The sequence below is a fragment of the Martes martes genome (genome assembly GCF_963455335.1).
Source record: "Martes martes genome assembly, chromosome: 12".
In the NCBI taxonomy this organism is placed as follows: Eukaryota; Metazoa; Chordata; class Mammalia; order Carnivora; family Mustelidae; genus Martes; species Martes martes.
The window spans coordinates 27804398-27948576 of record NC_137900.1 but is presented as its reverse complement, the minus strand read 5'-3'; the positions used below and the strand labels follow the sequence as shown (position 1 = coordinate 27948576).

The following is a 144179-nucleotide window of genomic DNA, read 5'->3' as shown; positions in this document are numbered from 1 at the left end:
ATGTTTAAACTTATTTTTGTATATATATATAAGATTTCCTTTCTTTAAAATTTTGGGAAGTAGTTTCTTCTAAGAGACCAAAATACACTCAAAATCAAGTGGGTGGCTCTGTTCTATTCACCAGTCTAATATATATATATATATATATATATATATTTTTTTTTTTTTTTAATTTAAAAAAAATTTTTTTGAACTTCTTTTTACCCCCTATCTCCTCCCCCTGATTTGAAGTCTCTTCTGATTTGGTTAATGAATATTTTTCTGGGGTCTTTGCCACCCTATTAGTATTTTATTCTCTCATTCATATATTCTTATCTGGATAAAATGACAAGGTGAAAAAACTCACCACCAAAAAAAACAAAAAAAAAAAAAAAAAAAAAAAAAAACAACAAGAGGCAGTACAGAAGGCTAAGGACCTAATCAATATAGGTATTGGTAATATGTCAGAACCAGAGTTCAGAATGATGATTATCAATGTGCTAGCTGGGCTCAAAAAAGGCATGGAATATATTAGAGAAATCCTGTCTGGAGAAATATAAGCCCTTTCTGGAGAGAAAAAAAAAAACTAAAATCTAACCAAGCTGAAATAAAAAAAGTTATTAATGAGGTGCAATAAAAAATGGAGCTCTTACTGCTAAGATAAATGAGGCAGAAGAGAGAATTAGTGAAATAGAACACCAAATGATGGAGAATAAAGACACTGAGCAAAAGAGAGAGAAACAACTACTGGATCATGAGGGGAGAATTTGAGAGATAAGTGATACCATAAAACAAAACAATATTAGAATAATTGGGATTCCAGAAGAAAAAGAAAGGGGGGGGGCAGAAGGTGTATTGGAGTGAGTTATTATAGAGAATTTCCTTAATATGGCAAAGGGAACAAGCATCAATAGCCAGGAGGCACAGAGAACCCCCCTCAAAATCAATAAGAATATGTCCACACCCTGTCATCTAATAGTAAAACTTACAAGTCTTAGTGACAAAGAGAAAATCCTGAAAGCAGCCCAGGACAAGAAGCCTGTAACATACAACAGTAGAAATATTAGATGGGCAGCAGACTTATCCACAGAGACCTGGCAGGCCAGAAAGAACTGATATGATATATTCAGAGCACTAAGTGAGAAAAAGATGTAGCCAAGAATACTATATCCAGCTAGGCTATCATTGAAAATAGAAGGGGAGATAAAAAGCTTCCAGGACAAACAAAACTTAAAAGAATTTGCAAACACCAAACCAGCCCTGTAGGACATATTGAAAGGGGTCCTCTAAGCAAAGAAAGAGCCTAAAAGTAGTAGACCAGAAAGGAACAGAGTCAATATGTAGTAACAGTCACCTCACAGGCAATACAAGGGCACTAAATTGATCTCTTTCAATAGTTACTCTGAATGTCAATGGGCTAAATGCTCCAATCAAAAGACACAGGGTATCAGAATGGATAAAAAAAACAAAACCCATCAATATGCTGTCTATAAGAAACTCATTTTAGATGCAAACACAACCCAGATTTAAAGTGAGGGGGTGGAAAACAATTTACCATGCTAATGGACATCAAAAGAAAGCTGGGGTGGCAATCTTTATATAAGATAAATTAGATTTTAAGCCAAAGACTATAATAAGACATGAGGAAGGACAATATATCAAACTCAAACTGTCTGTCCAATAAGAAGATCTAACAATTTTAAATATCTATGCCCATAACATGGGAGCAGCCAACTATATAAACCAATTAATAACAAAATCAAAGAAACACATCAAAAATAATACAATAATAGTAGGGAACATTAACACACTCCTCACTGAAATGGACAGATCATCCAAGCAAAAGATCAACAAAGAAATAAAGGCTTTAAATGACACACTGGACCAGATGGACATCACAGATATACTCAGAACATGTGTTCATGTTCATGTGGGAGGGCCCACATGAACAGACATTTCTGCAAAGAAGACATCCAGATGGTCAACAAACACGTGAAAAAGTACTCAACATCAACTCAACTCAACATGGCTAAAATTAAACAGTCAGGAAATGACAGATGCTGGCGAGGATGCAGAGAGAGGGGAATCTTCCTACACTGTTGGTGGGAATACAAGCTGGTGTAGCCACTCTGGAAAACAGCATGGAGGTTCCTCAAAAAGTTGAAAATAGAGCTACCCTATGACCCAGCAATTGCACTACTGGGTATTTACCCAAAAGATACAAACGTGGTAGTCCAAAGGGCCACATGCACCCGAATGTTTATAGCAGCAATGTCCACAATAGCCAAACTATGGAAAGAACCTAGGTGTCCATCAACAGATGAATGGATAAAGAAGATGTGATATATATATATACAATGGAACACTATGCAGCCATCAAAAGAAATGAAATCCTGCCATTTGCGACAACATGGATGGAACTAGAGGGTATTATGCCTAGTTAAATAAGTCAATCAGAGAAAGACAACTATCATATGATCTCCCAGATATGAGGAGGCGGAGATGCAACGTGGGCGGCTTGGAGGGTAGGAAAAGAATAAATGAAACAAGACGGGATCTGGAGGGAGACAAACCATAAGAGACTTAATCTCACAAAACAAACTGAGGGTTGTGGAGGGAGGGAGGAGGGAGAGAGTGGTGAGGTTATGGACATTGGAGAGGGTATGTGCTATGGTGAGTGCTGTGAAGTGTGTAAACCTAGCTATTCACAGACCTGTACCCCTGGGGCTAATAATGCATTATATGTTTAAACAAATAAAAAAATTTAGTGAATAAAAAGAAAAAAGAACATTCCCTCCCAAAGCAACAGAATACACATTCTTCTCAAGTGCATATAGAACATTCTCCAGAATAGATAGCATCCTGGGTCACACATCAGGTCTCGACTAGTACCAAAAGATTGGGATCATTCCCTGCATATTTTGAGACCACAATGCTCTGAAATTAGAACTCAACCACAAGAGGAAAGCTGGAAAGAACTCAAATACGTGGAGTTAAAGAGCATCCTACTAAAGAATGAATGGGTCAACCAGGAAATTAAAGAAGAATTTTAAAAATTCATGGAAACAAATGATAATGAAAACACAATGGTTCAAAATCTGTGGGACACAGCAAAGGCAGTCTGAGAGGAAAATATATAGTGATACAAGACTTTCTCAAGAACAAGAAAGGTCTCAAATACACAACCTAACCCTACACATAAAGGAGTTGGAGAAAGAACAGCAAAGAAAGCCTAAACCCAGCAGGAGAAGAGAAATAATAAAGATCAGAGCAGAAATCAATGAAATAGAAACCAAAAAAAAAACAATAGAACAAATCAACAAAACTAGGAGCTGGTTCTTTGAATGGATTAATAAGATTGATAAACCCCTGGTCAGACTTATCAAAAGGAAAAAATAAAGGACCCAAATAAACAAAATCATAAATGAAAGAGGAGAGATCACAACCAACACCAAAGAAATACAAACATTTATAAGGACATATTATGAGCAACTAAACGCCAGCAAATTTGACAATATGGAAGAAATGGATGCATTCCTAGAGACATATAGACTATCAAAACTGAACCACAAAGACATACAAAACCTGAACAGACCCATAACCAGTAAGGATATTGAAATAGTCATCAAAAAACTCCCAACAAACAAGAGAACAGGGCCAGACGGCTTCCCAGAGGAATTCTACCAAACATTTAAAGAAGAATTAATTCCTATTCTCCTGAAACTGTTCCAAAAAATAGAAATGGAAGGAAAACTTGCAAACTCATCTTATGAGGCCAGCATTACCTTGATCCCAAAACCAGATCCCAAAACCAGACAAAGACCCCATCAAAAAGAATTACAGAGCAATACCCTTGATAAACACAGATGCAAAAATTCTCACCAAAATACTAACCAATAGGATCCAACAGTACATTAAAAGGATGATTCACCACGACCAAGTGAGATTTATTCCAGGGCTCCAAGGTTGGTTCAACATCCTCAGATCAATCGATGTGTTATGATACATTAATAAAAGAAAGAACAAGAACCATATGATACTCTCAATAGACGCTGAAAAAGCATTTGACAAAGTACAGCATCCTTTCTTGATCAAAACTCTTCACAGTGTAGAGATGTCCATCCCACAGTGTAGGAATACATACCTCAATATCATCAAAGCCATCTATGAAAAACCTACAGCAAATATCATTCTCAATGGAGAAAAACTGAGAACTTTTCTGCTAAGGTCTGGAACATGGCAGGGATGTCCATTATCACCACTGCTATTCAACATAGTACAAGAAGTCCTAGCCTCAGCAATCAGACAACAAAAAGAAATTAAAGGCATCCAAATTGGCAAAGAAGAAATCAAACTATCACTGTTTGCAGATGATATGATACTTTATTTGGAAAATCCAAAAGACTTCTCTCTGAATCTATTAGAATTTCTACAGGAATTCAGGAAAGTGTCAAAATATAAAATCAATACACAGAAATCAGTTGCATTTCTAAACACAAACAGCAAGACAGAAGAAAGATAAATTAAGCAGTCAATCCCATTTACAACTGTACCCAAAACCATAAGATACCTAGGAATAAACCTAACCAAAGAGGCAAAGAATCTATACTCAGAAAACTATAAAGTACTCATGAAAGAAATTGAGGAAGACACAAAGAAATGGAAAAACATTCCATGCTCATGGATTGGAAGAACAAATATTGTGAAAATGTCTATGCTACCTAGAGCAATCTACACATTTAATGCAATCCTGATCAAAATACCATCATTTTTTTCAAAGAAATTGAACAAATAATCCTAAAATTTATATGGAACCAGAAAATACCCCCAATAGCCAGAGGAATGTTGAAAAAGAAAGCCAAAGTTGGTGGCAACACAATTCCAGACTTCAAGCTCTATTACAAAGCTATCATCATCAAGATAGTATGGTACTGGCACAAAAACAGACACATAGATCAATGGAACAGAATAGAGAGCCCAGAAATAGACCCTCTACTCTATGGTCAACTAATCTTTGACAAAGCACGAAGGAATATCCAATGGAAAAAAGACAGTCTCTTTAACAAATGGTGTTGGGAAAATTGGACAGCCACATGTGGAAGAATGAAACTACACCATTTCTTTACACCACACGTAAAAATAGAATCAAAATGGATGAAAGACCTCAATGTGAGAAAGGAATCCATCAAAATCCTTGAGGAGAACACAGGCAGCAACCTCTTCGACCTCAGCCATACCAACTTCTTCCTAGAAACATCAGCAAAGGCAAGGGAAGCAAGGGCAAAAATGAACTATTGGGACTTCATCAAGATCAAAAGCTTTTACACAGCAAAGGAAACAGTCAACAAAACCAGAAGACAACTGACAGAATGGGAGAAGATATTTGCAAACGACATATCAGATAAAGGGCTAGTATCCAAAATCTATAGAGAACTTATCAAACTCAACACCCAAAGAACAAATAATCTAATCAAGAAATGGGCAGAGGACATGAACACACATTTCTGCAAAGAAGACATCCAGATGGCCAACAGACACATGAAAAAGTGCTCCACATCACTAGGCACCAGGGAAATACAAATCAAAAGCACAATGAGATACCACCTCAGACCAGTCAGAATGGCTAAAATTAAACAGTCAGGAAATGACAGATGCTGGCGAGGATGCGGAGAAACGGGAACCCTCCTACACTGTTGGTGGGAATGCAAGCTGGTGTAGCCACTCTGGAAAACAGCATGGAGGTTCCTCAAAAAGTTGAAAATAGGGACGCCTGGGTGGCTCAGCTGGTTAAGCGGCTGCCTTCGGCTCAGGTCATGATCCCAGCGTCCTGGGATCGAGTCCCACGTCGGGCTCCTTGCTCCGCAGGGAGCCTGCTTCTCCCTCTGCCACTCTGTCTGCCTGTGCTCGCTCTCTCTCTCTCTCTCTCTGACAAATAAATAAATAAAATCTTTAAAAAAAAAAAAAAAAGTTGAAAATAGAGCTACCCTATGACCCAGCAATTGCACTACTGGGTATTTACCCTAAAGATACAAACGTGGTAGTCCAAAGGGCCACATGCACCCGAATGTTTATAGCAGCAATGTCCACAATAGCCAAACTGTGGAAGGAACCTAGATGTCCATCAACAGATGAATGGATAAAGAAGATGTGATATATATATATATACAATGGAATACTATGCAGTCATCAAATGAAATGAAATCTTGCAATTTACAACGATGTGGATGGAACTAGAGGGCATTATGCTTAGCGAAATAAGTCAATCAGAGAAAGACAGTTATCATATGATCTCCCTGATACGAGGAATTTCAGAGACAACGTGGGGGGCTTGGGAGGTAGGGAAGGAAAAAATGAAACAAGATGGGCTTGGGAGGGAGACAAACCATAAGAGACTCTTAATCTCACAAAACAAATTGAGGGTTGCCAGGTGGAGGTGGGTAGGGAGAGGGTGGCTGGGTTATGTACATTGGGGAGGGTATGTGCTATGACAAGTGCTATGAAGGGTGTAAGCCTCACAATTCACAGACCTGTATCCCTGGGGCTAATAATACATTATATGTTAATAAAAAATTAAAACCTTAAAAAATTATTAAGAAGATATATATCATGTTTAGTATTTTTACCACAATGAAAAAAATTAAGAAAAAAGATAAAAATAAAAAGAGAGATCTGCAGGATCATGGGGGGAAATATGATGGAAACGGAAAGCAGTGCCCCATGTCTTAAAGATGGAGGATGGAGACAACAAAAAGAAAGTATAATATCAATACACAAAAGTCAGTGCATTTACTGTATACCAACAATGAACCACCAGGACTGAAATATTTTTAAATACAATTTACAATTGCACACAAAATGGAATATTTAGTTATGGATCTAGCAAAATATGTACAAATCTATATCCAGAAAACTATAAGACAGTGTAGAAAGAAATCAAATAAAATTTAAATAAATGGGGAGTTATTCTTTTTCAATATGTGGGTGAGGGGTTTCTGGGTGGCCCAGTTGGGTAATCATCTGACTCTTGATTTTGGCTCAGATCATGATCTCAGGGTCGTGAGATGGAGCCCTGCCTTGGGCTCTGCGCTCAGCAGAGAGTCTGCTTGAGATTCTCTCTCTCCCTCTGCCCTTCTCCCCACTCACACTCTCTCACTCTCTCTTTCAAATAAATAAATTTTTAAAAGTGGGGGAGGCATCTTTAATCAGTTGTCTAAATTCACATAGCCATCAGACAGGAAAGACAATACCTAAATTTCCTCTGGCTCCTCGTTCCTGCTGACTCAACTAAGTTCGTGCTAACGTCTTGTTGTAGATTAAACCCACGCTCACCAGCCCTTCAGCAAATTAATATTGCCACAGCAAGGGAAACCCTTTCTACATTCTCAAGATGATTTGCTTTCGGAAAATTATAACTCTCATTCAACCATAGCATGAGTCATAACACATCATATGGTTTAAGACTCAAGGATCCATTTTCATGGGAGCACTAGAAGTAAAGAATTTCCAAATATTTTCAAGTGCCTTTTTACCTTATTCTAGAGTCGGTCCTCCGTGAATGTCAAGTTCTGAAACTTCATAAAGCCTTCTGTACCGTCATAAAACTATCCCTGCAGAGAACCATCCGTGTTTGCCGCAGAAGTTTAGAAATAATTTTGGTTACATGTCTAACTAGTTGATTTCAGTGTTCAACTAGTTAAACTTTTAATTCACAGGTTCTGGTGAGACAAGGTTTTCCTCAAGGGATTCACCCGCCACTCAATTCCACACTAAGACAAAAGTTCAGACAAGATGGAGCCTTCGCCTCCAGGCACAGAAAACATGGCGTCCATCTGATTAGAAGGCCTTGTCTCCACTGCCCAGGACTCCAGGGTGCCCGTGATGTCTTGGAGACTTCCCTATAACTGATCACAACAGCAGCCAACACATAGGTTCAACTTCTATCTTTTTTTTTTTTAAAGATTTTATTTATTTAGTTGACAGAGATCACAAGTAGGCAGAGAGGCAGGCAGAGAGAGAGAGGGAGAAGCACGTTCCCTGCTGAGCAGAGAGCCCCATGCGGGGTTTGATCCCAGGACTCTGGGATCATGATCTGAGCCAAAGGCAGAGGCTTTAACCCACTGAGCCACCCAGGTGCCCCTCAACTTCTATCTTGACTGGTTTCTTAAGTGCCATTCACAGATGGGTTATCCATTGCTTCCAAATCCCATAAAATGTTCTGAGTTTAAATGCAGAGAAAAGCCACTATTTTTGAAACAATTACACAAATTGATTTTCTTACCTTGCCCTAAAGGGGACAACACACATACCTGTAGTGGATTCCTCAAGTATGTGCTCCCCAACTATGCTTAATTTTAGGACAATATGTTCCTTTTTCAGGTCTTGAATACAGCCAAGTTAAAGCCTACATTATTTTAAGTACTGGAGATATTAGTAAATGACAGAAAGAGAATTTTGATGGGTCTCATCCCATAAAATTTGTAAGGGAAACCTTTTCCTCCTATTAGGACAAGGAGTATTCATTCAATGTTTCAATTACGAGATACTATTTTCCAAAATATATTTTTTCTAAAGAAAAATACAAGTCGTATAATCCCCACTCTCCTGTCCTTCTCAGCTAATACTAGAACTGTCAGAGGTGTAGTGTTTAATTTTACTATATAGTGTTTGGTTGTGTGTGGATAGGAGGACATAAGAATGACTATAACTCAGAAGCTGGTTGGTCCATTGATGGAAACGGGATTACAGGAGGAGATTCTGAGAAGATGAGAATCAGAAGCACAAGAGAAAGATCTAGACTAGAGTCATAGATTTGGGAGTTATTGCACAAAAGAGGTACTGAAGCGGGCTCTAGAATTTTTACCCCCTGCACAACCACCCGCACACACACACACACACACACACACACACACGGAGACACAAAACAAAGACCTATCCTTGTCCATGTAAGTGAAGCAAAGTCCACATTCTGATCAGTGTGTTGGACAGATTTGCAAAACCCTCAACTAAGCTCACAACGTGAACCTAGTTCACATCTTTGTGCCCCATGTAGAATGAAGCCAAGTACATGTAGTTGTATTTCTTCCGTTGTGTTCACCGGGAAACTAAGGCATACCTGGGCACATCTGAGAACAGCGGCTATGCACGTGAGGGACAAAGGAGCCGCAAGTTAGTCGCTGCTAGGTCCATTCCAGGATAACAAGCCGGGTAAGAGAGGGAGATTGTTTGGGAAGAAAGTATGTACCTGTCACTCGGATTACCCGGTCAGTGTTCAGGGACACAGGCCACACATCCTCAATTCAAACAGGTTTATTAAAAGGAAAGAAACACCCAGAGATATATCTCCATGGGGCTTTGAGAGCACAGATGGAGCCACGCTGGGCAACGGCTTTCTCAGAACGACATGTGTGTGGAGCTGAGTGCCATGAACGAGAACCACTGGTAGTCCTGACAGGAGCTTGGCGAAGCCTCACGCGTCAGCAGGCAACTCAATTAACAGTGGTGTCTTGACAGGTAAGGACATCAGGACTGATATAGGCTCAACACAGACCCTAGAGCCTCAGTACCAGGTCTCAGGGTCATCAGAGAAAACAAGAGGGTATGGGAGTCCTGGATGGACCGTACCGGGAAAGGCAGGAAAATGGCAGGTGTCACGTAGCACCCAAGAAACTCGTGTCAGGAGCTACCATATGGGCTCCCAGCGCTACATAGGAAGGATTTCAGAACCTGGAGTTTCCAGAGTTTTTAGAAGCAGAGCTTCCTTTGGGACTTATTTTCACCTTGATTTTTCCCCTAGTCCAGTGTAACTTCAGAAATATAAGTTATACTGAAAAACAGAGTTAGACAAAGAAAGAAAGAAAAAAATAAACACATTTTGTGACTCCTACCATCTGTGCATGCATGGAAAAGTATCTATATTCAATCACTCTTCCTAATGCAGAAGTTTCTGATTTTTTTTTCCTGGAATATATAAAAAGTTACATCACCGGTCCCTTTTTGCCTAAACCCTGGCACTGAAATGCTACGACAATTGTTCTCCTCTTAATATCTCTGTCGTCATATGGGCCTCTTTTGCTTTGAGACACAGAGAAGCTGGTTGGCCCATGCTGTTATCCACACTGAGCAGGGAAGCAAATTTCTTTGGAATTCTCCAGGACACAATAGAAAGCACTGTTCTTACAGCTAATGGGGGAACCTGGATGGTGCCCAGGTTTGAATCACACAGACGTAATTATTCCTTTCCCTTCCCAGATAACTTTAGAAAAGCAGTCCCTTACATTCATGGACTTTTCCTTCTGCAGCATAAGAAATGCAGGAATGTAGCTCAGCCTGCCTCGCCTAGAAAGAGGTCTGTTCCCCCAAATCGAGTGCATTTGTTTAAGCTCCTTTCCAAAAAAGCAAGTTGAAAGTTTAGCTCAAGATTTGCTTTTGGGGAAGGGAGGGATGGTTTTATCAGATTACTGGGAAAGTAATGTGAGTATCTACCAAAGAATCGTATTGCTTTCTTTTTCTTTTAACAACAACAAAAAAAGCTTAAACTCATGCTGGTTTTGCAGCGGGAAGCCTGCCCATGTGACAAATGAGTCAAGATGAAATGTAGTGGTTTGGCATTCCTGGAAAGTTAATTCTCAGGTTTTGAAAAATCTGGGGAAAACAAGAAATTTTATTGTTAAAGGAGAGTCAGTTAGCATAGAAGCAGCAAGCCCCTCATAAGAAAAGCTCGTTTGTGAACAGGAAAGAACATCTTCAAATGGAAAGGTTGCCTGGAAAATAGCCATTTGAAAGGACATGGAGATAATCTAAAACACAGAGAAAAGAGGAAGCACAGAAGCAAAGGCCTAATGGGCAAGAAGGTGGAAACTGTGTCCAGGGATCTGAAAGTCCCATATGGTTTTTAGCCTTTGCTTCATTTTACCCATATGTTGGGAGGAGGGGATCCCGGTGCCTCTGGCTGAGATTTCGAACAGAACCCAGAGGCCAAACCAGAGTTCAAAGAAACCTAAAGATAAGAACCTGAAGCAAGAGAGAATCAGAAAAGAGAAAGCAAGATCAAGAACACGAAATGTAAGACCCAGGTCAGCAAGGCAAGATCAGGCACCCTCACCGTCAGAGGGGAGGGACTGAAAATGGCCAAGTTCAAGCTCATGACCAAAGGAGGGCAAGGGCAAGGAGGCCTAGGAGTGCCTTAACACGAGGCTTTTCAGACTTTTCCAAGGAAACTACTGATAGAGTAAATTCACACCTTTAAAGATACTGAAGGCAAGGCTGGAAACAGATGGGCACTGCAGCGGCATTTGTAAATATCACGTATCTTTAAAAAATCAATCAAACATTTGCATGTTGCCTCATACGATAGCTTTGTTCTTTTCAATAGAAAGCTAATATAATGGGGCGCCTGGGTGGCTCAGTGGATTAAGCCTCTGCATTCGGCTCCGGTCATGATCCCAGGGTCCTGGGATCGAGCCCCGCATCGGGCTCTCTGCTCAGCCTGGAGCCTGCTTCCTCCTCTCTCTCTGCCTGCCTCTCTGCCTGCTTGTGATCTCTGTCTGTCAAATAAATAAATAAAATCTTTTTAAAAAATTTAAAAAAAAAGAAAGAAAGCCAATATAAGATCACTGCTCAGAAGGACCCAGCACAGATAAAAGCACCCGCGAGAACCCTACTCTGTGCGCCGAGGAGAGCAAAAGCTGTGATTGAGAAGCCCAGGGCTCCACCATTAACCTTGGCTGCGCTTACACCTAACATTGGATTCTTATAAACTCCCTAGGATTAAGGGATTAAGGATTAAACCCACTCCACCCCACAGCCATCAAGGTGGCCAGGGACCACAAACTCAAGTGGCAAAGAGCACCCAGTAGCAAACACTGAGCTACTTGCCTCCAGGCCAGCGTAATGTCTGTCAATTAAAAATCTTTTCAAAATGCCATGGAATCCAAATAAAAAGGTCAAACAAAAGAAGATGTGACTCAAGGGCCACAGTGCACCGACCTCAAGCAGTCCAGTCCCCTGCCCCACAGTAAGAACTAAACTAATATTTGAGCGAAGAAGGACGTATTATCTCAGAGCTGGACGGCATATTTTTTTAAAAGGGAAGACACCAAGTCCAAGGAAGAGAAAAATCAACAAACAGAAATTATAACTCACATCTTAGCATATCAACACTATGTTTTGCCGATTCTTCACTTTAATAAAGGACAAAGGTAGGCTGAGTATGGGATGGACTTTTTGTGTGAGTCACCCACAAAGTAAGTAACCTAGACAAAGGTCATGAGCAGAAACTTTACTGGGGGAGGAGGGAGGGAATGGAGATATTGTTTAATGGGTGTGTCTCCAGGCTGCACCCTGCACGGGACACAGGTTTGCCCCACAGGGGTATCTCTTCACCACATCTAAGGTCTGCATCAGTGGGAGCCAAGTGGTTTCACAGCCAGACGTGAAGCACTGTTGTGCTGTATCATACCGGTGCCTAGAGTAAGAGACAGATGAGGCCTTGGGAACCCGAAATGGGGTTCAATACAGATAAACTATAACAGCATAGGAAGGCAAAAATATTCTAAGTAATGCTCTAATGGAATACTAAGTAATGCTCCAATTTTGAGATTATCATGAAATTCACTATGTCCCTCGGGGCCCCTGATGGCTGAGTCAGTTAGCATCTAACTCTTGATTTCAGCTCAGGTCAAGATCTCAGGGGTGTGAGATCAAGCCCTGTGTCGGGCTCCGTGCTCAGCCCAGAATCTGCTTGAGATCCTCTCCCTCCACCCCTGCCCCCTACTAGCTCACACTATCGAGCTCTCTATCTCAAATAAATAAAATCTTTAAAAAAAAAACTTATAAATAAATAAAAAATTTTAAAAAAACCACTCAGAGTAAATGCGTATACACAAAGATATATGTGCTAGTGCCTTGACTTCAGGTTATTCATAGAGAGATCACGAGCAGTTGAAGTTGTGCTGTACAATGACTTGCATGTATTATGAAATGATGACCATAACAAGCTTATTTAATATCTATCATCTCATATAGATACAAAAAAGGCGGGGGGGTCTTTTCTTTGTGATGATAACTTTCAGTATTCACTCTCTTGGCAACTTCCAGATACATCGTACAACAGTGTTAATCACGGTCATGTTGTACATTATAGCCCCAGTATTTATCCATCTTCCATCTGGAAGTTTGAACCTATTGACCACCTTTATCCAAGTACCCACTCCTCACACCCCGCACCTCTGGTGACCACACTGATCTCTTTTTCTAGAAGTTTCGTTTGGGTTGTTTTTTTTAAGATTTCAAATAGAAGTGAGATCATATTCGTCTTTCTCTGTCTGACTTATTTCACTCAGCATAATAGATCCTTCTTTGTAGTTGCACAGGATTTCCTTCTTATTATGGCTAAATAACATTCCACTGCTTGTGTCCATATCTTCCTTATCCATTCATCCATCAGTGGACACTTAGTTTGTTTCCAGGTCTTGGCTATTGTAAATAATGCTGCAATGAACATCTTTTGGCTAATTCTTCCCACCCTGAAGTCTTCTTCCAGGAATGTTTTTCATAAGTTAAATTTACCTGATGTAACTAGCAGCCCCAACTTTATAAAAAGCATCTATCTATATGCATTCAGGAATAATCTAGCATTAAACAATGATATGTAAGATAAGAGATCTATGCAATCAAAGTGTAAATGTGTCTAATGTGAAAAAGAGAATTTGAAAAATCAATATAGGACTATAGGACTCTGACTTCAGTAAGCTTGTCTATAACTTGCCAACACCAGACAAATCCTTACGGTAATATACTAAACTGCTGAGATTCATCAAGTAAAATAACTCTTCAAAATTCAAGTAAATACATATAAATATATATAAATGTTCCCACTAGTGAAAGCATCAAATAACATTTTTATATGACTGTAGAGAAAGGAGATTACCAGTTTAAGTACCATAGCTTAAAATGCTCTTTGGAAGACTGACCTTGAAAACTGGAATAAGATGACATAAAAATAAGAGAGGATAAAGACGTTCTACAACCTTCAGTACCCTTCAGTTTACACACCCCCATTGCCTTGAGGCAGGCTCGGGCATAGTCCCAACACGATGTCTATTTTAGAAGCCTGACTCTGTGGGGTGCTGATAAGGGCAAGGAAAGCAATCTTAGCCACAGGCTGTCTTATGACCATGACCTTGGACCAAAATACTCCAGACCTGAGAGGGGGTTTCTGCATGCAATCTGGCCCTAATTCCTTCCTGCTGAGTAGAACATGCAAGACAATGTGAATATGTAACTTCATGACTTGACCAAAGGAGCAGAAACGAAGATAGATCAGCATTCCCAGGAGATCCCTAGACCCTGCAGCCTCAAACAAACTCCTTTTCATAAGCCAAATTCCCCTCCTTCATGACCTCCTTCTGCAAAGAACAGATTCTCCCAACCTCTCCCAATAACTTTCTTCAAGGTGGGGCTAACTAGACCACGTGAGACTGCACCTTTAATTACTGCATATGATATTTGCATGTGGTTACAATCATTAGAAATTAATTACCAGGAGGAACCAAGGCAATTAGGAACAGAAAAAGCACAAACAGATCTATAACTGGACTAGGTCAGATGTCAGCCAGGTAAATGACAATCCAGAGCTCTGACTACTTTCTCTCCTAGCTTGCTTATGATTAAATTTTAATAGAATAATGGCATACCCTTTGGTAGAATTCCCTACTCTAATTTATATAAAATAACAACTGCCAGGATTCCGGTTTTCTAAGGTGATGGGCATCCTCTTATTCAGACCCAATTGCTGTATCCACAAGCACAGTTCTGACTGCTGATGACAATTCCAAGCTAGCTCGAATTGTCCCACTGGTTCTAGTGCTTCCCACTTTGTGATGCTTCCATCATCCCTTCACAGAATTATCTGGATTTATTGCTCAGGAGCACCACACCAATGCCCAGTTGCAGTAGAAGACTATTTCTCTTACCTTCAAAAAGAGCTCCAATTATTAATCACACATCCCTGATCACTGGGTTTCATCTTGCCCTAATTCTACCTCAAGGCCAGGCCCCCTAAAGTGTTCAGTCCCAAATAATAACAGGATATGCTTCAGAGGATCCAGTGCCCCACAGCTTTGTCAACCTCTGTCCTATGTAGGCTGACATTAGTTACCTAGAATGTGCATGTTGAAAATCCCCTTGAGGCCCCCAGAGCTGGATGATAGAAACCACAGGAAGAGCTAACATACCACCCAACACATAACTATTATGAAAGGTAGCTTGGGATAAATGCAGTGGTCTGTCTTCGACTCCATGTGCTCATTAAAATGAGCTCTTCCATCAGATAAGCAAGTCCTATGTTCCTTTTTTTTTTTTTAAGATGTTATTTATTTATTTGGGGGGAGGAGTAGAAGGAAAGGGATAAGCAGACTCCCCACTGAGCAGAGAGCCCAATGCGAGTCTTGATCCCAAGACCCTGAGATCATGACCTGAGCTGAACTGAGATGTTTAGCCCACTGAGTCACCCAGGTGCCCCTCCTCTTTTTTTAAGGTCTACATACTGAACTCACTCTACCCCCCTAACACCACAAGCTGGAAAGTGGTTGCTAATCTAATAATGAGACACTGACTTGGGTTTTTGCTTCAACTTTCCATGGGCAGCAAACATGTTGAGCTCTTTCTACCCTGGGAAGGGGGTAATGTTGGCTTTGATTTCCTGTCCCGTACTCTGTGCCATTCCCCAAGAAAATGTGTGATTATTCACAACTGACAAACAAATTTGGACGTATGTAAAATCCTTGCCCATGTGTGGTTCATACTTTCCTCTCCCCTGCAAATGGGAACTGTCAAAAACAAATTAAGTAATTACACAGTGTTGCTGCAGCTGTGTGTACCCTTCATTACATTATATGACTGTGGTTAAGGGATGGCTCTCTCCTGCCTAGTTTTTAAAATATTTATAATGGAAGGTGGGTTGTCAGGGCATGTTCCACTGTTGCCAGAAAAAAAAACAAAAAATAAATGAAAATGACATTGATGACGTGTGTGTGTGTGTGTGTGTGTGTGTGTATACAGAACACACTCTGCTGTGTTGTAAGTTATTCTCTTTACCTGTTTTTTCAACTAATTTTTAAAAAGAGGTATAAAAATAGAAATAGATCGTCCATCTAAAAATGATTCAATAAATAAAATCTCATTAGTTCAAACAGTAGGGTTTAATGACCACAGTTTATCATTTCTCTTAAAAATTAGCAATCTCTATCCATTGAAAAATATTATGTTAATAAATAAAAAGTATTCATCCAGGAAAATAACATCTTTAAGACCTAATGATCCTGCAAGGTGAGTGTTGCTTACTGGTGTTTGATAAATGTATGGAAGAAAAGAATAAAAAGTAAAAAGGAATAAAAAATGGTTGCTGTAGAATGCTTGCTTAAAATTTCTACATTAGCCTTTGGGCATTGATAGCCTCAGAAATGTTAATTTCATCATTCCTAGTAAGGATGAGGAAAGAAAAACTATTTCAAAGTTTGTGCCTATTTTCTTAGGGAATGTCCTCCAACTTGAGGAGGTTAATTTTCAACAAATTAGATTTTCATAAGTGTAAGAATATACATTTAATGGAAATACATATATATGATATCATATATATTAATATCATATTAAGTTTTTAATAATACAGCTTATTTAGAAACAAATTCAGAATGTCAGAGCTTCAACTGGAAGCAAGGAAAAGGCCAGACTTAAAGGACAACAAAGAAACACTAAGATAAACCAAGAAATGGACCAGAACTAAATGAGTGTTAAAAAAAAAAAATCTCCAAGGCAAACAGGACTTTCAAGAACATGAATTTCTATGTCATCTGCAAGGAGTCGCCTTCTCATTACAAGCATTTAGAAGTATGAGAAAATGGAGCAAAAACAGCAATAACAAATTTAACACATAGCCATGTTAAAAAAAAGAGAAAATCCGCACATGCACAGATAAACAGAGAAGTCAAAGCCAGACCAAGAGGTCACCCAGCAACAGTTCAAACAACAATCACAAACATCAATCAGGGCTAAGTTCAAATGACTCTTTTTTTGTTTGTTTTAAGTTGTTTGTTTGATTGTTTTTTGTTTTGTTTGTTTGTTTTGAGTAATCTCTACACCCAACATGGGGCTCAAACTTACAACCTTAAGATCAAGAGCCACATGCTTGACTGACTGAGACAGCCAGGCACCCCATCTAATACCTCTTTGAGGACAGGAGATAGAATCTCCAGGGGTTGGGGGAGGGGTGGTGGTGGGGATGGGGTCAGGGGAGATGTGGTCTGCTAGGCTCCTGTGAAGCAGGGAGTCTTGAAGTACTACCTCCTCCATAAAAACACTAAAATAACTCCTCCCACCTAACTATGAAAGCAGTTAGAAGGCTTGCCACCTCTCCAGGGCCTTGGGTTAAAAATAAATCACCTGGGGGCGCCTGGGTGGCTCAGTGGGTTAAAGCCTCCGCCTTTGGCTCAGGTCATGATCCCAGAGTCCTGGGATCGAGACCCACATTGGGATCCCTGCTTGGTGGGGAGCCTGCTCTCCCCTTTCTCTCTGCCTGCCTTTCTGCCTACTTGTGATCTCTGTCTGTCAAATAAATAAATAAATAAATAAAAAGATATCTCAAGCCAAGAACTTTGATTATCTTTAAAAAATAAAATAAATCACCTGTAAGAAATCAAAACTCCAGGTACCCATTATACCTAAGTGTAGGGTTTAAATGTGTAACACCCACACCATTAAGGCACCACCATGAGGTTGATATAAAAATATTTCTAAAAGACTCTTAGGGGGCACCTGGGTGACTCAGTAGGTTAAGCCACTGCCTTGGGCCCAGGTCATGATCTCAGGGTCCTGGGATCGAGCCCTGCATTGGGCTCTCTGCTCAGCAGAGAGCCTATTTCCCCCTCTCTCTCTGCCTGCCTCTCTGCCTACTTGTGATCTCTCTGTCAAATAAATAAATAAAAATCTTTAAAAAAAATTTTTTTAATGCTTAAAAAAGTTTAAAAAAATACTCTTAGAGTCCTAGAAAATGTGAAACCACTCTCTGGAGAATACTTTATTAAAAGCAGGGGCTTAAGAAACTCTCATGGGGGCAGAGGTGAGGGTGGGCGAGCCACCATAGCTGAAAATCATTTTAAACCCAATGAGAAATCAAGACACTAGAAGGGAGATTCAGAAAATGACATCAACAGGAAAATAAACACTCCCAAAATAGGGATTATATACAGTGTGAAAGAGACTACAAACAAGGTTATTTAAAATTAAAAAAGAGATAACAAAGGAATGAAAACCATAAGGTAAAGACAAGAGACAATGAAAAAGAACAGGCCAATTTGAAAAGAAGCCAACTAGAACCTCTAGAAAAGAAGGACAAACTCACTGAAGTTAAAAACATATAAAAATATCCATAGCAAAGGAATGAGATACTAAAGGCAAATTTTCCATAAATAAATGGCAGTTAGATGACAGGAAATTTCTCATTATCTCACCAAATGATTCCAGAAGAAGGCAGTGAAATATCTTTAAGAATGAGGGAAAATGAGGGGCACCTGAGTGGCTCAGTTGGTTAAACATCAGGCTTCAGCTTGAGTCATGATCCCAGGGTTCAGGGATCGAGCCCCACATTGGGGTCCCTGTTCAGCAAGGTGTCTGCTTCTCCCTCACTCCTCCATCCCCACCACCAACGTGTGCTCTCTCTCTCAAATGAATATATAAAAATCTTTAAAAAAAAAAAAAAAGAATGAGGGAAAATGATCATTTGTGTAGAGCATATACAAAGCTAAATTATACAGCAGTGATGGCAAAATGAAAACATTTTTAGGTAAACTGATGGAAAAAATTTACCACCATAATTCCTCCCTGGAATAAATATTAGGGTGAACTATATGAACAATTTGTTATCTGGCTATTTTTTACACACACACACACACACACACACACAAATTTCATAGGATTCAAAGTAAATCTAAAAGATGTATGTCCTTCAGGAAGAAGAAAATTGAATCAACAAGGAAGATATAAGGTCTTGGGAGGAACAAGATGGTAGAGGAATAGGGGACTAAATATCATTGGATCCCAGGAGTTCAGCTGGATAGCGATCAAACCATTGCAAACACCTACAAACTTAACAGGAAATTGAAGAGAAGAAAAGCAGCAATTCTAGAAACAGAAAATCAACCACTTTCTGGAAGGTAGGATGTGTGGAGAAGTGAACCTGAGGCAACAGGAAGAGACCATGGGGGAAGGGGCAGCTCCCAGCAAGCGGTAGAGCAGCAAAGCACAAAATTGGAATGTTTAAAAGTCTGCTCCACTGATGGACATCACTCCAGAGGCTAAGCGGGGGTTGAGCCCTCACAGGGACAGTGTGGTCTCAGGGCCCACAGGGTCACAGAAATACCGGGGGTGCCTGAGGGTGGCAGCGCTCCCAGGTATCAAAGTGGGGAAGCCGGCTACAGAGGCAGAGCCGAGGGATGGGCTCTCAGACTGGGGTACCCTAAACTGTGATCCGAGGCACAGTCAGACCACTGTTCCCTGAGCAGGGACCCCACAAGTGCCAGGTCCGGGGAGACTCGCCTTCTTCGTCTGGGAGGAGTGGCATGGGAGGGTGCTGCAGGAATGTGCTGGGCTTGGCGACTCCAAACGGGCCGAGGAACACTCTGTCACAGGCTGGGTAAGCACAGAGTGTGGTCGGAGACGAGGGAGACGAGAGGGATTGACTGCTTTTCTCCGAGGGCACACTGAGGAGTGGGGCCCCGAGCACTCAAGTCCTCCCGGCCAGATATTGGGAGGCCACCATTTTCATTCCCGTCCTCCAAAGCTGTACGGAAAGCATTCAGGAAACAAAATCTCCTGAGAGCGAACCTGAGCAGATTATTTAGCCCGGCCCCTGGCAAGGGTGGTGCAATTCGCCTCGGGCAAAGATGTTTGAGAATCACTGCAATAGGCCCCTCCCCCAGAAGATCAGCAGGAATATCCAGCCAAGACCAAGCGCATCGATAAATGAAAACTGCACATTTTCAGAGCTATAGGAATAGAGCACATAGAATTTATTACTTTTTTTTTAAAGATTTTATTTATTTATTTGACAGTGAGAGATCACAAGTAGGAAGAGAGACAGGCAGAGAGAGAGAAGGAAGCAGGCTCCCTGCTGAGCAGAGAGCCTGATGCGGGGCTCCATCCCAGGACCCTGGGATCATGACCTGAGCTGAAGGCAAAGGCTTAACCCACTGAGCCACCCCAGAATTTATGACTTTTATCCCATGATTCTTTACTCTCCCAAAGTTAAATTTTGTTAATTTTATTTTTTTCTTATTCCATATTTTAATTTTTCCTCTTTCCTATTTTAGCATTTTTAACTATTTTATCTTATCAATACCTTTTTTAAAAAATATTTTTTAATTTTCATTATTATATTCTATCCCTTCATTGTATTTAACCTTATTTTTTGTATACATATGTTTTTCTTTTTTTAAAGCTTTAGGATACAGTTTCTTCTAATAGATCAAAATACACCCTAAATCTAGCACATGACTTTGTTCTAGTCTTCAGCCTGATCACATTCTTTCCTCTTTTTTTTCTTTTTTCAATTGACTTCTTATCTTATCAATTTCTTTCTTAGAATCTTTTTAAGTTTTCATCTTTACAGTCATATTCCATCCTTTCATCGTGTTTACCTTTATTTTTGTATATATATAAGTTTTTTCTTCTTTAAAATTTTGGGAGGCAGTTTCTTCTAACAAATCAAAATACACACACTGTTTTATACACCAGTCTAATCATGTATCTATTTTTTTTTCTTTACTTCCTCTTTTCTTCTCCCGCTGGTTTCAGGTCTCTTCTGATTTGGCTAGTATATATTTTTCTGGGGTCGTTGATACCCTTTAAGTATTTTATTCTCTCATTCATCTATTCTTATTGGGATAAAATGACAAGGCAGAAAAATTCACCCCCCCCCAAAAAAAAGAACAAGAGGCAGTACCAACAGCTAAAGACCTACTCAATACAGATATTAGTAAGATGTCAGAACCAGAGTTCAGAATGATGATTATCAAGCTGCTAGCTGGGCTTGAAAAAAAGCATAGAAGATACTAGAGAACCCCTTTCTGGAGAAATAAAATCCCTTTCTAGAGAAATAAAAGAACTAAAATCTAACCAAGTTGAAATGAAAAAAACCTATTAATGAGGTGCAATCAAAAATGGAGACTCGTGGGGCACCTGGGTGGCTCAGTGGGTTAAAGCCTCTGCCTTCAGCTCAGGTTCATGATCCCAGGGTCCTGGGATTGAGCCCCGCATCTGGCTCTCTGCTCAGCAGGGGGCCTGCTTCCTCCTCTCTCGGTCTGCCTCTCTGCCTACTGGTGATCTCTGCCTGTCAAATAAATAAATAAAATCTTTAAAATAAATGGAGACTCTTACTGCTAGGATAAATGAGGCAGAAGAGAGAATTAATGATATAAAAGACCAAATGATGGAGAATAAAGAAGCTGAGCAAAAGAGAGAGAAACAACTACTGGACCATGAGGGGAGAATTTGAAAGATAAATGATATCATAAAACAAAACAATATTAGGATAATTGGGATTCCAGAAGAAGAAGAGAGAGAAAGGGGGGTAGAAGGTGTATTGGAGCAAATTATTGTAGAGAATTTCCCTAATATGGCAAAGGGAACAAGCATCAATATCCAGGAGGCACAGAGAACCCCCCTCAAAATCAATAAGAATATGTCCACACCCTGTCACCTAATAGTAAAACTTACAAGTCTTAGTGACAAAGAGAAAATCCTGAAAGCAGCCCAGGACAAGAAGTCTGTAACATACAATGGTAAAAATATTAGATGGGCAGCAGACTTATCCACAGAGACCTGGCAGGCCAGAAAGAACTGATATGATATATTCAGAGCACTAAGTGAGAAAAAGATGTAGCCAAGAATACTATATCCAGCTAGGCTATCATTGAAAATAGAAGGGGAGATAAAAAGCTTCCAGGACAAACAAAACTTAAAAGAATTTGCAAACACCAAATCAGCCCTATAGGACATATTGAAAGGGGTCCTCTAAGCAAAGAGAGAGCCTAAAAGTAGTAGACCAGAAAGGAACAGAGTCAATATACAGTAACAGTCACCTCACAGGCAATACAAGGGCACTAAATTGATCTCTCTCAATAGTTACCCTGAATGTCAATGGGCTAAATGCTCCAATCAAAAGACACAGCGTATCAGAATGGATAAAAAAACAAGACCTATTGATATGCTGCCCATAAGAAACTCATTTTAGACTCAAAGACACCTCCAGATTTAAAATGAGGGGGTGGAAAACAATTTACCATGCTAATGGACATCAAAAGAAAGGTGGGTGGTAATCCTTAAATCAGACAAATCAAATTTTGAGCCAAAATTTAAACCAAGGCTATAATAAGAGATGAGGAAGGACACTATATCATACTCAAATTGTCTGTCCAACAAGAAGACTTAACAATTTTAAATACCTACGCCCCTAATGTGGGAGCAGCCAACTATATAAACTAATTAATAACAAAATCCAAGAAACACATTGACAATAATACAATAATAGTAGGGGACTTTAACACCCCCCTCACTGAAATGGACAGATCATCCAAGCAAAAGATCAACAAGGAAATAAAGGCCTTAAATGACACACTGGACCAGATGGACACATCACAGATATATTCAGAACATTCCATCCCGAAGCAACAGAACACACATTCTTCTCAAGTGTATATGGAACATTCTCCAGAATAGATAGCATCCTGGGTCACACATCAGGTCTCAACTAGTACCAAAAGATTGGGATCATTCCCTGCATATTTTGAGACCACAATGCTTTGAAACTAGAACTCAACCACAAGAGGAAAGTTGGAAAGAACTCAAATACGTGGAGGTTAAAGAGCATCCTACTAAAGAATGAATGGGTCAACAAGAAAATTAAAGAAGAATTTTAAAAATTCATGGAAATAAATAATAATGAAAACACAATGGTTCAAAATCTGTGGGACACAGCAAAGGCAGTCCTGAGAAGAAAGTATATAACAATACAAGCCTTTCTCAAGAAACCAGGAAGTTCTCAATTACACAACCTAACCCTACACCTAAAGCAGCTGGGGAAAGAACAGCGAAGAAAGCCTAAACCCAGCAGGAGAAGGGAAATCATAAAGATCAGAGCAGAAATCAATGAAATAGAAACCAAGAAAACAATAGAACAAATCAACAAAACTAGGAGCTGGTTCTTTGAAAGAATTAATAAGATTTATAAACCCCTGGCCAGATTTATCAGAAAGAAAAGAGAAAGGACCCAAATTAATAAAATCATAAATGAAAGAGGAGAGATCACAATCAACACCAAAGAAATACAAACAATTATAAGGATATATTATGAGCAACTAAACGTCAGCAAATTTGACAATGTGGAATAAATGGATGCATTCCTAGAGATGTATAAACTACCAAAACTAAACCAGGAAGACATACAAAACCGGAACAGACCCATAACCAGTAAGGAGATTAAAGCAGTCATCAAAAATCTCCAACAGGGGCGCCTGCTCAGCAGGGAGCCTGCTTCCCCCCCCCCCACCCCACCTGCCTCTCTGCCTACTTGTCATCTCTGTCAAATAAATAAATTAAATCTTTGAAAAAAAAAATCTCCAACAAACAAGAGCACAGGGCCTGACGGCTTCCCAGGGGAATTCTACCAAACATTTAAAGAAGAATTAATACCTATTCTCCTGAAACTGTCCCAAAATATTGAAATGGAAGGAAAACTTCCAAATTCATTTTATGAAGCCAGCATACCGTGATCCCAAAACCAGACAAAGACCCCATCAAAAAGGAGAATTACAGACCAATATCCTTGATGAACACAAACACAAAAAGTCACATCAAAATACTAGCCAATAGAATCCAACAGTACATTAAAAGGATGATTCGCCACGACCAAGTGGGATTTATGCCTGGGCTGCAAGGTTGGTTCAACATCCACAAATCTATCAATATGACATAATAAATCAATAAAAGAAAGAAAAAGAACCATATGATACTCTCAATAGATGCTGGAAAAGCATTTGACAAAGTACAGCATTCTTTCTTGACCAAAACTTGTCACAGTGTAGGGATAGAGGGTTCGTACCTTAATATCATCAAGGCCATCTGTGAAAAACCCACAGTAAATATCATTCTCAATGAGGAAAAACTGAGAGCTTTTCCCCTAAGGTCAGGAACACGGCAGAGCTGTCCACTCTCACCACTGCTGTTCAACATAGTACAAGAAGTCCTAGCCTTGGCAATCAGACAACAAAAAGAAATTAAAGGCATCCAACTCAGCAAAGAAGAAGTCAAACTCTCACTCTTTATAGATGGTATGATACTTTATGTGGAAAATCCAAAAGACTCCTCTCCGAATCTATTAGAATTTCTACAGGAATTCAGAAAAGTGTCAAAATATAAAATCAATACACAGAAATCAGTTGCATTTCTAAACACAAACAGCAAGACAGAAGAAAGATAAATTAAGCAGTCAATCCCATTTACAACTGTACCCAAAACCATAAGATACCTAGGAATAAACCTAACCAAAGAGGCAAAGAATCTGTACTCAGAAAACTATAAAGTACTCATGAAAGAAATTGAGGAAGACACAAAGAAATGGAAAAACATTCCATGCTCATGGATTGGAAGAACAAATATTGTGAAAATGTCTATGCTACCTAGAGCAATCTACACATTTAATGCAATCCTGATCAAAATACCATCATTTTTTTTCAAAGAAATGAACAAATAATCCTAAAATTTATATGGAACCAGAAAATACCCCCAATAGCCAGAGGAATGTTGAAAAAGAAAGCCAAAGTTGGCGGCATCACAATTTCAGACTTCAAGCTCTATTACAAAGCTATCATCATCAAGATAGTATGGTACTGGCACAAAAACAGACACATAGATCAATGGAACAGAATAGAGAGCCCAGAAATAAACTCTCAACTCTATGGTCAACTAATCTTTGACAAAGCAGGAAAGAATGTCCAATGGAAAAAAGACAGTCTCTTCAACAAATGGTGTTGGGAAAATTGGACAGCCACATGTGGAAGAATGAAACTATGCCATTTCTTTACACCACACACAAAAATAGACTCAAAATGGACGAAAGACCTCAATGTGAGAAAGGAATCCATCAAAATCCTTGAGGAGAACACAGGCAGCAACCTCTTCGACCTCAGCCATACCAACTTCTTCCTAGAAACATCAGCAAAGGCAAGGGAAGCAAGGGCAAAAATGAACTATTGGGACTTCATCAAGATCAAAAGCTTTTGCACAGCAAAGGAAACAGTCAACAAAACCAAAAGACAACCAACAGAATAGGAGAAGATATTTGCAAATGACATATCAGATAAAGGGCTAGTATCCAAAATCTATAGAGAACTTATCAAACTCAACACCCAAACAACAAATAATCCAATCAAGAAATGGGCAGAGGACATGAACAGACATTTCTGCAAAGAAGACATCCAGATGGCCAACGGACACATGAAAAAGCGTTCAAGATCACTGGGCATCAAGGAAGTATAAATCAAAACCACAGTGAGATACCACCTCACACCAGTCAGAATGGCTAAAATTAACAAATCAGGAAACAACAGATGTTGGTGAGAATGCAAAAGAAGGGGAACCCTTCTACACTGTTGGTAGGAACGCAAGCTGGTGTAAGCCACTCTGGAAAATAGCATGGAGGTTCCTCAAAAAGTTGAAAATAGAACTACCCTATGACCCAGCAATCACACTACAGGGTATTTACACCCAGGTACAAATGTACAAAGGTACAAAGGTAAAGGTACAAATGTAGTGATCCAGAAGGGAACTTGCACCCGAATGTTTATAGCAGCAATGTCCACAATGGCCAAACTATGAGAAGAACCTAGATGTCCATCAACAGATGAATTGATAAAGATGTGGTATATATATAAAGTGGAATACTATGCAGCCATCAAAAAACAAATCTTGCCATTTGCAACAACGTGGATGGAACTAGAGGGTATTACGCTAAGTGAAATAAGTCAATCAGAAAAAGACAATTATCATATGATCTCTCTGATATGAGGAATCTGAGAGGCAGGTTAGGAGGTCATGGGGAGTAGGGAGGAAAATAAATGAAACAAGATAGTATTGGGAAGGAGACAAACTATAGGAGACTCTTAAACTCAGGAAACAAACTGAGGGTTGCTGGAGTGGAGGGAGGGATAGGGTGTCTGGGTGATGGACATTGGGGAGGGTATGTGCTATGGTGAGTGCTGTGAGTCGTGTAAGACTGATGATTCACGGACCCATACGCCTGAAGCAAATAATACATTATATGTGAATAAAGAGAGAAGGAAGATATAAGATATAAGGAGCAATGATGAGCAATTACTTATAAATCTCAGTAAACCTTGCTAATAAATAAAAACACTATTCTAAGTATACTTAGGGGCACTTGGGTGGCTCAGTGGGTTAAGTGTCTGCTCTCAGCTCAAGTCATAATGTCTGGGGTCCTGGGACAAAGCCCCACGTTGGGTTTCCTGTTCAGCAGAGAGTCTGGCTTTTTCTCTCTCCTTCTGCTCCCCCCGCCACTCGTTCTCTCTCCCAAATAAATAAAATCTTTTTTTAAAAAATAAGAATATTAAAATAACCAGTGGAATTTGGAATGGGCAGAAAGAGCTAATATATATCTGGGGTTATGAGGATAGAGCTATTAATTAATATAATCATATTAAGTCATGTATCAATGTTAAAATTTTAAGGTTGGTGACTAAGAAAACAAAAATAAAATATACATCTTCCAAACCAGTGGTTGGAGTAAGGGGTAGGAATAAAAAAAACTCAGTCTTTCCAAGAGAAGTTAGGAAAGAAGAAAGTGAAAGAAAAAAAAAAAGCATGATAACTAGAAACAGGAAATAAGATGATAAAAATAAGCCCAATGAACTCATAATCAAAGTGACTATAAATGCAACAAATGTGTCTGTTTAAGAGCAGATTCTCAGATAGGATTTCAAAGAACAGATGCAGAAAATCCAGCTATATGTTGTTTTCTTTTTTTTAATATATGCCATTTTCCATAAAATGAATATATAATGGTTCAAAAGGTCAAAAGTAAACTAATGACAAGGATCAAAGAGGATGTACCAGGCAAATACTAAGAAGAGGTGTGGGGAAGAAGGGGAGGAAAGGAGGGGGGAGGAGGGGGGCAGGAGAAGGAAAGAGGGAAAAGATGAAGGGGATAATGGGAGTGGGGAGAGGGCAGAAAGAAGCCAGCATAGCAATGTTAGACAAAGAGACTCTAAGACTAAAAAATAAATAAATAAATAAATAAATAAATAAATAATCATTATTACAGATTAAGAGAGCCATTATTTAATGATAAAAGGAATAATACATGGGGCATCTGGGTGGCTCAGTGGGTTAAAGCCTCTGCCTTCGGCTCAGGTCATGATCTCAGGTTTCTGGAATCGAGCCCCGCATCAGGCTCTCTGCTCAGCGGGGAGCCTGCTTCCTCCTCTCTCTCTCTGCCTGTCTTTCTGCCTACTTGTGATCTCTGTCTGTCAAATAAATAAAATAAAATCTTTAAAAAAAAAAAAAAAAGAACAATACACCAGGAAAATATACTTGCTTTAAATCTGTATGCCCCTAACCCTAGAGCCACAAAACATATTAAGTAAATAGTTTTGAGGAAATCTTGACTGAAATTCAGACTGCATTTGATTCTTCTTTGTTTACTAGAATATCTTCCACTCTTAGTTTCTAACTACTAACTTGTTCGTTGAAAAAAATTTTGGTAACTATGGTGTCCTAAACTAGGAATTCACGTTGCAGAAAAAATGTCCCAGTCCCCTTGGAGCTAAGATTCCAGTAGGTAAAATATATTTATTTCAAAATAAGTTTTGAAAACACGTGGCACATACGGAAGGAATTACACTGAAATCTAAAATAATATGCAGGACATAAACTACTTATTCAGTCAGATTGCTCAATGCCTAAATGGCTGTCTGATAAGAAATTAGCTAGTTAAGAGATTGTTGGTGTCTTAAGTCTCCACTTTGTTCAGTGGGCTTCATGTATCTTTTCACATACTTCTCACTTTTTTTTAATAAATTGCACTTGTTTACTTTTTTTAATTTTTATTTTTTTAGAGACAGAGAAGAGGGGGAGAGGGAAAATCTTCAGCAGGCTCCACACTCAGCATGGAGCCTGACATGGGGCTCGATCTCACGACCCTAAGATCATGACCCAAGCTGAAACCAAGTGTCAAGCACTCAACCAACTAAGCCACCCAGACACCCCTCGTTTTTCACTTTTTTTTTTTTTAAGATTTTACTTATTTATTTTACAGAGAGAGACACAACGAGAGTGGTAACACAAGCAGGGGGAGTGGGAGTAGGAGAGGGAGAAGTAGACTCTGCACTGATCAGGGAGCCCAGCACTGGTCTTGATCCCAGGACCCTGGGATCATGACCTGAGCCAAAGGCAGACGCTTAACGACTGAACCACCCAGGTGTCCCTCATTTCTCACTTTAATTGAACATAATTTTAGAGCTGACACCCCACAGGATGAAATAATAAATGACAGTAAGGATTACTTAATTTTATACAAAGTCTTAATAAGATGTTACTGCCAAAATACACATGTGGCCAATTAATAATGGTTATAAAAATAATGATTTCATAATCATTGGTTTGTCCCATGAGAAATATACTGAAAATTCAGCACAGTTTCATGATTTAGGAAGTATAAATAGCAGCACAGTAATGTATTCACTTTTTCATCATTTGTTTTATTCTTCTAATGTGAAAAGCATAGATTCACTTAATGGTTCTTCTTTGGGCAAATGTGTCTCTGTTGAGTCATATATTAAAATGACATAAGGGTGCAAAGACTTAAATCTTCATGAGGAATATTTCTTTTCATTAACTGCTAGAGTATACATACAATATCCCAAAAGAACAGATTACAACAACATTTTTTTAGATATGGTCAAAATGTAGTTGGCACAAGCTAGCATAAAAAAAAATGTAGTCAAGTGGCAGGTGATAGTTAATTCACATCCCAAAATAATTACTATTTGTATTGATGATGATAAGATGGTACTTACAATTTCTGATATATATCTGTAAATGACATGTAGTTTTAGCCAATACAAACATCATTCTAACAATTAGAATGAAAAACGTCTTGAGATGACATCTGGTCCCCCCAGAAAGTCAACCTGATGCAAAAAGGTTTCCATACATTTAAACAGCTTACCTCACATAGAAATAAAAGTTTCAAATTAACCTCATATCTTGAAGCCCATTTTGTGGTAAGGAAGATGATACTACCTTTGAACTCCTGGTCATTGCTAAAAGTTTATGGTTTCCTCATCAATGGAGAGGGTCACGGAATTGTGAGGTACACCTGCAAATCCTGTGTCCCCAGAAAGTTCAGTATTTGATTGGACGAAGCTCTCCTCGGGTTTAATTTTCTGATGATCATGCCCTTGAAATAACTCTCACGGCTTTGCTCATTTCATCTAACCAAATTCACCCAGAATCTCCATGCATGTGTCATTCAACTTGCCAACAATCCTGAAGGGGAGGGAAATGCCAAACCTGACTTTACCTGGTGTTTGCCCTACCTTCCTAGAAACGTTGAGTTGCCACGGTCTGCAAGGAGTGTCTTGTGGGACAGAGAGACTGTAAAGCCCAGGGCCTGCCAGAATGTGCCAGAAGATTCCAGCGTAAACGTGAGTCCCCCACAGGCTTGCCCTGAGAGTATGTAAGAGAACCAAACTGCCCCGCAGGAAGAAGACCTCACGTAAACCTGCCTACCCCAGCCTCCCATGCGACAGGAAAGGGAAAGGAGGGATCTCCCTGTGAGGATGCATACGCACCTGGCCCTCACTAGGGTTTCAGGATCAAGTCCTGGTGCTTAGATAGTCCTAAGGCACCTAAGCAGAGAAGTTCTTTTACAGTACTGGTAGAAGGCATCATTAGAATAAAGAGACAAATTTAAAGAGATAATGAGTGGGTCGCCTGGGTGGCACAGTGGGTGGAGCATGGCACTCTTGGTTTCAGATGGGTTGGTGATCTCGGGATCCTGGGTTCAAGCCTCTGCAGAGGGCTCTACGCTCTGCACGGGGTGGGCTTGAGATCCCCTTCCCCCCTGCCCCCCCTCTCCAAAATAAATAAGTAGAATCTTTTTAAAATAATAATAATATAGAGATACTGAGAGGTTTTTCAGAATTCTGAAAGATCCCAGTCCTCAGATCATGACGCCTAATGAAACCCAAATATATAGGAGGTACATTATAGTGAACATAAAGAACGTCAGAGACGAAAAAGAAATTTTTAAAACAGCCAGAGAAGGAAGATAGATTATCTACAGAGAAACGGCAGTTAAGTCTAACCCCCGGAGTCTTGATATCCATCCGCTGGAGGTCCCGCGACAGCGCCCTGAATGACAGAAAATAACCCGCAGGCGGGAACTCTAGCTCCAGCAAGTTCTTTTCAAGCAATGGTGGAGTCCGGATGGTGAGTATGTGCGTGTGGACTCTAAAATCCTTTGAGCTTTGCGCGCGGTGCTCTTGACCTCTACTCATCACGGCCTCTCTTTCTTTTTTCCTCCCCTGCACAAACACAACAAATGACGCTGCAGATGTCCTGGGACCCGAGGTTGGAGCTCTGCTGCAGGGGACCCCGACCTTTCGGGCCCGCGACAGCCAAGTGGGGCCGGGGCATGGGTCCTGCAAGAGGCGCCCTGGAGAGAAGCAGCGGTGCAGGCGGGAGGGGCCCCGTGCCTGCCACGGAGAAGCCCCCAGGGGAGCCCCCCCAGGCCCGCCCGCAGGCACTGCCCAGATCGGGTGAGGCTATCTGGAAAAATGTCCCACAGCTATGTGGCTTCAAGAAACTCCCATGGTCATGGGACCGCAGGTCCTCCCGGGTCTGGTTGAACGCGGCGTTTAGTACAGTGCGTGGGGAGTGCATCGAGGACATAGTCGAGGACCCAGCTGTGTGAGCCCAGCTGCTAAGCCATGGGGCCCTGCTGCACCACCACGGCCCCCAAGAGGTGGCAGGAGGACTGTAACAACCTCCCTACAGGCTCTCTAGGCAAATACGTGATTCAGACGATTGGGGCCCCCAACTCTTAATATCACCAGCGTTGCATTTGGTCACGGGAACCCTTACAGCATGTTGGAAAAATAACACTATGAGCGTGTCATTAAATCAAGGTCCAGTGCTTGGAGAGACTTGTTAAACTTGAAAATTTACAAAAAAAGAAAAAAAAAAAACATGTTGGAAATGGAAACAATTTCATGTGGGAGTATCACAGACAAGGACATCATTGCTTTACATCGCTTAAGAAACCTCAAGTATTTGTAGTTAAGTGATCTTCCTGGAATAAGAGAAAAAGAAAACCTTATCCAAGCCATTAAGACAACACTGTCTTCTCTGGAACCAAAATTGGACTTGAAATAAAATAATAATATTCAATAAGTGTCTTATTTCAATATAAAGAGTCATTTGAAAAAAATTCTTTCAGCTTTGCTATATGTTTGGAAATCTTCATAATAAGTTACTGGAAGACCACTTTTCTTTTCTTTCTTTTTTTTTTTTTTTAGGAGTTTATTTATTTATTTATTTGAGGAAAAGAGAGCTATTTATTTGTTTATTTATTTGAGAGAGCAAGAGTGAACAAGCAGGGGGAGCAGCAGAGAGAGAGGGAGAGGCAAGCTCCTCACTGATCAGGAAGCCCCAGGTGGTGCTCCATCCAAGGACCCTAAGATCATAACCTGGGCACAAGGCAGAAGTTTAACCCACTGAGCCACCCAGCCGCCCCGGAAGGCTGCTTTTCAAGACAGAAGGGCAATAAGGAGATTTTTAGATTAACTAAAACATTGCAAGGACCAAACCTATCTAAGATAGAAAGGATTCAATGTTTAAAAAAAAAAAAAGTGAGCAAAGATACTGGAGTAGTAAATAGGTAGGCAAATCTAAACAAATTCACTGTGTAAAACAATGGTAATCTAGTTCATGGCAGAGAACATTCTGGAGATAAAATACAACTGCAATAGTGTTCATGGGGAAGGGAGTATAAGCATCCCAAGGTCCTTCTATTTTATGAGAGAACAACAAGAGACTTAAAGATAGAACACCACCCCCAAACAAAAATAGAATCAGAAAAAATGTTTAAAGACAAGCCACCAGACTAAATCCAAAGGATGTCAAGGAAGAAACTTTTTAAAATTTTTTTGTTAAGCTTAATCTATTTTTTAGTAATCTTTACACCCAGCATGGGGCTTAAACTCACAACCCTCAGATCAAGAGTCACACTCTCTTCCAAATGAGCCACCAGTCACACCAAGAAAGAAGAATTTTTTAAAGGAAAGGGAGGAGGACAAGAAAAAAATGAGACAAAAATAAACTCTATAATAAAGCTACGTGAACTAAGCAAAATCAATGAAAGCAAAACTCAATTTTTTAAAAAAGCAGAAGCCAGGGTATACAGTTTGTAAGTTACACATAACTAAATCAAAATAAAACATAATAAAAAAGGGAAAATATATAAGTATATACCAACAAAACAAAAGCTCAAGTAGCTATAAGAACATCAGACAAAATGGTCACTAAGGCAGTAAAATTTCTCTTGCTGAGAGTAAATGAGGAATTGAACTTCTTTCCCCAAACTTCGAAACTCCCAGGTCAACAGTAACAGCTCTTCACACATGGTAACCTCGTTTTCCATGCTCACTCTCCATAACTCCTCAGCTTTCTGTCTCCATTTCCGGTCCGCGGAAGCCACACCTGGAATGCTCTCAAACTCTGATCCTGCATTCTGAATTCTCTCAGTTTTTCCATCTCTAACCACAACAACCTTACTCTCTGGCTTCCTCCCAAAAACACCAACACAAACCTACTCTACTGCTCCAAATCCTCAAAACTCAACCTTTCTCATCTCATCTTGGCGACGGAAATGTCTGATGCGCCCGACCCCTTCTCAACCTCTGAACCAACTGCAAAATAAGAGTAAAGCAGAATGGAAGTGCTTCACCTCTATAAAGGACAAAGTCACCTTTCTCAAATTCTTACATTTAAGATCTTTTCTGAATACAATGGTCAAAGACATATGACATGATTTTGCCTCTGTAACTCTCTTTTAAGGATGGCCAACAGTTTGTCTATCTCACAAAGCAGTTCAAATATACTGACCTGAAACAAATGAAGGGCAGATTCTGACCTGTTAGAACAAAGAAAAAAAGAAGCCTAAAGGAGAGAGTAAGAAAGAACCAAAGAGAATAAGAACAAAACAGAACTCACTGACTTTTAAACCCACATTGACCCTGGAAATGTTAACATATTATTGGAGTGGGATGTTTACTAAAACCTGTCAGAGGAAAGGAGGAAATCCAACAAGTCCCAAATAGCACAGATCTCTTTCTGTTTTATTCCAGAGGTGGAGGGCAGAATTACTGATTTATACTGAATTTCTATTTTTTTTCCCTCGGAAACACTTCAGCCAAATGGAAAAGGTCTTGACTCTTTCCTAGAAGACCAGGATCCTAGGTCCAAAGAGCTTTTTTCAACCGCAGGTGCTAATTAGCATTCTAGCTAGAAAGAGAAGGCATAAACAAGAAAAATGCTAAATGAAAAGGAGAGATTAAAACACTGGCTCAAGAAATACAAGAGATATCACTAGACCAAGAGTGAATGTCCCAGGAATTGTGTCCAAGAGAAAAGTTAAACAAGATGGGCTTATAATATTACTGAAGCATTCACTTCAATGACGAAAGATAAGCAAAGGCAAAGAAACAACCAGCCCCCACATAAGCCAATCTGAACTGTTAACCAGAAACACAAGGAGAATCTGATGAAGGATGAGCAAAATGTTGCACAAAACCTACATTGGCAGAAAGGGCTGGAGGTGGCCATGGGGAGGCTGCCCGTGACCTTGTTGCAAAGGAAGAATGATGCTGTGAGAGTGAGTCAGGTGCCAGTAGGAGAGAACAGGAGGAGTCCTATCTCTGCTAAGTCAGCTGTGGAGATAGCGCAGGAGACTCCTGGAATGCAAGCTGGCGAGTCAGGGGGATAGAATGCATACTGGCTCCACTCTGCAGCCGCATCAAAGGCTCCAAGGATTAGAAACACGGCCCAACCCATTGCGCAAGCCATCCTGGATACCCAGAATCTAATCCAGTTGATGAGTTTATTCAAGCCAGTTTATGTGTGCGTGTGCGTGTGCGTGTGTGTGTGTGTGTGTGTGGAGTTGGTACCAAAAAATCTTAAATGACTCTGCCTGGGAAGCAAAACAGAAGAAGGGTCTTTATGCAGCACCCTCATCAACATTCACCAATGGTAATAAAGCAATTCTATAACTCTAATTCCTTAACATAAAGTTATGATTGTCAGAAACCAAATTATACTCCCAGGCTCCCTTCCCTCTAGATAAAATGAAGTCTTGGTTATCTAGACTATTTGAGGAGATGCTGGTTTGTGCACTTCATTTCCAGCCCAGAAATGGAAAGGTAGGTACGCTGCTCCCTCTACTGGCTTTGCCCCTGCAGTTAAAGGTGAACTTAACAATTCAGTCTTAACAGCTAGAGTCCTCTCCCCAAAGACCAAGAAATAGAAGAACGGTGCAAGTTTCTTAGACCTTAATTAAAGGTTTACAGAACCTTTAGCAAATATCATATTAAAGAGTTAATAGAAACAGGATTTAAACCCTTAAAAATAATTTCTGTTCATTTATTTTTTCCTGATATTTGCTGAAACTATTGAAATATTCTGATGACTCTGTCCTGGAGAGTTAAAGACTAGAAAGGGAAATTAAGAAAGAAAGAAAGAAAGATGTTTAAGAAATATGTTTCTTAAATATCTAAATGTTTTGAAGTCACCCTCCCATGTATTTCCTATTCTCTCCTATCAATACATGTGAAGTCTTTGCCATCCCATTCTTCCATGCCTGAAATATGCAGACACATTTAGTGTCCTTATATCTGTTTTCTCTGAACTTCCAGAAAAGAATATAGAGGTGTAGAGATTTTTTAAGTGTAAGTTTAAACCCTGGGGTATTCCCTAGTTCTTGAAAACGATTGGGAATAATGGCAGTGGTCTATACCAGCAATTGAACACCCCTTTCAAGAGCCAATTGTTATTCAGTTGGCTTAATGGCTCTGTTTCCTCCTCATCTATTACCAAGCAGATGATCCGAAGTTGACATTGGAGAGTTTATCTTCTCTCTTCCAAGGTCCCAGTTGTACCCTGAACCTATTTATTCAATAAAATTCACTCATTGGGTCATTTGATATATATTTACTGAGCACCTACAATCTGTGAGGCAATGTCCTAGGTACTGTAGATTTTGCTGTGAACATATGGTCTCTGCCAATTTCATGGAAAAGACAGAAGACAATTTAGTGAGTTCCCATTCATTCTCCTTGCATCTCAATGAGTTTCTTCGCGTCCATACATACTAGGTCAAATTCCAACTCCACAAAATCTTCTCTGACCAACTTGACTGATGGGTCTCACACCAACTCTGATTTTCTGAAATATTCTGCCATTAACCCACTACATATTTCCCATAGAGACATGTGTTGCTCATTGTCTGTTATTGCCTCGAGTTCATATTTAAAGATTTCACTACCATCTGACTGTTCACAGTTGTCTGTATTTTCTTTTCAAATAAATTAAAAGTTCTCTGAAGCAAGAAACAAGTAGGCTGATATTATAGAATTATAGAAGTCTTAAAAGGTATAAAAGTAAGTCTATTTAACAACTCGCCTTTCTTGAAAAGAATATTAGATTAAATACGGTCTATCAGCAAAGTTTTACATACTACAGAAATTGAGTAAGTTATTAATCCTAACTAGATTGTTTTATATTAAGGTGTTAATTGTAATCCCCAGGGCAACTTCTAAGGAAATAACAAAAAATAGATTAAAAGAAATAACAGTAAGAGAATTTAAATAGTGTCTATTTAACACAAAAGAAGGCAGTGATGGAGACATGGAGGAACAAAAAGGACACAAGACATATAGGAAACAAATAATAAAATGACAGGCATAAATTCTCCCTTACCAGTAATTGTATTAAATGTAAATGGATTAAACATTCCAAACAAAAGGCAGACATTGGGCAGAATAGATTTTTCAAATGATCCAACCCTATAATGTCTACATTGCATACACTTTAAATTCCAGAAACACAAATAGGTTAAAAGTTTCCAAAAGTGTAAAATAATATACCATGTAAACAGTAGCCAAAAGAGCTGGAGTCCTATATTATATATATTACATATAATATATATATCTTATATATTACATATAATATATCTTATATATTATATACCTGATATTATAATATCAGATAAAACGAACTTTAAGGGGCACCTGGGTGGCTCAGTGGGTTAAAGCCTCTGCCTTTGGCTCAGGTCATGGTCCCAGGGTCCTGGGATTGAGCCCCACATCGGGCTCTCTGCTCAGCAGGAGGCCTGCTTCCTTCTCTCTCTCTGCCTGCCTCTCTCCTACTTGTGATCTCTGTCTGTCAAATAAATAAATAAATAAAATCTTTAAAAAAAAAAATAACTTTAAGATATCAGAGCGGGGAAGCTGGCTACAGAGATGGAGCCAAGGAGCGAGCTCTCAGCTTGTAATTACCTTAAACTGGCACAGTCAGGCCACTGCTCTTTGAGCAGGGACTCCACAAGTGGCAGATCCGGGAAACCAACCTTCCTCCACCAGAAGAGCAGAGTGGCAGGATCTGCTGGGTTTGGAAACTCCAAACGGGGCTGTGTGCCAGAGACAGAAATGCTCGGTCACAGGCCAGGTGAGCTCGGAGCACAGCCAGAGGCCAGGGAGACAGGAATGACTGAGCACTTTTCTCCAAGGGCACACTGAGGAGTGCGGGCCTGAGCTCATGGCTCCTCTGGGCTGGATATTGGGAAGCCACCATTTTCATTCCCATCCTCCAGAGCCTTATGGAAAGCATTCAGGGAACAAAAGCTATCAAGACCAAACCTTAGCAGATTACTTAGCCTGGCCCCTGGCAAGGGTGGTGCAATTCCGCATTGGGCAAAGACATTTGAGACAACAGGCCCCTCCCCCAGAAGATCAGCAAGAACATCCACCCAAGACCAAGCTCAATGATCAAGAACAGCAGAATTCCAGAGGAGGGGAAGCAAAGCATGGAATTCATGGCTTTCTCCCCATGATTCCTTAGTCTTGCAAAGTTAATTAAATTTTTTTAATTTTATTTTTTTCTTATTCTAATTTTTTTAAGTTCTTTCCTCTTTTAATGTTTTTTAACTAGTTTATCTTAACAATACCTTTCTATTTAAAAAAATCTTTTTAAACCTTCATTATTATAGTGATACTTCATCCTCCATTGTATCTAACTTTATTTTTTGAATACATATAGGGTTTGTTTTTTTTTCTAAAAAATTTTGGGATACAATTTCTTCTAATCAAAATATACCCTAAATCTAGCACAGGGCTTTGTTCTAATCTCCAGCCTAAGCAAATTATCTCCAGTTTTTTTTTTTTCTTTCTTTTTCCAACCAACTTATCTTATCAATTCCTTTTTTAGAATTTTTTAAAATATTCATCTTTACAATCATATTCCATCCCTTCATTGTGTTTACCCTTATTTGTATGTGTGTGTGTGTGTGTGTATATATATATATATATATATATATATATATATATATATATTTCTTTCTTTCTTTAAAATTTTGGGAGGTAGTTTCTTCTAAGAGACCAAAATACACCCAAAATCAAGTGGGTGGCTCTGTTCTATTCACCAGTCTATATATATATTTTTAAATTTTTTTTAATTTCTTTTTACCCCCTTTTTTCTCCCCCCAATTTGGTGTCTCTTCTGATTTTGTTAGCATACATTTTTCTGGGATCTTTGCCATGCTTTTAGTATGTTATTCTCTCATTCATATATTCTTTTTTATATATAACATTTTATTTATTCGACAAAGAGAGAGTAGGCAAAGAGGCAGGCAGAGAGAGAGGAGGAAGCAGGCTCCCCACTGAGCAGAGAGCCTGATGCGGGGCTCAATCCAAGGACCCTGGGATCATGACCTAAGCCGAAGGCAGAGGCCCCAACCCACTGAGCTACCCAGGCTCCCCTGGGTTTTGTTTTTTATCCATTCTGATACCCTGTGTCTTTTGATTGGAGCAGTTAGCCCATTGACATTCAGGGTAACTATTGAGAGAGATCAATTTAGTGCCATTGTATTGCCTGTAAGGTGACTGTTATTGTATATTGTCTCTGTTCCTTTCTGGTCTACTACTTTTAGGCTCTTACTTTGCTTAGAGGACCCCTTTCAATATTTCCTGTATGGCTGGTTTGGTGTTTACAAATTCTTTTAGTTTTTGTTTGTCCTGGAAGGTTTTTATCTCTCCTTATATTTTCAATGATAGCCTAGCTGGATATAGTATTCTTGGCTACATCTTTTTCTCATTTAGTGCTCTGAATATATCATGCCAGTTCTTTCTGGCCTTCCAGGTCTCTGTGGGTAAGTCTGCTGCCCATCTAATATTTTTACCATTGTATGTTACAGACTTCTTGTCCTGGGCTGCTTTTAGGATTTTCTCTTTGTCACTAAGACTTGTAAGTTTTACTACTAGATGACAGGGTGTGGAACTATTCTTATTGATTTCGAGGGAGATTCTCTGTGCCTCCTGGATTTTGATGTTTGTTCCCTTTGCCATATTAGGAAATTATCTACTATAATTCACTCTAATATACCTTCTGCCCCCCTCCCTCTTTCTTCTTCTTCTGGAATTCCAATTATTCTAATATTGTTTCATCTTATGGTATCACTTATCTCTCAAATTTTCCTCTCATGATCCAGTAGTTGTTTATCTCTCTTTTGATGATACTTAGACGCATATGGAAAAGTAAACGACACAAAACAGTCAAAATAATCTTAAGAAGGAACAAACGCTTTTCAATTTCAAAACTTCCTACAAGACCACAGCAATCAAAACAATGTGGTATTGCAGTAAGCTAAATATATAGATCGATGGAATAAATAAACCCATAAGTCTGGTTTATACATTAGAAATAAACCTATATATCTATGGCCAACTGATTTTTGACAAGAGTGCCAATACCATTCATTGGGGAAAGAATAGTTTCTTTAGGATCCTGGACACCTGGATATTCACACAGAAAAAAACAAAACTGGCCTCCTACCACACAATATACAGAAATCAACTGAAAATGGACCAATGACCTGAAGAGCTAAAACCATAAAACTCTTAGAAGAAAATCTAAGGGCAACTCTTCATGACCTCAGATTTGGCAACGGATTGTTAGATATGACTCCAAGGACATGAACAACAAAAGAAAAGATTTATAAATTGGATGTCATCAAAATTAAAATCTTTTGTCCATCAAGGACATTATCAAGAAAGTGAAAGACAACCTACAGAATGGGATAAAATATTTGTAAATCATATATCAAATAAAAGCCTAGAATGTGCAATAAAGTAACTTCTGCAACTCAACAATAAAAGGACAAGCAACCTAAGTTTACAATGGGCAAAGGGCTTGAACAGACATGGTCCCAAAGGAGAGAGATGATTAACCAACAAGCACATGAAAAGATGCCGACATCATTAGGCAATGAGGAAATGCAAATTGAAACCACAACGAGATACCACTTTACCCCCACTAGGATGGCTGTAATCGGAAAGATAGATAATAACAAGTGTTGGCAATGATGTGGAGAAATTGGGAACAGCATGCATTGCTAGTGGGTAAACAACATGGTGCGGCCACTTTGAAAAACTGCCAAAGCAGTTCCTCAAAAGGTAAACATGGAGTTGCCATGTGACCCAGCAGTTCCACTCCTAGGTATGTACTTATGAAAAATCAAAACATGTCCACACAAAAACTATACACAAATGCTTATAGGAGCATTATTTATAATAGCTAAAAAGTAGAAATAATCCAGAAGTCCATCAACAGATAAATGGATCAACAAAACATACAATGAAATATGTTTGGAATAAGAAGGAATGAGCTACTGATATATGCTACAGCATGAAGGAACCTTGAAAACAATATGCTACGTGAAAGAAGCCAGATATTATAGGTCACATGTTTTATGATGACATTTCTATGAAATCTTTTCTTTTTGCAGAAACTGACAAAGTTCCAACTTTGTTCTTTTTCAAGATTATTTTGGCTATCTTGGGGTCCTTTGCATTTCCATGTGACTTTTAGGATCATCAGCTTGTCCATTCTGCAAATTGAATAGGTTTCGTAGAAATGAATGCCATTTTGCTGACAGGCAAATCTATAGAGACAGAAAGTAGATTCGTGGTTATCAGGGACTCAAAGAATTGTCAGAGGGGAATAGAAAATGACTGCTAATGGGCATAGGATTTCCTGCTGGGGTGGTGAAAATATTCTCAAATTAGATAATGGTAATGGTTGCATGACTCTGTGAATGTGCTTAAAAACCACTAAATTGTAGACTTTAAATGGGTGAATTTTATGGTATATGAATTATATTTCAATAAAGCTGTCACTTTTAAAATCCCATTCTGGAAAATTGGGATGGTATAGTTATATTCATTTTTCTTTTTAGCTCACCCAATCTATAGTAACACAGAGGTACCAAAAAAAAAAAATATATATATATATATATATAGAGAGAGAGAGAGAGAGAGAGGTGAGTGCATATAATATTGCATTGTTCACAAGTTGCTCCAAATATTTGTTGTAGTTTCTCAAGTGGGTCAAACTCCTTGAGGCAAAGCCCATGTCTTACATGTCGTGAACATGCAACACACCTAGACATTGCCTCATGATTACATTGAGCCTGGAGATAATCCCATCCACGGTGGGGGCGGGGGTAGAAATGCTCCCTACCTTGATGACCTATGACATGACTGTTCAGAAGGCAACACTTGTGCACAGTGGGTAAAAGGAAGAATTCTGAAGCCAGAATATCTAAGTGTAAATCCAACTTCTATGGCTTAATATTATGATCCTGGGGGAATGACTTAACCTCTGTGAGCTTTGGTTTCCTCATCTGCAAAGACAGGATTAATAATTGTAACCATCTTTGAAGGCTGAGATGCTGAGATGTGGCACAATGTGTAAAGCACCTCCATGGCCTGTAAAAAGTGCTTATTATTCATTCATTCATTGAGCTGCTTAGCATTCAATGCACACTGATTTTAATTCTCTGCCTCCGAAGGACAGAAGTAGAAGGAAGCCCTGTAAACGAAGCAATACAGTGGAGTCCTCTGGTGTTCTAAAGACATCCAAAAGGCACAAGAGGGATTCCCAGGGGCTGAAAGACACTACGGGGTGGGGGGGGGCAGTGGAGGGGGAGGCAGGGCAGGGATACAGGGCATCAGGAAAAGTTTTATGGAAGAAGTACCACTAGAATACAGTGTTTATGTAACTTTTTTAAAAAAAGAAATTCATTCCCGGGGTTGAGGGAAATAAGATATTCCAAATGGAGGGAGAGATGAGGGGAAAGCATCATTTTTTAGGGAGCTGTAATCAGCTCAGCACAATAGGAACACACCTGAGGTGATGCACAGAAAAGTCTAGAGAAACAGGAGCCAAATCACAGAGAGCATTGTTTTCCCCTTTCCCTGGGCCAGACTCAATCACCTGGCATATAGGAATCTTCCTCCCCACTCCAGCAAAGGCATTTTCTTTGGTTGGTTTTGTTTCCAAAGGCCACAGAGCAAAACTGGGGAAGGACTGAACCTTTGAGACCTCTTGAATAGTTCCAAAGTATCCTAGTAATTTTAATGTTGACAAGGCCAGTAATTCATTGGTGAGCTATCACTGAGCACCCAGAGGCTACAGGACAGTAACTAGGAGTGACCCGTGTCCTTAATAAATGCAGTTATTCTTTGCATGAGTCCAGTTTCCCTGGTGTGCTCCCAGCATGCACTATTCTCACACTGGGTACCAGAAGGGCTAAACCAAGATGGCAGCTCCCAGAGGAATACCCTCAATTACCCACAAGTATCTGGGCATAAACTCTCATCATAGGTGATTATGGCCACGGGTTAATCTAGTGGTTCCTCCTAATTAATAGCCTGGAGTATTGAAGAAGCCAGAAGTGACCACAACACTCTGTGTTTTTGGAAAAGCCCAGCTGGCTGAGTGTCAGCCTTCCGTTAGACCAAACCTTGGTGTGTTGTTTAACCACATCACCCTTTCCTGGAATCTAGCCCTTTGGCTGACACTCTTCTGTGGAGACAGAGTGTCCCTCTTGCGGCTCCGAAATACCATTTAGGCTTTTCTTCTGCCTCAGCATTCCCATTTCTCATTCTTTCAGCTTCTTCCAATCCATTCTTCTCTTCTCTTGGGCATATGCTCAGTCTTTCCTCACTCGTTTCTTCAGATTATATTCTCCCAAGTTGTCTTATTTTTTTCTTCTCCTTCAAAAGACCTGCCGTCCATTTCTTTTCCCTGCTCCTTGATTTCTCAATTTCTCTCTCTTCCCCTCTGCCCTCCTCCCTCTTCTCCCACTCCCTTTCTTTTGCTTTTTAATTGGCCTCAGATGAAAACAAAAACATTAATCATATTGTGTGTTTCATGACTTGCTCAGGAGGTTCTTTTGTTTGGCTCATTTTTTTTCTAATTACTTGCTTTTATGTAATAAGCACCAAAGAATCTACTAATCATTGAAACAAAAAGGGGGATCACAACAATATCCTACAGGAAACGATTTTGTAACCCACTACACCACCCGCTGGCTACCCCAACCAAGGTAGCTACCATGCAGAATTCAGGGCATTGTTCCTTCCTTTCTTTTTATACTGATTCATTGTATCTATGTGTAGTGTTAAAAAAAATTCATTCTAGGTTTTTAAGTTTATGAAAAGATTAGTTTTTCTACTTTTTTAAGTTAATTGAAAAGATGAGTGCTTTTTCTTCATTTTAGCTTTATTTTACAGACTTTGTTTATCTTGAAATAAGTTTGAACTTACAGAAATGTTTCAAGGAGCATACACAAATTTCATATAAACTTACTGATATATAGTTTATATCTCTCCATGGAGAGAGGGTTATAATTTTCAAAATCATTTGAAAATAGGTTTCCTATATCTTGCCTCTTTCCACCCTTAATACATCACTGTGTATTTCCTAAGTACAGGATGTTCTCTTACGTAACCACAGATGAGGAAAGTCAACATTAATACCACACTTATACACTTGCATCTTATCAACATTTTTAAGTTTTGTCCATTGTCCCCATATTAACATTTATAGCAATTTTTTCAGTATGGAGTCTGGTTCAGAATCACACCTTGTGTTCAGTTATTGTGTCTCTTTAGTCCTCTTGAATCTGAAAGTTTCTTCGGCTTTTCTTTGCACTTCATGACATTAATGTACACCTGGGATTTTATTAATGTCCCTCAATTTGGATTCTTCTAATGTTCCCCCTTTTTTTTTTTTAAGATTTTATTTTATTTATTTAACAGACAGAGATCACAAGCAGGCAGAGAGGCAGGCAGAGAGAGAGAGAGGAAGGGAAGCAGGCTCCCCGCTGAGCAGAGAGCCCGATGCGGGGCTCGATCCCAGGACGCTGGGATCATGACCGGAGCCGAGCCGAAGGCAGAGGCTTTAAACCACTGAGCCACCCAGGCGCCCCCTAATGTTCCCTTTTAATTGCATTCAGGCTATTCATTTTTGGTAGAGATGCCATGGAAGTGATGCTATGTATCATGTCTTTCTTAGTAAATCAGAGCCAGAGGCCCCTCGTTGGTGATACTTGCTTTGATCCCTTGGTTACATTCCTGCCTGGCATCTCCAGACAGTATGTTTATATATGTTTTGGGGAAATTATTCTTTCACTTAATGTTACATTGCTAAGATTTATCTATACTGTTGCATGTGACCCCCATCTTCTCTCTTTCCCACACCCACCCACAGACACACACACACACACCTATCTACACACACACACACAACACACCCATACACATACATTTTCTTCCTGTCTTTCATTTTCCAGCCACATTCTTACTCAGAATCAGTTTGGAATTATACAACTCCTAGCTGAAGTACATAACCTTCTTTTGTTCAGTTACTTACAGACTAAATCTCCAGAGATTGGCATAAGGTTGCCAAAAATATGTGTCATTATGAAAATAGGTGGCTTAGCAAAGAAGCAGATACCAAAAAGAGCAAAAAGAGATCCTTTAAAGAAAAGGTGGGGGTTGGAAATCCTTCACCTTTCACTCATTTGACCAACCAATCTATTGACATTCATTAACTGAGTAACTATTGTGTCCCCAGCCCCACACCTGACTAGATGGGAGCATATAAAACAACAAGGGGCTTAGAAACCCAATGCTCCCCTCTATCAGCAATGCACCTGGGGACACCTCTCTCATGCTTCAAGGCACAGCTCAAATGTGACCTCCTTAAAGTACCCAATCGAGTACCTACTATTTTTCAAGCACAGTGTTATCATGCTTTTCTCACAGTAGGTCTGGAAGGTAGGTGTTACCATCCTCCTCGTTTCTCCAATGAGTAGTCTGAGACTCAACGTTTTTAACGACTTGGAAACTGTCACACCGCTGTTTCAGGGCAGGGTCAGAATATGTGCCCAAACCTGACTTCAAAGTTGATTTGTCTTTTCACTGTTCCACAATGAGTCCTAAGAGAGTCAGTACTTTTTCCATAAAATTCTGGTAACATCTTCCTTAAGATCAAATACCATGGTTATTACTCTGTATTGTAGTTTACCTTCACATCCCTCCCATGTGATGGATTTTTGAGCTACTCAAGCATAAGAATAAAGTCATGCTTATTTTTGAGTCCCCAGAATTCAGCAGAGTAACCGCAAATACAGTCTTCATGATTCAGATTCCATATTTGAGAATTTGCTGACATTCACTCGTCATCCCAAAATCAGTATTAAGGGCATTTTTGTGGACATGCGCATGCGCAGAGGATGAAAATTTGTAGGAGTCACCCCACGTGCCCATTCCAAGCTGAGGCCCAAGGGCACTGCCTTACCTTCTTGTTGCAGCTCTGAGATTGTAAACGAGTGTCCTTCTCATGCTCTAAATTGTGCCACTTTTTTTTTTTAACAATTTTGTGCTTTTTTTTGGTAGCTTCACTGTTTAAAATGGCCCACAAGCATAGAACTGAAGTGCCTGCCGCCCAGTATTCCTAACCACGAGAAGGCTGGGATGGGTCTTCCAGAGAAAATATGTGTGTTAGATAAGCTGCCTTCAGGCACGAGTTATAGTACTGTTGGCTGTGAGTTCAATGTTATTAAGTCAACGGTATGTATTAGATAAGGTGTCCTTACACAAAAACATATATAAAACAAGTTATGTATTGATTGGTTTACAAAAACATTGTGCCCAAAGACTGGTAGGAACCTGACCCTGTATTTTCCCCTAGAAGCAATGGTTTGGTACTGCTAATTCACTCTTTGTGGTGACTTTGTAGAACATGATGACTGTGACTAATAAGAATCAACTGTAGTAGGTCATAAATAAGTGTATTTTTAAAAGGAAGGAAAGAAGACATCTGTTGGGGAAATGACACGAACAGATGAAAAGCTGCTTCGTGAACCCACCTGAAACCAAAATGATATAATGAGAGAATTTTGTATTGATATAGTAAAGAAGTGTCAGATTGCATAGTATGGGCAGAAAATTGATTATTATATAATAAGGAGAACACACAAAAGGAATGGGGTAATAAATGTAAATTTCCAGTGAATGGGAAGAAAATGTTTTGTGACAATTTCTTTTCCAAAAGAATGAATATTTATTATACAAATTCAAGCGTTTCTGATTGCCCTAAATTTAACACTCCATAGTTAATAGCTTTTCCCTTTGTATCTCATTGAGCACATTAAAAATCTGTATGTTTTATGTCTGCAAAAATATAATGGCATCACATTTTTTGAAACACAGAAGTTTTCAAGAGCTCACTATAACTCTTCCAACTTTTTTATTATTAAATATTTTCTTACTAAATAACACAGCATGATTGGGTCCACTTTTAAAGAAAAGTGCACTGGAATATTTATCTCCAAACTCTTCATAAAGCAAAGGAAGAAGAATTCGTTTGATCTTTATACTGACTTTATAGAGCAGATTCTACACTGTGGAATGATGGGAAAGGGCCTGACCTGCCAGTTTCTTATCCATATGATTGTGGTAAAAGCAGACATAACATTATGGCTCAAACAGAACAAAGATGAGCTTACAAAGTACATGGTATAAATAATTCCAAAGCTTTGGGACACAGATCTCTTTTTTCAAGACACGAATCTCATGTAACCATAATCATGATTGGTGGTGGGGAATTTTAAAAACAGAGTCTTCCCTAAGCCCTCCAGACTTAGTTATACCACAGCTAAATCAGGTGATTCCAACACATGATTCACATCCCACAAAAAATGAAATGTTTACAAAAATAAGACTCCCAAAGGACAAAGTAGCCTTTTCTCAAATCCATTCAAATTTTTAAGCCAATCTTCCTATGTTTTGTTTGACATAACTACCATGTTTCCTATTCTAAAATAAGAGGTTGATACACACACAGGAGTCTGACACAGTTTAAATGCAACTGTGTCTTAGTACGTGGAGGTCAGGAACCAAGTCTATTGGTATAGTGATCTATACATACATGTATTTTTTTTATGGAAATCTTTAACCACACACAAAAACGGTAGGAGGGATAGTATAACCAACTCCCATGTTCATGGGCTGTCCCATGTATCATGCAACTCTATTCTTAAAGATTATAGAGCATCCTACTTTGTTCCGTCTGCACCTGCAGCAAACAATAACAGCACAACCAACACTGAATGCTTTGCAGAATATGAGCTGTTTCAGTTTCACTTGCAAACACATTGAATTTCAACCTGAAATGCCCAGTGGAGTGGCTGCATGGACTAGTTTTCCTAAATCCCTTGTATAATAAAAATCGATGAATATAAAAATCTGATTTCCAAAACAGAAATTTCTTATTTTTATAAAATTGTGCGTTGTCATTTTATAAATTGGTAAATACAATCACATAAATGAACATGTGGTTGTATATTTTATGATATTATTAAATAATTATTCATTTCTTTGGTGTGATAATAGTGTTATGATTAAGTAGGATTATTTCTTTATTTTTAGGCACTCATAATAAGGCATTTAAGGGAGAAATGTTATAATATCTGTAACTTGCTTTCAAGTGGTTCAGCTATTTTGTGTGTGTGTGTGTGTGTGTGTGTGTGTGTGTGTAAGTAGATCAGAATTGACCAACTTTTTCTGTAAAGGACAAGATTATAAATGTTTTAGACTTTGCAAACCAAGAAACAAAATCAAGGACATTTTGTAGATTAACTCTGTAGCCAGTTAAAATGTTGCTACTTTAAAAAAAATGTTATTTATTTATTTGAGAAAGAGAGAGAGAACACAAGTGGGGGAGGGGAGAGGCAGAAGGAGAAGTAGACTCCCCACTGAGCAGGGAGCCTGTTGTGGGCCTCTATCCCGGGACCCTGGGATCATGACCTGAGCAGAAGGCATTCACTTAACTGACTAAGCCACCCAGGTGCCCCCAAAATGTTGCTACTTAAAAACATAAAAAACTGGGGTGCCTGGGTGGCTCAGTGGGTTAAGCCTCTGCCTTCAGCTCAGGTCATGATCTCAGGGTCCTGGGATCGAGCCCCGCATCTGGTTCTCTGCTCAGCAGAGAGCCTGCTTCCCCCTCTCTCCCTGTCTCTCTGCCTACTTGTGATCTCTCTCTGTCTGTCAAATAAATAAATAAATAAAATCTTTAAAAATAAATAAATAAAAATAAAAAACTTTAACTCAGAATTGTACAAAACAGGTGATGAATCAGATTTGACCATGGCCATAGTTCACCAACACAATGTAACAGAGAGATACATTGATGACAGATAGAGGATAAATAGGTTAGGTAGGTGGATAGATAGGTATCAGGCAAATGAGGAAACGATTAACATTTGTTGACTTTTAGTAGAGAGTACATGGATAGTCACTGTGTTGGTCTTTCAAGTTTCCTTTATATTTGAGTATTTTCATACTAAAAAGTTGGGGGAAACACAAATACATAAAAATATAATGAAAATAAATACCAGCCATCATACAAACACCTAGATATCAACACCATCAATAATATCTTGGTCAAGTGGCTTTTATTTTTAATTCCTGGAGTGTGTGGAGAATTTTTTTCCCAAAGATAATGAGATCCTACCCATATAGAATTTTATAGCTTGCCATTTCATTTCACATTTTTTCATGAGCTTCTTCACGTGTTGTCATTGTATTAATGGACTCATAATATCCTATTGAACAAGTTTTTTTAGACATCTTAATTATTTTCCAATTTTTGAACATCTATTTCCAACTCTTCATCCACATAAGGAAGAATTTCTTAATGTGGTTTTAATCTATTAATGTATTTCCTCTTTAAGAAAAGACTTTTTGGTAATCATGAGTGCAAATAAAGCAATGTTATTGTGCATATGTGTTTCTTTTGTGGGGGAGAGGAAGAGGAGGTGATGAAAACTGACAGTTAATATTGCTGGGAAAAAACCCATCTCTTCAAATCCTTGTAAATTCGTCACCATAAAAGGATAAATTGGGAAGTGCCTGGCTGGCCCAGTTGGCAGAACACAAGACTCTTGATCTCAGAGTCATGAGTTTGAGCCCCACGTTGGGAGTGGAGCCTACTTATTTAGAAAAAAAAAAAAAAGGCTAAATTGAGTAAGGTGAATAAGAAAAATGGGGATTTTTTTTTATTTTGGTAAAATATACGTAACATAAACTTTACCATTTTAACCATTTTTAAGCATACAATTCAATTGGTATAAGTCCACCAGGGGTTGTGCAACCATCACCACCATCCATCTCCAGAACCTTACCATCTTCCCAAACAGAAATTGTCCCCATTAAGCAATGGCCCCCCCATTACCCCTCTCTCCAGCCTCACTCAATCTCGATTCTACTCATTGTCTCTATGAACTTGCCTATTCTAGGTACCTCATTATAAGTGGAATTACATTTGTCCTTTTGTATTTTGCTTATCTCATTAGTATAATGTTTTTGAGCTTCATCCACAGTGTAGCCTCAGAATTTCATGCCTTTTTAAGGCTCCCTATCCTTCATTCCACTGTATGGATATACCACACTATGCTTACCCATTCGTATCTCGGTGAACACTTGAGCTGTTTCATCTATTGTGAACAGTGCTGCTATGAATATGGGTGTAGACCTATCTGTTTCCATCTCTGCTCTCAACTATTTTAGGTATGTACCTAGAAGTGGAATGACAGGATCATATACAGCAAGTGAGTGTTCATCTAACTTCTCAAGGAACCACCAAATGGTTTTTCAAACAACAAAATTTGACCATAGACGTTGGGCACTAAGGATTATTTTTCTTCTCATGGTTTCTTTGTTGACTTGCTGGCCCACAAGGTCAATCCTGATCTGGCCCTGGTACCTGTCACCCTCAGTTCCTACCTTATGCCTGTCCCTCACTTTATTCAAGACTCACGGGTTGCTTGTTGATCTCTGATTCCTCAGGCACACTCCCTGTGCCCAGAACATTTTCCGCAGATACACACAGGGCCCATGCCTCCCTTCCTCTGGTGTCTCCTCCAGTGTCAGCTCCTTGGAGAGGCCGCCAACCCTGAGCACCCTATGTAAAGTAACTGTGCCCCGTCACTCTCTATCCTAACTTCCTACTGTTCATCATTACTCAACCTAGAGAATGTTTCTATGCCTTTGTTGGTCTTCCCAGTAGAATGTAAGCTTCAGGAGGGCAGGAAATGTGTCTACAATATTCACTGCTGTGACCCCTGTGTTATATACTTAGTTAACCGTTCAATCAAATATGTGTTGAATGATGGAATGAGTGAATACCAGACTGGGGTCCATGAATGAATACTTAAGACTTGGCCTTGATCTGCCAGAAAGAAAGATAGAGATCTTTTTTTTTTTTTTTTAAGATTCTACTTTATTGATTTATTTGACAGAGAGAGAGAGAGATCATAAGTAGGCAGAGAGGCAGGCAGAGAGAGAGGGAAAAGCAGGCTCCCTGCCAAGCAGAGAGGCCAATGTGGGGCTCAATCCCAGGACCCTGAGATCATGACCTGAGCCAAAGGCAGAGGCTTAACCAACTGAGCCACCCCGGCGCCCAAGATAGAGATCTTATCTAAGACTTCTTCAATCCACATATTTGGTATATATGCTATAGTTTTGATTATACTACATGGTAATTCCTCCTGCATACCTACTATGTGTGTGAGTTAAACCATACATTTTGTGATGACGTCTTTTATCCTCTGGTTTTTGTTTTGAAAAATTATAAAGCCGTGGACAAGTTACACAGAGTAATATAATGACCACCATATTCCTTCCACTGAGGTTCACCAATTGCCAACAGTTCAACACATTTGCTTTACTGCTCCCCCATATGTCTATTATTTTTACTGTCATTCTGAGAATCTTGATGACATGCCTCTTAAATTTCTTACTCAAACATTTGAAAACCACTACAGAGCTGGCTTCCTTAGGGTTTCTAATTTTCACATTAAATATCCTCTGAAGGACGCCTGGGTGGCTCAGTCGGTTACGGTCTGCCTTCAGCTCAGGTCATGATCCCAAGGTCCTGGGATCGAGTCCCACATCAGGTTCCTTGCTCTGCAAGAAGCCTGCTTCTCCTTCTGCCTGCAGCTCCCACTGCTTGTGCTCTCTCTCTCTCTCTGACAAATAAATAAAATCTTCTAAACATTTTTTTAAGTGTCCTCTGAGATCTAACTGATCTTGGTGGCAGGAGAAAATGCAAAAAGTACACATGTACAAATCCGGGAGCTATTTTTAAAGACAACTTCTTCACCTTGCCAACCGAAAGTTACATCATGTATTAGGAGCTAGATTTAATCGGTCTCTAAATCTCCACTTACCCTGTGAAGACACGACATGGAGATAGAAAGAGATCCCCAAATACATTTTACTGAAAGAGGCATGTGACACGCTGGAGTGTCACCGTCACCCCTGGATCGTGTGGGGCTCCATCTGACAGAGGAAGCACTGACTCCATGTTCATCCCAGCACAGTGGGGAAACGCACCAAAGCCGCTTTGGATTTTTTTTTTCCCCTTTAACTCTACTGCCATCTAGTGTGGAGAAAAAAGAATTCTGGGCTCTGGGAAAAAGGGAAGGTGGGTGTGTCCTATTTGTTTACTCATCGGGATTCAAAGCCCGTTCTACTGCAGAATAAACTGTTTCATTGCAAATTAAACTACCGTGCTCTTTTTGCTTTGCTTTGGATTAAGAACTTCCAAGAAAAAAAAATACACTTTAAAAATTAAACTGTATTTCACACTATCCTGAAAACAAGCTAAGCCACAAGGCTCGCTTTCCCGGGTGAAACCTCCATTTGGCCTCATGAATGTTCCTACATCTTCCCTTCTCACCCTGGGCACACACTCAGGTCTTCAATAGGGCATTTTCCTTCTTTCTAGTGGGATAGGGAGGAGAAAAGAGGCGTGCACACGCCGGCTCCCCACCCTTTCCCCCACCTCGCTGCCTCCATCCCCAGGGACCGCTGGCCTACTTGTTACTTGGTGTCCACTCTGCTGGGATGGAAGCTTCAGGAGCGCAGAGGTTTTCACTACCCCCTGCCCCGCTTTGTGTTCACGGATGTATCCCAAGTGTCTAGAGCAACGCCTGGCATGCACATGACACACATTTGATCAATGAACATTGAATGAGTGAAGGAATGACTGCGGGCACTCAAGAAATGGACGGGACGACGCATTTGCAACATCTGTGTTGCCTGGTGACCGTGATCCCTTTTCTCCTGGGAAGACCACATTTCCACCTGGTTTTGAATATATATTTCTTGCTATAGTTTTGTCCCCCCACAATTCATATACTGAAACCAATATGATCAATGATATTAGGAGGGTAGGGCCTTTTTGAGGGGCTTTGGTCGTGAGAGTGGAGTCCTCATGAATGGGATTAGCACCCCTGGAAGAGAGGCCTGACAGAGCTCCCTCACCCCTTCCTTCCTGTGAGGACACAGTAAGAAACCTGTGACCTGGAACAGGGCCCTCACCCGAACATGCTGTCCCCCTGACTTCAGACTTCCAGCCTCAAGGACTGTGAGAAACAAATCTCTACTGTGTTTCAGTCACCCAGTCAGTGATACGTGCTTACAGTGGCCTAAAAGGACGAAAACGCTTCCCTTCTGAGGAGACAAACATTTCTTACAAGTCACTGACTCTACTTCCACTCAAGCCACCGTGGCTCCTGAGAGTTAAATTCTGACATCCAAAACAGGGTTATCGATAGGAACTGTATAATGCTGGAATCAAATCACTTAAAAAAAAAAAACCCACAAAGCATATGTTAACTGTACTGGAACTGAAATTTTAATTTAATTTAAAAGAATAGAAAAGAAGAACGCAAACTACAGAAGATAGAGATGCTCACGTCAGGCTAAATCTTAGAATGTCCTGGAGCAAGGAACACAAGTTATAAAAGATGTTTTGCTTTCTTTCTATTTAATAATCTCCATTTAAAATCTCTCCTTTCCCTACGTTTTTCTCCTTGTAAATTATACTACATGTTTTCCTATCTTTCCAATCTCTGGCTCAGACAGGGTGGTAAGTAAATGTTTGAACCCTGATTACTGGTACTCTGAAGACCATCAGAACCCTGAAAAGCTCATTTTAAAAGTTATTTGGGGGTCAGAAGATGGCAGGAAGAGATATCAAAATCTTTAAGAAAGGGATGGACAAAGGAAATGCTTAAGGAACACGGTTTCCCCCCAAAATTCAGAAAGTCTCTGTGCTGCTGGTACACTCGGTTACACGAAGGGGAAGCATTAGAGAAAGCTCTACTCACTACTCAAAAATCAACAAGAAAGGGCTTTTTCAAGTATCTCATGGACCGTCAGTTCGCTCTGGATGAGATACAAAGGCCAATTTGGAAACTCGACCCTGAGACACATTTGTAAGAGGGGTTCTCCGGGGGTTCACGCAAATCTTCTCAGCAGCCTGACAGGAGCGTGGCTTTCAGATCACACAGCATAATCTTGCCAACGCTCACACCTTTGTTATCGGAATATGTCCTCCCAGGATGTCAGTGGTGTAGACGGGGCCAGGTGTTACCTTTGACTGCACAGTTTTTGTGGCTTTTAAGTCGGGAAATTGAATTCATCTTGTTTTCCCTCTCTCCACCTGAGCCTCCCCAGTTCATGGATACGACTGCCAGGCCCGCACAGGGCCGGGGGACTCTCCCACCTTCCACCAGACCGTTCTGTGTCCTGGAGTGAATTTTATGCCTCTGCAGGTGGTATCGGGTAAATGCAGCGGGAGCCCTAGATCTCAAATGAGGGCTTCTGAATGGTTTGGTGGAAACAGCCTGTGACAATGATCACAGCTGGGTCATCATCTCTGTGACCAGGAGCAAGTTAACTCAGCTCTCTGGGCTTTGGAGTCCACATTGGTAAAGTGATCCTGTAGGTCTACGTGGTCTTTAAGGCAGTGGATTCCAGACGATGAGTCCATGGGTCAGTATGGAAAAAAAAACTGTTTTAGTTTTAAGGATTAACGTGGGATTTAATTTTAAGCATTAATAAGGAGTAGGGATTAACTCTTTATTATATGAAATGAATTCAAGATACCAATAGGTATAACCACCTACTCATCCCTCCTCTCATCCTGGCTCCAACCAGAATTGACAGAGGGATTCACATGAAGACCCAAAAAACAACTTTATTAAGGGATTGGACAAGTGCCTCATGCCCCACAGAGTAAGAGGGAATCTCATAAAATCAAACAAGGGAACGCCAGCTGGCATCTCAAGTTGGATTTGACAACTACACCCGATGCCAGTCACACAGAGGGCAGCCTATGGGGTAGCGCCTCTTCTAGCTGGAGGAGGCGGGGCCTGTGCTCCCTGTCCCCGCCCCTGGTGACTGCTTAGGGGGAGGAGCTGTGAAGTGGACAGCTCAGCTATTGCTCCAGAAAGCCCCAAAGCACGTCCAAACAGAGTAGTTACATACTTCAAGGCCATACACACTGTAGGCCAAAATTCGCTGCATTTCCTATTTTCCATCTCAAATAATGTTGCCCTGGATGTTCTGCATCACTCACCGGAGATCTTACCATGAATGTCAGTCAAAAGTCTAACTAGTCCAAATACTGCAAAGCCAGGAACACCAAAAAAGCCCAAATCTTAACACGAACCCATATCGATGATTACGTTCCCAGCGAGAGGCTGAATGCCAACCATGAAATCCTTTGACTCTGGAGGATTGAGGTCTGAAGACATTAAGTTTGAACATTTCTCTCACTCGGATTTGCAGGTAGGAGGAATTTTCTTCTCAAGTACATAATCTTGAGATCGAAACTGGCTCCTTCACGAGTGTTACAGACAGAAGATCGTGGATCTCAGTGGGACAAAAAGTGCTTTCAGGAGCAAGCCAGAGGTATCTCTAATCACACACAGAATTTCTTCCAGTAGGATGGATCCTGAGAGAAGAGTCATTGAGATGGTTCTAGGAATCGACAGGCGCTCCTGTGTCTCTCTCTTCATTGCTCTAACTCTGCTTCTCAGCTGAGGTAAAGAATTTATCCTACATCTTCCACTCCACAGGCTGTGTGCTCCAGAAGATGCTAGGACTGTCCAGGCATTTTTAAATCATTCCCAGAACTATTGGTGCAATGAGTAACAGCCGCATTGCGGGTCTGACCCAAGTTCCTGTAGACAATGATGGGTTAAATACGTATAATCAATGTTAGTCATCCTTAAAAGGGAAAGAAATTCTGTCACATCTTACATGGATCAGCTTTGAGATATTATGCTAAGTGAAAGAAGGTGGGCGCACACACACAATAAGTAAATAAATACTGTGTGATTCCATTTATATGTGATACCTGAAAGACTGAAATGCATGGAGACAGAAAGTAGAATGGTGGTTGTCAGGAGCCGAAAGAAAGATTAGGAATTACTGTTTCGTAGGTACAGAGTTTCAGCTTGAGAAGATGAAAAATTGTAGAGATGGACGGTGGTGAGCAGAGCCCAACAATGTAAATGTACTTAATACCCACTGAACTGTACACTTAAAATTATGATGAAGATTGTCAATTTTGTGTTATGTGTATTTTATCACATTTAATTTTTTTTTATTTTAAAAAAATCTTCCTTAGCCTGACTGTAGAACTAAGAACACCTGTCTAGGATTCTTTCCAATCCTTAGCTATCCAGCCATGGGAGATATAATCAAACCACCAGGATATCTTGAGGTTTTCTTAGTAAATTCCATAGCTTACCCAGCCCTCCTGCACTCCCCACTTTAGTCCAGGAAAGAAAGCTCTTCCTCCAACAGGTCCATCTCTAGGCCAAGCTGGAAGGAGAGCTTCCACTCCACGTTCTTGCAATCTAAAAGGAAGAGAAGCACCAATCTGATTGGTGAGAGTTGACATTCACAAGCCTGGTCCATTGGCAGACAAGTCCCAGGTAAGAGTTCACAGCACCTGTCCTTCTCTTTGTGTGGCTAAGCCAGCTACAGCTGGGCCAATCTAGCAGTCCAGAGCAATCTATAATCTCTCTGTTCCACCTCCTCTGCCTGGGATCAGCTATGAGGTAATCAGCCTTGTGGAGTGGCCTGGATGAATTCAGTTGTGGGGGAAAGAGGGGGAGGCTGCCCTCTGGACTGGACTTAGAGTGTTCTGTCCCTTTGCCTGGCCTGGGACCAAAGTGACACTTTGATCACCATTTTGGTCTCAGTGTCTTGAAACTCTTTACCTCCACCCATCTTAGGTTTTCACATGGGACCCCTTAACTGGACAGAAATGAAAGAAAGAGAGAGGGAGGGAGGGAGGAAGGAAGGAAAGGAAGGAGAAAGGAAGAGAAAGAAAGAAAGTAAGAAAGAAAGGGAGAAGAAAGGAAAGAAAAGAAAAGAGAAGAAAAAAGAAAAGATGAATAAGAAAAACAAAGCATGCAACACACATCACTTGGGAGAAAGCTAAATGAAGAACATCTCAAAGCAGTGGCTTAGAACTCCAGCTCATGCAGCATCTTCAACCAAGAACAATAAATTTCTAGAGAAATGACAGGACAGAGAAAAGTAGTTTCAGACTCCAGGGATGGCAGACTGTGGAAAGGTAAATACATGGGAGGAAACTAATGAAGGTTTGTTTTCAGATGCCTTTGGTATCTTTGGGCTGGTAAGATTCTATCTCCAGTAGAAAGAGAATTTATACCCAGCCTTTAGGCAGAGAAGGGGGAGCCTTTTCTGGGTTTGCTCTCTCTTAATTGCTTTCAGCTCAAAATAATTTTTGTCAAAGAGGCATATTTTGGAGTGACATATTCTTCCTTCACAGAAAAGGAGGCAGCAAAGAAATGGTAGATGATAAAAGACTTCATTCCCCCAAAATTTTCATCAAATGTCTTTTTAGGACAAGCTTTTTTTTTTTTTTAAGACTTATTTATCGAGCACCTGGGCTGCTCAGTCGGTTAACAGTCTGCCTTGGGTTCCTCTTCCTCTCAGCGGCCTGGGGTGACCTCTGAAAACGGTTCGCTATTCGCTTGACCCAGAAAACCCTACGAAATCATGCACGTCAAGAGGTTCAAATCTCCGTGTTCACTTTAAGAACACACGTGAAACTGCCCAGGCCATCAAGGGTATGCATATCCGAAAAGCCACCAAGTATCTGAAAGACGTCACTTTGCAGAAGCAGTGTGTGCCATTCCGTCGCTCCCATGGTGGAGTTGGTAGGTGTGCCCAGGCCAAACAGTGGGGCTGGACACAAGGTCGGCGGCCCCAGAAGAGTGCTGCCTTTTTACTGCACATGCTTAAAAACGCAGAGAGCAATGCTGAACTTAAGGGTTTAAATGTCGATTCTCTGGTCATTGAGCACATTCAGGTGAACAAAGCCCCCAAGATGCGGCATAGGACTTACAGGGCTCATGGTCGGATTAAACCATACATGGGCTCTCCCTGCTGCGATGAGATGATCCTTACTGAAAAAGAGCAGATTGTTCCTAAACCAGAAGAGGAGGTTGCACAGAAGAAAAAGATATTCCAGAAGAAACTGAAGAAACAAAAACTTATGGCCTGGGAGTAAATTTGCACAGAATAAATGCAAAAAAAAAAAAAAAAAAACAGAAAAACAGTCTGCCTTGGGCTCAGGTCATGATCCCGCAGTCCCAGGACTGAGTCCCCCATCAGCTCCTTGATCAGCAGGGAGTCTGCTTCTCCCTCTGGCCTTCCCCACTCTCATGCTTCCTCTCTCTCACTCTCAAATAAATAAGTAAAATATTTTTTTAAAAAGATTTATTTATCTACTTGAGAGATACACCAGTGTAGGGGTTGGAGCAGAGGGAGAGAGAGAGAATCCTCAAGCAGACACCCCACTGAACAGGGAGCCCAACCCGGGCCTCAATCCCAGGAGCCCAAGGTCATGACCTGAGCCAAAGTCAGATACCACCCAGGCGCCTCGAGACAGGCATTCTTTTTAAACATTTCCTTTCAAATTAAATATATTTCACTTTATCCAAACTCAGTTTCTAATTTCTTTTTCATTTTGTCCAAACTGATGAAAATTTCCTAATTGTCAGAGCACCTGGGTGGCTGAGATGATTAAGCCTCCGACCCCTGATTTCCGCTCAAGTCACGATCTCACCGTCATGAGGTGGAACCCAAGGGGAGCCCTGCTGAGAGCCTCTCCAGGGCTCCGGCGCTCTAGAGGCAGAATCTGCTTGAGATTCTCTCTCTCCTTCTGCCCCCCACTCCCGCCCCACTCGCACCTGCACATGTGCACACGCTCTCTCTCTAAAATAAACAAAACCTGGGGCACTTGGGTAGCTCAGGGGGTTAAGCCTCTGCCTTCGGCTCAGGTCATGATCTCAGCATCCTGGGATCGAGCCCCACATTGGGCTCTCTGCTCAGCGGGGAGCCTGCTTCCCCTTCTCTCTCTGCCTACTTTTGATCTCTCTCTGTCAAATAAATAAATAAAATCTTAAAAATAAAAAGAAAGAAAGAAAGAAAATTTCCTACTTGTCACCTGTCCACAAACCTCTACTTGAGGAACATTTGAGGAGTATTCCTCTGAAGTGCTTTTTTGCTCTGAAATTCTGTGATGTTAACACTGCTGCTTCTGCTTGCTACACCCCTCCCCAAATCCCAGGAAAGAAAGGGATTAGGAGGCTGACATGGAAACCAGAATTTAGTGCCTAATAGAATGCCTTGTATAGATAAATACTTGACAAGTAAAATAATAATAGTAATGATGGTGATGATGATGATGATGATGATGATGATGATGATGATAAGGTCCTTTCTCCTGGGTCAGCAAACCCATGAGCTTGTCCAACCTCAAGTTGCATCTGCTTATCTGAATCCAGCAACTGCCTGGACTGGGACGTTCACTGCAGATAGACAAAAATACCAGGAGTGACACAGACCTAAGGCACCTCACACCAAAAATGATTTTGCAAAAGGGACCCAGTTTATTTTTACTTCATGAAGCTGCACACAAATTCAGGTTTCTCTGGTTTATTGCCTTCGTGTTAGTATGTATTTATTTATTAAAGTGAAATGATTGTGTCTTCCTCATTTATACACACCAGGACTAAAGTTCAAAGGTACATGAAACTGCCTCCACTTCGTGATGTTCTCCAGCTATCTGGGTTCATCAGAACTCATATATCTCCCTGAGAATCATTAACTCATTCTCCCTACCATGGTACCAAGCAGAGAGGGAGAAGGAGAACCGTGTCCCCACCCAGCCCCCCATAAAAAGCCGTTCTCTCTTTGCAAGCAACTAGTGCACTTTTCAGCTGACACATCCTAGATTGTTCTAAAAAGAGCAGCAGCATCAGAAACTATAAGAACAGATGATTCAAAGACTCCCCGTGAACTGCCTCAGACAGCTCATAATTACACATGCAGGGCTAGGTAGGCGGAACATCTGTATTCTGAGTCACTCTATTTTTCTAGAAGGGACGATGTCACTAGCCCTCCTGCTGCGTAAAACACTTGTGGTCTGTAAACGGGCTCCAGAACTGGTTCACAGTGAGCTAGATCTTGAGACTGTGACTGACCCTGTCCCCGCTTTCACACAAACTCAACATAATTTTTTTTAAAGATTCATTTATTTACTTATTTATTTGAGAGAAAGAGATGAGAGAGAGAGCACGAGAGGGGGGAGGGGGAGGGCCAGAGGAAGAGGGAGAAGCAGACTCTCCCAGGAGCAGGGAGCCCACCACCCAGGACCCCGAAATCGTGACCCAAGCCAAAGGCAGTCACTTAACCAACTGAGCCACCCAGGTGCCCCCACTCAACATATTTTTAAGTCACCTTAGTTAATTATTGACTGCCAGCAGCTGAGGGAGTATTTACGTCCATATATATGTGTGTATATATATATTTTTTTAAGCCTTTGTTTGTTTTTATTTTTTTATTTATTTGACAGAGAGAAAGCAAGCACAAGCCAGAGGAATGGCAGGGGCAGAGGGAGAAGCAGGCGCCCCGCTGAGCAAGGAGCCCAATACAGGGCTGGAGCCTGATGCAGGGCTAGACCCCAGGACCCCGGAATCATGACCTGAGCTGAAGGCAGATGCTCAGGCCACTGAGCCATCCAGGAGCCCCTACATTTTTTAAAGTAATCTCTACACCAAGTGTGGAACTGGAACTCATGACCCTGAGATCAAGAGTCACACACTCTATCAACAGAGTCAGCCAAGTACCCCTATTTATAAATAAGTAAATATATATATTTTAAGTGGGCTCCAAATCCAGCACAGAGCCCAACATGGGGCTTGAACTCACAACCCTGAGATCGAGCCCTGACCTGAAATCAAATGTCAGATGCTTAACTGAATGAACCACCCAGGTGCCCCACTAAGTCTATATTTTGAATAATGACTATGCAAAATCAATGTGTCTCGCATACACCTATGTGTGTGTGTTGGGGGCAGAAGGAATTAAATAACCTTAAAATCCTATGAAAGGGGCACCTGGATGGCCCAGTTGGTTAAGCAACTGCCTTCAGCTCAGGTCATGATCCTGAAGTCCTGGGATGGAGTACCACATCGGGCTCCCTGCTCAGCAGAGAGTCTGCTTCTCCCGATGACCTCCCTCCTCTCTCTCATTCTCTCTCTCTCTCTCTCTCTCTCAAATAAATAAATAAAATCTTTTTTAAAAATTCTATAAAGGGTGCCTGCCTGGGTGGCTCAGTGGGTTAAAGCCTCTTCCTTCGGCTCAGGTCATGATCTCAGGGTCCTGGGATCGAGCCCTGCGTCTGGCTCTCTGCTCAGCAGGGAGCCTGCTTCCTCCTCTCTCTCTCTCTGCCTGCCTTTCTGCCTACTTGTGATCTCTGTCAAGTAAATAAATAAAATCTTAAAAATAAATAAATAATAAAATTCTATAAATGTTTGACCCTCGTTCTCTAATAGCTGGAATGATGCAAACTTAGGGATGCTGACTCTTGTGGAAAGAAGTCCTAGGAAAAGGCAAAATGGGAAATGGCTTTTTTTTTTTTAACCAGAAAACCAGTTATTCCAAAAGAGAGTTTACTGAGGCTTTTTGGCTCATGGGTTACAAAAAAACAAAAAACAAAAAACAGAAAAAGTAAGACTTTAATAAGAGAACATGAGAACCAATAGCAGTTCAAGCAGAGCCAAGTTCACCAATGTGTTTTTAGGAGTTACTGCCTCTTCTTGTGTGACTCCTAGGGGGAAATCGCACTGCTTATGCAGAGACATGTAAACATATCTGTTGACTTAACAAAACACTGACTTTCATTCCTCACCGTCCCTCCCCTCCAGCTGTAGTTAATAGCCTGACATTCAGGCTCACTGGCTTTGGTATGAGTCAGAGGTTCATATCCTGGCTCTGCTCTGCCTACCTGTGTGTCTTAGGACCAGCTTCTTAACCTGCCTAAGTCCTGGTTTGCACACCTATATGACTGAGGGTGATGGTCTAAGGATCTGCCTCGGAGGGCGGTTGTGAGGATACAAAGAGCTGGTGCAGGTTATCACTGCCAGACAGCTCCTGGCAAGCCAGCAAGGGATGACAGCAGGGGTGGAAGTTTGTTGTCATAGATTTATCTAAACAAAGGTTCACACCTACGAACACCTCATCTGGAATATAACGAAAGCTCTCCAGGGTAGGCGTTAGAATTTCAACCTCCAAAGTGAGAGCAGCTGTCACATGAAATGCTCCTACGAGATAGCTTCGGGGGAAGAAATGGATGCAATGAAATCTGACAGAAGAACCCAGAGTGGCAGAAACATCCACACTGAGACACACTCAAGTGTTTGCCAAGGGAAGAGAGCACGTCACAATCAGGGCTCCTAGAACTGGCTGCAGGTCCTCATTGACAATTCCAGAAATTAAAAGGACCTGTCCTGAATCTGGTTTTGCCCAGGGCATCAGAGGAACTCTTGATTGTGTAATCTTGTCCACTGTTCTGTCTGAGGGTAGAAATGGGAAGAGAGGGGGGTAGCTAGAATGTATGGAGGTGCCTATGACGGGACTGCGGCAGGAAGGATGTGTCTCAGGAAGTTAGAGGAAATTGACTCACGATTCTCACTTCCTCTCAACCTCCCTTCCGCCTATCTCTCCCCAAATGGCAAGGGCTGGGGCCCTGGACATCCTTCAAACTTGACCAGAACTGACTATCACTTTAATACAACATCATGGAATGGTATTACTTTATTATTACTTACTTTCAGTGGTTGCATGAGATCCATGTTTTGCGGGGAAAAGCCAAGGTCAGTCCACCTGGGGGAGGAGAATACCTTTAGGGTCATGCAGGTTGGCCAGAACCACGGCTTCTGTAAAACCACCCTGCTCAGGGTGAGAGTTCTGTGACACTCCAGAAGGGGAAGAGGAAGAAGAATCCAGAGGGAATGGAAAGTTGGGAGAAAGAGAGAAGAGTCAGTGAAATGATGAGTAGCGATGGAACACACCTCCACAGATTCTCACCCAAACCACTAAACCCATGAAGGCTTAAGAGTGGGTTATGAGCTCATGCAGTGTTTGTGTCTGAGTTGATAGGTTACAAAACAGAGAACAGCAGAAGCAGGAGCTTAAAAAAAAATGCGATTAAACATATATACATCGGCTAAAGGCTTAAAGTGTCCTGAGGTTAAAAAGGTTAAAAAAGGTTAAAAAAAGACCTAGAGAGGATGAGGTGTTATGGAAGTGGTCTGCCAAGCCAAGGGAGCTCGCTGTGCTCACACTTCCGTGCAACCGTGCACGCCATCATTCATCTGTCAGTACTAGTGGAACTCTGCCTGTGTGCCAGGCACTGTGCTGGGCTGTGAGCAAAGCCAGAGTTCTCACTCTCCTGGTGCCTGCACACTAATGGGTGAGACAGACATTGATCAAGCCATTGCAGAACATTTATAAAATTGCGATTGTGAGAGGTGCTAGGAAGATGGGCTACATGGTACTATAGCAAATAGCAGAGATTAACCCAGTCAGGGAGATCTGAGAAGCTTCCCAGAAAGGAGAGAAAGGCAGCTTGGGAAGAAGAATGTGTGTAAAGGCCCTGGAGGAGCAGGTTTGAGGACAGAGAGGAGGCAAAGTGTGGGTAGGGCCAATAGTCCGGGAAGAATGGGCAGGGTGACGTTGAAAGGCAGGCAAGAACCAGGCCTCTTGGGGACCAAGGACCACGGGATGGAGTCAGTCTTTATCTCAAGAGCCAGTGGGAGGTCATTGAAAGGAAATTGGCAGAAACCCCCAAGAAAGTCTGAAAATGGCAAGACACCCCTGTTTATACGTTATTTCCACTTTCCTTCCATCGACTATCAGTCTGGCTTTGCCTGAACAACTGAACATGCCCAAAATCAGAAAAGAAAATATTTAACATTATTATCTTAGTAATTTTTCTTAAATAACCAATTTTTTTTAATAACCAATATTTTTTAAATGCATTTCCAGGGTGCCTGGGAGACTCAGTTGGTTAAGCATCTGCCTTCAGCTGAGGTCATGATCTCGGGGTCTTGGAATCGAGCCCTGCATTGGGCTCCCTGCTCAGTGAGGAGCCTGCTTCTCCCTCTGCCTCTGCCCCTCCCCCTGCTTGTGCTCTGTCTCTTACTCTCTCACTCAAATACATAAATAAAATCTTTGAAAGAAAACAGAAACACAGAAAAGATAAGCAAATGAATTTGATTATCTATGGTGTTAGGGGGAATGGGATGGAAGTGGAAAAGAGGATGCATAACTTTTTATATAGTTTCAGATTTTGAGCAAGGTTAACATTTTACATAATCAGAAAATAGAAGTAAATCAACAAGAATGGGGGTGGGGGGGAGGCTGGGTTGGAGAACCTGAAAGTGAAAGAAATGAATGTACTTGATTATAACCAAGCTGATAACCCAATTGTAAAGAAAAACAGTGTATCTGAAAAGCTTTTGAACATAGTAACAAGGTGTTCTGACGTTTTCAGTGGGATATATATTCTAAGGACAAAAGAAATCTTGAACTGTACTTGGCAGTCTTGTTTGAGTAGTGATATTGGTGAGGCAATTCAGAAAGTGCTTTGTGTATATTGCAGGATTGAGCAAATGAGTAAATATTTTGATGTTTTAAGAAAGCAGGAGTTCAGGGCGCCTGGGTAGCTAAGTCGGTTGGGCATCTGCCTTCAGCTCAGGTCATGATCCCAGGATCCTGGGATCGAGCCCCACATTGGGGTCCCTGCCCACCCAAGAGTCTGCGTCTCCCTCTCCCTCTGCCCCTCTGTTCCCCTGCCTGTGCTTTCTCACGCATGCCCACGTTCTCTTTCTCTCTCTCAAATGAATAGATAAAATCTTTCCAAAAGAAAGAAAGAAAAAAACAGAAAGCAAGCGAACAGGAGTTCCCTGTGGGAGAACAAAGGTACCAATATGGAATTGAGGAGGGAAAGGAAGAATCGTGTGCAGTCGGCTTGGGTATCAGTCAGAAGTGTCATTATGAACTCATGATTTTTTAAAAGCATTTCCTGGTTCTGTCCACCGAGAAGAACTAAAAGCAATTTCACTCCAGAGTGATAAGAAACTACAGGTCTTGCTTTCTGAACACCATTCCCAAAACCCTTTGGGAAAATGCCTAATTTCAAGGTGAGCCCAGAACACCTTGTTCCAGAAATTAAGGAAACTGAGGAAGATATGTTGAAGGATACAAGAACCAGCATAAGGTGCTGTCACTTGCCAGATTTAGGACAATTTGAGCATTAAAATGGATAATGATAGGAATGGATTATAACCGTCTGCCTTTGGCTCAGGTCATGATCCCAGAGTCCTGGGATGGAGTCCCACGTCAGGCTGCTTGCTCAGCGGGGAGCCCGCTTCTCCCTCTCCCTCTGCTGCTCCCCTTGCTCATGCTCTCTCTCTCTGTATGTCAAATAAATAAATAAAATCTTTAAAAATAATAATAAATATTAAAAACTTTTAAAATAAATAAATAAATGAAAAACACTACCACTACAGAGATGTGAAAATAAATGCAGTATGTGATTCTTGCTCAGATAGGGAAAAGAAAAAAGTAAAACAGCTTTAAATGACAAATGTCCCATTATTGGGATGGTTGCAGAATTAAGATATGAACTTCATGTTAGAAAATAGTGTCATGTCAATATTAATGTCCTGAGTGTGAGAATTGCATCGTGGTTATAAAGGAAACTATCCTCATTTTTGGAAGATCCGTACTGAGGGTCTGGGAGCTTAGGTGTCCGGATGTCTGCATCTCACCCTCAAATGGTTCAGCTAAATAAACACACGTGCACAAAGGGAAGAGAAGAGGGAGGGAGAAAAAGAATGAGATAAACTGCTAAAATTGGTGAGTTACATACATAGCAAATGGATGTTCATTGTACATTTCTGGCAAATTTTCTATAGGTTTGACATTTTTCAAAATACAACATGGGGTGGGGACTTTTTATATGGGCACTATGATAATACAGCAGAATTGGAAAATCTGAGGAGTGAACAATTCACCAGCAGAATAAATCCTTATCAAGAATGCAAGCCCCAGGGCGCCTGGGTGGCTCAGTGGGTTAAAGCCTCTGCCTTCGGCTCAGGTCATGGTCCCAGGGTCCTGGGATCGAGCCCCACATTGGGCTCTCTGCTCAGCAGGGAGCCTGCTTCCCCTTCTCTCCCTTTGCCTACCTCTCTGTCTACCTGTGATCTCTGTGTGTCAAATAAATTAAAAAAAAAAAAAATGCAAGCCCCACGCCTGGGTGGCTCAGTGGGTTAAGCCTTTGCCTTCGGCTCAGGTCCTAGGATCTAGTCCCGCATCTGGCTCTCCGCTCAGCGGGGAGCCTGCTTCCCCCCCCCCCCACCTACTTGTGATCTCTGTCTGTCAAATAAACAAATAAAATCTTAAAAAAAAAAAAAAAAAAGAATGCAAGCCCCAGCAGAAAGCTCTGGGGACATGGGATGAAGATGAATTTAGCACCAACAGAATTATTTAATCAATTAATTAATTACAGGACACCCTATTATATTTGAATTTCAGATAAACAACCAACAATTTTTGAGTATAAGTATGCCCCAAATATTGCCTGGGTCACACTATATTTTATCTGGCAATCCCGTCCTAAGAGGCACTTTGAGTTCTTCTGTGCCCAGGGGATAAAGCTTGACAGTTTCAGGAAGACCAGGACAGTTCAAGGTTAGGAACCTATTATATTTGTTATTACTACTTTTCTTTAATCAAACTCAGCTCTTTTTTAATAAAGAACTCCTCAAGTCCTATTTTCTCCTTACATATTATTGGTACAACCCTCATTTAGACTCAATTTTCTCTCACTGCCTTTCAAAGTTTTCTCCCAGCTCCACCCAGCCTTGATTTCTAAATACTTCACTTTTCTCACCCCTTACTCTACGGTTTTCCCATCTCAACTTCCATCTCTTTGGCCCGGGCATGAATAGCTCCAAAGCAACAGATGATAGTTCGTAAGAATTGCTTCCGGGAGTTTGAGTCACAGTGAAACCCCACCCAATGCCATTAGTTAAATGCCTTGACCTAAGCCAGTTAGGGGACTCTTCCCTCCCAAAGTAATCCCTGGATGTCTTTTCCTGCATTTTTGGTACATTTGGCCTCCATGAGGCCAGGGTAACTAAGACAAAATATTTATATACTACATGTTCTTAAATTCAGTGAAGCCCCTCCTTTTTTGGTCTTCTTTATCCGCTTCTCTTATTTTTCTTAGTTCTAAAGGTTAGTCAGCCTCAATTTTTAATCCTGGATATATCCTTTTCTCTCCCTTAGGTCTAGTGCTTACCAAAGTTCAATCATGAGTAGATCATCTTTATGATTTTGGACATCTCTGCATAATTATCAGTATTTTTTCTTCAAATGGATTTGATCATTTTAATTTAGATGTTTAAAAGAAAATTTTACTTCACAACTCTAAATGGAAATTTAGTATGTCAGAAGATAAATCTAAAAATTTAAAAACCCCAAATACATAAAATTTAATTTTTAACTTGGGTTTAAAATAACCAATAAAGGCTAGTCTTTAAAAATTTATAAACTTATAAAATGCACACCCCAAAATAAGTTACAGAGAAGAATTGAACGATTTGTGGTCAGACAGGAATAGTGGTTATTTGGCTTCATGTTCCTTGTCTCCGGCTTACAGTTAAGGAAACTGAGGCTCAGGAAGGAAGATAAGTTGCCCAAGATCAAAGCAAAGAAGAGAGAGAGCTGGATTGATAGCCAGAGGCTGGTGAGTTCTAGCTTCAGAGTGTGATCTCAGATTGGGAGCATTCAGAAAGGAACAGTGCTTCTTTGGGGTGTGAAGGCTTCATCAGAGGACAGGAGCTTGGTGCATGATAGAGTAAAAATAACAAAAACGATGGAGTCAGAAAGACTCTGGTCAGGTCTTGACTGGACTAGGCCACTCAAGCCATGTTGCCATTCTGGGGTTTTGTGTTTTGTCCTTTGTTTCTTTGAGAGAATGAGAGAGAGAGCACACACGTGTGAGCGGAGAGGGGCAGAGGGACAGAGAATCTTAAGCAGTCTCCACACCCAGCACGCAGCCCGACTGGGGGCTTGATCTGAAGACCCTGAGAAATCATGACCTGAGGCAAGATTAAGAGTTGGACACTTAACCGACTGAGCCACCCAGGCGCCCCTGAGCCTCTGTTTTATACCATAACACGAACTGTGAAATTCCGAGAGGACAATCACACCCATGTCCCCAGTACTCAGCTCAGCGCTTATTCCATCAGGAGATTTTTCCTTCCTTCTGCCACAGACCCACCCACCACCAACTATGTCTCCTTTTGAAAGAAAGTTTTGTTTGGGTTTGTCTTTTTCTGAGTAATCCAGCCCTGATTTCTCTCCATCACTGCCCTGTGTCCGAAGCCAGGAAAAGGGATGCCTTCTGGGCAGAGTGGATTGGTGAGGAGAGAGGCCGCGATGTCCAGGGGGGCTGGGTCTTGAAAGCCAAAGATGGCCTAGTGATGAGTTCTGATGGGCTCAGATAGTCCCATCTCTGGGGAGCCAAGGGAGGGCTGCAGGCTCTGGGGTATAGCCCGTGAGCCCAGAAATATTGTCAGGCTCCAGATCCAGTGAATGCTCAGAAGCCTATTGGGAAGTTTGACCCCAGGAAAGCCCTGGACGTGGAAGGCCTGTGGGAGCCTAGAGAAGTCTAGAGTAAAGCATTTGATGTGTATGGAGATGAGAGGTTCTTCCTCCACTGTGACGGTTGGAGAGGCATGCAGTGGGATCTAAGAAACAGCCCCGAGTTGGATATTCAGTTTCCATGGGGAAAAGAGACAGCTGTGACTTGGAAGTGGGGGGAGGAGGGAAAGATAAGGTGGCTGGTCTCCATGGCAACAGGAAAGGGAAGCAGAACTTTCCATCAATCAGAGGGTGAGATTACTTGAGGGAAAAGTTTCAAGCACGTGACCCATCCCCAGCTTGGAACCAGAGGGAAGTAGACCTCCCCACCCAGGAGAAACATGGGATGATTTCAGAAATATAAAACTCACAGCAGAGCACAGCCAAGCAGAGGAAGCTGAAATTGGCACTTCAGGCATCCTTGAGATTCTGTGTGTCCTTTGAAAGTATCCAGGTGTTTCTGGATTCTTGGTGCCAAGGAAGACAGATGGCAAAGTAGTCTAGAGATTGCTAGAACTGGGGGAAAAGGGGGGGGGGGTCAGTGGAGTAGCCATGCTGAAAATCACCTGGGAGTTGCAGCTGGAAGTCGAGAGCGACACACGACACCGTCATATACAGGGGCAAGTCCAAGTCAGCGACGGCAAGCCACTGGAACGGACTGGCCTGAGAGAACCAATCGTGAGTCCCTGAGCTGGAAACTCAGCATTAGATGTCCAGCAACAAGGCAAAGAAGAGAGACTGTAAAGAAGCAACAGGTCTGCTCATAGAGCCTGTGGTTGTGTAACCAGAGGGCACTTCTTTCCAGTTCTATGATTACAGAGCATCACTTCCCCAGACGACATCCAAGGAAAGTGGAGAAGGAAGTCTGAACAATGGGGGACATAGCCAAGAGACCAAACCATCAAAGACACGATTTAAATTCAAAGACTGAGATGCATTTACTGGCAAGTTTAACTTTTTTCCTCCATCATTCCTAGGAGAGTAGAGCCCCAGAGTAAGATCAGATCAATTTGGGGGCAGGGAGAGGAAGTACATTCAAAGTCAAGCCTTAACTTTTCCATTTGAGGACATTAGTCACCATTACCATATATTTTAACACAACAAGATCTGGGACTATGTTTGTTTTCTCTCACTCATCAGACACATATCGGGCACTCGACATTTCTTGAAAAAATGTAATGAATGAAGGACCATAAATATTTGGCTAATTCTGGAACAACAAGGTCTAGGTTTTAATTAGAGTTCACTGGCTTCCTGATTTTCCTGAGATTTGAAGACATGCACTGGAAATAAACTTCTTTTACTTTACACAACCCATCTTGGGTTGTAAATATAAGGTTCTGGAGTAATGTCAACTAAGCCTCTTTGACAGGCAGAAGCAGGAGATTTTGTTAGCCCTTGGCAGTTCCTCAAGCCACAGAAATTAGAAATGTGCAGTCTAAGCCAGACTTAGAGGAAGGTCTTCGAAAAGACTGTACAAGGATAGCCCCTCAGAGACCCCCTGAATGTGGTCCCCTGTAATTCTTCTCTGTCCTCTGCCGTGCATGGAGCAGTGGAAGGAGTATCTCTCTCCTCTGAAATTCTGAAAAGGTCTGTATCGGACTGGAAGCTCTTCTCTGATCAAACATCAAAATTCTAAACACATTTTTTAAATTTCCCCATTCATACTGTAATTTTCAGGAAAGCCAAAGTTTGTTGCAAAGTCTGGAGGTGAATCTGTTTAATAGAGGTGACAGAAACATTGTTGGCTGCCATCCATTCTCACCTTTCTCCTTCCTAACAGACGCTCCCTGGTGGTCTAGTGGTTAGGATTCAGCGCTCTCTCTCCTTCCTAACAGGACCCAGATTTTATCCATTATTCCAGCCTCCCCCAAAGCAAGTTGGCCCCTCCCCCTCACTCTAAGGGGGAGCCTGAGGCTCTATAACGTGGTTCTTAACTGAAGGTAATATTGCACCCCAAGGATATCTGGCAATGCCTGGGGATAATATTGGCTTGTCACAGAAAGAGGGAAGTCATCTACTAGGTAGAGGTCAAGAACATTGCAAAACAGCCTGCCACACCCAGGACAGTCTTCCACAACGGAGAACTGTTCAACCCAAAAGGCCAATAGTCCACTGGTAGAGAAACCTTGGTCTAAGGGTCATGGCATCCTCCTTACTAGCAATTGATTTAAGTTGGCAAGTTTCTTGGTAGGTTGGTCCTGGCTTCCGGAGACTGCCTTCTCTCCTGCTGGATACTGTGGTGGACAGATGTGATGTCAGGATCTGCCAACGCCATTGTTACAGGTCCAAACACACAGGAGGGCACAGCTGCTTCATAAGGCTGACATTGAAGCTTACGCCGCCCCTCTGAACTCTCAGTTTTGTGAGCCAATAAGTATCTTCATTGTGTAAGCCGGGTTTTGTTTTGTTTTGTTTTGTTTTGTTTTAATTTATTTGACAGAGATCACAAGTAGGCAAAGAGGTGGGGGGGGGGGGTGGGAAGCAGTCTCCCCACTCCTGATGCAGGGCTCGATCCCAGGACTCTGAGATCATGACCTGGGCCAAAGGCAGAGAATTAACCCACTGAGCCACCCAGGCGCCCCTATGTAAGCCAGTTTTGAGAGAAGACATCACCTACCTCCATTTTGACCTCTGTCTGTACTTCCTAATTAAATTCTTTCTGTTTTATCTCTTAAGTCAGGCAAAAGACCCTACAGGGCAAAGCATCCCATGACAGGAACCTAAACTACCCTCTCAAGCAGTAACTAGTGCCCTGAGCCAGCAAGACTTGTATGATTGACCCCAAGATAATGATCTACCTGAGCTTTACTGCCTACCTGCACGTACCCACTCACCTTTGTCCCGCGTTCTCCTTATATAAACCTGGAAATATTTTCAGCACTTTGGAGACAGTCTTTGAGACACTAGCCTGCCTTCTTCCCAGTGCTGGCCTTACTGAAATAAATTCCTTTCCTAGTTCACCACGACTTATCTCTTGCCTTCAGATTTGGTCAGTGGCCAGTGGCCAAACCTGGTCTGCTTGGGATCCTAGGGCCAGGTGCTCTCACTCCTCTGTGTCCCAGTTATAGTTTAAATTCAGTTTTACACCAAACTCAAAGCTGCCTGCATCCTAACTGATTCAAGAAGTATTCTAACATAATTTTCTGAGAAATTGGGGGGAAAAAAAGAAAGAAAAGGAAAAGAAAGAAAGCCATTATGAGGATATTAAAGACTTCAGGCAGACAGGGAGGGAGGGATAGAGTATTTTAAAGTTTCTGAGTTCATTGTCAGTCCCACTGTAATATTAGACCTTTGTAAGAGAATTGATAAACCTCAAGAAGATAGGGGAATCAAATGTTCATGAAGAAGCATTGTTGTAGAGCCTGGCTGGTCCTGTACCTTTCGTTAATTCCACAAGTAGTTTTGGAGAGTATGCAATGAGTCAGGCAATGGTCTAAACTCTAGAGGACATACTGGTAGACAAAACAGTCAGGAACAGTCAGGCCCTTGCCTTTGTTGAACTTACAGTCTAGCAGAGGGAGACAGACAAGAAACAAATAACCATGATAAATAACTAAATGACAAGGCAGGTGACAAGGTGTATGTAGTATTACAAGAAAAAACAATAGAGAAGCCCCTGGGTGGCTCCCTGGTTAAGCACCGGACCCCCCCCTTTTTTTTTCAAGATATTATTTATTTATTTGGGGAGAGAAGAGAGCACAAGAAGGGTGAGCTGCAGGTAGAGGGACAAGCAAGCTCCCCGCTGAGCAAGGAGCCTGATCCAGAACTTGATCCCAAGGCCCTGGGAGGCCCAGGGAGACCCTGGGATCCTGACCTGAGTGGAGGGCAGATGCTTAACCGTTGGAGCCACCCATGTGTCCCTCTTTCTTTCTTCCTTCCCTTCTTTCTTTCTCTTTCTTTCTTTCTTTCTTTCCTCCTTTCTTCCTTTCTTTTTTTAAGGCCTCTGACTCTTGATCTCAGCTCAGGTCTTAATCTCAGGGTGGTGAGTTCAGGCCCCATGTTGGGCATGGAGCCTACCTAAAAATAAAAAAATAAATTTAAAAATTTTTAAAAAGTAATAGATGAGGTGAGGGGATTTGAGAAGGAGGAGGAGAGGGTGGTGAATAGCAACTTAAATAGGCAGTCAGAGTAGGCCTCATTGAGAAATGATCTTTGAGAGAAGCTATTAAGAAGGTGTTAACAGGGGCACCTGGGTGGCTCAGTGGGTTAAAGCCTCTGCCTTTGGCTCGGGTCATGATCCCAGGGTCCTGGGATCGAGCCCCGCGTAGGGCTCTCTGCTCAGCGGGGAGCCTGCTTCCCCTACCCTCTTTCTGCCTGCCTCTCTGCCTACTTGTGATCTCTGTCTGTCAAATAAATAAATACATAAAATCTTAAAAAAAAAAAAAAAGAAGGTGTTAACAATACAGACACCAAAGAGAAGAAAAGCATTCTAGATGGAGGGAACTGCCAGTGCAAAGTCCTGAGGCAAGAGCTTTCCTGGAATGATGCAGGAATGGCAAGAAGATAGTACAGCTAGGGTGGAATGAATGAAGGGGTAAGAGGAATTAGGAGTGAGATCAGAAGTAAAGGGAAGGGCTTTGTAGTCATTGTATGGACTTTGGCTTTTACTTCCACAGAAATGGGGAGTCACTGAGGGATCTTGAGGGGGGAATCATAATCTGGCTCTCATTTTACCATGACTTTCCTGGCTATCAATCACAGATAAAAGAGAACATAAATGAAAGCTGATGATCACAGCAATACAGTGAAGCAGTGGTGGTAACTAGCAGGTTGGAAGTAGCGGAGATGGTGAGATAACCTTGGATTCCACACGTATTTGAAGGACCCAACACAATTCCCTTAACCAAGTAGATAAAACACATGAGGAAAAAACATGTGCTGACAAAGCTGTGAATACAACTCCTTAGCTTCTGACTCCATAGCCCTACAAAGAACAAGAACAGTGGCACTAGGTTTGTGAAAGGTTGACTTGTCAAGATGTATCACAATGTCAAAGTGTGGTTGAAGATAGAAGATACAGTGTAATACATGGAGCAGGGTTAATGTTCCTAGAAGCAGACAGTGGCCAAATTTCTGCTTCATGTTGTTAAGAAATATGTCTAGGGGCGCCTGGGTGGTTCAGTGGATTAAGCCTCTGCCTTCAGCTCAGGTCATGATCTCAAGGTGTTGAGATGGAGTCCCACATCAGCCTCTCTGCTCAGCAGGGATCCTGCTTCCTCCACTGTCTCTCTCTGCCTGCCTCTCTGCCTACTTGTGATCTGTCGAATAAATAAATAAGATCTTTAAAAAAAAAAAAAGAAATATGTCTAGACCATGAAACAATCACCACAAAGGTTCTGAGAAACTCAGCATTCCCTCCAGTGACAGCCAAAAAAACCCCCAAAAAACAAAAAAAAAAAAACAAAAAAACTTTTACAACCAGATTATAAGGATCAATTTAAATTCCCATTGTAGTATTATATAGACAAAAAGAGCTATACTAACTGTCAGTATCTTTTGATTAGTATAGCATATCGTTTGAGAGAGACTCATCTACCCTCAACGTGAATCTTAAAGGCAAATTTAGAGTGGAATAGACATTGGGGAACAAATACATTGAAGAAAATGCAAATTAAAAAGTATTTTAAACTCAAAAAGGTGTATCCTCCACTGATCCTATAGAACTCTGGATATTTGAGGCAGACTTTTCCTCAACCAGTTCTTCTGTATAAGAATTACTCAGCCGGGTGTGGTGACGCTCCTGTCCCATAATAAATGTATTCATGTATCACCACACTCCCTTTGGAGCCTGTTTAAAAGCCATTCTCTGCCTGTCGGACAGATTATTGGCTTGATTCTCATGTCTGTTCAGAACCAAAGCATCTAGACGAGGCATTATACGAAAGTTGTACCAATGTGTTTTAAATCACCTAAGTATAGATAGTAGTTAATAATGGACTCTGCCCCATTGAAGTTTGGTTTCCAGCAGTGCCATTTACTTTACCGTAAATGCTACTTCCCCACCTTTAAAACGGGCATAATATTTTTAGAGAATTTGTTGTGAGGATTAGACTTAATATTTGTAAAGCCCTCTGAAGAGTGCCTGGCAATACCCTGTGTGTGTGTCCATTATTAAGGACCAATGGTCCCCCGGCATCTCGTGGATTTAAATTTAATGCTCTTAAAAAGCAGAGAAACCAAAACTGCCACACTTTTTCAACGCTCTCTGATTTTATTCGTTTCAAAGCATTTAGAACATGACGGACAGCAAAGAAGGTCAAAAGAAGAAAAGATAGGGAACCCCGAGTTGTTTGTTCGCGAGTTCCAGACGTGTCTTTGAACGAAGGTTCAAAAACTCGACCATGACTCTCCCAGGTCATCTTTGTGATTACACACATTCTTGAATACACAGTTTCGTTTCGTTAAGTAAAACCAACCCGTAGACAACCTAAGAAAAAAGCAGAGCATCTCTCCTGACCACAATGAGATCTGGGTGAACGACGGATTATTAGACACTGACATTTCTAAACGGTCGGCAAAAAAGACCTCGCTGAGTCCTTATATCACTCGGACTCGTCAGAAAAACAGCAAGAGCGCCACGAGGCCTCAGCGTCAGGATGCACTTGCCCTGGACGCAACCGAGAGCATCCAGGGGCAAAGCCGAGCCGCCGGGCGTCCGAGCCGAGCGAGCCCCGCGCCTCCCGCGGAGAACCAGAGGCCTGCTCCCCGCGCTTCCGCGGAGCTTTCAAGGCCTGGAAGAGACCTGCGGCCCGGGTGAAGCCGGCCCGGGCGAGAAGAGGAGGGACGAAGCTGGAGTACTGCTGCCTGACCCGGGTCCGGAGCCCAGGAGCGCGCGTCGTACGGCGGCGGCGGAAGCAGGCGGGGCGGGGGCGGGGCGGGGGCGGGGCGGGGCGGGGCTGGGCGGCCGGCGCCTACGGGCGCGGCGCGCGTTTCCGGCGTGAGCGGCGGAGCGCTCGGGCGGGGGCACCGCCGGCTCCGAACAGCGCACAATGAGACAGCGCTGAGCGCCGGAAGTGGGGCCGAAGGAAAACACGGAGAGGGAGCCCGGCCGGGACAGGAAGAGGCGGGGGACCGCGGCGGAGGTGGTGAGTGCTTCGGGAGCTTTCTCCCCGCGTCCCTCCCAGACCAGCCTCCGGGGTGGGTCTCCGGTGGGTTCCTTGGTCTCCGGAGTAGAGGGCGGGCCTGGCCCGAGAGAAACGTTGGCTCCATCCTCCGCCGGCCTCCTCGCCCCAGTTGCGAGGACCTGGGAGCCCTCAGGCCGGCGGGGACTGAGCTCTCGGATTCGAGTCCGCATCTTCACTTTGTGTCAGACCCTGCCGGCGCCGGAGAAGCAGGGACTTGGGTGGAGGCACTCGGCCCCGGCCCCCGGGCCGGCCGGGGGGACCCCGGAACCCCATCGAGGAGGCAGGTCACTTCCTGCTTCCTGGTCCCCGAGGTGGCTTCGTGGCCAGGAGTGCGGGGACGCCTCCTCTTTCTTTCTCTGCCTCCTGCCCCGAAGGGTGTAAACTGAGGCAGATCGGGGTGGGGCGATCACACCGGGTCGAAGAGGGAGAACTGCTGTCCGTGACTAAACCAGACTTGTTTGGCGTTAGAGAATGAAGACTGGGGAGGTTAGCTGTAGTTGTCTCTTAATCTGAAATCTAGCCCCCTTGACGAGGGAAGCCTTGGTGGGGAGCAAGCCCCTCCGCAAGGCCCTCCCCAGGCCAAGCGATCAAAGCCCCTGGTTCTGGATAGTGGTGGCGAGGGGGAGCCGAGGCCCTTCCCTGAAGGACGGAGAAGGGACAGAAAAGTGGAGATGAGCTATGTTCACAGAAAGTTTCGGTTACTTTGTATAACACTTAAAAGTAATTGCCAACTTTTTTTTTTTTTTTTAAGACCGTTTCCGGAGTTTTCTAACAACAGAGGTTTGGGAATGAGGGTTTTGTTTGGTTTTGTGGAGAACTTTTGTTTTATTGGTAAAGCCACCCAACTTGATATGAGTAACATTTTTTAATACGGCAGTTTTCGAGACTGTAGGGAGCTTCCCTTAGTCACATATATAATCTTCATGTTAAGTAGTAAGTACTAATTTTCGTGAAGAATATTACAGGATTCAAGCCTCCCAACTTTCAGTGTAATGCGCTGATTATTAGAATGAGATGAAAATTAGGAAAACAAGAGTTTGTATAGGCTTTTGAGCATCTGTGCAATAAACGTGTTGTATTTCAATATCTTGTTACAGTTTGATGATTTCCCAAAATGCCTTCTTTCAGGTGCAGAGTAAGAAAATTGAAGTCAAAGACCATGGGAGATGCAGCAAAACCATATTTTGTGAAACGTGCTAAGGACCGAGGGACTATAGATGATGAGGATTTCAGAAGGGGTCACCCCCAGCAAGATTATTTGATAATGGATGATTATGCTAAAGGCCATAGCAGTAAAATGGAAAAAGGCCTTCCCAAAAAAAAAATAACACCAGGGAACTATGGGAGTACCCCCAGAAAAGGACCATATGCTGTTTCCAGCAATCCCTATGCATTTAAAAACCCAATTTACAGTCAACCTGCTTGGATAAATGACAACCACAAAGATCAGAGTAAGAGGTGGCTCTCTGATGAACTTGCTGGTAATTCAGACAGTCGGAGGGAATATAAACCTGGACCTAGAATTCCTGTTATAAACCGACCAAGAAAAGACTCCTTTCAAGAAAGTGAGGATGGATATAGGTGGCAAGACACAAGAGGCTGCAGAACTGTAAGACGACTACTTCATAAAGACTTGACAAGCCTAGAAACCATGTCAGAAATGGAAGCAGGAAGCCCTGGTAATGTGTTCCAACTTGTCAAGTTACAACTCCAAAGTCGCAATGTCTTTTTCATCCAAATGAGGTTTATTATTTTCAGCAATGTAGTTCCGATTTTTCATAGTTCCTGCTTATTTAATGTGAATACTTTAAAAATTGTAATCATGGTATTTGGGCAACTTAAAAACATTGCATGTACTGATCACTTCAAAAGTTCACTTGGCTCTGAGGCCCATTTTACTTCAGTAAACATATTTCCCATTGGTGCCTTTTACTCCACCGCCCTGGGGACTATATCATATTTTCTGAGTGGTGTATATGTATTTTCTAAAATTATGTATTGTAATTTTGTATTTGAATGGCGAATGCGTCCATAATATAAATGACAGAATATAAAGCTAAAAAAATCGTATTCAATGTAAGTACACAATATAGACTGTATGTATTTCCTATCACAGAGGGTTATCTGTCTTTTGGATGGAGTATCGATCTCCACAGGAGCGTAGTCCACGATTTTTTTTTTTTTCCTCAAAAGTGACCATGGCAAACAGGCTGGGACACATTAAGTTTTGAAAGTCAGGAAATACAGATGAAAGTTTTGCCTTTTAGTTTCTGTAGCACCAAAACCCATTTCTAAGTGCCCTCTGTGTTTGATAATAATTGCCTCAAAGTGAGTATAAGTTTTTCTAAAAGGTGAATAGATTTTGTCCATGTAGCAGTGATTTTTATAAACAGGAAAATTAGCTAATGGACAGTAGTTACTGAAATGAAAGAAACTAATAAATCTGAAGGGAAAAGTAAAACAGTATTTATTCTGAAAATGTAAATTATGCTTGGGAAAATGGGCTTTTAAATATATTGGCTGTCGGCCTTTTTTTAAAAGATTTTATTTATTGAGAGAGAGAGAGTGAGAAAGAGAGAGCATGCCTGAACACACAAAGACAGAGAGGGAGAGACAGAAGTAGGCTCCCCGCTGAGCAAGAAGCTCTATGCAGGACTTGATCCCAGGGTCCTGGGATCATGACCTGAGCCAAAGACAGACTCCTAACTGAGCCACCCAGCTGCCGGGCAGTAAGCCTTTTTTTAGTGACCATATGGAATGGGTGGCAAATTGGCCGGCATTTTAAAGTTTTTTTTTTAATTTAAATGAATCTAGGCAATGTTGGCACTCTCCTCGGTATCCAGAAGCCCTTTTCTTACGTGTTATCTCACAGTGGCCAGTTACATTTATGCATGTTACTGGTAAGGCATTTGAATTTGTGATCTGGACATTTAGAATACTTAACAGAAAACGTCATTTGTTATCTTTAGGGAGTCTTATGATAGTCTTAAATGAGAGAAGAGGTGCCGTTTTAGATTTCTTAAGGTAGGAAAAGCAAGAGAATATGCCTTGTATAGTAGAAATAGAATGAGGTGTTATAAAGGAATCTCAGGAGAGAAAAAGCTTGGCTTCATGAATCTTTAAGCTAGAAAGAAATTGAAGGAATTGTCTGATCTAGTGCTCTGTTGTGATACATCAGGGTACAGTCACAACTTTTCAAAAAAGCAGGCTGCTGTGGTCTGGCGAGGTTAAATTTATTTACTGGGGTAGTGGCTGAGGAAGTGGAACTGAAATTGAGCGCTGTGCTGCTTTGGCCGTTAACTCAGCCTCACTGGACCTTGAATCTGACAGAGAGAAACCAAACACATTGATAGTTTCTCGGCTTTTGATTGGTGTTTATCTTTTTAAAGTCTTCATATATTTAAATATTTCTATATTATTGTGTCCAGGTAGGACATGGACATCTTAACACAGTTACCAATAATCTTTTACCAGAAAACGTTGGTCTCGAGTAGCATTATAAAAACAAAGATTTATAGAATAAAAGTTTGCAACCAGATAGACATTAATAGGGACTGTTAACAGACTAAAAACTTCTTGTATATGTATTCTTGTTTAGTCTGAAAAGCAGCTAAGAAAGTTACTTTTAAGTGGTTTTGAACAGGAAGTACATACATTTTTACTGTCCTTTTAATTGAAGACAGTGCCCAAACCCCCATGTTCTCTGTAAATGAAAAATACGTATGTGCTTTCCCAACTGCGAGATGAACTGTTCAGCTTCTCGCCCTTGAACATCTTCATAAGGGAAATACTAAGCTTTGGTATAAAATAACTTACTGTAGAGAGAAATTCAATTTGAAGTATAAACTTTGCACTGCACTCAGGATCCTAAAAAGGATCTCATTAAAGGGACTGAAATTTTCCTTGAATCAGAATTCTGTCTTAAGGAAGGGTCTCATTAAATGATGTGAGAAGCCAGTGAAAATTATCTTAGAGTTGCTTTGTTTTTTAATTCTTATTTTCTGTTTTCCAATTCTGTGTTACCGCCCTGTACTTCATCCTTCAAATATCCTAGATTGCCAATTTAATGTATTTGGGACAATGCCATTAGTGATCTTAGCTGGAAAATATCCATTCATATACACATGTCCTTTGTGAATGGTATCATGGGCCATATGCAAATAAAATATGGGAAACTTGGAATACTGTACACAGAGAATTCATGTTACAAGACACCTGCAAGAGCCAGGTAGTCTTCCTCTATGTAATTGTGGGAACTTTTTAGCAATATCCAGTTTTGTCTTTCAAGATTCCCTTCACTGAGACTTTATTTGACCGTTTTTACCATGCAGTCCTGTGAATCTCAGTTTGGAAGGTGATACTGTCTTGTCAGTTATGGTCTACTCTAGATGTGAATGGCTACAAGGGGGGATTTCAGTAAGTTCTTTCCAGTTCTTATATTGTTAGATAAAAGGCTGAATGTCAGAATTCCATCCATGCTTTAATCTTTATTTTAAATCCCATTACTTTCACTTAGTCATTAGTCCCTGAGTAAGTTATTTTCTTGGGCCAACATTTTCCCCATCTGGATGATGGGGGCAGTATCAGCATCTATGACAGGATCACTACGGGGATGAAACAAGGCAGTGCACATCAAGTACTTGCATTGCATCTGTCGCATAAAAAATGCTCCATAATGACAGCTGCCGTCGTCATCGTCATCAGACAGAATTTCTGCAGCCATCCCTTCTCTGTATAAAGACAATAAGGAGTGGGGGCACCTGGCTGGCTCGGTTGGAGCATGCAACCCTTGATATTGGGGTTGTGACTTTGAGCCCCACGTTGGATGTAGAGATTACCTAAAAATAAAATCTTTAAAAGGAAAAAAGGAGTTAATCGTGCTCTTTGAAGGGAAGTTGTCATTCCAGAAGATGACAGCAAATATAGTTACATGAAAAGCCTTTGTGATTCGAGAGAGGAGGAGTTAAAAATGGGATTTGGTTCCATATCAATTACTGTAGTATAACTAATATGGACTTTATTCTTTTTTTTTTTAAAGTAGGGATTCATCTGTATTTTTTTTTTAAGATTTTATTTATTTATTTGACAGGAGGTAGAGCAGGTGCACAAACAGGGAATGGCAGAAGGAGAGGGAGAAGCAGGCTCCCCACTGAGCAGGGAGCCTGATGAGGGACTCGATCCCGCAACCCTGGGATCACGACCTGAGCCAATGGCAGACATTTAACTGACTCTAATATGGACTTTTCTAATGGTATTGCACATATTTGTGTAAATCTCTAATGAGTGTTTGCCAAAGTAGGAAACTTGTGAACACTGAAATCAGATATAATTATTTAGAGTAGAGCTTGGAAGATACACAAATTAAATGAGAACAGACACACCTCTGAGTTAAAAGAAGTGCTTATCTCAGAAGTTGATGCAGATGGAGAGCACAGTCCTTAAAAGATGGTGATAATTTAATTGGGAGTAGAGGAGTGTTAAAAAGCAAGTATTAAAAGTAGACTGGTTTTTCTCCACAAATGACTACTTACCTTGTAGTATTTTATTTGTTTGGCCCCTTTTGATGACTTTAAAAGAAAAGAAACTATTTGTCCTAATACTTTAATTTCTTTCAATTGCCACTTAGAGAAGCTATTTATGGAATTTCATTGTATATTCATCTTATGGTACTTTGAGCACAGTGCTTGCTACTTTTCCTTTAGAGTTGTTGGCAACAGCTTTTTGCAAATTAGAGATCCTATATTTCCCTTTTCTGACTCACAAGTTTTTTCAGACAACTGGTTCATTGTAACTGCTGTACAAGAAATGAGTTCCACTGAAAACTTGACATAGGAATTGCCTCATGCAGGGCTTTTCAGTAGGTTTATATTTTGAAAGAGTAATTTTTGATCAGCCATTTAAACATTATTCAAACCATTTATCACAATTTTAATTGGGGAAACGAGTTTTATTTTAATCATATGTAACACTGATTTATTTTCAGAGCTTGATAGAGGTTATCAAAGCTATTTAAAACAATTTTTTAATAGATTAATCCCACAGTCATCTTCAGTTCCACAGGTAGAAAAGTTGTAAATTTAAAAAAGGCAATAGATTGACTTATTAGTTATAAAGATTGTAGAACTAACAGCAGAGATTAAATGAATTAGTCTATACTTGTAGAAAACTTTTATTTCAACTAACGGCCTTTTTTTCTTTGAAATGTGCTTATTGTACAGGCTGTCCAAAGAAGCAAAAATGAAAGGAAAGATAAGATGGGAACTAGTTGTCCATTGTAAATAAAATTTTGGCTTGAACTGCTTATATCCGTGTGGGGAGAGGGCCCAATTACATGAAAGCTGAATTTACAACTAAATGATGGATTTTCATTCCACGTGAGAATGTAGTTAATTTCTGAGTTCTTTGGAGATCATATTGTCAGTCTTTGCTCTGTTGAGGTTGTTTACAAAAAAAAAAAAAAAATGAAAGTTTTCATTAGAATAACAGGTATACCAGAATATATTTGATACATTTATATTGTATATCATAACGTCTTAGGTGTATTAGAATTACAAGTATACTTACCTTCAGAGGACAATTTTTACTATTGCTGAATATGTTCAGGAGTATACTTGGAAGAAATGATAAAATCACGTTGTATTGTTGAAGCGAATTCTTTTCCAGTGTTTCCAAAAGAGGATTTCTATGGGTTGGTGTATCCAGATGAGGTGGCCAATGAGTATTCACGCATTTTATCCATGGAAGAGCTTTCCTTTTGCTGTGTTCAGATCTCGTTCAGATAATCACATTATTTAGTTAATAAATATGTATGAATAAATATGTACGGTCTGCTTTTTTGTCAGAGCGGTATTACTCAAGATTACCAATAATATTTTCCCCCTAACTTAAGAAAACAAGAAGCAGAGGTCGAGACCTCGGAAGCCACGTAGGACTAGAAATGAGGAAAATGAGCAGGACGGAGACTTGGAAGGCCCCGTGATTGACGAGTCTGTGCTTTCAACGAAGGAGCTCCTGGGCTTACAGCAGGCAGAGGAGCGATTAAAAAGAGACTTCATTGACAGGCTAAAAAGGGTAATGTCTTTTATTTGTTACTTAAAGTCCTTGTCTTGGTTTAAGCTGTGCTAGCAATTGGAACGTATGCTTTGATGAGTTAGGCATCCTACTACAGTTATTAGCATTTAAGCACTGTGAGTTAAAAGTGATACTCAATTTGATTTAATAGAATCACTTCCCAAAAATGGCCATTAGGATAGTGGTTAAGAGTGACAATAACATATTAACAGTTTTTAAAGTGATGGGGAAATCATTTCTGGCTAACTTTTGTTTGCCTCTGTTTTGGAAGATACTGTATATACATATCTCTAAATCTCTCCAAATTATAGCGACCAAGAAACTACCCTACAGCTAAGTACACCTGCAAACTTTGTGATGTTTTAATTGAATCCATTGCATTTGCCCATAAGCACATCAAAGAGAAGAGGCACAAGAAAAACATTAAGGTAAGTTTAATGTAACCCGAACAAATGTTTATTTGTTAGTTGTTTTTACTTGTCATCATTGTGACTTTCCTGTCTTTAAGGGCATGATATTAATAACTTCACTACTTATATTACTGAATTTATTTTAGACAAAATACATTGGTCAGATATGTTTTGCTGGGCAGTCTTGTGAATTTCATTAAGAACAGTATCAGGATGAGTGAAGTCATTGATAGGACCTTGGTATACCCCTTATGCCCGTAATAAGAAAGCAAATAATTTGTCATTGCTGCTTTTAATGTTTTTTGCCTGCACTTTTTCCTTATTTTTGCCTGCCTTCTATTATCACTTTATGTGCATAAAGAAGTATATGTGTTCGATGAACTGAAGACTAACACAGCTAAGGTGAGAGGGAGAGCTAAGAAAAATATTCCAGAATATTCTACAGGGTGTTATCTCAGTGAATGGTAGAAGGTAAAAACTGTGTGAGTCATTTTTAATCTCAATATTGATCTTAAAAGGAGAAACAAGAGGAAGAGTTGCTCACTACGTTACCCCCGCCTACACCCTCCCAGATAAATGCAATTGGTATTGCCATTGACAAAGTGGTACAGGAGTTTGGCTTACACAATGAGAACTTGGAACAGAGACTAGAAATTAAACGTATCATGGGAAATGTGTTCCAACACAAGTTACCAGGTATTTTCTAGATTTGTTTTTCTATTTAGCTACCTAAAAGTGCCTCATGCATTTTTCCAACCCGTAGTAATTTTCATCTAATAGAAACTGAGTTACCATGTCCTGAAGCTCTTAATATTTGTGTGTTTTTGTTTCTTCTGGCTTTCCCCCAAGGTAACAAAGACTTTGATGTGCACTGTCATTAAACCTGTGTTCATTATTTCCTTGTACACATGCACTTTAAGTTAAATGCTCCAGATTATGGGGGCACTGTGGGACTCTTGTGTATCTACCTGTTTACCTTCCTACCTATTCAAATTGGCGCAACATTTTGAGTTAAAATAAAAAGTATATTTGAGTCATTCTCAGGTTATCTGTGTCCCAAAAAGGTTCTGTTTAACCACTTTTAAAAATAATTGCAACATCTAAAATGAGCTCTGAACCTATTTTGTAATAGATTTTGTGTACTGTTGATTAAATTTTCCAGGCTATGTCTGTGGAGCCACAGAAAACTATTTTTTAGAAAGCTCCACAAGTGATTCTAACCCACAGTTAGGATTGGAATCAGTATTCAGAGGTTTTCACCATATCCCCCGTAGAACCATTTGTTCTACTGAAAAAGCATTCATATGGCCTATCATTCATACTTGTGTATACCTTCATAAAAATAAAGGGCAAGGATCTGTTCATTTCATTGTATCTGTATCTCATCCTTTGTGTTATAGACAAGTTCCAAGAAAGGGATTTGTAATGTCAATGATTTTTGCTGTAGATTTCCATTATAAAATTTAATATACTTTGTCATGGAAAACTGTTAAAACTCAAAGAAACCACTTGACTTAACAAACCTAGAAAACCCCACAAAAACCCCTGGTGGAAAGGAGATAATTTTTTGGCACAGTAATGTTTTATAAACATGGGGGGGAAATGCCATAAATAAATATAGGCAGCAAACACACACACACACACCTGTCTTCCTCTGAAGAGTGAATTGCTTGTTGCCTAACATTTTAAGTTATATCAGTAATTTTATAATTATTTTTCAAAAGTTTTCCCTAAGAGAGCATATTGTATTAAGGGTCTTTTTGTTCATAATCATACTGAAAAGTAACTTTATGCTGATTTTTATGAGTATTCTATTGAAACATGATCTTTACAGGAAATTATACCTGTGTGTGTGTTTTCTAAAAGATTAAATGTTTGTACTAACTCTTGAGTATACTATCAGGTTTATAAGTATAAGACAAAGTTAGGCATCGTTTTTGACTTTCAGATTGTAAAAATCCTGGCAAATAATATTTTCTGCACAAAATATAAAATAAGTTAGAATTTTTTAAAGATGTTTTACAATTGGCATAAAAGAGTAGCTGTTAACCTAAACTGCAGACAATACAGCCTTCCCCCTTACATAAAACAAGATGAATACAAGCAAAGAGCCAGCTGTTCCTTTTTGTTTATTTATACCAGATTTGAATACTTACATTCATGCATAGTCTTAATTGATGGTTCCATGTCTTAAATGGCAGTGTTTTGTTATGACTTTCAAGAAATTTCACCTTATATATGACTTACTTTTTTTTTTTTTTTTTTTCAGATTGTTCTCTGAGATTATATGGGTCATCCTGTAGCAGATTGGGTTTCAAAAATTCAGATGTAAATATCGACATTCAGTTTCCAGCCATTGTAAGTACAAAATAAAATGTTGAAATTTTCACAAAGTGGTCTGGAAATTCTTTTTTTTCAAATGTGAGCTATATAAGAGTATATTTAGATACTTGAAGATAATATAAGTGGCAGCTTTCCCCCCTAAAACTTCCAGTTCCATGCTCTTCTGCCAACCTTCAATTTTAGCGCATTTCTTTTAATACTGTACAGATTTCTGTACTTCTTTATAGATCTTTCATGTATACTTCAAATGCTGGTTTTCTAACTATGTGACTCTAATGGGGCTTTTTAGGTTCTGTTAACTTGAGAAGATTAAATTATCTTGGTAAAATCAACTTTCCAGTGTCAGAGAAGAATTTCAGATTTTAAACACTGTGGATGTGGCAACATTTGTGACCTGAAAACTCCATTCGCTCCTAAGTTGCTACTTCTGTACACCTACTTTGTTAAAATAATTAGGCTTTTGAAGACTCACACCTAGCCTGGATTTCTGGTTTAAATGTGATTGAAAAAGATGTGAATCAGAATTTTGAATCTGGAAGGCACTCTAATAGATCATCTCTTCATCCACTGCTGGTTCCCCAGGCCAGTTTGCAGATGGTTTATGCCCATTTACCTGGTTTGCTAGTTAAAAATAATGAAGAGGATTCCTGGGCACCATCCCCACATGTTCTGTCATACAGCTTCTCATTCATTGCCATCCCTGACTGCTATAGCTACATGGTCAGCTGACCAATAGATTTTACTCATCTTTTAACCTTTAGTCAAAATTGGATTAAATTTAAACTTGAATTAAAATTGAATTAAAATTCAATCAAAGTTAGTAATTTACCAGCATAGTAGTTATTTTGGTGTCATCATTCATTTAGCAAATACTCAACTGAGTCCGTGTTGTATGCCAGGCACTGTCCTAGATCCCAGAGAACAAAGCAGTTAGGATTCCTCCCTCGTGGAACTCATGCCTAGTGGAGGAAATAAGTAATTACATATATATGATTAATTAGAATGAGAACTATGTTGGGAAACAAGGTTCTGTGACAGAAAAGAACAGGAGATGTGTAGATCCAGCCATCATGAAGTCCCCTTTGAAGCAATGGCTTTGACTCTAGGCTCTAAACAATGAAAAGGAATAAGGAAGTCAAAGGGTGAGTGTTTCAGGCAGAGAGAGCAGTGTTTGCAAGCACCCTAAATCCCTACAGAGCTTGGCCTAGTCAGGGAGCTGAACGGAAGGTGGAACGGAAGCCATGGTGGAAGGACCGGAAGAAAGAAGCGGCCGGAATATTAGGACGAGGGCCCAACATGCAGGATCTGTGGGCCTCGGTAAAGAGTTTCACTGTGACCTAAGGGCAGTAGGCAGCTATTGAGAGTTTTAAGGAGGGGCAGGACTAGGTCTGATTTATGAGGTTAAGTGGTTGTGGTTCCTACATGGAGCAAGTACTGGAGACAGCAAGGCTGAAGTGGAGACCAGCAAGCAATCTGTTGAAGTAGTCTTACAGTGATCGGCAACATGAACAGTTTCACGTCTTGGAGGTTTGCGGAGAGGCTGCTTATGTCAGGAATTCCTTATGCAGGAGTTGACTGTGCAACAGATCACTTGGCCTCATTTGGCGTTCATCTCTATCTCTGACTGATGTGTACACGTAGCATAATGATTAATTTATTTACTGGGGTAGCAGCGTGCTTTCTAATTTGGAAAGGAGTTTGGATAACTTCCAATGACTGTGTATTATCTCAGTGAAACAACAATACTTATGGATTATTGTATTCATTGATTTGTTTCCTATGTGTGGATTAGTAATGTATTCATTGATTTGTTTCCTAGATGTCTCAGCCAGATGTTCTCTTACTTGTTCAAGAATGTTTAAAGAACAGTGGTAAGGCCAATTCTTCCCACGTTTTGCTCTAAATTTTCTTTCTTTTGTCATAATTTGGATATATCTTATTTGTCAAACGTTGAAAATAGGAAGGAAGTCATGCATCTTTTAATTATTTCTGTGGGTAATATCCAAACAGAAAACTATTCTTTGATTTAAATTAATACCTCACAGATGATAAATAGGTGTGACCCAACCCTGATTAATAAGTCATCAAATATTTGCTCCTGGTTAGGGTTATCAGTGTCCAAAGTAATGTCTGGCTTAGGACTTGATGACTCATTAAACTGTCTCATCCCATGAATTAGTCTTTCCCATCCTTCTTGTTTGGGTTGGATGAAACATTGAAACATTTCTTCTTACTTCAGTCAATATGTATTTTGAGCCCAGATATTTTACAGTAGCTTTTGCAGCAGTTTTGTTTTTGAATGTATCCTATCCACATTTCTAATTACCTTATCCACATAACATTTAAATATTCTGATTCAGTAATGAGTCAGCTCTAATCAAATGTGAGTCTTACAAAATAAGGGTTTTAAATTAACGTGATTACTTGACTGTTGTACATAATATTGTTTCCCTTTTCAAGTCATCTCAGAGCTTTATTTCGTAATCCTCTTTCAGAAGGCCAAACGGATTAAGTCACAACTTGTACTTCATCTAGTTCTGCTTTTAAACAGAGGTTTAATTAACCTACTTAATATTTTTTCTTCTTTCCTCAGACTCTTTTATTGATGTTGATGCAGACTTCCACGCTAGGGTGCCAGTGGTGGTGTGCAGAGAAAAGCAAAGGTCTCCGTTTCTTTAAGCTGTTTACATATTAAATAGAAACTTGCCAGGAGCACATGTACTTTATTATATCTTAATGTCCAATTTCTAGAATAACAAGCTCCTTACGTAGTTAATTTCACAGGCTCACTATTAGCATTCTCTCTATATGTTGGCATTTTATGCAAGAGGAGAAGGTGTTTTATTTTTTAAAAAATAAAATTATTTGAAAGGAAACAGCAGAGGAAGGAAGTATTTTGACCCATTTCATTTCAGTAAAAAACAACTTTATCGAAGGGCTACTTTCTGTAGCCACCTTACTTTGTCATCCTTTTTAGCAGCATTTTTAGCAGTGCTGAATAACAATTAGCGTGACTTCCCCCATGTGTCTGTTCCTCCATCTGGAAGCATTACCATCACCACAGCACATGGGTGGTTTGTAGGCTGTAATGATTCTTCATTAGGCAGATTCCCCCAACTCTTGGGAAAACACTCTTTTACAAAGATGAATTCCTACTCCCATTTGAACCATTTTACCGTATTTTCCTGATTTTTATTTCCCCCAGAAATAGTTTTAATGTATGGAAATACAGAGTTTTAGTTCTGAAAAATAAAGTTCACTCAGAAAATAGCTGCCCTGTCTTTTTCTTAATGCAGTGACACAAATGACCCATAAAGATTTTGTGAGTTTTTTATTTTCATTTTGAAGATATTTATTATCAGTGCAAAGTAGTTATTGTCAGTGTAAATAATACCTGATACCTGTGTAATGCTTTATATCTTTCTTTTTCTTTCTCCCCACCCCCAGTGGTCTTCTTTGTAAAGTGAGTGCAGGAAATGAAAATGCTTGTTTGACAACAAACCATTTAACTGCCCTTGGAAAACTTGAATCGAAGCTGGTTCCTTTGGTGATTGCCTTTCGGCACTGGGCAAAGGTAGGCTTGAGTTCTTTAAATGTGTGAACACTTTCTATGTATGCATAAACAGTCTGCTTTGATTTTTGCCTGGTTAATCTTAAATGTTTGGAAGCATATTTATAGACATGAAGAGAGTAAGCATCTGAGCATTGGAACAGAAATTTTAATGTCTGCAGAAAGGAAAATTTAGTGTGTCTATTTCACTGTAACATATTGCTGAAAAGATCAAAATGACTTATAGTGCTTATTAAAAATCAGATTTGTGGGTCAAATATAGAATATGGCCCAAGAATTTACATTCTAACTAGTTTCCCAATGTGATTCTTAAGCACAGGAAGGTTTGAGTGATACCATTTATAATCATGTATGCAGAAACTCCAAAAAATTGAAGGCATTCTCTGCTCATGCTTACATTTCTATAATGTTTTAAGTGTGATATCTCGATATTTATTAGAGCTTTTAGTATTTCCTTAAAATTGAAGGCCCCATGATTATAAAATTGAGATTCTGTGTAGGTACTTTATAGAGAAAAGCTAGAGCTTTACTGATTAAGATTTGGCAGTAACAGGGACACCTCGGTGGCTCAGTGGTTAAGCGTCTGCCTTTGGCTCAGGTCATGATCCCAGGGTTCTGGGATGGAGCCTGCATAGGAATCCTTGCTCAGTGGGGAACCTGCTTCTCTCTCTGCCTGCCACTCCCCCTGCCTGTGCACTTTAATGCGCTCTCTCTCTCTCTCTTTCTCTCTGACAAATAAATAAAATCTTAAAAAAAAAAAAAAAAGATACAGCAGTAACAATATATAGTGCCTATTGCTCGGTCCAGGATAAGCCAAGGATTGCACCAGTCTTAACCGGGTGAATTGATAATTACAACATGCCATTCTTTGAAAGCTGCTTCCCACTTCGTCACTGAGTAGGCTGTGCTTTTTATTTATTTTTTTTTAAGATTTTTTTTTTATTAATTTGACAGACAGAGAACACAAGTAGGCAGAGAGGCAGGCAGAGAGAGAGGAGGAAGCAGGCTCCCTGCTGAGCAGAGAGCCCGATGCGGGGCTCGATCCCTGGATGCTGAGATATGACCTGAGCCGAAGGCAGAGGCTTTAACCCACTGAGCCACCCAGGCGCCCCTAGGCTGTGCTTTTTAAATGGTTAATCCTGTTGGTGCTAATGAGTTTGCCCACATTCTCTCCCCAGTCACCTTTCTGAGCAAAGCATGTTTTTTGTTTTGTTTTTTTTTTAAAGATTTTATTTATTTATTTGACAGACAGAGATCACAAGTAGGCAGAGAGGCAGGCAGAGAGAGAGAGGGAGAAGCAGGCTTCCCGCTGAGCAGAGAGCCCAATGTGGGGCTCGATCCCAGGACCCCGGGATCATGACTTGAGCTGAAGGCAGAGGCTTTAACCCACTGAGCCACCCAGGCGCCCCAAAGCATGTATTTTTAAGGCAATAGGTTCAGATGAGGGGACCATTAAACTGAGCAGAGCCAGTTGGCTTGCACTTAGGATTGAACCATCATTTTGATTTCACTAACAAGTGTGTTAACCAAGTCGAGTGGATTTGCCGTGGGTGTCAAAAAAAAAAACAAAAAAAAAAACATTAGATTAAAAATTTGAAATGGAAGTTGCCCCTCAACATCACAACATGTGGTTGCTCCAAAAGTTTCAGGAAGTTTTATTTTTTGTCACTGTGGTGTTTTGGGTTTTAGACCAAATTATATAAATCATAGACTGGTACAAAAGAATGCTTATCCTTTTTTCTCTTATTTGTAGCTTTGCAGTATAGATCGCCCTGAAGAAGGAGGCTTGCCACCTTATGTGTTTGCCCTGATGGCCATTTTCTTTCTTCAACAGAGGAAAGAACCTCTTCTGCCTGTTTATCTAGGATCATGGGTATAAAACTTTTTTTGCTTATATATCTGATACTGATTTTATTACAGGGCCAGAATTGCTTACACGTAATTTCAAAATGTAAACTTAACCAGAACGAACATGAATTTATTTATCTTGCTAGTATGAATATTCATACCTCTCACTGCTGAAATCTTAGTGTATTTGACTATAAGATGCTGGTGTTTTAATTTGCGAAACACGTAGGGTCCTGAGGATTTTAAACAAGACATTGTGAACCCGAATTAAATTTATCCTTTGGTACATACTTCCTTTGGGTATAACTAGGTACTTAAATTTACAAGTCACCTCCAGACAAACTGTACGAAGCATTCGATTGCTGTAATTTACTTTCTGTTCTAGTCTAAATAGCTCTCTGCATTCCCCATTCTCTGGGAAACGAAAGAAAAAAGAAGTATGGAGACAGCAAGATGCAAATGTTGTCGTCACTTCTTGAATAGTATTTTCTTGTTCAAGATGAGTTAGAATTCAGTAATGTGACCACTCTTTTTCTACATAAGTTAAAGTTGATTTATTCAAATAGGATCGAAGAAGTCTCCATCTCAAAGTCAAAATAATATTCTTCTCATCCTTTTGGAAACTTTTCTTTTAAATCCTAGGTGTTTATCTTGATAAAATCTTATATGTATACCTACTATATAAAAAGTCTAACTTGGTAAAAAGCTTATTTTGGCACATATGGTACTGTGACCACCTTTCTTCTTAAAGTACACAGGATTCTCATCATTTAAGGAGGATTTGTTCTGCAGCAGTAGCTTAACTATGAATACATATGAAAAATATATGATTATAGGGAAAAGCTTTTTCTTTTTACTTATATAGTGAGTATTGAGCAAGGACCTTTATCTGCTGGGTCCTAGGCACAAAGACCAAAGCAGAATGAGCCCCTCGTAAACTCTGTCATGGAGGAGGGATCACAGACCACTGTGTGTCCCACTGGCCTGAAGGGTACTTTCTTTGTGCTTGTGGTACTGAAATGAAAGAATGCAGAGGACCAGTGGGTGTCTGCCAGATAGCTGTCCTGGTGGAAAGAAGAGAGAGCAGTCAACCCTTAGCTGATGAGTAACTATTTCCATCAGACCCAAAAGGGCCTGTGAAGGTCTTTAAGGTTTTTCTTTCACTTTAACCCATAGAGACAGGAGTTTAGAATGGAACCAAACTAGTTAGATTCCTGTGCCTGAGAGGGCCTTTAGAACACATCGTATGCATTCCCATGCTTACTATTGTCTTAGTGAGATCTACTTTTTCTGGTGTCCTGGTCACCTCTCAGTAGTCATCTGTCACTGATGTGAGGATGCAGGGAAAGGGATGTTTCTGTTCTGGTGATGTGATTCTCCTCAGGATTTGTTTAAGAATACAGTAGTATGAGTACCTTGTTCAGTGGCTGGTGTATTCTAGGCAGTGGTACTGGTCATCCTCTAAAGTGACATTGAGTTTGCTTTTGATTATACCATTTGTTTATTTAAGATTTAATCACAGAAACAGGTATGTGGTGGCCAAAAATGGATTGAATTCTGTGATCAAATAAGGCACACTCTACTGCCTGAACTGAAATGATCTACAGTTTTCAGTATTTTAAACTCATCAGGCATCAATGCTAAAGTCTTAACCAATACTAGAAGCTTCTGCTAGGGTCAGAAATATAAAGCAAGTACGGGAAAAGAAATTAAATTCAGCTCCTTATTGGTGCCAGAAATTTTACATTGTTATTCCTGTACAAAATGCTTTGAAGATTTCAGTTATGTTTGTAAAAGTTGCTAAACTGTTGATTCCTTAAAATCTTTAAAGCACTGTGTAGGTTTGTCATTTTACTTGGCCCCAAAGGGAATATACAGATAACTAAGATGAAATTCCCAGTTAGGAAGTTCAGGATATCATGCCTCTGTGCCTCATCTATCTCTTCAGAGATTGTTGAACCATTCACTCCCAACCTACACCGACCTCTTCCGTGTCGGAGGCTGTCCTCGCAGACCTTTTACTCCCATGTATCGTTATTAGACTTTGATTTGACTAGGATTAATCATAGTGAGTTGTGACTGATGAGCAGGTTTAACCCTGTCTTCTCAGTGTCTTTTATCCCCAACAACTCGTCTTCTAGAATTTGTTCTTTGGAATCTACCTAAATATGTATAGATTTAGCTTTTAGCAGTTATTTACCCATGAAAGATGGCAGGTAATATAATAGAAAAAAGAGTAGTCTAAAGTTTGCTAGCCCTACAGTTCCTCCAGATCTTGTCACTTACACATGTCCTTAGGACCTTCAGCAAGTTATTTATTTTCTTGGAGCCTCGGAGTCCTCACCTGAGAAATTCTGAAATGAGATCATGAATGTAAAGCTCCTGAACCAAGGCAGGAGAACAAAGAACATTTGTTCTTTTCCCCTTCAACAGAAAGTCAAATTCTACTTATGATGGGGGGCACAACCTCCTGACCAAATGATCCTTGTATAAATAACAGCTATAAATTCTCAGCAAAACACAAAAAACAACATGAAGTCTCTAGAGACTGAACAAGCACAAGCAGACTTTGGACAGAGTCAAACTTTGGAGCAAGTGGCCAACACATAGTGAGTTTCTGTTCTTCTTTTGTGGCTTTACCCTGAAGGCACGCACTCTGACAGCAAAACCAGCCCTCTCTCTGGCCAGAGGAACTAGGGCCACCAGATAGAGGGGGAAAACATGGAGGGAAAGATCCTGAAAATGGAACCCTTAATTCTCTGTGTAAATTCAGCATGTCTCTGACCAACTCCTGAACCAGTCTAGTCTGTCCTGTAAGGAGCTTGGAAGTCATCACTCTGTCTTCACAAAAAGAAAAACAAAACAAAACTGAATAAACTGAAAATCAACAACTCTTAGATCTATCAGAGATTTTAGGTCAAGGAAAGCCAATGCCCCTAGAACTGGAGAGACAGGCAAATACAGCAAATTATAACTTGTTAGAGCAGAAGCCCAGGAGCAGAGCCAATACCAGGGTAAGAGGGCTTAGACTGTGGTTCCGGAGGCTCAGTCTGCACAAGCCTGAGAGTGAAAAATAGCAGGGCCCCCGTCTTCGGGAACCTCCCAGTGATTTCATAGGTTCTACTCCAAGAACCCCCACCAGGTTCTCAGGGTGGAGATCCAAGAAAAATCCCGTTGTGCTTTTGGCAGGATGAGAAAAGAAGTCACCATTTGAAGTATGCCCAGAGCACACTATTCTCCTAAACAAAAGCCTGCCTTCAAGTGAAACTTTTTTTTACCAGGGCCTAACCGGCCTAGGGAAAAGAAAAATACCCAATTCCAGCCCCTTTCCTGAGCCTTCTTGTCTTACTTCAGGTGGGGAGGATTGAAAAGCACTTTGTCAAGTCCAGGACCACAGGCTCAGCTAAAAGACTGACACCTGATCATAGGACTATAGAATGCTTCCCCTCCCCCAGACCTTACCACATTGTTAGGGCTCCTGCATAAAATGGGATTATAATGGAAAGACCTCAATTCAGAAGAAATCTCTTGGGAAACCCAAAAACAACAGGGAAGACAAAAACAAGGACACCAGAGAAACTTTTTAGCCTCTTGACATCTACAGCTACAACAATCAGTAAACATAGCCTAACTCCTAGCAAAATTAAACTTCACACTAAAGGCCTTTCTACCTCAGTTCCTTAAAAAAAAATGAACTGAGATCAGAATTGCTGTCCACCAGAGAAGAGACAGTCTGCAGTTGGTGTAGCCAAGTTAATTACCTATAGAAGTAGCCACATGTTCTGGAGCAACATAAAGAATCCAGAATTTTCACAATACAGTATAGTATTATGGTATCCAGAATGCAGTCTAAAATTACTCAATATACAAAGAGCAAGGAAAATGGGACCTGGGGGGAGCCTGAGGCAGGGCTCACATCTCACAACCCTGAGATATGACCTGAGCTGAAATCAAGAGTGGGATGCTCAACTGACTGAGCCCTCCAGGTGTTGCAACCCACAATAAGTTCTTGAAGAAAGGAAATAATAAATAAAGATACGGACAAAATCAATAAAGAGAAAATAGAGTAACAGTAGAGAAAACAAGGCCAGCTGTTCAATCAGTAATACTGATAAGCCCCCCATAGATTCATGAGAAAGGAAGAGAGAACACAGTATCAGGAATGAAGGGGGGTTCTCTCTCTAGATCTTACAGACATAAATGGATAAAAGAATATTATAAACAATTTTTTTAAAGATTTTATTTACTTATTTGACAGATAAGAGATCACAAGTAGGCAGAGAAGCAGGCAGAGAGAGGGAAGGGGAACCAGGCTCCCCGCTGAGTGGAGAGCCCGAAGCGGGGCTCGATCCCAGGACCCTAAAACCATGACCTGAGCTGAAGGCAGAGGCCCAACCCACTGAGCCACCCAGGTGCCCCTATAAACAATTTTATACTAAAAAATTAGAAGACTTAGATCAAGGAGACCTGTCCTTATAAGACTCACAAAAAGAGCATTCAAGAAAAAAATAACCTGAGTAGCCCTTTATTCACTGAAGAAAATGAATTTGTAATTAAAGACCTTCCCATGAAGAAAACTCCAGGCCCAAATGGCTTTACTTGTGAATTCTGCCAAACGTTTAAGGAAGAAATAATATCAACTACATAAGCTCTTTCAGAAGATAGGAGAAAGAGGCCAGTATTACCCTGATATCAAAACCAGACACACAAAAGAAAGCTATTATATACCAGTATCCCTCATGAGCATAGACACTGAAACCCTGAGCAAAATATTAACAAATCAACTCAGAAATACACAAAAATAATAAAGGAGAAAAAGCCATGTGATCCTCAAGAGATGCAGGAAAAAAAAAAACACAATAAAATTCAACATTCATTTATGATTAAAAGAAAACAAAAACAAAACCTCTCTACAAATTGGGAACAGAAGGGAACTTTCTCAGCCTGAAATGGGCATTTATGAAAAACACCTGTCAGTAACATCCTACCTAATATTGTAATCCGGATATTTTACCTGTACCACTGTGAACAAAAAAGGATGTGTCCTTCCCCATCTCACCACCCCCCCACACACTATTTCTATCTAAATATTTAAAGGAAGTTCTCATCATTACAATAAGGAAAGAAAATAAAATAAAAAACCTGAAAGGAAGAAGCAGAAGTTTCTCTATTTCGGGTAACGTGATGGTTTACATGGAAAATCCTCAGAAAATTACAAAACCACCTCTAGAGCTTACTAGTAAATTTAGCATGAACATAGAATACAAAGATGATATACAAAAAAAACAATTGTACTTGTCTATATTAGCAACATTTAAAAAGGTTTTGAAAAATTCCATTAACAATGCTTCTTGAAAATACACCAATGAAGAATAAATTTAACAAAAGATCCATAAGACTTCCAACTTGAAAACTAGAATATTACTGTGAAAATTAAATAAGAACATACATAAATGTAGAGACATACCAAGTCTGTGGATTGGAAGCATTGATACTGTTTTCAACAAAAGTGCCTATGCATTTCATTGGGGGAAAGTCTTTTCAGCAGTTGATCATGGAAAAACTAGATAATAAGGAAAAAAATATATAAACATTAATGCTTTGCCTCCCAAATTACCCCAAAATTAACTCAAAATAGATCAAAGATTTAAAGGTGGAAGTTAAAATTATCAAATTCCCTGGGCACCTAGGTGGCTCAGTCGGTTAAGCCTCTGCCTTCAGCTCAGGTCCTGATCCCAGGCTCCTGGGACAGAGCCCCTTATCAGGATCCCTGGTCGGTGGAGAGTCTAATGCTCCTCCATCTGCTTCTCCCTCAACTCATGCTCTTGCTCGCTTGCTCTGAAATAATCAAATACCTAGAAGAAAACAGGAAAAAAAATCTTTGCAGCCTGAGGGTGGGCAAGGATTTCTTAGCTAGAGCCCTAAAAGCACGGCCCCCCAGGGAGCGTGGCTCTGTGGTTGTTACGGGAGGAGCCTTCAAAGCAGAGGGAGTAGCACTGTGATCAGGGGGGTGTATGGGAAGATGGGACTGAGCAGTGGCAAAGGGACAGATTACCTACGTTCTTTCTAAGCCCTGCAAAGGACTGAATTTTATCCTGAGTTTGAAGGAAACCACTGTGAACAGGAGAAATGACAGGACGGCTTATGTTTTGGGATTACTCTGTGTACTAAACCAAAAAAGTAGTCCCACTTGTTGTAGAAATACATTTGAGAAACAGGGTACCACATTCGCACCATGACTCATGTACCTTAACCAGTTTAAAGCCTGTGATCAATCCCAACGCACAGTAAAAAAAAAAAAAAAAAAACCTGTTCAACTTTGTTCCACATTTCTTAGACCTTTTGGGCCCAGATTGTGTTCTTTAGCAATTGACATCTCAGGAACATCAGTAGAAATAGTTTCTTACATTGAGCATTCACTGTGTGCCCTATGCTGTGTTGGTGGATTTTGTCCATTATTTCATGTCACAAGTATCACGGAGGAAGTTCTAGTGTAGCCTGTTTTTACAGAAACCTGAGACCTCACAGTTCCTCCAGGGAGCCAAGGTTGGGACCTGTGCAGTTTGACTCCAGAACCTGTGGCCTTGAGCCCAGGCTGTGTAATCTTCTCATAGACTGTTTACTAAAGAAATATTTCACAAAATCACCATTTCTTCTGCAAGTGAAAACTAAGTTTTTTACTTCAAAGAATGTTTTTAAATGAACAGATGTCTCAGTTCATAAACTGACAACCTTTTCTATTTTCAGGTATGTTTTCATTTCTTCCAAATAAATACACTGTGGTTGATATAAAATCCTTTCTATCTCGTTGTAATAGGATATGTCTAATTTTTCCTAGATTGAAGGATTCTCATTAAACAAACTAGGGAACTTCAACCTTAAAGATGTTCAAAACGACACCGTGTTCTGGGAATACACTGAGAGTGCCGCCGGCGATGCAGACACAGCAAAAGAAGGGGCCCCAAAAGAAATGCCTGTTAAAAGGGGACAGGTCTGTTCTCTCTCATTTTATAATTTTGCCATTTATATTTGATTTCACTGTTAATTGTGGAGTCTGTGAGTTATCAGTCCTCCTCTCATCTGTCAGCTATCTTAACTCTTCCGTAGATGTTTTCATTTCCTAGTCTGTTCAGTCCTTGCAATAGACAAGTAATGAGAAAAGGTAAAGTTCAGATCAATGAATCCACAGTGAAGAAGTACTCGGTATAATGCATTTCAGTGTCCTCATCCGTACCATTAGGGGTAGGCAGGGAAATTTATGCACGAGGAAAGAATTGCTGTTGAAATTTAAACAGAAATCTGAGCAATGTCGTTATACTAGAAATAAGAATAGAAATCTGCCCCAAATTGGTACATGGGCCCTGACCCCACGACCTTCCCCGTAACTCTCTGGTTTGCAGTGGCAGCAATACCCACAAAGGACTTCTGAGACCAGGATCCTACTCCTTGCTGTACTCAAACAAGTCCTGTCCCTCCTCTGGTCCGTGCCTAAATTGGGGAAGTGGCGGCAAGTCATAGATTCTCCAGTTGTGTTTTCTTGAATCCTTGAGCGCTGGAGAGAGAAGAGAGGTGGTGCCACTCAACCCGTTGCCACCAGAACACCACCACTTTTTTCTGTTTTCTTCTTGGGGTTCCAGTAGTGGCGAAGAGTACAGGCTGTGGAGCCAGAATCTTTGAATTCATATCCCAGCTGTCCCACTTCCTGGCTGTGTGTCCTTGGGCAAGTGACTTAATCTTCCTGGGCCCCAGTTTCCTCATCTAAAAATGGAGATGATACTGGTACCCTCTGATAGAGTCATTGACTTCTAGAATGCTTAACTCAGTGCCAAGCAAGTGGTAAGCAAGCAGTAAATGTTACTTGTCGTTTTGGGGGGATTTTTGTTTTTGTCTTTTGAGAAAGAAAGCGTTTCCTACTTTAAAAGAAGAAAAACAATAACGAGAAACAGCTTAACTACCACTAGTATAGATAAGTCCACGTTTTTGTAAGTTCCATGTGGTGGTATTATCAAGTCATCTTGGTGAAATGCTTATGAGCCCTTAGCGATGCTGAATAAGGGTTATGGATAAAGAGGTGAAATTTAATGAGGCTTTCAATTTCTGGGGGTTTTCTTTGTGTCCTCAACTACAGTGTTTGGGACCTAGATAACTTCGGATTTCAGGCAGTTCTGCTTTGTAAATCTACCTAATGGCTTTATCATACTTGACAAGAATATTTTTGGCCAGGATTTAGTGGTTAATAAAATACTGTACCACTTGTTTTGAAGCTCAGTATAATAAAGTGTGATGGGCAACAGATTTGTATCCCTAAGAAGGAAAAGCTGTTGCTGTAAGCCCAAGCAAATACTTGATGTTTACATTTTCGTGTTATTTGGAGAGATTAGTCCTGCTACCGCTTCAGAAATGAAGACCTAGGCAGGGTCAAGAGTGATCGCGTTGTGCGGTGAGAGAGCACTGTACCAGGATAGAGACCCGTTGTTCTCGTTCTGCTGCTGACAAGCAGCGGGACCTTTGACAAGTCACATCAACTCTTCGGGCTTTAGTTTTCTCTTGTAACTTAATGGGAGTTGAACTGGATTACCTTGCAAGAGCCATCTTACAGTTGTGACATTATGTTTCATGATAAATGGATTTCTTGTACTTAAAATTGACTATAAGTGAAAGAATACAGAGAGCAACCAAATCTGCCAGATGCTTTCCCTTGTTTCTCATTTAATCCTCATAACTATCCTGTGTTATAGGTGGTACCGTCCCTACTCTGCCGATAATGATAGCGACCATTTTTTGAACATGTGTGCCAGGCACTGTGCTAAGCTCTTTACAGACATTCTCTCACTCAGTCCTCCCAACAACCCTCTGAGGTGGGTACTGTAATCCCCATTGTTCAGATGAGGAAACTGAGACTTAGACAGCATAGAGCTTGGCCAGGATCATACGTGGCTAGTACATGGCAGAGTTGGATTTCAAGCCTCAAGTGTCCCATTGCAAAGCCAGTTCCATTAGCCACTATGCTGTCATGCTGACTGAGAGTGAAGAGGCTAAGGCCAAGAGCAGTTAAGAGCTATGAAGTGGCAGAGTCAGTATTTGGACTCTTTTGTTTCTATTCTAGGTCCTACGTACCTTCCAGTATATTCCGTCACTGTATGTTCCAGTTTGAGAGTCAGTGAATGTAAAACTGGCATCAATTTTTGGTATCAAGAGTTACTTGACTTTGGAGCACCTGGCTGGCTCAGTTGTAACAGCATGAGACTCTCGATCTCGGGGTCATGAGTTCAAGCCCCATGTTGGGCATAGAGATTACTTAAATAAATAAACCTCTAAAAAAAAAAAAATCAGTTGTCCCTGGCAGATTCAGTGAGCTTATGTAACTTCTCAGAGCAAATGAAAGGAGTGTTTTGCCTTTTGCTCTCCGCCTATAGAAGCCGCCCATTTTTGAGTGTGTGAGTGTAGAGGTGCCCTCCAGCGGCAGTTCCAGGGAGGGCTCTGTGCTGAGTAGCAATCCGGGCACGTTTCTCTCCACCTATCATTAAGGCTTCAAAATAAGGAGTGCCCCCCTGGTTGCCTAAAATTGCCCGTCTGCTCCTATGATGATGGTTAGATTTTAACATGCTCTCATCCCAGGAGTGCAGGGTAGAAATGCCATTTTCCCACAAACAGAATATAACCTAGATGTGATTTACCTAGATGGATTGTCAAATTCCTATCTTTGCTAAGGTTTTCCAGGTTTTTTGTAATTTGCTTGAATGATCTCTAGTTTTTCAGATTGTGCTGACACCTGAACTCACCTGTGTGTTTTCTCTTTGCTGTTAATAGGTATCATTAACATTTGATTTCAAGCATGTGCCGTCAGTACCAGTTGGGCAGCTCTGGGTGGAAATGCTTCGATTCTATGCTTTAGAATTCAATCTGGCTGACTTAGTGATCAGTATTCGTGTTAAAGAATTTGTATCTCGGGACTCAAAGGATTGGCCCAAAAAGCGCATTGCCATTGAAGGTATCTCAGAACGTTTATTTTTAATTCCTTGTCTTTTTAAGGTACCAGTCTAACCGCATGCTTTTTACTTCATTCTCCTTTCAGCCTCCACGTGTAATGTAGGCCTGATCCCAAAAGTGAAATAGTTAGAATCTTGCATGTGTTACTGTGGTCATTCCAAGGGATCAAACTGTTTGTTCATCCTGGGTTTTTTAAACACTGCAGTAAAATGTCTTAGTTAAAAAACAGCTAAAACAGTGGCTGGCCGAGTCCTTGCTTTCTTTGTAAATTGCTTAACAACTTAACCGCTCCCTCCCCGCCGCCCACCCTGATGTGTGAATCCCCCTTTCCTCTTTACTGTTCTCATTGTTGGATTTTTTTAGATTCAGTCCTTTCCTGGATTGTTGTGTTCATTTAGTTTTATGAAGGTGAGAAAATACTTTTTCTCATGAAAAATAATTGTTCATTGGATTCCTTTTCATTGAGAGAGGGGCTTGTTATTTTTAGAATATCTACAGTAGCATTTGGAACTGATTCATGAAAACATTTTTTCTAGCAAAGGCTCATTTAACTAAAACCATTGTATGAAAGACTCGCTGGTGTGCCCTGTAGACTACATTAAATGGACTAGCTCTTCTCAGCTTTGCAGAGTCAGGAGGTTGAAACCCCTCTAGAAATCTTAATTCTCCTCCTTCAGACAACTTAAAGAACCTCCTAAATGGAATTCTCATATTTTTGCTTGATTTTTTTCAAGCTTTATATTGCATAAGAGGGTTTTTGGGTTTTTGGTTTTTGGTTTTTTTTTTTTTTTTTGCATTTTGCATTTTGCATAAATTCTGTGTGCAGTCATGGGGATCTCACATTTTTAAACCCTCCCCTGCAGTTTCTCTGGCTCAGCTCTTCTGGCCAATTGCCTAACCTGCTGGAGTTCTAGGGGAGGAGAAAAGATTGAGAGAAGTGGTGTCTCCTCCTGGTGCCTCCCTCTCGCCCCTGAATTCAGTCCAGCCAGTTCAGTGATGGGGCTTCCCAGGGCGGAAGAGTGGAGGTAAGCTCTACACACCACAGGGCCTGGCTGAGTGGGGAGGCAGAGCACTCAGCAGAGCCTGGCGGGAAGCCCTCACTTCCCCAAGGCACAAGAGCCACACAGATGACACCTTTTTTACCTCCACAGTCACAGAACAAAATAGGGAAGGGGTATTGGTTCGGAACAGAACGGGTACTCTTCGTAGAACAGACGTTTAAGGAAACATTTCTTTTTGTTCTTAAACTACCTCTTTCTTATTCCCCATCCCCAATTTTTAAAAAAGCATACAAGATTCATGCTAAACTTTAGTATCATTTGTTGTCTGTTTTTATCTATAGCAGGCTCATTTTTAAAACACGAGATAGAAATGTATGAAGTGGTGGATTTTTCTTTCTTTTTTTTCGTTACAGATCCCTACTCTGTTAAAAGAAATGTGGCAAGGACTCTAAATAATCAACCAGTGTTTGAATATATACTTCATTGTTTAAGGACAACGTATAAGTATTTTGCCCTTCCACACAAAATTACAAAATCCAGCCTTCCAAAGCCTCTGAGTACTGTCACATGTCTTTCCGAACATTCTAAAGAAGTAGCGGAGCATGACCCAGGTACACGAGCAAAAGAGGATAAACTAAAAAACTCAGTTTTGGCTCAAGAGCCAGGTGCTGCCATTTCAACTACAGACACCTGCATGGTACAGCCACTGACTCTTATTAAAGAGACTGCTGAAAGCTTTGGAAGCCCCCCATCGAAGGAGCTGGGAAATGGGCGTGTCAGTGTCCGCCTGGAAAACCCAGACCGTATCAAGGCAGGGGCCAGTTGTGATGAGCATGGGGATATTAAAGGACACCATCAAGAAACAGGAAGTGAAACTGGGAGAGAGGGCAAGCATCCTTTGACTGCCGATAATCAAGGTTTAAGGAGTAGCAGACGTGGAGAGTTTGTCTTCTGTGGCAGCACGCAAAATAGTGAGACAGAGAGCACTTTGCATTTAGAAGGCTTCCAAAATCCCGCAGCCAAAGAGTGTGATGGATTCACTACTTCGGAAGACAAGGCTGATGTTGATGAAGAAGGCATAGAAGGTACTGATGATCTCGAAGATGCTCTAAGCCACTTCACCCCCTCAAGACAGGGCCATACATCAGGAATCATTCATTCCGATGAAGAGGAGGAGGAAGAAGAGGAAGAGGATGACGATGAAGAGCCCAGGCTGTCCATTACCCAAAGGGAAGATGAGGATGACTTGGCTAATGAAGATGAGTTAGAAAATACATACACGGGATCAGGGGACGAGGATGCCCTGTCTGAGGAGGAGGATGAAATAGGGGAGTCTGCTAAGTGTAAAGACTTGAAAGAAGGTGGAAAACCTGCGGCTGGGGCTCTACTAACGGAATTTAATAAGATCTGTCTTAAAGAAGAAAATACATGTGAGGAAGGCTCAACTGTGGATCAGTCTGATTTCTTCTATGAATTTAGTAAACTCACCTTCACCAAAGGCAAGGTAATCAGTGCCACTCAGTGCCACTTAGTGCCACAGAACTAAGAGACATTAAACAGTTTTAATGCATGTAATTTTAATTTTCATGTACTAGAACAGAGCTTTCCCATGTCTCGTGGTAGTGAGGAGTTGGTGTAGTCCAATACAACCACTTGATCGCCTTCCCTCCTTAGACCCGTGCGAATTTGCATTGGAGAAAGGGAATGCTCTTGGTAGTGGAAATTACTACCTTTTTCTCCTGAGTATCCCATAAGATGTCCCCGTTTGGCTGCACATTATTTTTATTCCTTTGGCAAGTGAGAGTGGACTGTGGACTTCTCAAAAAATGATTCAGGGCCCCTTTATTTGGCAGAGTTGTATCTTACGTCTTGTTTTGCTTTGCCACCTTCCTGCAGTCTCCTATGGTCGTGTGCAGCTTATGCAAACGAGAAGGTCATCTCAAGAAGGACTGTCCTGAAGACTTCAAAAGAATTCAGCTGGAACCTTTGCCACCACTGACACCCAAATTTTCAAATATCTTAGATCAAGTTTGCATCCAATGTTATAGTAAGTTATTAATATTTCTTTTCATTTGTCAAAATATTGCATTGACATTGGCTCAAGAGTCCGCAGAATCACTGACCTGTTAGCTCCGTCATCGAGACCGGGTCTGTTCCATTCTCCACTGTGTCCACGGAGCTCTCTGTAACGCCTGTGCCAGTTGAGACTCACAGTAAACAATTGTTGAAGGAAAGACAGGGAGGGAGGGAGGATCTTTTAATTCTAACTGTTGGGATACTAGCATTCCCAGCTGGTTTTCCTTGAACTGTTTTCCTAAGTGCAGTTAATAGTATCTCTTAGCAAGGAGTACTGCACAGGTTAAGTAGGGAAGGAGTGTGCTTGCTCCTCCCCATGGGGGAGAGTTGTCGGGCAAATTAGCGTAATAATGGCCTCTGAGAAATGTTTCGGTGAAGAACTTAGTTAACTCTTCATCCCAGCATTTCCAAAATCTGAGCATAAAATACTTTACTTAACACTTATTAATGGCCCCCTAACAGCCCTTTGAGGAATACCAATTTGGGGAAGCAGAGGGTTAGAGTTAAAGGAAAAACACTGAAAGGAGAAGCAGGCCGCTCTTCAGATGAACTTGATGCATCACTGTGCTATACCTCCTGAGGAAGCTGTGCTGGAAGGCACTTAGTTATTACCCAGTGACTAAGTCATTTTTTTTTTTAAAGATTTTATTTATTTATTTGTCAGAGAGAAAGAGAGCGCGAGCGAGCATAGGCAGACAGAGTGGCAGAGGGAGAAGCAGGCTCCCTGCGGGGCAAGGAGCCCGATGTGGGGCTCGATCCCAGAACTCTGGGATCATGACCTGAGCCGAAGGCAGCTGCTTAACCAACTGAGCCACCCAGGTGTCCCGACTAAGTCATTTTTAAACCTTTTTGGAGTTTGTAAGCTATAAAAGGACACTAGAGTCCCCTTAGAAAACTGTGTGTATATATATATATATATATACGCGCATGCTCACAAACTTCTGTGCCCTGAGGGCCACCTTTATAGAACGCTGGGTTTCTGAAACCTCATAGCAGAACCACTGTTCAGATTCCTGGGAACAGATTCACTCATTCTTTCTTTCAATTATTTTTTATTTTGGGGGGGTATAATACATTATTATACATTATTATACATACAATACATACAATAATACATTATTATACATACATAATTAATTTTTTAATTTTTTCCTTTTAATTTTAAAAAGTCAGTTAACATATAATGTATTATTAGTTTCAGAGGTGGAAATCAGTGATTAACAGTTGCATATGTACTCAGTATTCGTTACATCATGTGCCCTCCTTAATGTCCATCACCCAGTTACCCCATCCCTCCCACACCTTTCCCCTCTGGCAAGCCTCAGTTTGTTTCCTATGATTTAGAGTCTCTTATGGTTTGTCTCCCTCTCTGATTTTGTCTTTGTAGGATTTTTTTCCTTCCTTCCCCTCTGATCCTGTTTTGTTTCTTAAATTCCACATATGAGTGAGATCATATGATAATTATCTTTCTCTGATTGACTTACTTCACTTAGCGTACTAGCCTCTAGTTCCATCCACATTATTGCACGTGGCAAAATTTCATTTTTTGAAAGCTGCATAGTATTCCATCATATATATATATATATATATATATATATATATATATACATACATATACACACACACACACCACAGCTTCTTGATCCATTCATCTGTTGATGGACATCTGGGTTCTTTCCATAGTTTGGCTATTGTGGACATTGCTGCTATAAACATTCAGGTGCACCTGCCCTTTTGGATCACTACATTTGTATCTTTGGGGTAAATACCCAGTAGTGCGATTGCTGGGTCATAGGGTAGCTCTATTTTCAGTGTTTTGAGGACCCTCCGTACTGTTTTCCAGAGTGGCTGCACCAGCTTGCGTTCCCACCAACAGTGTAAATGGTGGGGACAGACTATTTTCAAAGAAAGACATTCTCTATTTTATATTACTAATGCTGTCTACCAAGAAGACACGTGGAATTTAGTTTTCTTTTTAAGTTGTTAGATTTTGTTTTATAAAATGATTTTTTTCCTCCAGAGCACATGAACAATCTTTGTTTCTAATTTTTTTTTTTTTATTTTAAACAGAGGATTTTTCTCCAACTATTTTAGAAGATCAAGCTCGTGAACATATTCGGCAAAACCTAGAAAGTTTCATAAGACAGGAGTTTCCAGGTAAATAACTTTTTACATTTAAGAAAAGAAAAGTAGCATGACCTTCCTTCAGAATGCGTACATGTGTTACAAGCACATTAACTTGGAGAATGAGAAAGAATGGTGATGGTGGGGACAGGGCTTCAGTTACTTTATGATACGCTGAGGATGGTATTTGGTCTGCCTGATCCTACTTTACCAACAGTGAAGACAGTAGCAGTATGGGATTTCTGTTAACAGACCCCACAACTGAAATTTCATTTTGTGTTCTTTTTTTTTTTAAAGATTTTATTTAAAGATTTTATTCATTTATTTGACAGAGAGATCACAAGTAGGCAGAGAGGCAGGCAGAGAAAGGGTTGGGGGAAGCAGGCTCCCTGCGGAGCAGAGAGCCCAATGCGGAGCTCGATCCCAGGACCCTGAGATCACGACCTGAGCCGAAGGCAGAGGCTTAACCCACTGAGCCACCCAGGCGCCCCATTTTTTGTGTTCTTTTTAAAGTCAAAGTTCACATCTCTGAAAAATGAATATTTAGAAAGCAGTAAAATTACATTATTAAATATACTGATGTGATCCACATTTTCCTTGAACTGTCCTTTCATTTAAGAATAAAGTTTGGCGGGGCACCTGGGTGGCTCAGTGGGTTAAAGCCTCTGCCTTCGGCTCAGGTCATGATCCCAGAGTCCTGGGATCGAGCCCCACATCAGGCTCTCTGCTCAGCAGGGAGCCTGCTTCCCCCTCTCTCTCTGCCTGCCTCTCTGCCTACTTGCGATCTCTATCTGTCAAATAAATAAATAAAATCTTTAAAAAAAATAAAAAATAAAAAAATAAAGTTTGGCACTTGGTAATCTTTCACACTGTATGTAGATTGTATTTATTTAAAGTAAATTTTGAAAAAAAAAATAAAGTAAATTTTGAGAGGAAAAAGTTTGTAATAAATGAACTGGTTAATAAAAGAACATAATTATAATGAGATTCATATAGGATAGTTAACAACTGGGTATTTTTGATTCATGAGAGGGCCATTTTGATCAGATGATTAAATGTATTCAGGTAATTAGTTATTACTTTTCATATATCCCTAACAGGAACTAAATTGAGCTTATTTGGCTCCTCCAAAAATGGATTTGGGTTCAAACAGAGTGACCTTGACGTCTGTATGACGATTAATGGACTTGAAACTGCAGAGGTACAGTGACCACCTAAAACTTGAATTTGCCGTGGCGGTGTGATTTGACAATCTTGACTGGCAGTACAGCTTGGTGTTTTCCAAATTTATCAGCAATACAATATGGAGTACGCCATTTGGCACAGTCTCTCTGGTCAGATACTTAAGAAGCTTAGAGGTAAACATGAGGAGGTACCAGGGTGTGTATTTTCAACATACAGTACAGAGAGGATTTGAAAGCGTCTTATGGGAACACTACCAGGCCAAACCAGCCCCTCCGGTGTCCCACTGGCATGGCCAGTGGGCAGACATTGATGCACACACCCACATGAGGCTTTTTGAAAAGTGTTTTAGGAAGCAGGCAATGTGGTCTTCTGAGACTTGTTTAGCAGGCAGGCAAATGTACCATGATAAGAACGCTAAACGTACCGTTCAGAGACCCAGATTCAAGACAGGCTTGCTTCATATGTCCCTAACCACGTGATCTTTGGTTGGTAATCTGTAAAAGGAAAGCACGCCCTCTGCTCCTCGTGCCTCAGGAGATTTGCTCTGCACCTCAGCTTGGATCATGTATGTCAGAAGTCAGCGGACTACAGCCCACAGGCTAAAGCCAGCCTGCTGCCTGTTCTGTCAAAAACAGAGCACAGTCACATGCCTCCATTTGTGAAGTGTTGATAGGCTCTGCGTTCGTTCGATAATGACAGAGTTGAGTAGTTACAACAGGGTCATACGGCCTGCAGAGCAGAAAAGGTTTGCTAGCCCCTAACAAATTTAAGGCCTTTATAAAATATAAAATACTGCCTAAAGATATAAAGTCTGAGAAGTGCGAAGTCCCTTTTTTTATTTTTAACAACAGCCCAAACACTGTATAGCCAAAAATGAGTGATGTTGCTGTCACTCAAGGTCTTTTTATGTCTTTGCATACTTTCAAGTCTTTGTCTTTTGAGGATGTATCTGACTTGGGAGAATAGCCAAAAGTTAGCTACCCTGAGTTTGGTGAGTAAAGAGGATAAGCAGGATTGGGTCCAATAGATGGAATTACCTCATTGTACATCATCAATATTGAATTTTTACATAGCTTAGAAACGAGCTTTATGGGCATTTCTGAAGGAAAATTTCCAGTACGTTCTGGGATGTGTGTAGCCATCAAAAGGGTTTATGTTGTAAAAGGTGAGCCCAATGTTTTAAAGTATGATTTATTTGAAACATTTGGATTTGCTATATGACTTTCATTTGTGCATTATACACAGTCCTGTGGAGGGATTATCTGAGCTTAATCACTTTCCACAGTTGTTCATCAGCTCTTAACTGACATATAATGAAAGTCCACCCAGAATGAACAAAACAGGGCACAGGAGCTCCATCTTCTTTATTCTGGCACAGAAGGCACTTCTGAGTAGCAGAGTTACATAGAGGGGGCCAATGAAGGTCCTCATTTGGACAATGGTTCAGACTTTTCTGGGACATCTGATTTCAGTCTCTCTTATACCTCCAAAAACAATTTTAGTAAATAGGGTCTGTGGGAGTTTTTGTATCCTTAGGCTTTTTCCTATGAGTACTGACCAAGGCTTGCCTAAGAGGGAAAAATGTATATAGAATGAGTTGAAATTAATATCATTATTTCTGAAGGTAATGGAAACTCTCTGTAACCAGGTTAGGAACCTGTCTTCCCTTTGTGATTCAGCACATGCACTTTTTGTTGCAGGGGTTGGACTGTGTAAGAACTATTGAAGAACTGGCAAGAGTCCTCAAAAAACATTCAGGTACCTCAGCAAATTTTGTCTAAAAATATTTTTGTCTTTTTTATCAGTGTTTTGCATACTTAAAATTTATCCATGCCAATGCAACAAGTAAAGTGGCGCACGTAGAGTACATTTGGAGAGTCGGTGTCTTTCAACAATTTTGTGTGATGAAGTAGGAAAGAATCGGTAATCATTTGTGTGCGTCTTGTTGCCTAGCTGAGTTTTATTTCAGAACAAAGCATATACCATACAGGCAAGAAATTTTGGAAATCCATTTCGCCGTATTGACATTGTATAAGTCCAAGTGTTGCTGGCAGCGGTGTGAAGTGTAGTGGAAAGCACTGGGGGGTTCTGGACTGTCTTTATGCTGCTTGACAATTACATGAGACCCTGAACAAGTCATTTAACTTTATGCTCTCTTTTTCTCTCACCAGTAAACTGAGAAAACTGAACTGGGTCACTACTAAATTTTCATAGCTGTAAAATGTACAGCTGCTGTAAATCGTGCACACTGCTGCCATGCCGTTAATGTATTCTTTTGCTGTCAGGGACAGCTATGGATGCTGTTAACAGTGGGTATTTTCTTTTTAAATGTGGTTCAGCAAATTTCTGTGCTAGAAGCTGGGAATGAAGGTGAACACAATATGGTCTGTGACCCCACAAAAGTAAAACTCCATGGTGTGTCCATGAGATGCTTTCTTTTAGAGGAAAGCAGCAAACATTGTATAACGAACTGTGTGTGTCCTTCGTTCAGAGCCACCAGCTGTTAACATTTTACTACCTTCGATTTATCATCTTCTTGCTTGATCACAATTTTTTTCTGTACCATGTGAGATTAAACTGCAGACATGTTCCTTTCCCCTAAAAACAGCAGTGTATCTATCTTAAGCATGAACTATGTTAAAAGCAGGTCATTTTTAGACTGAAACGACTTATACACACAGATGGTAATGGAACACAGATTACATGGAACAAGAATTATAAATAATAGCTAAAGGGCTATGATTGAATATCATAATATATGATTGAATATCATAATATCATTGAAACAGTCCCCAACTATCTTATTGGGTGCCTACTATGTGCTCAGCACTGTATTGGGCACTTAGAGATGGTGGAAAAATAAAAAGTCTATACAGGCCTTTTCCTTGGGCAACTTTCAGATTTAAAACAAGGGAAGGTAATCTCATAGACCATGTAATGATGTAAGGCAGTGTTCATTTTTCAGAACAAGTCAGAAGCTACTGTAAGTATTCAATAAGTTCTGAGGAGAGAGAGGTTCTGGGAAGGAGTTACATAGGGGAGATTCATGGAAGAGATGGGTTTATGCTGATCTCAGGTGATGCTGAATATGATTTGAGAAGGATCTTCTCCCAGAAGAGAAGTCATTGCTGAGAGTGCATGCATGTGAGCATGAGAGTTACTGCAGTGTATCTGGGAGGACAGTGGGAAGATGAGGACATCTAGAGAGGAGTTTCAGGTGGTTCTTATTACTCATTAAGGTAAAGTCTGTAGATACTTGGAAACCAGTGAAGTTTCTTCCAAGAGAGGAGCAACCTGAAAAAAGCAAAACTTAAGCTTTTTGGTCAGCTGGTAGAGTCTCAGAGAAGATATACTCTAAGTGAATTCAGGGCCGAAGGACCTTAACCAGGTGCTAATGATCCTAAAAGGGAAAAGGATAGGAGAGATTCCCAAGGGGATGTGGTACCTGCAAGAAAGAAATAAGGGTTCGGACTGATGTTAGGTACTTGAGAAACGAGTGTTTGTAAGAGGACACCACGTGGAGGTGTGTAGTTTGCCATGTAGGTATAATCTCCAGGAGTTAAAAGTCCAGCAAGCAATTAGAAATATAAAGCTGTTGGTCAGGATTAAAGAACAAAAGAAAATAATTTTTCATTGAAATCCTTGAAGAGAAAGAGAGAGAGACCAAGAATAAAACAGAATTCTTAGGGATCCTCTGAGAGAAGTTAAGGACAATTCCTGTGAGTAGAAATTAAGAAAGGACACTGAAAAAGGCACCATTGAAACAACAGAACCGGAATGATGTGCTGGGAATAGACCATAGCGGACAGGCTGGTAATGGGCAACCGTGTCAAATTCTAGAATGGGAAGGAGATGGAGTGTAGGCCTCTCTAATTTAGATGCAGTATAGCAGAGTAGTTAGTGGGGGTTCTGGAGTCAGACTCTCTGGTTTTAAATTTTGGCTCTCCACTTGTGTGGAGATATTTATAATCTCTATATTGGATATAGTCTAGTTGTGTGTTCCCAGAAAGACACTCAACCTCATTTTAAGTACTTGGTTCCTTATCTACAAAGTAGTATAACAATAATAGCATTCAAGGTTAAGAAAGGTGGTACGTTAAAGTACAGGGTCTAGCATATGCCAGGGATTCAGCAAATATGACCTACCTTGCCCCGCCTCCCCATCAGGTAAAGTTAGATCTCCTTTGTCTCCCACACAGACTTTTTATGTTGTAATTTCTTCTATCATCTACATACTTTCCGCCTGAACTTCGGATCACTATGTATCTGCCCTCCAGATACCACCACTTACCTGTTTGAGAAAAAACTCCAACTCCATCTCAGAATGAACTCCTCTTTCTCTTTACTGCCTTCCTGCTGCTGCAGCCTCCACCACCTGCCCTTTCCTCTGAATCCACTTTCTCCATCGTTGACACTGACATTCTTGGAATCACCAAAATGGGTGAAGCAATGACTAATTCATCCTAGAATAGGTTCAGTAGAAAATGACTAATTCATCCTAGAATAGGTTCAGTAGAAGTTTGGAGTTGGTCACATCTACATGCAAATTTCAGCTCTGCAACTTACTAGCTCCATGTTCCTAAGCAAATTAATATTTCTGGGGCTTTGTCCTCTCATCTATTGGGTGAGGGTGAACATTCTTAGGAGGTGGTGCTTGTGAAGGACTGTGGGTGTGCAGGAACTGGTGGTTCTTACTGTTACAGCCCTCCTTCTTCTCCCTTATCCCCCGCTACTTCCATGTCCACTCCCCTTATCTCCACTTCCCTAGCTAGTCCAGGTGTACATTCTCCAAAGCATGTCTTGCTGCTTCTCCGCACCGCATGCCGCCAAGATAATTGAGCCCCAGATAGATCATTTTTCATAATGGTCACCATGCCCCTCTGGTTGGTGTCTCCAGTCTGTCCATTGCCACGGTGTTGTCCAGATAGATGAGGTCAGTGTTTCTCCCCAACTTACACAGTTCATTGGTGTCTCCTTGCCTCTAAGGATAATTCTTAGCAGGATATATATGTTCTCTATAGGCTCTTCCTGGCTTCTGCCCCACCTCCTATCACTCATTGTTCCTTTCCCTAAAGTCTACTCTATAGCCTCCACAATTCCATGGAAGTTCTCGAACATACCCTTCTGCTTTAGGCGTCTGCCTTGTGCCTGCGTATTTTTCCTTGCCTGCTTAATCCCCTCAGTCGCCTCTATCTTTACTTGTCCCTCTCCTTTTTCAAAGCCTAGTTCAGGCAATTTCCTCTTCTATTGAAGTTGATTCCTTTCTTTTATCATCTTAACTTCTAGCTCTGTGATGAGTAATTTCTGTATTGAGAATTCGGATGATTGCCCCAAAGGCTTTTCTCTATATTAGATGTAGTCAGGTGAGGAGAATAGGAAGGGTCCACGTAGCCAAGACTCTGTAGTAGTCTCTTCTGTTCTGGTGTTTATGAGACTGACAGCCCTATATGCATGCATGTGACCCATTGAGTTCCTAGAGGGCACTGGCTGCCCTGTTCATCCTTGTACTTCAGATATTGATGTGTTTCACTAATACAGACTTTGCCAGAAAAGTCTTCCCAGACGTGGAATAACAGAATTGAGTAGTTCTAGTGACTGCAGTGAAACGGACTAGTTAGGTTTACATCGTTTTGTGTTCGAACATTAAAAAGAATAGCTTATGGCCCAGCTGCTGTGTTTCACAATACTATCTTATTCCCAACCTAGGTCTGAGAAACATCTTGCCTATTACAACAGCAAAGGTGCCAATTGTAAAGTTCTTCCATTTGAGAAGTGGTCTGGAAGTGGACATCAGTTTGTATAACACACTGGTAAGATTTTCTCTAAGCTTTTTCTTTAGGGAGATCAAGAGGAACAAGTGTCTCTTAATTTACAAAATCTCAAGTAAAATTAAGCCATTTATTTTTATCTTATTCATTGTTTTTAAAGATTTTATTTATTTATTTGACAGACAGAGGTCACAAGTAGGCAGAGAAGCAGGCAGAGAGAGAGGAGGAAGCAGGCTCCCTGCTGAACAGAGAGCCCGAGGCGGGGCTCAATCCCAGGACCCTGGGATCATGACCTGAGCCGAAGGCAGAGACTTTAACCCACTGAGCCACCCAGGCGCCCCTCATTCTTTTAATCATTGTTTAGGAGTGCTTGCTGTGTGCCTAGCAGTGTTCTAGAGACGGGATGTAACAGAGAGTTGCTCGTATTTATTTAAAGTGAGATCAGAGTGGCAGGTGCTTTTAGTTTGGCTTGAAGTTTGTTTAATTTTGTAGTGTATGTCTGTCTTTGGTCCCATAGTTGCTTTGCTTTGGAGCTTTATGGACCTTCTCTGGATCCTGGGGCATTCAGTTTAAATAATGCCAGGGTGAGGTGGGGGACTCCTAACATCTACTTAGACAGAATTACCTTAATAGCCCTTATTTCTAGGAATGTTCATACTAAGGACATATTAACATAATGGAAGTCGTGAGCTCAGATATTATTTATAATTCTTATTATTACTAAGTTAATGAAGCTCTGTTTTCGGGGAAAATATATTGGTTTCAGTCTAAATGTCTTCAGTCTGAAGTGAATTACAGTGTAAGCCTTTTCAGAATATTCCAGTCTAAAACTTTTTCTTCTAATTAATCCCTTATTGTATAATTTTCCTTTTAACAGGCCCTTCATAACACAAGGCTCTTATCTGCTTATTCAGCCATTGATCCCAGAGTTAAATATTTATGCTACACCATGAAAGTCTTTACAAAGGTGAGTATCCTTCCTGTTGGGATTCATCAGGAAATTTCACTGCATCTTCAAACCTAGGTGAAAACATAAGTCTATATTTTTTAAGGACCCATGGCTGTGTTTAATGTTTCCTTTAACTACTTTGGGAAGCCTGCCATAGCAAGCTACAATTTTATCATCTTAAATTTCATAGATGATAATCTGATCTTGCTCGTGGCTGTTGATTGGGGTTTTTCTTTTGTTTGTTTTTGACATCCTTTTCGTTGGTCTTATTTGGTTTTGGTGACATATTTTAGCATTTGAAGATGTAATTTTCATTAGCAGAAAACATTGGTGATGCTTTCTTTGTTCCTCGCTTTCCTTCCCTCTAGATGTGTGATATTGGTGACGCATCTAGAGGCAGCTTATCGTCATATGCATACACGCTTATGGTGCTATATTTTCTCCAGCAGAGGAATCCACCAGTCATTCCTGTCCTTCAAGAGGTATTAGTAAAAGAAATTGTGTTTCTCACCTGTAAAGCTGGGTTGCCTTTGAGCCCTCTTCCTTCTCTAGTATTCTGTGGTTCTGTAATTAAGTATTTAACTATTTTCCTACAAGTTTTTGTATCAATGCATTAAATTTGTAATCCATACTAATAGTTTAAAAATTAATTTCAGATATACAAAGGTGAAAAGAAACCTGAAATATTTGTTGATGGCTGGAATATTTATTTTTTTGATCAAATAGATGAACTGGTACGTATTTTAAGAGTAAAGATTTTTTTACATCCTTGACTAAAAGTTAGCTATACTATGCTGTGGTGTCATGGTCAACAACTATATTATCACTTGTTATATTTATTTATTATGATAGTGAAAAACTAGCATATGCAGATGTTTCCTTTGAAGTTGAAAACATTTTTATTAAGCCAGGTGAGTTTCAAGGGACTGTATCTAGGATTCCTCTAATGCCTGTCAATTCCAAATGGTTATGTAACTTTATTCCAAGTGAATATTTGCCAAGTGATTTTCAGAGTTTGAAAAGACTTTCTTTGAGTTCAAAGATCTAATAACCTAGGCATCATCAAGGCTCTTAAAATTTATTTCCAGATGCTTCCACAAACATGCATTCTGGGGTTTGACATTTAAAACCCTGAGCTCTCCCTGTCTCTGAGTCACAGGGTAGAGATTAATAAACTCATAAATGATGTTTAAAAATGTGAAAGAAAGTTATGTAATTATGTTTTTATGTATTTAAATTCCAGTTAATTAAAGTAAATCCAAACTTACTCCCTAAGATACAAATGAAGATAGATATTAACACTTTACTATAGAGCATGATATCTCTTGTTCCCTTCTATTTCTAGCCCACCTATTGGCCAGAATATGGGAAAAATACAGAATCTGTTGGGCAACTATGGTTGGGACTTCTTCGATTCTACACAGAGGAATTTGATTTTAAAGAACATGTTATTAGCATCAGGAGAAAAAGTCTGCTTACAACTTTTAAGAAACAGTGGACCTCAAAATACATTGTTATTGAAGGTACAAATAAAATGAAACTTAAAATGGACTAGAATATAGAGTTGGAATTGTGAGGGCGTTGTTTTTCATCCCTGCAGAGCTCTTCCAGAACGGCCGGGAGCCACTGGTTGGGATGGGCAGCACAGCCTTCCTGTTACTGTCCACATCAGCACACTTGACTCTTTCCAGTATAAAGCTTTATTTTTAAGTGACCCAGGTCCTCCTATGGGCCCTCTCACCAATTCAGAAGTCTTTTGACCAGGACACATCTTTGATTTTTGTTGAACATCTTCTGGAGAATAAGTTTGCAATAGAGATAAGGCAGCTTCAAAAGAGTAGGACTTTGAACACCTTCCGAATTGAGGGTTTGAAGACGGGGCACTAAGAATGAATTTTCAGGATCCTCATTTGCTCTTTATTCATTAAGGAGTTCACGTATAAGTAATTATATATAAATTTTAACATTTCTTTTGCCCACACTAAAGCCTTTTCTTCCCACTGAATGCAAGGATCCATGGGCCATATATGTTTGTAGTTGATTATTTATTTTCAATTTGTGTGATTTTAAATTTAGGGACAAAATGAAGTTTAAAATGCTTAAAACTGAACTGAGAAATGGCTAAGAAATATTTCATTGATTTTAATCTTTTTAAATTTTTTTAAAATACATGGATTAGCTAAATAACGTGTTACTCTATCTTCTGTTTCCATCGTTACTTCTGCCTGTTGGCAGTATGAAAATACTGTGAACATTTATAAAGTTAAATTCAGATTACTATGGCTTTAGAGAGGGTTTTAATGTTTCAGGATCTCATCTGTCAAAAACATAGAACTTTGTCTTAATCCTTTCCATTATCACAGTGAATTCTTATGGTCTCCAGTTGTTCATATTTTGTTCTTAATTTTTGAAGTCTCTTAATCTTTGACTTCTCATTTTTACATTACTTTCAGATGAACTATTAATAATAGGCTAAGTGAGAAAGAAGCCTTTTAACCAGCTATTCTAGAATAGAGGGATTTCAGGGGTGGTGACGGCAGCAGTGATTGTAACTGTCCCGTAGCTTAATATCATAGTGTCTCTGCTGCATTAAGCAAACAACCAAAAATACTTCCACATACACACATGTGAAAGTCACCAGAAGGAAGCATGATCAAACCTACTAGGAAGGAAGGGGCAGCTGGGTGGCTCAGTGGATTAAAGCCTCTGCCTTCAGCTCAGGTCATGGTCCTGGGGTCCTGGGATCGAGCCCCGCATTGGACTCTCCGCTCAGTGGGGAGCCTGCTTCCTTCTCTCTCTCCTCCTACTTGAGATCTCCATCTGTCAAATAAATAAATAAAATCTTCAAAAAAAAAAAAAAACCTACTAGGAAGTAACCTTCTGATAGCAGTTATTAGTGTAGGATCAAACTGAGCGAAGGCTCCTCTACTCCGGGAACCTGTTAGTGAGTCTGAATCCAGAATGGTGTGCCCCAGTTATTGTTCATTAGAAGCATAACAGACAACCTTAGGATGCCCCTTTTCACTTCTGTACTCTTTTTGTATCTACTGTATACAAGCGGTCTTCGATTCTTGATCCCCAAAAAGGGTTTTGAGGGTTTTTTTTCCTTTGCTTTTCTTCAGTGTTTTTAGGCATTTATTGGAAATAAATATCTACACATAATACTCAAAGTATGAATTATTACATATGTATATTATATATAAAACATTTTAATTTAGAAATAGTACTTTATCTCCATTTATTTCATGAATAAGTTTTATTCAGATCTTGAATAAATCTTACATCAGCATTTTTTTTTCATCATTCCTACCACTTTCTGGGTCATCTAATAGATAATATTCCAGAATACAACATATACATACCTATCTAAGACTTTGTAATGCAGACCTTTAACATAATAGAGGAGTCCTTTATGAAGATTTCACTAAAAACTTGAGGTCCAGGTAGCCATTGGTGTGCCGTTGGGACAGGTGCATGTGTCTTAATTTGTCTTGTAACTGTGTTTTATGATCTTCAAGATGACTAAAGTGATCCTTAAAACACTTGTTAGTTAGCAGGAACATCCAGCACTAAAATGTTCTAAATATATTTGTGACCTCTTTATGCTTCCCAGACTAGCACCATTAGATAATACGCAACTAATATGTCCTCTCCAAACAATATTTTCTTGTTCAAAATGAAACAGCTCCTCATAATAGGAAGGAGTCTATACAGATTCAAACATAAAGCAACACCCTCTCTTCTGATGGATACTTTGGAGAAAACACTTGACTTATATTTAGGAATCGATATTACTTAGCTGTATTACATATTGCAAACTCATTAAAAAAGCAATCATTCTATAAAGTTAACCCTTGAACAGCAAGAGGTCGAACTGCACAGGTTCACTTACATGTGAAATTTTTCGATAAATACAGTACAGTAAATGTACTTTCTCTTGTGATTTTCTTAACATTTTCATTAGCCTACTTTATTGTAAAAATGCAGTGTATAATACATATACAAAATATGTATTAATCACCTATGTTATAGGTAAGGCTTCTGGTCAATAGTAGGTTGTTTGTAGTTAAGTTTTGGGGGACTCAAAAGATATGCGTGGATTTTTGACTATGTGGGGGGTTGTTGCTTCTATCCCCTACATTTTTCAAAGGACAACTGTACTTTTACTAATGATAAAGTATGTAACACTTCCTTCTTCTTATATAGTCACTTAACATATGAACAGTGGCATTTCCTTTCATTATCTTTTTGTTCTCATTAATTTTCTTTGCTTAGATCCCTTTGATTTGAATCATAATCTTGGAGCTGGATTATCAAGGAAAAGTAAGTTGCCTTGTTTATAAATGTTATTGTGATCCCTTTTCCTTTTACGCCATCTAATTGAGTACTTACTCTTTCTTCTTAGTGACAAATTTTATAATGAAAGCATTCATTAATGGTAGAAGAGTATTTGGTATTCCAGTCAAAGGATTTCCGAAGGACTGCCCCTCGAAAATGGTAAGTGTCCGTTAGAAATACCAAAAATACTGGGACGCCTGGGTGGCTCAGTTGGCTCAGGTCGTGATCCCAGGGTCCTGGGATCGAGTCCCACATCAGGCTCCTAGCTCAGCGGGTAGCCTGCTCCTCCCCCTGCTTGTGCTTTCCCTCTCTCTCTCTCTCTGACAAATAAATAATTAAAATCTTTTTTTAAAAGAAAGGAAAGAAGGGGTGCCTGGGTGGCTCAGTGGGTTAAGCATCTGCCTTTGGCTCACGTCATGATCTCAGGGTCCTGGGATCGAGTTCCACATCGGGCTCTCTGCTCAGCAGGGAGCCTGCTTCCCCCTCTTTCTCTGCCTGCCTCTCTGCCTACTTGTGGTCTCTCTCTGTCAAATAAATAAATAAAATCTTTAAAATAAATAAATAAAAGAAAGGAAAGAAAAGAAATACCTAAAAACCAAAAAAGGTGCTTTATTAATTTGCACATATTACAGCAGCAATAAATACTCTGAAAGTCTGGTGAATCTAGCCAAGATAAACAATTGCAATACAAAGCAATTCCAAAAATGTTTTTTTAAACATCTCAGTTCTGAGGCCATTTTTATCAGGAGAAAAGGGAGAAACAGCCAGAAGTGGAGTTTGGGTGGGAAGATTAGTCATTGTGGTGCTGTTGCTTTGCCTTGGTAACACATGTAGATGGCATCGCTGTTCCGTGGGCATTTGGCTCCATGCCAGCTTCTGCCAAGGCCAGCCTGCCCATGGCTAGGGGTCCTCCACTTTCCTCATAGGAAGTCTGGATTTTTCAGTTGGCTTGCAGAATAATACATCTCTTAATGGGCCTAAGAGAGACCACGCTCTCTGTGCTAGCAAGCTTACTGGTGTCCTGTAACCTAATACTCAAGATGTGTATGGAACTGGACTCATTAAAAACAAAACACAGTCGCACTGTAAAAATTCCCTTCAGTGAGAGAAAAGGGAGTTAGGAACTAGAGGATTTTCTGTTCATGTTATTTTTTAACAACATTAATTTTTTTTTTTTTTTTTTTTTTTTTGGCAAGAGAGAGGGAGAGTGAGCACAAGCTGGGGGAAGGGGTAGAAGGAGAAGCAGACTCCCTGCTGAGTGGGGAGCCCGATGTGGGACTCGATCCTAAGACCCTGGGATCATGACCTGAGCCAAAGGCAGACCCTCAACAGACTGAGCCACCCAGGCACCCTAATTTTTTTTTTTTAATAAAGACTTTTTAAGTGAACCTTAAGTGCATTTGTGTATATTCAGCACTGGATCCCATCTGTGCATCTCATTTTTGCTGGATATGCTATGGTTGTCTTCTACACCAAAGCTTCTGAAGCTTATTCCTACAGAGCACCTTGGGGATTTTGTTAAAATGCAGATTCTGATTCAGGAGATCGGGGTGGGGACCAAAACTTGCATTTCTTACAGACTCCCAGGTGATCCTGATACTTCTGGTCCTCACCTAAATTTCATGGCAAGGAGGCTTCAGTCCAGACATTCTCTTTCCTTTCTTCTGATATTTTTCTCCAGAAGCCACAACAAACAAAGAACAGCACATAGCTTCTTTCTTTTTCTCTGTATGTGTAGTGCAAATCGTATTCCTCAGTTTATTGGATTTTAGCCTTTTCATTTTATGAGGAAGTGAAGCCTTTGTACCTGACCTCAGCCTCCCCCAAGTCCTGGCGAAGCTGACTCATGGGTATGTGTGATGCTCTTGTGTAGAAATGTCCTGGAAAAACAGGCTGCCTTTGTGGTTAGGGTTAAACCATGGTCTGCATGATGAAAAGGAATAAACCAACATGAATTTAGGTAAAATTATCCTGAAGTAAACCTCTTAATGGTCTTCAATTTTGGAATTAAACAGTATAATAATCATTAAAAAGAAGGTCTCTGATTGATATCTGGTTAGTTTTTATGTTTTGATCTCACTTTAATAGTTCATACTTTTCTCTACTTATGTTCTGTTAGGAGTACTTTTTTGATCCAGAAGTGCTAACTGAAGGAGAGCTGGCCCCAAATGATAGATGTTGCCGGATTTGTGGGAAAATTGGACACTTCATGAAAGACTGTCCGATGAGGAGAAAGTAAGTCAGTGTTCAAAAGGGGTGGCTTCATTTTTACTTTCCTATTGTACCAGTTTTTAAATGAGGTTCTATTGTAACAGAAAATAAACTTGTATTAAATCCAGCAGTTCTGAGATAAATGATTTTTCACAATGAAAATGAACTGATTTAAAACATGCATTTAAGCACAGATGACCAGATGTCCCTCGGGTCATAACAGTCTTCCAGGCCTGCTCCCCTTTCCTCATTTTGGTCGCTGCCCCGGTCGCTACTCAGACATTTGGTCTGCAGCCTCTCCAACAGGGATGACAGAAGAAACGAGGAAAGTAAAATGGGCTCTTCGGGACATCAGTTACACTTGCACTGTACAGTAACGGGGCTGTACCAGACTCATGTACAGCTTTTTGCCAGTTAGGACCCTTCACGTGTACGTGGTTCAACCCCTAATGATTACTGTGCTGACCCACTCACGTGGGTCAGGATACTCCTGGTGACATTTGCAGGAGGTGGGGTAGTGTTGATTCCTTGCTTGGGACATACTGCTGTTTTGGATGGTGTGTTGGTCTTAATTGGACAATAATACTCTCATTTAAAGACATGCTCTTAAAATAAGGCACCATCTGGAATTCTAGGCTCTTATTTAGTACTTTGGTTTTATATTCAAATAATGGTCACTGCTCATGTAGAGCAAGAAAGAAACATTTTTAACATTTTAAGAATATAAATCACCTTACAACCCTTGTTCCCTTGTGAACTGAAAGTTCCACGTCTCAAATTCCTAGTACCTACTAAAAGAATGGGCCTCAGAGTCACAAGAAATCACCCCAAAGATCACTGGAGTTTCTTTACACCCATATCATAGCAGGTACTGGACCAAGGAGTTCTGCTAACTGCAAACACTGTTTTTATGGCACTAGAGTAGTTGTGAAAATCAAAAAGAAAAACTATACCATCGCCCTGAGGTTGCTTCCTGAAAGAGGAGACGGACTGAAATGTGTTACATTCTTGTTTTTCCCGCTGATACCTTCTGTCTCTGGTTATCTCCCAAACCTGGAGCACCCTTGATATCTTGTCAGGTTTCTGTTTAGATTTTTCCTACCGGTGTTATATCATCTTCTAGAGTGAGGCGACGGCGTGATCAAGAAGATACCCTGAACCAAAGATACCCTGAGAACAAAGAGAAGAGAAGCAAAGAGGACAAAGAAATTCAGAACAAGTACACAGAGAGGGAGGTGTCGACAAAAGAAGATAAGCCCATGCTATGCACACCTCAGAAAGCCAAGCCAGCGAGGGCGGCTGTCGACCTGGGCAGAGAGAAAATTCTCAGGCCTCCAGTGGAAAAATGGAAGAGACAGGATGACAAAGACTTAAGAGAAAAACGTTGTTTTATTTGTGGAAGAGAAGGGCACATTAAAAAGGAATGCCCACAATTTAAAGGCTCTCCAGGTATGGATCCCGGTCATACCTCAATGTTTGCACTCACATCTCAAGGGAAATCTCTTTTTTAGAGTTTAGAATTCTTTATTATTTTAGTTATATTTATTTATTTAACAAATCAACTTACTGAAAAAGATTTTTAAGAAAGTGAACCCACCCCCTTTAAATTCAGACCCTCTTATATGGCAATTTCATTGAGAGGCTTATAGAAGTCATTTGTTTGACTTTTCTAAGATTATCCATGAATGGAAAATCCGGTCATCCCCAGTGCCTATAAAATGTAGCCTGTGTGACCAGAAAACAAGCTGCCACTTGAGCTTCACTTCTCAGTACGTGCACTTTGGAAACTAAAGTACTGACTGGCCACGGGGGAGGCATAGCTAAGTTATCTCAGGACACCAGGCTGTATATAGCGAGCCACTTGTACTTTCGTTTAAATATGTACATGCACATGCCTAGAAGAGGGACCAGAAGGATCTCCACCATAACAGCTGTTATGGTGGTTCCAACTGCAGAAGAGAATTACGGAGTACGTAATAATACATTATTAGTTTCCCGCAGCGAACGTGATTATTCTTACAATGAGGAAAAACACATTATCAGTCCATAGCTGAATGTCATCCATACATCCCGTCCCTTTGAGTTCTTGGATCTGCATTGACCCTTTCTATTAAATGGGTGAAGTGTCCACTGCGGGCACCTTTTTAACAGACTGTTAAGCATGAAGGTACCTTCTGTGTGTGTAAGTTAGAATTTACAAAGCAGTTTATACACTCTCACTTTGGTTCTCAGAATAAGCCTGTGAGAGTGGATGGAATTTGATTGGCATAGAGAAGAAACATGGGGAAGTCATTTTTTAGATTAAAGTAGTAACCTCTCCTGTTCCTGTCCTCAATTGTATATGTGTATGGGTGGTGTAAGAAAGTCAGCACTGATGACAATTCCCTTAAAATTCTCTACTGTATGTCATTCCTGGAACACTAATACCTCTCTTCCATTTTATTATATCATAGCAGCAATATAATATGTCTCTTTTTTTAAAGACGAAATTTTTAGAGCACTTATTTTTTTTTAAATGGAGCTTTATATGGAATGAAGTATATTTTTAAATTATTTAATTATTGGTTTTAAAATAGGACTTAGGTGTTTATGGAAGATACAGTTTGTCCTACTTCTAAGGAGCTCGGACAAATGTAAACTCCAACTTTTTTTTATCCTGACATGGGACATAGACCAGATCTTTAATGATTATAAGAGGAATATATATTTAAGAGAAATTAAAATAATAGCCAGAGCTAACATTCACGGAGTGCTTCCTGTGAGTCAGGCACTATTTTAAGTACTTTACGTGGGCAGTCTCATTTCATTTTCTCCCCAACCCCATGAGATGGTGGTATCGATAATCCCAGTTGACAGATGAGGAAACTGGAAATAGTATAGATCAGATATAATGAAGTTCTACCAAAGTTATTTTTGTAGACCCTTCTGAAACTGGTGGTCTGTGTTTACTTAGTAGCACAAAGCACGTTACCATAGTGTTCCTCTTGGCTACAGCACAGCGGTAAAGGGAAGCCCCAGCATTCCCCCAGCTTTGATGGATTTCTTCCTCCCAGCTGGTAGCAAGGTTTAAGTTGTCTACTAGTGAAGCTGTCAAAACAGAGCAGTGTTTCTGAAAGCCTGCAGGGGCAGCAGCAAATCAAGGAGAGTCAGGGGTATCGTGGGGTGGGAGGCTAGTTATTATCAAACCGAAGAAAAAGCGCCAGAATCTTGGATTCCTCAGAATGCAGTATTTATACACTAAATCAGGTAGTCACTGTATTCTAAAAGTAAAATAGGAAAGGAGGAGTGGGGCTAGAGTATGGGGCATTTCCTCCTATAGCTGCTCAAAGTACTCAGTTGCTTCTTCCTATTGGAAAATTATGCTGCCCCCTCTCATGTCTTCAAATATGTTATTGTTCACACAAGATACTGAGTGGAGCTTCTGTCCTGTCCACAGAAAATTGTTCTGTGGAAGTTTGAAAACAGGGATGCTGCTTTCATTTTAAAGTGAGAACAAAATGCTAATTTTTTTCTCAGGTGTGTCTAAATCAGATTGTGTATTCGGATCCCCTTCTTCACCTAGCCCCTTGAGACCAACTGGCACATTTGCTCAGGTAAACCTAGCTCACACCTGAGCAGGAAGCCCCTGGGTCTCCTGTCTGTTGAGCGAACACTTACTGAGTGGGAGCAGCTCTGTGCCGGGCCCTCAGCGAGGTGCCGGGCAGCCGCTGGCCCTGCCCTCCTTCCGCTGGCTAACCCTCCCGGCTCCTGTCTCTGGCTCTGGTGCAGCGTGGGATGCGGCTTGCTGAGCTCCGGATGGCTCCGGATGGCTCCGGATGGCGGGGCGTGCTTTGAGGATTCCCGAGTCTCTGTCTTGCTTTTCAATTAACTTGCAAAGTTGTGCCTTCCACATGCCTAATTTCGGCCCTCCTTGGAAATGGTTGCGGTTTTAAGGCTGTTTTCAGATGCTCTTCCTTTCGACTTTGTAAACCAGTCTATTTCATTTTTTAGGCAGTGCTTTTACATGAAGACAAAAAGAAACAAAAAACAACTATATTTTTGAGTCCCCAGTCAGGTATGTGGGTTTAAAAAAAAACAAATGTGTGTTATTTTATTTACTGCATAGCTTACCACATGCCTTTTGAGATGCTTCCTTTGAGTAAGTGGTTTTAACAGGGACTGGACATCAGAATCACTCAGGGAACTCTAAAAAATACGGTTGCCCTGTCCCCACCTTTACCTCCTAAATCCGATTCTGAGTGGGTAGGCTTAGACCTGCATATCTTTTAAGTGTTCTAAGGTGATTCCTATACCATCCCTGAGCAGGAACCATAGTCTTTAATTCTTTGTTCTTCTTTCACTTTTTCTTTCTGCTTTGAAATTGCCACTGTCTTGTCAGCAGTGTACTCTCCTCATGAGACTATGTGCTGTGCACCGGAGTAAGGGAAGAAAGTAATTGTTGGCCTGAACTCCACTCTCTCACTCTCTCACTATGTCATTTATTCCTTCCTTCAACAAGTACTTATTAAGCCATTTTCCCTCTCCCCTCTCCCCTGCCCAGCCCCAAGTGCAGGGTATGAGCCTTAACACAGGCGATACAGCAGGGAACCAGCAAAGTCCTTGCTCTCGTTCACTCTGTATTCTTGTCAGAAGAGATATGTGAGTATTTCTTATGGCAACAGGTGCTGAGAAATACAAAGCAAGCAAAGGGAATGCTGGATAGGGAGGTGGCCATTCTGTTAAGTAACATTTATGCAAAGAATCAAATGAAGGAAGGGGCCAGGCAGGGGAAGTTGGAGGTAGACTGTTCCGATAGAACTGAAAACCACCATTGTCCCTCGGTGTCACTGAGTGGCAAGTGCAGGGAAGGGGGTGGTAGGAGGTCAGGTCAGGGTAGATGGGTGTGGATCATGAGGCACCTTGAGCACTAGCCAGATTGGATCTCTTTCTGTCTGTGAGATGGACAGCTGTTGGAGAGCTTGGAACAAAGGAAGTGTAATCTGAATTCTGTTGTGGAAGTTTCCTTATGGCTGCTGTGAGGAGGTGGGGGTGACAGCAGGCCCACGAGGAGGCTTCTGCTAGAGCTCAGGGGAGAAATGGTGCTGGCTTACTCTCGGGTGGGAGCAGAGGGCAACGTGAGGGCTGGTCGTGTTCTGGATAATTTGGCACCAGCGTGGGTTGTCACTGGATTAGATGGTGACATAGGACAAAAAGTGGACCCGAGAGGACACTACACGTTTAGGCCTGCGCAACAGGAAGAATGGAAGTGGAACTTCCTGTGCTGAGAAGGACTCAGGAAGAGCAGATTTCAGGAAGAAAGAGAGTTCAGTTGTAGCCATGTCAATTTAAGAGACCGCTAGATGTCTGGGTACAGATGCCAGGTCGCCAGTGGGATGGGTGAACAAGGTGTTCAGAGCAGAGGGCCAGGCTGAAGATCGAGATTTGAGTATTTTCAGTGTAGAGATAGTGTTTGAAGGCTTTTGGGTAGGAATGAGATCATTTGGGTAGGAATGAGATCACCTAGAAAATAATGCAGAAAGAAAAGAGAACATTTAAAGGCTCAAAATAAAGAAGACAGACAGAAGATGGTCAGTGAAGGAGCAGAGCAGCAGGAGAACTGGCTCCTGGCGTAGGAGCTGGCTCGGAGAACAAGGGACCTCAGAGAGGGCTTGACCATTCTTGGGCCTTGCCGCTGCAAATTCGGGTGCGGTGTGGATGGCGCTGTAAGCATTGCATTGGGCACTGCTCACGTCATTAGTGACTCTGGAAAGAGCCATCCCTCTGGCGTGGAGAGGACAGAAACCTGTCGGCAGGGGTTTCTGGTGAGAAGTGCTGGAAGAGGAACTGTGGGCAACCGAGCCTCACATCATCCCTGCCTGGCCCACAGGCCTGTGGACAGATGCCCAGAGGGAGGCAAAACCGGGAGGCTCTCCCTTTCTCCGGTGTTTCAAGAATGTGAGTCGGGAAGGGGAAGAGAAACTTGAGAGGGAAAAGGAAAAACAAAGTAACTGAGCAACTTTTTCAGCTTTTTTTAGTAAGAAAAGATGGAACTATAAACTCTATAACAAATATTCTGAGTTCTGGCCTGTAAACACCCTTAATAACTTTTGCTTAGTTTCAATCTCTCTCTCTGTCTCTCTTATCTTATTCAATAAAGTAGGGTTAAAGAAAGGAAATTATATAAGCAAATAGAGCATGTGTAGTCTTTTTAACTTGATTGTACAGTTTATGAGAAAAGTTTCTGAAATTTTAAAACTCCGTTGACAGAACCTGACATTTTTGTATGTAGTGTAAAACAACCCACATATTTTATGATCAGCTTTTACCTATTGTATGTTATTGCTGATATGCAAACACCGTTTGTTTTTAGCTTGGAGAGATGCTGTGTTCATTAGAATGCGAAGAGACGAAGCTGTCTCTGCCATCAGTTACCGGGAAATAGCACACCCCGCCTGGGCAGCCTTATAGACCCCGCGGGAGAGAGGGGCTTTACTGCTTTCACCAGCACAGTCTGAGAGAAGCCAGGGCGCAGTGGTCTCACCTTGGGAAAGCTCTGAGAGCTCCCAGCAGGGGATGTTTGGTTGTCTCTACTCTGAATGTCGTTCACAAGAGAAAAATAAATGGAATTGTTAAATATGTAGCTACTTCCGCTTCTGTCCGTCTGGGGATGAAGTATCTCAAGTGTATACAGTAATCTAAACAGAAATAGGCACTGATTTTTAAGCTATGCGAATTCCAGGGATTTTTTTTTTTTTTTAATGATTGGAGAAAACATTTAAAGTGGCATCAGATCGCATTACAATTCCAATTTGTGAAGCATAGGCACTGGGTTGGTATAGAGTGAGGTCAGATGGTTCAAGGAGAAAGAGCCAGAAATCTTCAGAAAAGTACCACCCTTACCTAAAAAGGGAACAGTGGATATAAAGGTAAAGACGAAGGAGGCACTGTGAGAAAATGCAGGAGCAGCTGTTTCCTGGGAAGATTTTGCCATTGTTTTCAGTAGAATGCATGGACAGATGTAAAAACAAGAAACGTTCTAGTGGGAAAACACCCCAAATCAAATAGAAGTGAAGTGGGCCTGAGGCCCTGTTGTGAGACGAGAGGAGGAGGCTGACACCCTCTGCCTCTGAAAGCCAAGTGCGGGAAATGGACTCTCCATGGCAGTGTGTGCCGTTGCTTCCCATAGATCCTCTGAGAGTTTCAGGGTCACAGAGTTACCATAAACAAGCCAAAAGAGTGTTGTTTTTACAAGCCTCAGCCTTGAACAGATATTTCCAGAGCATTACACAGGGAAAATAGGGATCCTTGCTTGGTCGAGATGTTGCTTTTGCCAAGGGTAGGGTGTGGAAGAACATGGCCTCTGCCATCAGATTGCAGGATATGATTTCTAGCTTTGTGATCTTGAAAAACCTGCTTACACTCCACTTGACTCAGTTACCTCATCTGTTACAAAGGGATAATAATAGCTGGCTTACAGGGATGTTGAGAAATCCATGTAAAAGCACTTAGAACAGCACCTGCGTGTAGCCGCAGAACAGAGGTTTGTAGGAGTGGTGACACACTGATGCTCCCACACAGTGTCCGTCGGCGTGGCTCCTGCTAAAGGCTTTACACGTCTTGAAAGTAGAAATTTATTATAATTTTCTGAATTTGTTTGTCAGTGGGAGAAGAACACAGATGTTGGACATCTGGACATAATACCTGGGCATGGCATGACCAATTGGCTGTAAGGATTTCTGTTAATTGTCTTCCGCGTCAGAGACTTAACATATTTATAAATATTTTCAGCAACTGTAAAACTTAAAGGTTGAATTGACTACAGAAGAAAAATTATTACAATAAACATACCTACTTTATACCAGAAAAAAAAATTTATGGGTGGTTAAAATCTATCTTAATTAAACTCCTCAGTCAACAACTGTTAAGACTTGTCAGATTTATCCACAATAAATTCACCCATTGTCTATATTATAAATCTGAAATACGTCTCAACTGTCCGTAGTGTTAAATTTCCCCAGAACTCTTTTTTCCCACAGTACTAAATATGTGACACACAGGTGGTTTCCTGTTAATAGGACGGCCCCTGTTCTCTCCAGTAGCCATATTGACCTCAGGCAAGAGACCTGCTTTCTCTGAACTCCAGATGTCTCATCTAGAGAAGGGCTGTAGCCCCATTTATCTTACCAGATCCTGAGGTTAAAGCACCCAGCCCCTAAAAAGCCAAGTTCTCTTTCCTGATACTTCTTGCTCCATTCCTTTCTCCTGGGCTGCATATAGTCCTTAACTCTCAAATGAGAGAGTAATGAATAGAATAGAAGATTCCATGAATTTCCTCGTTTTCCATTGTGACTCCCCTCCCCCTTATACACACTGCTGACACAGTGCCTTAGATGTTCAGTGAGTTTTACTGATAGAAATGTATTCATTTTGAAAGAATAAAGAGACTAAGCAGGAGAAGGGCCAAGAATAAGAGCTTTCAAGTCAGACATACCTGAGTTTGAAATACAGCCCTGCTGTAAAAATAAAGCCCTGCTGGCTTTTCAGCCTCTGTCAAGTTACCGGACACCTTTGTACCTCAGTTTTCTTATCAATAAATTGGGGCTGACGCCTCACAGGACAGTTGTAAGGATTAATTTTCTATACATAAAGCTCTTTTCACAGCATCTGGCAAATATTATCCCTGAGCAAGTTATCATTGCCTTGTTACGGGTATAAAGAGTTTCCTGCCTCGCTGTTATTTCCCTCTTCTAATAGGACACATATATAATGGACATTAGAACCATAGTCAGCTGTTTTTCCTGCATAAGTGAATTACTCTGGTTTACATAATAACAATTTATTCAGAATGAGAATCTCAAAAAAACTAACATTTCTCTATTCCTTACAACTCCCCCTTTTTGCAAAGAAGATTACATTTCCAAAAGAACTACGTCTGTCTCTCCATTTATTCCATTTTAATCTCACAGTCTGAAATCCTAAAAACTGAAGATGTTGGAAGAGATTGATGGTATCTTTAGTCCCTCATGATGATGTGTATATACTATGATAGTTTTTTTCCTCGACCGGAATTTAGAAGCCTAATTTTTTTAAAAAGTGCTCTTTATGATAGTAAATTTAAAATAACAGAAACAGGAACGCCTGGTTGGCTCAGTTGGTAGAACATGCAGCTCTTGATCTCAGGGTTGTGAGTTCAAGCCTTGTGTTGAGTGTAGAGATTACTTAAAATCTTGAGTAAAATAAAATAACAGAAGTACCTTTGTAAACAATATAGGGACACCTTGTGTCCCAATATAGGGACTCACTTATCAGTGAGTAGAGATCATTCTTGTTGATACCCTTCTCGATATTCCAGTATATGAACATGCCATTATTTATTTAATTATTCCTTATTAATGGACTAGCTGCTTTCAAATATTTGGTACATCAGTGTCCTCCAAAACTTTTTTTGCTCTCATATTCTTCCCTCAAAATGTAGAAAACCCATATATCTTATATATTTTTAAGTTGATGTCTAAAATTTTCATCAGAATTGCAAAGCATATAATTCCTGAGGGTTTTTTTAAATAAGTGTTGAAATTTTAAAATAAAACTTATCAATTAGCCTTAAATGTATCAAATGAAATTAATATATCACTGCTTTTTTATACACGCTACCATTCATTTACAGCTCCTTAACAGGCAGAAATTTTACTTTCCTCATTGAATTCCTTTGTTTTACTTCCATCTTAAGGTAGTATATTTTTTAGCATATATATTTCAAGTATTTTAGGGCTCATTGGGTAGAGTGTGCAACTCTTGATATCAAGGTTGTAAGTTCGAGACCCACTTTGGGTATAGAGATTACTTAAAAACAAAATCTTTTTTTTAAAGATTTTTATTTATTTATTTGACAGAGATCACAAGTAGGCAGAGAGACAGGCAGAGAGAGGAGGAAGCAGGCTCCCTGCTGAGCAGAGAGCCCAATGCAGGGCTCGATGCGGGGCTTGATCCCAGGACCCTGGGATCATGACCCGAGCCAAAGGCAAAGAGGCTTTAACCCACTGGGCCACCAGGTGCCCCTAAAAACAAAATCTTAAAGAAGATTCAAATTCAAGCATATTATTGATCAGCCTATCCTCCTTATCTGAATAATAATATTTATAGAAATTGGATTTTTTAAGCTTTTTATCAAAATGTGAAAATTTCTTCTAAATTGAGTTTTTGCATTAGAATATATAATTGATCAAAACAAATGTTACAATTTTTTATTAAAAATTAGTGAAAAAGGGGCACCTGGGTGGCTCAGTGGGTTAAAGCCTCTGCCTTCAGCTCAGGTCATGATCCCAGGGTCCTGGGATCGAGCCCCACATCAGGCGCTCTGCTCCACAGGGAGCCTGCTTCCCCCTCTCTCTCTGCCTGCCTCTCTGCCTACTTGTGATTTCTGTCTGTCAAATAAATAAAATCTTTAAAAATAAATAAATAAATAATAAAATAAAATAAAAATTAGTGAAAAAGATTTTTCTATTTATGTTTACATACTGAAAGTGACTGCCATTTAATGAGATAGATGGGATTTTTCTCCATACAGTCAAGTATTTTTGGATCAATACTACAGGAATGAAACACTGTTCCTCATCATTTCTATCCCAAATCTTTTTTGTTTTTATAGTTGGTAAACATCAAGAAACCCCAGTAGTCTTTATGATATGTATTATTAAAAGTAATACATATGCTTTCTTTGGGAATGGAAGATGTATTACAACAGTGTCATTCAGTTATTGCCGTTCTTTTTAAACGAAACGACCAAAAATCACATAGTAATGTATCATTAAGAATTATTTGCGATGAACATCACCTATCAGTGTAATTTCACAAAAGCTAAAAATTCGGAATTTTTTTAGCGGCATTCACACTTACCACAGATAACCGGTGTTTCTTTTCCTTCCTGCTTCCTTGGGTTTTTTCCCAAGGCCATGTACCACATTAAGATTTGGATGAGGAGGAGACATGCCTCTCTTCTATAAAGTAGGAGGACTGTGAAAGGAAGACTGGTGTGCCTTCTGAGAACGAGCCCAAAACCTTGGCCACAGAGGCATTCTCAGAAAGAATCCAGTAGACATGAGGCATCCCAGTCAAGCCCCATAAAGCCCCCTGCCCACTCATCCTGTTCAGTTGGCTCAGGGATTACATGTACCCAAGTTTGAAGACCACTGTTTATATCAAACACCATCAGGCAATATTTGCCTAGTTATTGCCTCAGGATAAATTCCTAGTCAGTAGAATGATAGATTTAAAAAGTGCACACCTTCTCACAATGATGCCAGCAATGCCAAAACGGGATTGTTGGCCACCCCAGAGAGTCTCTGACTGCCTGTTTCCCAGACCCTCACTTTATGGGAGTAGTCTTTTGCCCATCGGCTTGTATTCTCCGTTGAAGTCTCCTGCTTTTCACATGTTTCATCTGTATTTCTTCATGTTTCTATCTTTATATTTTTTAACTAGGGTAATCATCTCTGTTTTGAGCTTTAGTTTCCACATAGAAATCCATTTGTCCTTTAGCAAACGTGTTCTGTCCTTCCTCGCCACCACTCCAATTTACTCATCTTTCAGTCTCGTTTATGATTTGTTTTGCCATATAGTTTGTCACTTGCTTGTTTTAGTCGTTTCATCTAGCCCATTTTTAGGTGATTTCAAGTCAGGCTTCCAGAGGTTTATAAATTTCATGTTCTTCCCTCAGAGTACATAAAAGTTCATGTTTTATTTCTAGTGGGTTTACTTTTTTACATGCACATTTTTTATATGAAATTTCTTCAGGTCTGATTTTTTTTTTTATACAGGCTATGTAGTAATCAGACTATTAGCACTATTCTTAGAAAAGAGTGGTTTCCGAACATGTTGGGAAAAATACGGAGATACTAATATAACTCATCTACTAGAGGACTGACCTTATTTTTTTTCCTTATTTTCTTCTCAATCTTTTTTTCAATAAAAGATCATTAAGATAGTCAAAGTCCGCTTTGACCACCATCCCAGACCCATTCCACCCATCCTTTGTGGCCCCTCCACCCCAGAGGCACCTATTATTAGGAGTTCAGATGTTCTTCCAGTTCTTTTTTTTAAACTTACATATGTACCCTTTAACATACATATCATTGGTGATTTTTTTAATTTAAATGATGCATCATACTGTATAATAAGAATGTTTTACACCCTGCTTTTTCATATCTATTTAATGAAGTGATTTTGAAATTTATGTAGGTCACTATATATAGACTTAGTTGTATTTCTTTCCAGTATTCTATCTATGAATACAGAACATACTATCCACTAGGTAGCACATGAGCATTTAGATTGTGTTTGGTTTTTTGCTCTTATAAACAGTGCTGTACTGAACATTCACATCTGATACTCCTTGAGCATGTATGAGAGGTTTTATCATTTGTGTATCTAGAAGTCAAACTCTGTTAAGTCGTAGCGTATGTGCATTTTCAACTTAGGTTATCAAGTGATTGGTTGAAATAATTGCCACTCCCAACAGCAGTGTTTATTTTTGCAAATTTGATGGGTGAAAAATACCCTGGTGTTGTTCTAATGTATATTTTCTTGACTCTGGTGATACTGTTATATGTTTATTAGCCAATTGGAGTTACTCTTCCGTGAATTCCCTGTTCATATCATTTACCCATATTGTGTTTGTTACCAGTTGGAGTTCTGTAAAATCCCTATACCTATCGTTTGCCTATTTTCCTGTTGCATTATCGTTTCCTTATTAATTTGTAAGTATTCTACATTTATTCTGAATACTACTCCTTTACTATATACATTCCAGATATCTTCCTCCAGCATATCTTGTCTTTCAACTTGTGTCTGTTGCCACTCCAAAGTTCTAAATTTTGAGGTAACTGGTGATGGATTTTCCATGGTTAGTTTTCATGGTCATGTCACTCAGTGATTTTAGGGTCATTGTTAAGAAATTCTTCCCTGAGTTAATAAAGATATCCATCTGTAGTTTCTTCTAACAGCTTTAAAACTTTTATTTTTTTCTGGTTAGATCTTGAACCTCTATGAATTGTGTGTAAAATACGAGGTGTAGTGATCTAAACTTTTTGTCCCTGGAATGATAAGTCTATCCTCAATACTTCAGGCAGTTCAGAATATCAAAGATTTGTTGCCTATAGACCATTCGAGGCTCTAGAGTATAAATACCATGGGAGAGTGCTGTGCAATGGTATCACTCGTTTTTCACTGTGCATTGACTTTATCTAGATGCTCTGCTTTGAAAAGTTTGCTTCTGGGGGGGCATAAGTTTCTATTTGCATACTTAATATGTTTGCTTTAGTAAATGTAGATAGTTAAGCAAAAATGAATAAAATAAAAGCCATTTATACTTCATTCTAGAGCATAACTACTATTTAGGTTTGGGAAATAAAGTCTTCCCATCTTTTCACATCAATGTACTAATAATGGCTAACATTTATTGAGTACTTTTCTATGTACCAGCTACTGTTCAGTTGCTTTACCTGTATCAGTTTATTTAATCTTCAGAATAATTCCAAGGGGGTAGGTGTAATAGCTCACATTTTTTCAGATAAGGACAATGAGACAGCAAACATTGGATTGATAGGATTTTTCATTTGTTTTTAATTTTTAGTGGGTTTTTTTTTTAACTGTTTTTCAACACAGGGCTTGAACTCACAACCCTGAGGTCAAGGCCTAAGCTGAAATCAAGAGTCAGATGCTTAACCAGCTGAGCCACCCAGGCGCCCCTTTAATTTTTAGTTTCTATGAAAATGAAAATACTATTCATGTGGTTTTATAACCTACTTTTTGTATTAGTAATTATTCTTCTATGCAAATCTCGTATTCTGTTGTGTCTATTATATACTTAGTCATTCATATCACAAATTTTGAACATTTAAGTTATTTGCATACCTCAGTTATGGTAAGATTTCTATGACTATTCATTTAGCAAAATTCCAACCCACCTCTCTGTCCTTCTGATCTTCCTTCAACTTGATGATCAAAAATTGTTTTAAGTTGCATTTCTTTGATTACTCATTGATACTAAATGTTTTTTATATATACTCATATGCTTTTTTTCCCCCTTCCGTATGTCACTTTTTCTTTCCCCAGCTGTATGTCGGTGTTCGTCTTTTCCCTATTGACTTGCTTTAGTACTAAGCACAGCAAGTCTTTCTCATAGGGCAAGGTGGTGTGCTTAGGAAATTTCCCCACCCCAAGATTATATAAATAATCATTACTTCTTATACTTTGGCGCTTTTATATTTAATTCTGTAATTCATTTGGAATTGGGTGGAGAGGAAGGTTATGTTGAAAGAAAAGAAAGAAAACTAACGTTCCTCTCCCTCCCAAAATGACTTATTTGACACAGTACCAGCTATTGAACAATCCACTTTACCTCATTGGTTAGAAACTCAACCTTTGTTATATACTACTTTCTGAAACATAATTAAGAATTTCTCAGTTTTCTTTTCATTGATCGACTTGTTTATACTCCAGAACAAAACTTATTAAGTCTTCTGTAGTATGCCTTTAATTAGTAATCCACATTTCTGTCCTTTACCTGTAAATACAATAAATGTCCTTTTTTCTTTTGTATCAATAAGGTATTGCTAGAATGTCACCATTCACAGGTTCATATCTGCAAAGTAATGATGCAAGATATTTATTTTTAGTCAAAGAATTTGTTGCAATCTGTCCTGTGTGGTTGTAAGTGAAGACACTGAGGTATGCAAAGCAGAGGTTTCAAAAAGTCCACCTGACCCTCTGCACCAACATGGAAACAGTGATAAGAATGATGTCACTCTAGCAACCTGCCTGCATTTAGAAAGAATTTTGACTAGGTTTGTGTTTAATAGATCATGTTCCTTACATACCTTTTTTATATCTAGCCTTGCTTACTCAATTCAAAATAAGTGACCAGTACCAGTGTGAAAAGTTTCTGTAAATAAGTAATAATAAGAAGTAATTTTATGGCTTTTGTGATAAAGTGAGGCTTGTTTTATTTATGTTGGGTTTTGTTTTTTCCCCCCCTCTAGGTAGCCTTTCCAGTAAATATATGACTCAGGGAAAAGCCTCAGCGAAGAGGACCCAGCAGGAATCATGAGGGAAGGAAAAAATGCAGCACTCTAAATGGCCACTCAGGCGTTCCCATTCACTTTGAAATTAGGTTCATTTCACAGGACATAGCAGCATAGATCAGGCTTCAACTTAACATTTAAGGGAAATGTCAGATTTTTTTTAACTTAATGAAATTGTTAATGAGGAAAAAAAATTTAGTACAGTCTCACGTACCACAAATCCCCATAGATGTAAGGATTTTAAGAGAAAGCCATGATGTATGTATTTAAGCCAGGTTTGGGGTTTTTTTGTTGGTTTTTTTAGGCCAGGTTTAAAAAATATATATATATAACTGTGGGCCAGTATTCAGTGAATACAATTTCATGGTTTTTAATTCTTTCAAAGCACACTGAAAGTGGTGTGCTGATACACCCAGAGTAAATTAACCCTTTTTTTCACCTACAAATCCCTTTTTTGTTTTGAAGAAGGGAAATTATATTTATTGTTTACTGAATCCTTGTGTGAAAGCATATCAAATATGTGTGAACTGCTACTACTGTATTTACAATTTACAAACCATATTTTATTGATATTTGTAGAAGTGACAACGTGAACATGAGCACATTTATGTGAGCCTTCCGTGGGTCAAGCAGCGCCACTGAGGGGCTCTGGGGTTTTTTCCCTAATTTTAAGTAAGTTGACGTAGAATTACTGTGCTCATAAAAAAAAAAAAAAAATGAAATAAGGAAAACAAGGAGTCCTGTTTGCTGCTAAAAACATTTTCAAAGGAAAAATGACAAAACAGAAGTGCTTTTTACTTTTTATGATACTCAGAAATTAGGGTGGAGAACTTTTAAAAATCCCTGAGGATTAAAGAGGCCATCTCTGCCAATCACAAGTTTGGTTGGTGTCATTCTGGGTCTGACTGGAGCCCCCCTGGAACTGTTTCTCTAACTCCACAAGCCCTCCAGAAGTAGAATGTGGTCAGAACAATGCCTCGGTTTATTTATCATTTTGAAATAAAACCAGAATTTCAACCTGTAATTTTATCCACATTACTTTCTAGCAAGAGTCCTAAATTTCATGAGGAAACCAGATGAAGGAGTGAGGGCAGTATAAATCTGCTCCTCTTTATCTCGTGCTCCCTCTACTTTATCTCGTGCTCGAGCAGTCTGCTGTTCATTGACCCCACTGTGTGCCAAGCACTGGGAATGTCCACAGGAGAGGCACAGGCTTGGTGGGATGAAGACAGAGGAGGACGGGGAGAGTGTTTGTTGGGCAAGCGTTCCCAGCTAGGAGAGGGTCAGAAAATAGCACCTGTGAGCCCTTCTTTTCACCTACTTGAAGACATACTCCAGTTAAAGAAGAATCCTATCAAAATTACCTACAGAATTTGGGAAGTTGTGGTAGAAGGGTTTAGTGATTGTTCCTTACTCAGTTTGGACAAACCCAAACACCTGAATTAACCGCATGAATTACGTACCCAGGGCAGAAGCTGCTCTTCTGATTTCTCTCGCCTTCAGCATGAAAATGAGCTTGACTGGGCACACAATTCTTGTCACACTTTCTTTGAAAAGCCATTAATGCTGTCTTCTGGCATGATAGCAGAAATCGGAGGCCAGCCTAATTTTTGTTCCCTTGTAGATTTTATTTTTCTGCTTGGATACCTCAGCAGAGGTATCCCTGTAAGTTTTGTGTCCATGACTTTTCTCTAAAACAGAAGTGAACCCCATGTATCTCCCTAGCCCAGTTTGGTTTTTTGGTGGTTGGTTTTTTTCAACTTGGAAAAGTATGTTAATTTTTTTTTTTTTCCTCAAAAATACTTTTGTCTTTTTTCAGTATTTCTCTATCATCTTTTTCCTTCATCTAGGAGAACTCAAATTTAATCTCCTCATGACTGGCTGGATTTTTTTTTTGTCATTTTGCTGTTTTCTGTCTCACATGAATTTCATCATTTCACTTCTAATCGTCCTCAATGTACCTCAGACACCTTCCCTTTTCCTCTCATTCAAGTTTATTCTTATTGTTTTCCTTTTCATGGAAACCACATTTCCTTATATCCTTTTAAGAATGTTAAAAAGCTTCCTACATTTTATTCTAGTTCTTCGGTAAATTTCAGTCCCTCACACTGATCAGTGGGACAGTGACCAGTGTTTGCCAGACCTGAAGAATGGATGACCCTTGACTTGGGCGCTGGTCACAGCCCCTTCTCAGCGCCCCAGCCCGGGACAGGGGCATCTGCTCCATGCTGAGGCCAGCTCCTAGTTATCATTCAGATGCAGCTGGCCTGTCCCTCCACAAGCTCCCCAAATGCTCCACTAGCACAATTTCCTTTCCTCTTTCTCCCAGGAACACATAAAAAAGTGAAATCTATTCTTACAGCCCCGTCTACTCTAATCCCTTGCTTAGTGTGTACTGTAATCAGCGGAGTGCACACTTAGAGATGTCACTAAAATGTTCTGACATAACTTCAGTTTACTTTTCATTTTCAAATGTGTTTCACAAATGATTCTACTTAAAAAAATCTTTCCTGAGTGGGAAAAAAACATCCTGGGTAAATAGGGTTCATGGTGTTACAGGCAAAAAAAAAAAAAGTTCAGATTCAGATATTCACAGAATTCAACAAAGTCCCATAAAATTGTAAAGATGTACTCAGTACTTTTTTCTTTGAAAGTAGGCATGTTTAGACAACAGCAGTCAAGAATTTAGCACGCTTCCCTGGGTGGAATTCTAGGCTTAATTAGGGTCTCTGGCTCTGCCAGTTTTCCAGCTGAGAGTGTGGCAATCCTCCTAACCTCGTGGCAGTTCAGTTTCTGTGCCTATAAATGGAAGTCACACCTGCCCTTTCACAGAGTAACGAGGATCAAGTGAGGTCTTAACTAGGAAAAACACTTTTAAATGTCTAAAACCCTGAAACTAAGGCCCGAAGTGCAATGTTGAACATTTCCCTATTTTAAGTTTTTAACCTGTTGGTGGAAATCTAAATGTGGTCACAGCTTGCCAACTCCCTCAACAGTTACCACACCCACCTCATGACACCCTAGGACAGCTGCTGCCCTGAGATAAGGGAGCCCACATATTTCTTAAATAGTCACAAAAACCTCCTAAGGCCAGTTTACCTCAGGGGCCTGCACCAGTTTCAAATAACATTAGGTATGCCTGACCCACCAACAAGTAGATTATGTGACTTACCACTCGCACGCAGAACAGCCAACCAAGTTAAAAACTGAGTAGTGTGTATTGAATAGATGAAAGAATTAAGCATACATGGGGGGTCCTGAATCAGAAAATTTAGAATTAGATTTTTTAAATGCACTTCTTTCCTAATTCACTATACTAAAAGGCCAGAGTTTATGCATCATTTTTAAACTAGCCGTCCCAATGTTCCTGCCCTACCTAGCCTAAAATTGTGAGGCTATGAGAAAGTGTGCCCAAGGGTGCTCTTAAAATCTATAAAGTACTACACAATTATGTAACTATTTCAACAATTAAGAACAATACATGGCACCTTTTTTTTTTACATTTTATTAACACTATTTCTTAGAACAGTTTCAGGTTCACAACAAAACTGAATGGAAAATGCAGAGTTTCTGTATACTCTTGTCCCAACACAAGTCCAGATCCTCCACTATTCACATCCTGCACCAGCGTGGGGTATTTTTTTTTTTTTTAAACAACTGATGAACCTATGTGGGCAGAACATTATCCCCAAAGTCCATTGATTTACATTAGGATTCATTCTTGGTGCGGTATGTTCTGAACAACTAGCGACAGTTTATTGAGTTGCTGGTACTTAGCTACGTGCCATACACTCCTACAAGGGCCTGTCATTTAATCTTCACAGTGTCTGTAGGAGGAAGGGCATCGGAAGTAAAACACCTTGTACCAAATCACCCAGCTAGTCCGATGAAGCCAAGACAAACCCACCATTCTACCATCACCTAATCTCACCGTGTCTTTTGTGTTAAGCCGGGTTTGGAGGCAAAAACAACCATTCTCTTACTGTCTTTACTTAGGGGAATTTTGAACTTTCCAATCCTGTGGCAGATGAAAGAAATTGGGCTCTAAAACACACTTCGCTGATTAGTTCTTTCCACACTAAAACACTGAGCAGAGTCCATCCTCCCCAGGACCCACCCACCAACCCTCCTTTTCCCCTGACCTCTAGCACCGCCATGAGAAATGCCACCTATGAGAAAAGCCACCAATCTCTAGGTTGCCCTCCTGAGCGCTAACCCTGCTGAACTTCTGTCCTCCCAGGATCGCTCATTCTTTCCTGGACTCTCTCCATTTACCAGGCTTAGGTGTATTTCAATTAACAAGCAGAATTATAAGGCAGAAGCCCCTGAGCAGCCACGGCAAGGCCTGGCAGACAACAGGTGTTCATTCAAGTCTATTCAGTGGTTCTCGCTGAGTGTTGACAGAGCTGCCCAATCACATCCTCTGAGTGCGCTGGGTTCCAAAGTCAGCCCCTGAAAGCAAAGTCGTATTAGCACCAACCTCCAACAGCCCTTCAAGTCAGCACGCGGTGAGGGGAGGACGAGTAGGGGTGTGTTTGGGTGGTTTATCTCACCACTGCGGTAAGTCTATGCTCTGAAGAAGTGTCTAGCCCGACCAGAAAGGAAGACAAGTACGTGTGCCTAGGCCTCGGAACCTTTCTGCTTTGGAGAACACCAGCTTTCACGCTCAGCGTTTCTAAGCAGTGACGCCGCACCTTTCCCAGGGACAGGTCGGGGAGCGACAAGCCTCCAGAGTCAAGCCAGCAGTTACTCCGCGTGCCCAAACCCAACTCCCCACGACGCGCCTGAGCAGTACCCGGAAGACGACCTTACACCCCCACGCACCGCAGCCTCGGGCTCGTGCCCCCACGTCACGTGCCCACAGCCCGAGCGCCGCGCCCCGCCCTCCGCCTGTCACTCATGCGGCTGCCCAATGACGGCGGCGGGGGCGGGCCGGCGCGGGGCGGGGCCTGGGGCGCCGTGCGCCGGAGCCTGTGGCGTCAATGCGGCCGCTGTGTCCATGGAGAGAGGGTGAAGTGGCCGATCTCCGGCCCGAGGCACCGGGGCTCCTGGACGGCGAGGATGTCGGCTTCTTTAGTCCGGGCCACTGTCCGGGCTGTGAGCAAGAGGAAGCTGCAGCCCACCCGGGCCGCCCTCACCCTGGTGAGTGGCCGGGACGCGCGGTCGGACGGGTGACATTGGTTCACCTCCGCCCCCGCGAGGAGGTCACGGCGGCACGGCGCCCGGCCCGCTGTGCGGCCGCCCTGCCTCCTTGCCCTGGCTGGGGAGATAAACAAGCCCGGGCGGGGCCACTCCGTGGGAGCCGGGCGCCCCGGGAACTACGTTTCCCAGCAGGCCGTGCGCCGCTGCCTGCGGGGCGGTGGGGGGCGCCGCGTGTGCGCTAAGCCCCGGGCCCCCGGGGAGGCCCGTTGCGAGCCGGGGGCGCGACTGCGCTCGGGTCGCGGGCCCTTAGGAGCTCGAGGAGCGGGAAGCTGGGGTGGGGGGGGGACCCGGACTTCAGCCCTCGAGGTGCGCGGGGAGGGCGGAAGCTCTCCGGGGGACGACAGGACGAGCGCGGCGAGCGACGTGAGAGCTACCGCGTCAACAAAGCCCACCCCTCACTGAGATCAAGGCTGTAGTGCACAAAGGGTTCCTTCCTGGCGTCGGGGAGGCTTTTTGAAACACCCTCCGTCCCTCCAGTGGGCCTCGGCCGTGGTCGGCTCTCACAAAGGACAAAGAAGGATAAAAATTTCTACCCCGAGTGAGCGTTGGGCGTTTTCTGGGTGAAAGGTTGAACACCCTGGGAGGGCACCAGAGTCCATACCGCGTACGCTCGCCGCAGGATTTACCACGCAGACGCGATCCCTGGTGCTCTGTGCAGTTTTTTTTTTTTTTTTAAGAGGGAAAATTCACATACCAAAAAATAAACCCCTTTAAAAAATGTACCATTCGGTGGCATTTAGTACATTCATAATGTTGTGCGACCATCACCTCTGTCTAGTTACAAAACATTTCACCCCAAGAAAACTCACTATCAGTTAGTCACTTGTGTTTGCCGTTTTGAAAGAGTTGGATTTCATAGGAGAGCTTATGAATCAGTTCAGCATTCTTCTCACCCGAGTCTTGGTTAAGGAGAAGCCTTTGTGCAAGCATTCAGCACCTAGAGAGTGGGAAGTAGAGTTGAATGACGGATTCCATTCAAGCTAATGCTATAATAAAGCCTGTTGTCAGAAAATCAGTTGAAACAAAATAGAAGGAAGTTGTGATCAGGTGGGAGGATTCATTTTTATAATGGATAAGTGGTTTTCAGCCGGTACAGGTTATCCTGATTATTCTATATTCCTGTTTTCTGTGCCACCAACCCTGTTTTCATGTCCAGAAGATAACATCATCAGATCTGAGAATTCTCCCACTGTCTTGAAATCACAAGAACTGAAGGGTCTGGGTCATACTTTGTGTCTTTCAGTCTTAGTTAAAAAATATTGAGAACTGAAAAGAATTCTACCACTGATAATGGTAGAGCCAGAAAGAGGAGATGCTTTTTTGCCTTTTCTTTGTCCATCATTTAACATATTGCCTGCTTGTTCAGAATCTCTGAGTCATTCCCTTCCTCCCCATTCCTTGTCATTCAGCTGACATTTAAGACCTCCTGTGTTTCAGGACAAGAAATAAATTGAGTTACCCAATTCCCACCCTCCAGGGACATAGTTGTGGGCCAGGCCATTGCCACCCCTGGAATTATCAGGGATAATAACAGCTTACATTCTCAGACCTGCACTCTCTGCACTTGCTCCTGCTTCATGACCTGGTACCGGGCTAATTCTGCTAACAGAATTGTGTCAATTCTTTATCTTGTCAGTTCTTAGTTCACAAGGGCTCTGTGTTGCCTTTGATCCAGTGTTTAATTAACTTACCAAATGCCATTGTGTGAACTTAGCCTGTTTAACTGTCTAGCTAACTTTAGAAGTTCCTTTCCCTATAGTCTTAGCTGGTGGCAGAGAAAAAGCAAGTCCTGTTTGCTTTCCACCCACGGCCCCACATAGCAGGCTTGCAGTCATTTTAATCGGAGCATATGCTCCCTAGTCCCAAGACCCTGGCATGAACCTTGTAAATCCTAGCATGTTCTGCCGAGTGCAGAAGCAGGAAGGTGATCAAAGGGCTAATAAGTGAATACAGTTAAAAGCAAATGAAACCAGAAATGATTCAACAAAATGGGTAGGAAAAGATCAGTGTTACCTAGATACATAAACTTGACATCAGTAATTTGACATGGTGCAAACTTGTCTAAGTGCTGTACCTACGTGGCCAGCAGAGGTCATCAAAAGGCTAGGAAAAGGCAAAGGACTTGATGAAATGAAAACATGGTTCCATGCTGTCAGCGCCCAGGTATCCACGTTAACTGATGTTAATCCACGAGAAGACTCATGGTTTGCTGGAACAGAAGGCTTACTTTGGTGACCAGCTGCCCTTAACACTTCTCTGCAACCAGAGATGGTTTCTTGGTTGAATGTTTTAAGTAAGTCTCCACCCCACCACTTCAAAGTGAGTACCTTTGGACACCTGCAGAGGAATTGACAAAAGAAATTGAATTTTTAGGAACCAGAGTAAAATATGATGAAAGCCTGAAGATTAACACTGCCCTGCTGGCAAAGGCTTTTATTTCCATCATTCTACAGATCAGAGTTAGTGCAACCATAATTTAGGATTATGGACACCTGTCCATAAAGTGCAACCAAAGTTGTAAGAGAATACTGGTACTTAGCCAGCATCATTCTTCATGCACAGAGAGAAATTAATTCATGACTGTGGTACAAAGCCAGCATCATTCTTCATGCACAGAGAGAAATTAATTCATGATGTGCAGTGAGTGCTTTAAGACTTAACTTTCTAGTGGCACCTGGTTGAGAAGGATGAAGAAACAATTCATTAATTCGTTGGAGGACAAGTACCAGAAGTCTTTTGGAGCAATGACTAAGCAGTAATTTGTATATTTAGGCAGTTTACAGGGCATTCTCCAGGAAACAATTGCAAGTTGCCTAAATGTATAACAATGAGAGAATAGTTAAATAAATTAGAGTAGATCCAGTTGGTGAACTATTATGTAGTCACTGTAAATAATTTTTTTTTTTAAGTTTGGGAGTCGTAACTCTTCATTCCTTAACTTACTATCCCTTTATCAGTTATTTGATCTTTAATACTTAAATCACAGAATTGTAAGAATGAGATGAGGCATATAAACCGTTAAACACCTGGAAGGTACTCGGTAAATGGTTAATATATTTATTACTGTGTATTATGAGAAAGGCCACAAAATATACACACGCAGAGATGACTAGGAAAAGACAAAAGGGAAAACATTATAATGCCACCCGTAGCTGTTAAATAATGAGTTAAGAGATACTGTAACTTGTTCATTGGCTGCTATTTATCTGCCATCTTTTAAACATTAAAATGCCACATTTATAATGAAGTTAAAATAGGTTGTAGTTGTTGGCACGTGTTTCGTATACATAATCATGGAGTTAGCTTTGGTTTTAGTTTTGTTTTCTTGAACAGCAAAATATTAAAATTGCCTGGGGAATTACTTAAGGAAATACAGTATTAAGGATGAGAAGTTTCTGATACCAGAACGGACTAAAGATCTTTTTTAAGGGACTTTTGTCTTGTTCTGTGATTAAAAACAATCATTCTATTTCATTGAGTTTCAGGAATCTTAAACTTTAATTCATTGGCCAAATTGCAGGTGAATAAGTCATTAATTATACATACATTTCTTAGAAAAGTGTAGGTGTCTTAGTCGTTTGGGGGAGTGCATGAAAATAGGAGGCTACCAGGCCTGCAGCATGTTGTTGTGAAGTTTTTGGACTGTTTGCCAGACTGAGTGTACTTACTGCAGAGTTGCCAGAGCCTGCAAATGACACAGCCCAGGAGGATCCTCAGCTTCTGCCTGGTCCTGAGATACAGAAAGTACATTTTATTGCTAGCCTTTTTTTTTTTTTTCAAGTGCCACATGTTCCCTTTTAGTCCTTCTGACTTGTTCTGAAAATCAAATCCCTCACTTAGAAAGTTATAAGATCTGTATCTTTCCCCTTAATTACATACTCTGCTGGGTTTCCATCAGTAACACTCTGCCAGTGGAGTATGCTTGGTTTTGGCTTGACAGAGGAAAATTAAGAAAGACTCACTTTGGTTCCTATGATGACAATTCCGAGGCACACAGGTTACTTTTCCCTGGACAGCATAGGGGTGTGAAGTCAACTTCTTTGGGATAGGTGGACCACTCCATGAATTGTTTTTGTTTACTGTGTAAGTGTTTTCTACTGAGAGTTGGGAAAAGAAGAAAAAACATTATTTTGTAAAATCAAATTCGGTAATTTAATAATCATGTGGAGATAGAAACACATGGGGCTGTTGACAGAGTAGTATGTACTCCCTTTCTTCTTTGTTTTGGTCTTGTAGCAGTGAACCCTTATCACCTTTGACTCCCCAGCATTACAGGCAAGTTGT

At 40.6% G+C, this 144179-nt stretch overlaps 3 protein-coding genes across 6 annotated transcripts in view; all 3 read left to right on the top strand.

Moving 5' to 3' along the window:
- Positions 1-56654: 56654 nt before the first annotated feature.
- On the top strand, positions 56655-57129 carry LOC308353673 (large ribosomal subunit protein uL22-like; the record flags this gene model as incomplete). Its single annotated transcript, XM_080820654.1, has 1 exon — positions 56655-57129. Exon 1 carries the CDS (start codon positions 56689-56691, stop codon positions 57127-57129), a length of 441 nt encoding a protein of 146 aa, XP_080676780.1. The 5' UTR covers positions 56655-56688.
- A 17464-nt stretch (positions 57130-74593) lies between these two features.
- TUT7 (terminal uridylyl transferase 7) lies at positions 74594-135730 on the top strand. Of its 4 annotated transcripts, none has more exons than XM_080819439.1 (29): positions 74594-74710; positions 75878-76428; positions 81639-81820; positions 82132-82248; positions 82749-82926; positions 84500-84588; positions 86393-86444; positions 87167-87236; positions 88021-88147; positions 89898-90017; positions 96831-96983; positions 99803-99983; positions 101397-102487; positions 102880-103030; positions 105130-105216; positions 106284-106384; positions 108069-108126; positions 112075-112178; positions 113014-113103; positions 113454-113567; positions 113742-113819; positions 114431-114608; positions 117361-117408; positions 117491-117582; positions 119543-119658; positions 120758-121083; positions 123151-123227; positions 123625-123688; positions 134652-135730. In XM_080819439.1, exons 2-29 carry the CDS (start codon positions 75909-75911, stop codon positions 134717-134719), a joined length of 4632 nt encoding a protein of 1543 aa, XP_080675565.1. In that variant the 5' UTR covers positions 74594-74710; positions 75878-75908; the 3' UTR covers positions 134720-135730. The 4 variants fall into 4 exon arrangements, with proteins under 4 accessions (XP_080675565.1, XP_080675562.1, XP_080675564.1 ...); XM_080819436.1 differs by lacking the exon at positions 134652-135730 and adding an exon at positions 127275-127475; XM_080819438.1 differs by lacking the exon at positions 134652-135730 and adding an exon at positions 125984-127475.
- Positions 135731-139633: 3903 nt separating this feature from the next.
- Positions 139634-144179, top strand: part of ISCA1 (iron-sulfur cluster assembly 1) — an 11596-nt gene continuing 7050 nt past the window's right edge. Inside the window, exon 1 of the mRNA XM_080819323.1 lies at positions 139634-139835. Coding sequence (XP_080675449.1) covers positions 139755-139835 — 81 coding nt within the window. The 5' untranslated portion in view covers positions 139634-139754. The remainder of the gene's footprint in view (positions 139836-144179) is intronic.

What these genes read in the sequence shown, in the direction of transcription:
- TUT7 (XM_080819436.1), top strand. Translation starts at nt 75,909, where the DNA reads ATGGGAGATGCAGCAAAACCATATTTTGTGAAACGTGCTAAGGACCGA. An exon ending in ACATTCAGTTTCCAGCCATT is followed by an intron (nt 84,589 to 86,392) that starts GTAAGTACAAAA and finishes TTTGTTTCCTAG; the next exon opens with ATGTCTCAGCCAGATGTTCT. An exon ending in AAAATACATTGTTATTGAAG is followed by an intron (nt 114,609 to 117,360) that starts GTACAAATAAAA and finishes TTCTTTGCTTAG; the next exon opens with ATCCCTTTGATTTGAATCAT.